This window comes from Megalopta genalis, unplaced genomic scaffold, assembly GCF_051020955.1.
Source record: "Megalopta genalis isolate 19385.01 unplaced genomic scaffold, iyMegGena1_principal scaffold0037, whole genome shotgun sequence".
In the NCBI taxonomy this organism is placed as follows: domain Eukaryota; kingdom Metazoa; phylum Arthropoda; class Insecta; order Hymenoptera; family Halictidae; genus Megalopta; species Megalopta genalis.
The window spans coordinates 1,812,047-1,954,534 of record NW_027476106.1 but is presented as its reverse complement, the minus strand read 5'-3'; the positions used below and the strand labels follow the sequence as shown (position 1 = coordinate 1,954,534).

At 42.7% G+C, this 142,488-nt stretch overlaps 9 protein-coding genes and 6 long non-coding RNA genes across 20 annotated transcripts; 7 read left to right on the top strand and 8 right to left on the bottom strand.

The window, feature by feature from the left end:
- Positions 1 to 4,060: 4,060 nt before the first annotated feature.
- On the top strand, positions 4,061 to 6,052 carry LOC117223128 (uncharacterized). The gene is made up of 3 exons (XR_004490854.2): positions 4,061 to 4,245; positions 4,918 to 4,982; positions 5,147 to 6,052. It is a non-coding gene; the product is annotated as an uncharacterized LOC117223128 (long non-coding RNA).
- A 58-nt stretch (positions 6,053 to 6,110) lies between these two features.
- LOC117223127 (uncharacterized) lies at positions 6,111 to 28,258 on the top strand. The gene is made up of 4 exons (XM_033475258.2): positions 6,111 to 6,522; positions 10,788 to 11,171; positions 24,997 to 25,230; positions 26,304 to 28,258. Exons 1-4 carry the CDS (start codon positions 6,372 to 6,374, stop codon positions 26,669 to 26,671), a joined length of 1,137 nt encoding a protein of 378 aa, XP_033331149.2. The 5' UTR covers positions 6,111 to 6,371; the 3' UTR covers positions 26,672 to 28,258.
- Positions 24,307 to 25,044, bottom strand: LOC143261115 (uncharacterized). Its single transcript, XR_013035327.1, has 2 exons — positions 24,792 to 25,044; positions 24,307 to 24,632 (listed from the first exon to the last, which is right to left on the bottom strand). It is a non-coding gene; the product is annotated as an uncharacterized LOC143261115 (long non-coding RNA).
- Positions 28,259 to 31,124: 2,866 nt separating the features above from the next.
- On the bottom strand, positions 31,125 to 39,233 carry LOC143261123 (uncharacterized). Its single transcript, XR_013035340.1, has 4 exons — positions 38,972 to 39,233; positions 38,625 to 38,809; positions 32,149 to 38,157; positions 31,125 to 32,040 (listed from the first exon to the last, which is right to left on the bottom strand). It is a non-coding gene; the product is annotated as an uncharacterized LOC143261123 (long non-coding RNA).
- Positions 39,234 to 42,013: 2,780 nt separating this feature from the next.
- On the bottom strand, positions 42,014 to 58,625 carry Tnpo (transportin 1). 2 transcript variants are annotated; one of them, XM_033475255.2, is made up of 15 exons: positions 58,456 to 58,625; positions 56,614 to 56,689; positions 56,357 to 56,536; positions 55,931 to 56,279; positions 55,641 to 55,842; positions 55,165 to 55,558; positions 54,787 to 55,098; positions 54,476 to 54,713; positions 54,101 to 54,390; positions 53,860 to 53,958; positions 53,682 to 53,777; positions 52,290 to 52,365; positions 50,458 to 50,632; positions 50,241 to 50,367; positions 42,014 to 49,920 (listed from the first exon to the last, which is right to left on the bottom strand). In XM_033475255.2, exons 1-14 carry the CDS (start codon positions 58,558 to 58,560, stop codon positions 50,260 to 50,262), a joined length of 2,700 nt encoding a protein of 899 aa, XP_033331146.1. In that variant the 5' UTR covers positions 58,561 to 58,625; the 3' UTR covers positions 42,014 to 49,920; positions 50,241 to 50,259. The 2 variants fall into 2 exon arrangements, with proteins under 2 accessions (XP_033331146.1, XP_033331147.1); XM_033475256.2 differs by having other exon boundaries at positions 42,014 to 49,917.
- An 835-nt stretch (positions 58,626 to 59,460) lies between these two features.
- LOC117223107 (F-box/WD repeat-containing protein 9) lies at positions 59,461 to 62,904 on the bottom strand. 2 transcript variants are annotated; one of them, XM_076527671.1, is made up of 8 exons: positions 62,765 to 62,904; positions 61,932 to 62,063; positions 61,550 to 61,704; positions 61,250 to 61,479; positions 60,707 to 60,956; positions 60,362 to 60,634; positions 60,141 to 60,302; positions 59,461 to 60,046 (listed from the first exon to the last, which is right to left on the bottom strand). In XM_076527671.1, the coding sequence occupies exons 2-7, from the start codon at positions 62,050 to 62,052 to the stop codon at positions 60,144 to 60,146; spliced, it is 1,188 nt and encodes a 395-aa protein (XP_076383786.1). In that variant the 5' UTR covers positions 62,053 to 62,063; positions 62,765 to 62,904; the 3' UTR covers positions 59,461 to 60,046; positions 60,141 to 60,143. The 2 variants fall into 2 exon arrangements, with proteins under 2 accessions (XP_076383786.1, XP_033331133.2); XM_033475242.2 differs by having other exon boundaries at positions 61,932 to 62,091; positions 62,765 to 62,903.
- LOC117223109 (uncharacterized) lies at positions 62,889 to 63,395 on the top strand. The gene is made up of 2 exons (XR_004490841.2): positions 62,889 to 63,020; positions 63,078 to 63,395. It is a non-coding gene; the product is annotated as an uncharacterized LOC117223109 (long non-coding RNA).
- LOC117223108 (solute carrier family 52, riboflavin transporter, member 3) lies at positions 63,028 to 69,706 on the bottom strand. 2 transcript variants are annotated; one of them, XM_076527672.1, is made up of 4 exons: positions 69,554 to 69,706; positions 67,464 to 68,561; positions 66,779 to 67,392; positions 63,028 to 63,161 (listed from the first exon to the last, which is right to left on the bottom strand). In XM_076527672.1, the coding sequence occupies exons 2-4, from the start codon at positions 67,673 to 67,675 to the stop codon at positions 63,055 to 63,057; spliced, it is 933 nt and encodes a 310-aa protein (XP_076383787.1). In that variant the 5' UTR covers positions 67,676 to 68,561; positions 69,554 to 69,706; the 3' UTR covers positions 63,028 to 63,054. The 2 variants fall into 2 exon arrangements, with proteins under 2 accessions (XP_076383787.1, XP_033331134.1); XM_033475243.2 differs by lacking the exon at positions 63,028 to 63,161 and having other exon boundaries at positions 65,900 to 67,392; positions 67,464 to 68,095; positions 68,443 to 68,561; positions 69,554 to 69,699.
- On the bottom strand, positions 63,239 to 65,763 carry LOC117223106 (riboflavin transporter 2). Its single transcript, XM_033475241.2, has 2 exons — positions 65,333 to 65,763; positions 63,239 to 65,236 (listed from the first exon to the last, which is right to left on the bottom strand). Exon 2 carries the CDS (start codon positions 65,191 to 65,193, stop codon positions 63,853 to 63,855), a length of 1,341 nt encoding a protein of 446 aa, XP_033331132.2. The 5' UTR covers positions 65,194 to 65,236; positions 65,333 to 65,763; the 3' UTR covers positions 63,239 to 63,852.
- Positions 69,707 to 69,792: 86 nt separating the features above from the next.
- LOC143261121 (uncharacterized) lies at positions 69,793 to 83,197 on the bottom strand. The gene is made up of 2 exons (XM_076527673.1): positions 82,914 to 83,197; positions 69,793 to 82,820 (listed from the first exon to the last, which is right to left on the bottom strand). Exons 1-2 carry the CDS (start codon positions 83,195 to 83,197, stop codon positions 82,781 to 82,783), a joined length of 324 nt encoding a protein of 107 aa, XP_076383788.1. The 3' UTR covers positions 69,793 to 82,780.
- Positions 73,522 to 87,347, top strand: LOC143261122 (uncharacterized). 3 transcript variants are annotated; one of them, XR_013035337.1, is made up of 3 exons: positions 73,522 to 73,662; positions 73,733 to 83,838; positions 84,409 to 87,347. It is a non-coding gene; the product is annotated as an uncharacterized LOC143261122 (long non-coding RNA). The 3 variants fall into 3 exon arrangements; XR_013035339.1 differs by lacking the exon at positions 73,522 to 73,662 and having other exon boundaries at positions 74,748 to 74,877; positions 75,000 to 83,838; XR_013035338.1 differs by lacking the exon at positions 73,522 to 73,662 and having other exon boundaries at positions 74,748 to 74,884; positions 75,000 to 83,838.
- On the bottom strand, positions 83,336 to 88,410 carry LOC117223111 (uncharacterized). The gene is made up of 3 exons (XM_033475244.2): positions 88,243 to 88,410; positions 84,461 to 85,275; positions 83,336 to 83,801 (listed from the first exon to the last, which is right to left on the bottom strand). The coding sequence occupies exons 1-3, from the start codon at positions 88,408 to 88,410 to the stop codon at positions 83,336 to 83,338; spliced, it is 1,449 nt and encodes a 482-aa protein (XP_033331135.1).
- A 2,928-nt stretch (positions 88,411 to 91,338) lies between these two features.
- LOC117223129 (outer dynein arm-docking complex subunit 4) lies at positions 91,339 to 101,904 on the top strand. Its single transcript, XM_033475259.2, has 6 exons — positions 91,339 to 91,971; positions 93,140 to 93,418; positions 97,784 to 98,210; positions 99,002 to 99,265; positions 99,773 to 101,122; positions 101,215 to 101,904. Exons 1-5 carry the CDS (start codon positions 91,737 to 91,739, stop codon positions 100,395 to 100,397), a joined length of 1,830 nt encoding a protein of 609 aa, XP_033331150.1. The 5' UTR covers positions 91,339 to 91,736; the 3' UTR covers positions 100,398 to 101,122; positions 101,215 to 101,904.
- Positions 101,905 to 107,633: 5,729 nt separating this feature from the next.
- On the top strand, positions 107,634 to 113,468 carry LOC117223118 (uncharacterized). Its single transcript, XM_033475251.2, has 4 exons — positions 107,634 to 107,974; positions 109,940 to 110,541; positions 110,847 to 111,028; positions 111,832 to 113,468. Exons 1-4 carry the CDS (start codon positions 107,796 to 107,798, stop codon positions 112,483 to 112,485), a joined length of 1,617 nt encoding a protein of 538 aa, XP_033331142.2. The 5' UTR covers positions 107,634 to 107,795; the 3' UTR covers positions 112,486 to 113,468.
- A 5,251-nt stretch (positions 113,469 to 118,719) lies between these two features.
- LOC117223125 (uncharacterized) lies at positions 118,720 to 122,007 on the top strand. Its single transcript, XR_004490851.2, has 3 exons — positions 118,720 to 119,358; positions 119,668 to 120,209; positions 120,749 to 122,007. It is a non-coding gene; the product is annotated as an uncharacterized LOC117223125 (long non-coding RNA).
- The last annotated feature ends 20,481 nt before the right edge of the window (positions 122,008 to 142,488 follow it).

Sequence of the window (142,488 nt, the reverse complement as noted above, 5' to 3'; positions counted from 1 at the left end):
ATATAGAAATCAAGGTACAAGTATTATTACAGTCGGTCCGCAGGCTGACCGTAGCCGACATCGTTGACTTGAATCACTGTACGCGTCCCCTGTTACCGGAATTCACACTGTCGTGCATTCACCTAGCACGATAATAATGATCCTTCTTATCCCCAAGACTGTAATCCAGTGCATTTTACACATATGAAATCGAATTTTATGCAACAGTTACGCTTTTTTAACAAATTATTAAATACAAACAAATTTGATAATGTTAAAATTACAGTAAATTCTCCCTAATTTTTCTTTAGCTTGGACAAACAAAAATGGACAATTTGAGAAGAGGAATTACGATTATCCGAGCTTCGCGGCTCATTTTTATAGTTGCCGATTGTCAACAATTATTTAAAAAAGAGGCGGAAGGCTTGAATAATCGCTCTTTTTAAATTGTTCATTCTTGTTTACAAGCTAACGGCAAATTAGGGAGAATTTACTGTATTCTGAAACGCGGGATAACGATTTTTAATGGCGCCTTAGAGTCGCCGTAGACGCCGCGTGTACACGTCATAAGGAAACGGCAATATTTATTACAATAAAAATTCTTCTCCCACGATTTATAGGTTAAAATGCTTGTCCATAAATTTCGCACATATTTAAAATCGTTCTAGAACATCTTGTCGAATGAAACTATGCACCCAGTGTGATAAAAAAATAAATAAAACGCATACAAGATTGATCTTAATAAAATAGAACGCAGCCAAGCGGTTATTAAATGGTCGAACGGTGAAACCGTTGAATGAAATTTGCCCGAGAATTTGCAAAGGACTCTGACAAGGTTATGTATTTGGACCCAGCCTCGGCCCATCCGAGTCGCTCTACCTGAACGAGACTGTAGACGTCTGCCGCGCGGCGACATCCCCTCCACCCCCGTCCGAGGCTAGGTATGTATCCCCTACCCCAGATTTTCCGGCGGCGAGTCGCGGTGAGGAAGGGTGTTTACTCAAGACACGACAATTCATTACGTAATTGAATTGAATGAGGCCTCACTCCTCCGGCTGTTTCCGTTTCCCCGGCGCGGCGAGTATCTCCGCGACAGTCTCTCCTTCTCCCTCTCTCTCTCTCTCTCTCTCGCTCTGAACCCCTCTCATGGCTAGGATAGCACGTGTAGGAACGGTGGTTGCGCGTGTGCGCGCCCATCTCTGGCCCCCGGATGGGGAAACCATCCTCCGTGGCCCACCACACCCAGCGCGACCGTCCACACAGAGAAAACGCTTTCTCTCTCACGCGCGCTTCCCTCTCTCTCCCTCGCGCACGCTTCTCGGTCTCTAGCGCGCTCTTCCCTCTCTCTCCCTCGCGCACGCTTCTCGGTCTCTAGCGCGCTCTTCCCTCTATCTTCCTCGCGTACGCTTCCCGGTCTCTAGCGCGCACTTCCCTCTCTCTTCCTCGCGTACGCTTCTCGGCTCTAGCACGCGCTTCCCTCTCTCTTCCTCGCATACGCTTCCCGATCTCTAGCGCGCTCTTCCCTCTCTCTTCCTCGCATACGCTTCCCGGTCTCAAGCGCGCGCTTCCCTCTCTCTTCCTCGCGCGCGCTTCCCTCTCCCTCGCGCGTGCTTCCCTGTCACTCGCGCACGCTTCCCTCTCTCTTCCTCGCGAACACTTCCCACTCTCTCGCGCGCTCCCCTCTCTCTCGCTCCCACTCCCTCTCCTGTCTCCGTCGCACGCGCAGGCCCGCGTCCGCCTCGGCGCGCTCTCTCGGTGGGGTACTACCGAATTAAACGATTAGTTAAACTGATTTCGAGTTAGGCGAATGAATAAGTAATCGGATTTCTCGTTAAGGTAATCGCATTGCGCCCTGATTGGCTCCGTCTGCCTGCGTTATAGACCGTTTCCCCTACCGTTTCGATGCTCGATGTGGTTCCCTTCGTTCCACCACCACCTCGCGAACCTAAACAGCTCCGTCTCCGTCCCGCCAATTAATTCCACGATAGCTCCGCGTGTGCTCCCCCTTCACCTTCTTTCCTCTCTCTCTCACTCTCTCTCCGTTCAACCACCCTGCCAGAACCGCTGCGGTCCCTTCTATCCTAGCGCACGCAGGACACCGGCAACTCGATCCTCGATCCGTCCGGTTACACCGTCCTTTCGATGCCGTTCCTGCGAATCGATGTCCCCGATCCTCCTCCTCCCCTCCTTCCACCCGTCCAATCGCTGTAGAACTTTCATGCTAATTTCTATTTTTGCGGGCTGCTTTCGAGAACTTCTCGCTTGATTGGGGACCTTTGCTTTATATTAGATTATTATATAGATATTTGTGTGATAATTCCAGGCTTTTTCGGTCATTTTGGAATCCTTTTCTCGATCGAGGCTCTAACATTTTCAATTGTTCGGTTGTTTCATAATTATGTTAATTTTCAGGAAAGGCTGCTTCCTCAGGTTATTTGAAGTACCTTTTTCCTTAGCGAAAATGCGATCCGTGGCTTTGTTTACGAGCTATTAACGGAAAACGCTGACCAATGAGAGGCGAGATCAGCTGGCGAGCGACGGCTAGTTCCGCTCATTGGCTCGGCTGTTTCCCGCGAGGTGATCTCGCCACTCATTGGTCAGTGTTTTTCGTCAAAATATTTCCAACTCGCTCGCGAGAAATACGTATTGAATCGAAATAAATTGTTTGTTTCAATAATTTTGTTACATTAAAAGCAGTGTAATTTCGTATTTCGGCCACACGTTTTTGACATGAATGCATAAATTCTGTAGTCTAATTCTAATCCATTCATCGTTAATTTGTACTATTAATTCAGTTACATCGTGATTCTTAATCTTAATTGAATTACGCCGTAATTCGTAATTAATTTTAATTGAATTATATCGTAAGTCTTAACTAATCTTAATTGAATTACATACATCGTAATTCGTAACTAACCTCAATTGAAACACATCGTCATTTGTACTAAATTTTAATTGAATTACGTCGTAATTCGTAATCAATCTGAATTGAATCACATCGTAATTCGTAATTAATCTCGTAAAGTCACATCTTCCTCGTTGCGATAAATAAGAAGTTTACTAACATACCATATTGTTTACTGACCAAATTTATTGTTAACACAATTTACAGTCAAGTTAACTTATGATAACCTCACAATTTATTTCACTCGTTGTTTCAACATTGTCGCACGTAAAGGTTACATTTTAAGATGCGAATGAAAATTTTCGAATTTCTTTTACTTACGCCACTGTTCGATTCTAATCCACCAATTTATCCACAACTATACTCGTGAGCCACGAACCGCGAACAGCAGCACCGATAGCATCGCTTCGTCGCGTCCGAGCGACACATCGGTATGCGATTCGTCAGTCAAGCGGTTTCTTTTCGGTCAGATCCGCCGATCTTGCCGCAACTATCGACGTCTTCTCCCATCCGGTTCGACCGTCCTCTCTCTCTCTCCCTCTCTCTCTCTCGTTTCCCCGCACGACCCCGTTCGTTTACGCGCGTCTGCCAGCCTGATTCCCTCTGTCCGTATCCGAGAGCGTGTTCTACGGGCCGGCGACGCGGAACCGTGTTTGCCCGAGCAATTACATTCCCGAACGCAATCCCATTTAAATATTGCCGAGTTTGGTAGCGGCAAACACGGGGACAGGACGCGCCGCGCCGCGCCGCGTTCCCCGGCCTCGCAATCGGCTCCGGGACAAGCCGAGGGGCCGTTACATGGCCATTTCGATGTAAAATATTCTCGGCGAGCCGTCTACGAGAGCCTCCTAACCCCTTTCCGTTAAAAAAATAATCCCGTGAAATCGTGTTGCCGCTCCCCTAAACCGCGCTGCGATTCTTCGCGAGCCGCGAACACTCTTGTTTTCAGCTTTCTCCTCGGGTTTCGCGCAACCCGAAGAACTCGTTCCAAATTCTAACCTCGTTTTCGAGCGCTTTCGATTTATTTTCTGGAGAGTATCGAGGTACGGTCGAACCACGACACCTCGTGTCTCGATGAAATAAATATTTAGTTGGCCAATGAGTCGTTGCGTTTTTTCCCCAACAGATGGCAATAGAGCTTTTGCAACTTGTTACTAACCTCGTTCCAAACCGCAAATTCGCTGTGTGTCCCGATCGATTATGGTTCGAGCTTGTTTTTAAAAGAATTTTGATGCAATTTTGTTCGAGACTGTTTATCTTTGGCATCGATCTCAATACGGATAACTCCAAGGAGCGCCTTCGTCATATTTTGATCTATTATTATTTCGAAAAGGAACAAATGCTGTGCGAGCACATAAAAGGTTATGTGACAGCGGAGATGTTTTAATGATGCGACATTGTCAAAATTGGTTTATTGTATTTATTATGTTCTTGTTATATTATATTTTTTGTTATATATATCTCAGGTTTTATTTATTTATATTTCCATCAGGAGATTTTGATATTCGGGATGCTCCACGCACCTAATTGATGAGATAATATTTGATAGTCTGAGTAACGTCAATCCTAAAAAATGTTGGGGAAACAGAGTTATATTGACAGCAATAAATATTACAATAAATTGAAGATTTAATAACTTTTTTGTTTATTGTTATTTCTGTAAAGATTGGGAATCAGTGAATGAGTGTAGCAATAATTGCAAAGATTGCTCTTATTGAGAGGACATAGTGAATCTATCATAATGAATAATATAATAATACATAATAATGATATATAATGAATATAATATAAAATATATAATAATGATATATAACGAATATAATATAATAGTAATATATAATGAATATAATATAACAATATATAATAACGAATAATATCTATTATGAAGTATAATATTAACAGAAGAATTAGATAATACAATACCTGTGAAAGCACCTAATATGAATAAAAAGACAAAACCTAAAGATCAAATGACGGACGAATTTAAATAAATTGTTTATCCGCAATAAGTCATCTAACAACTTTGATTCCAGATGGAGCTGCAAGAATCACTATTGCTGACGTAAAATAAGCTCGAGTATCAACATCCAGTCTCACCGTAAATATAATAGATATGACTCGCTAATATTAGTCGTAATCTCAGCCAAAATTAAAATCACATAGCATTTATTAATTTAAACCAGTTCCCGTTTTTACTGTAACATAAATCTATACATATAAGACAAGCACAACAAACAAGATACAGCATAGATCGCATTTCAGGTATCCACGCATCCCAAAAGCACCCCTAAAAAGGGCGATCACCAGAAAACGCAGCGACCCCTAAAAATCTCAGAAATTAACGAGCCGTCTCAGCGTCCAACCAGCACCGAATTGCAACTCCGCAACCTGAAACCTGGTCTCCGTCAGCTCCGACACACCGTCTAAATCTGCAACCTAGCACGGTCTCCCGGCTCGCAACCCCTCGGCACAGCACTCGCATGAAAATTTCTCGCCGAACCATCGCCCCGGCGCCGTGCCTCCGAGGAGCCGGAAAAATGGTTGACAAAATCACGTAGAGAAATCGCCCCCCCCCCCCTCCCCCGGTAATCCCGGGGCGGCAGCCCAAGGTCAGCCGGCCGAAAAACCCACCCCAGTCATCATGGAACGCCTCGAAAGAAAAAAAATCGTGTCCGCCGGTGTGCGGGTCTCGGCATCCAAGGCCATCCAGCCAGCCAGCCGTCGAGTTACCGATCCGCCGTCGTCAGCAACCAGCCGAATCATTTTAAATCGATTATCAACCCCGAGCAATAAGTACTCGCGATGTAAACAGCAGGCGGCGACGAGGTGGGGAGGTGTGGGGGGGACAGCAATCCGCCCCCTGTTCGCACCTAGTAGTCGCGAGGAGGGCGGCGAGCGGTTCGAAAACGGCTGACAAAGTGGCGACGACGGCCGATGCGCCCCACCAGCCGCCTGGCGCCGGGGTGGCAGAGGGGTCTGGAGGGGTGCGCGGCACCCTCGAACATCCACGGCCACCCTTGGCCGGCGCGGTAGGCTGGTCGGTGGCTGGTAGTTTGCGCTCGGCGCGGCGGAGCGGGCGCGAATGCTAATGAGCGTCGGTTTCGGGGGTGGTTGGCGCCGGGGGAGGGGACGCAGCCGTCGAGAGAGAGAGAGGCCGCTGCGGGAGAGTCGCCGGAGAGAGGCAGGCGGCCGGGGTCGCGGTGGGAGGGCCGGGAGGGTCGCGGGAGCCGAGGCAGCGCCGCGAGGGAGCGCGCGCGAGAGTGGTGGGGGCAGCCGGTGGGCGCGGCCGGCGCCGCCCAGCCGGCCGCCGATTCGCCGGCGACCGAATGGCGTCCTGGAGGGACGCGCGTGCCGTCTAGCGCGGCTCCCGAGCCGCCTACGTGCACCCCCTAGGAGCCGCGAGCGGTGTTCTCGGCCTCGAGAGTGCCTCGACACGACGAGGTCGGGACGCGCGAGCCGCGTCGTCGCGCGACTCTTCTCCGCGAGGATGGAGCAGCTCGCCCAGTTCGTCTCCAAGAGCTTCGACAACGCGAGCCTGCCCGGGCCCGAGCATTGCAGGACCACGGACAGGCCGCCGTCCGCGAGGATCACGCTGAGTGTCGCGCACCTACTCGGGGACCCCGCCGAGAACGAGACCAGTACGTTTGTTTAGGGCCGACGGCGACCCAGCCGACGACCACCACGTGGATACGCGTCTCCCCTGTGATTGTTGTGCGACTCTCCGACGGTTCGGCCGTGGTTCACGGTTAATCGCACCGTGTCGGTGCGAGCCGACGCTTTCGGACTGCATTCGAAGAGGCTTGAAACATCGCGGACCGCGGCTATACTTCTTCTCTCGGGGTGCTTTCTGGATGGGGGGGTTGTTTCGTCCGGCGGATTTAAGTCGCGCATGTGGTGGCTGCCGATGGACTCTTGGTTCTTTGGACTCGTTCTCTGAGTAGTCGCGGGCGTCGGATTTTTCACGGTCATTTCGGGAGGGTGGAGGGTTCGACGAGGATTGAGGGTGGACCACGGATCGGCTTTATTTATTCTGCTGTCAGTGGCTCGATTGGATGTTTTTCGAGCTGAATTAACACGGTTTAAGGAGAGCTCTGAGGTGATCGTGACAAATTATTTTTCGTCAGCCCTTTCTTTCCGGAATTATCAAGAGGTTTTACTGGAGAAAGTTACGATTGTTTTTCTATTAGATTCGGAAAAAGATTTTTTAATGTTACGATGCTTGAGGAATGCGTCCGAGTATCCCCTAAAAGAAGGGTGTAAGATAATTATAGGTCAAGGGTATAGAAAAACTGAAGGCGACCTTGATAACGCCGGAAATAAAGGGTTGAGAAAAGATTTGGTGCAATTATCTTAAAGATCATCTTAAACAATGTTATTTTAGCTTGAAAAATCTTCGATGGAGCCATTAATAGCTAGCAGAATGATTTAATAAATTAAATATTTGAAATTGTAGGAGAAAAATTCAAGCTTGTAAGAGAAAAATTCAAATTTCTAGGAGAAATATTCGAAATTATGGGAGAAGAATTTAAGCTTCTGGGAGAAAAATTCAAATTTCTAGGAGAAATATTCAATTCAAATTTCTAGGAGAAATATTTGAACTTGTAGGAGAAATATTCAAATTTCTAGCAAGAATATTCAAATTCCAAGGAGAAATATTCGAACTTGTAGGAGAAAAATTCGAGCTTCTAGTAGAAATATTCAAATTTCTAGCAAGAATATTCAAATTTCTAGGAGAAATATTCGAACTTGTAGGAGAAAAATTCGAGCTTCTAGTAGAAATATTCAAATTTCTAGCAAGAATATTCAAATTTCTAGGAGAAATATTCGAACTTGTAGGAGAAAAATTCGAGCTTCTAGGAGAAATATTCAAATTTCTAGGAGAAGTATTCAATTCAAATTTCTAGAAGAAATATTCAAATTTCTAGAAGTATTCAATTCAAATTTCTAGAAGAAATATATTCGAACTTGTAGAAGAAATATTCAAACTTCTAGGAGAAAAATTCAAATTTCTAAAAGACCCAAAGACGACCATACTTCTGTCATTCCGAAGTCGACTGAAAAGCAACAATGCAAAGAAGAAAGTGCTTTTGTGACTTCGAAGTTCGTCCGGCGACTTGCCATCGGTAAAATGAACAGTTCAAGATCAAAGCTTCGCTCTAACGCAATGAAAATCTGCCAACGAACATAGCGTTGATTTCTCAAGGAAGAGTAATTCCTACAATAAAAATGTTGTAGTTCCAATTGAGTTTCGAGTCTACGGTAATGCAATGGGTGATACGTTTCCGTGCATCTGAAATCAGTGTAACAATGGATTTCCATTGGTGAGACCAGCAGCTTCAAGTTTACTGTGCTTCAAGCACTCAAGGGAGTGGGAATAGGATGTGATAATAAACAATCTTCGCTCAATATACAGGGTGTCCAAGCATCGGCGGTACAACCAAAAAGGGGGGTGATTCTACACTAAAAAAAGAGGAAACAAATGAAAGATACGGATTCAAATGTTTTCATTCGAAGCTTCGTTGTCGAGAAAATCGACTTTGAATATTCAAACGTGAGTTTTTTACTTTTTACTTTACGTCGTTCCAAGCGATAGCAAAATTTATATAAAAAAACATTCTAGTTATGGTCTAGTAGACTCTCTCTCTCTATCGTATAAAAGAAATAGGAATCGTTTAATCCAATTCTAAAAATATTATTTCGCTTTAAAAATGTTACTTCGTTCGAATAATTTCGTTATCAACAATAACCATGGTTTAAAAAATATTACTTATACAATTAGTATCGTGATGAGTAATTTCTTCTTCCGATGAATTTGGAGCGGATTTAAATGAAAATGAGACATTCAATTCGGTTACAAATTTGCTTTGTTACTGCAAAAATCGTTGGAACAATGCTGTATATTCAAGCTCGATTTTCGCGACAACGGCGCCTTGACTGAACAAATTTTATTCTTTGTTTCCGATTTGCTTTTTTTTTCTTTAATGTAGAATCATCCCCTTCTCGGTTTTACCATCCGGGAGACATCCTGTACACGGCCTGCAAATATGTATACCTTTTTGATCGGATCCACGTTTACAGAGCACAGTAAATTCTCTCGAATTGTCCCTCAGCTCGTAAACAAGAATGGACAATTTGGGAAGAGGAGATACGATTATTTCAGTTATATTATACATATTATATTATTATTATATTATAATTTATTATATATATTATATTATTACTTTATTGTATTATATATTTTGTTATACATATTATATTATTATTGTTATATTATATTTTATTTTATTATATATTAGGGGGACCGGAAAGTTATGTCGTTTGTTTACATTAAATTCAAACAGATAAATATGCGCAGAAACGACATTACTTTCCGGTCCCCCTAATATTATATTATAATTTATTATATATATATTATATTATTACTTTATTATATTATATATTTTGTTATACATATTATATTATTATTGTTATATTATATTTTATTTTATTATATATTAGGGGGACCGGAAAGTTATGTCGTTTGTTTACATTAAATTCAAACAGATAAATATGCGCAGAAACGACATTACTTTCCGGTCCCCCTAATATTATATTATAATTTATTATATATATATTATATTATTACTTTATTATATTATATATTTTGTTATATATATTATATTATTATTGTATTATTACTTTATTATATTATATATTTTATTATATATATATTCTATCATTTTTATAGCGTTGACAATCGGCGACCAAAAAAAGCGAGCCGCGAGGCTCGAATAATCGTATCTCCTCTCCCCAAATTGTCCATTTCTGCGTGTAATCTCAACGCGAATTAATTACTGTAATTTTCAGGAACAATTTGAGAGCGTTTACCCTAATTAAATACGTAAAATCCCGTGAACCACGGTGTTCGCTAACCCCACGATAATCATCCCCGTTAGTTTAGGCACGAATAGACGTCGACGTTGCCACATAAATCGCGGATTCCTCAACGCAGTCCGATCTGCGACATCCAGAAAAAAAATATGGTTCCAGCAGACTATGATTTGGTAATCAATCGATTACCGAGCGCGAAGAACCCGCCATCCGGTGTTTGACTCTGCTCTTCCCACATTGAGAACGCGGGTTTACACGTCCGGCCTGGAAATCACAATTTAAACGCCGCGCCGACGTTCCCTCCCTCTCGTCGAATCGTCGATTTCCAGGCGAGATTTTATCTCGCGGAATCTCATGAATGCGGAGATTCGCCAAGTCGATTTCGCCGTGCCTAATTCCGTCTCGATTCTCCAAACCGTCCCGAGATTTCGTTTAGAGATTCTTCGGAGTCGCTCCGCTAAACATCCGAGAGCTATATTTGGCAGCGGTTAGAAACAGTCATTGTATCTACAGAGTGTCTCGAAAATGTATCTGGAAACGAGGGGTTCCTAAGGTCATTTCAAGCAACTTTTTCCTTTACAAAAATGTTCTCCGACGCATCGTTCACGAGTTATTAACGAAAAACGCCGACCAATCAGAGACGAGCTCGACTGGGCGGCCGAGCCAATCGGCGGTCGAGGCCCAGTTCCGCCGAATGGCCGCCGCGCGCCGGCCGAGCTCGCCTGTCACTGGCCGGAGTTCTTCGCTGCTAACTCGCGAACGAAGCCGCGGATTACATTTTCACTGAGAAAAGAGTTACTTTTGGGACACCCTGTATCTCGAGATGTTCAACATGTCGCAACCGCCGTCGTGTTATAACCGTCATCGGTCTCCCCTAACAACAATTAATCTTATTCAACTATCGAAACTCGAGTCTAGTTCAGTGCACGATTTAAATATCCCGGGTCAAAATGAACCCGGCCATCGTCTCGCGGGGGTTAAGATATATCGGTGGAGGAGATCGTGTAAGCTGATCGAGGCGTCCGTTCTCCAGATGCCGGCGCGTCGGTTCGCGAGTCCGTTCAGGATCCGTCGAGCCTCGAGGCGAGCAGCGCCGAGGAGCCACCGTCGCCGGAGGCCCGGCTGCAACCGGAAGACCTCTCGGTCACGACCAAGTCGAAGGAGACCGTTAAGGACGCCGCGAACACCGCCGAGAGCCTTCCGCCATTGAAGACGCCCGAGCTGAAGCTCTCTGTGAGGAAACTGCTGGGATGCAGCCCGTCGCCGCCGCCGATCTCGAGGGACCGAACCCCGAGCCCGGAGAACTGCGTCGAGCTCAAGAGTCAGACCGTCGGCGACGCGAAGACGCCGACGGACCTCAAGCTGCCGTCGCAGCTCGCCAGATCGTTGACGCAGGGCCAGGAGGAGAACGCGAAAGGTAAGAGAGTGTTCCATATTATTAGCTGGACCATTTGCACGACTAGGTTAAGCGCGGTTAAATACTGAACGCCATAAATACTGCGGTGAAAATACTGCGCTTTATGAAAGTAATAAAATCTAACATTTTTTATAGTGTGTAAACTTTTTAAAAAAATATTGCAATCTTCTTTGATATTGTAACAACAATCGCGGTTTTAATTGGTTTAGTAACTTTTGATATTCGGAAGCTTGTGAGAACGTTGAGTCTTGTGAATTACTCGTAACGGCATCTGTGAACGCTGATTCGAAATGCATTTTGAGAATTAAGCTGTTCATTTTAGCATTATTTTTAGATAATGTGATCATTGCTTTGATAAAAAGACGACGTGCATTGTCATATCTTCAAATATTATTTAATACTAACACGGTATTTGGCGTATAGCTTTTTTTTTGCTATGCGTGTATATTATTGAAGCGTTTTACTGAACTGCGGGCCCTAACCTATACGGCGCAGTTCTCGATGAGCCGTGCGACACGCTTGATCGCAGAGTGCCTATATCTAATTTGTAAATTGCTATAGTGAGAATATCTTGATCCTAGGGATCGTAGCTGTGTGTGTACATTTAAGAGAAAATGGATGATGTCAACTTTGACACGCAGTAATCGGTACGTTCGCAGTACATATTCGGCTCGCGGTAATAGATAATATAACCTGTAATACATAACCTAAGTAATAGATACATATGCACACGTGTGGTTTCTTTACGTTACGTTTTTTTTAAATGAAATTCGTGCTTTTGAGAGATGCAATATTTTGAAAAAAGTAAATATTAAAGAATAATAGCTATAGCTCCAGTTATGGTATTTCCGGGAAATGATGGGTTCCTGAGGTGATGCGAAGCATCTTTCTCCTTTACAAAAATGTTCTCCGAGGCATCGTTAACGAATTATCAACGAAAAACGCTGACCAATGAGGGGCGAGCTCGCTTGGCGCTAGAGGGCCAAACCAATAAGCGCAACTGTGCTTCGCGAGCTCGTTGGCCTAGCCGCCGCGCGCCTGTCGAGCTCGCCTCTCATTGGTCAACTGTTTCTCGTTGATAACTCGTTAACGATGCCTCGGAGAACATTGTTGTAAAGGAAAAAGTTGCTTCGAATAACTTCAGGAATCTCTAGTTTCCCGGAAGTACCATAATTTTGGGACACCTTGTATACAAACTTCGTCCGTCCTTCCGACATCCCAACGTCTAAGCCAAGGGCCCGCTAGAATAAATAGCCTAACTAGGCTCCGGTAACAGGTCCCGGACGAAACGCTCTCTCCCCCCCGCCCCACAGTTCCGCTTGTTTCAGCCGTCGCCAATAGTTGCAGACTGATACAGCTGATGCTAAATGAAAAAGTTGTTATTTTTAAATAATACGAAAGATAGATTCCGAAAAAATAGACGAGTTTTACTAAGACAGAGAACAATATTTCCAAAATTAATATTAATATTAATATTATTAATATTAATATTATTAATATTAATACTATATATCGAAAGATGGTTCGGTCTCGCGAGACTATGGCATTTAAAACAACACGCCGTTCCAAAATCCCGCGAGAAATAAATTCGAGATATTCCGGAAAAATTCGCGAACCTGAGCGAACGATGTTCGAAGAGTTCAGCGACGCAACAGCGCGCGAACGACGTACATTTTCCTCGACGAATGAGAACAGGGTCTGATGCGCGCCATCTGTTGCTTCCGAAGTTAAAACGGCATCCATATGTATGTCCGTGTACCGCCGCGGGGGACTCTGCAATAAGATATCGGAAAGGATTCGAACGGAATCGGTCGTTTCCCCGGTTCTTCGAGGATCGTGTGCGGGAAGGTCAGGAGCCCCCGTCACAGCTCCCCCCACCACCACTCTGGGACACGTAACGTCGGTGGGGTTCGATGTTCGTTTATAATTCAGGACGTCGTCCAATAAAGCTCAGAAGTGATTGGGAATAGCTGACCGTTCGCAACCTAACGACCACCGACCTCCGGCATCGGCCACACGCCAAGTCGACTTCAATAACGGCCGTTCAGCGTCCGCCACTTGCCCTTTCCTTCCGGCCCGTCATATTTTCCTTCTCCGAATCGAGTTACCAATCGGGTATCGATCTCTCTCTCTCTCTCTCTCTCTCTCTCTCTCTCTCTCGCTCTCTCTCGCTCGCTCGCTCGCTCGCTCTCAACGGGACGTGCCGCAAACATCGACGGAGCTCATTTCAATCTTTAAATCAATTGAGAGATCGCGTTGATTCGTTTAGAGTGACACACCGGAGCCCCGCGATTTATGGTTATGTATTCCGTGCCCTTCGAGAGGAACAATTCGGTGGCCTTTTTTTCGTTCCCCTCAGACGTTTAACGTCGCATCGACTTCTTCTTTCATGGTCGTAAGCGATATTTGTTGGTCGTTTCTCCGAGCGGTTTGCCGTCCTCCGAAGGATCTTGGATGTTCTCGTGATTGCGAGGTTATGGGGATCTTCTAGGTTAAGTGCGAGCATTACCGCAGAAGCTCTAAATAGTGTATTTTATAGAAATAGAATAAAATGTAACATTTTATGGTGTGTAATCTTCTAGAAATTATTCTCATAATATTTTGAATGTTTAATATTGATTATTTATAACGTACGAGTAATAGCAATCACAGTTTTAATTCGTTCATTGACTTTTGATATTTAAAAGCTTGTGGAAACGTCGAGTCTTGTGAGATGCTCGTAACGGCATCTGTGAACGATGATTCGAAAGGCGTTTATATTTTGGTAATTCATTAATTAATTTAAGCTATCCTATATTAATATAAGATAATAATATTATAATAGTAATATAATAGTAATAGTATATATAGTAATAATACTAGTATTATAATAATATTACTATAATACTAATAATATTATTCACTAGCACAGTATGTATTTGGCGCATAGATCTCTACTATACGATCTTTACTTGACTATTGCGGCGCTTTAATGAACTGCGTACCTTAACCTACAAGGCGCAGTTCTCGATGAGCCGTGCGACTCGCTTGATCGTAGAGCACCTACACCTAATTAGTAAAATATTGTAATGAGAATATCTTGATCCTAGGAATTGCAGCTGTGTGTATATATTTAAAAGAAAATAGATTATGTCAAGATTGACGCGCAATAATCGGAACGTCCGTAGTATATTCGGCTTGCAGTAATAAATGCATAACCTAAGTGATAATAGATATACATATGCACACGTATGATTTCTGTATATACAGGGTGTCCAAAAAATGTCTCGCAATCGGGTAGCTGAGGTCATTCTAAGTAACTTTTACCTTCGCGAAAATGCAATCTGCGGCTTCGTTTACGAGTTATTAACGAAATGTTACTCTTTTCAATGAAATTCGTGCTTTCAGCGATCCGATATTTTTTAAGAAAAGTAAATAGTTCAAGTTAAAGAACAATAGGAAACAAAAATGGACAATTCCGGAAGAGGAGGCACGATTATTCGAGCCTCGCGGCTCATTTGTTTATACTTGCCGATCGCCGACAATTATAAAATTATAAAATGTTAAATTACAAAAATCATAAAAAATTTCCAAGGATTCAAACTTCGAGAAAACGCGCCGAGAAAAATATTTCTTGCAGATTCGTCGGCCTCTCCGATGTTCCTAATACAACAGCAATTTATATTATTTAATTACTAAAAATCGAGCAACTCGGTGAAGTCGGGTCGAAATTGACCCGGCCGCCAAGTCGAGCAATGTTCTCGCTCCGGTGATTCGAATCGATTTTGCGATTTCCGTCGATGGAACGACGCGTCGCGAAAGATCCCGGGGCGGCGCGTTTATTGATCACGGGGGGAGGGGGGTAGCTCGTCAAAAGTGGAACCGGAAAGGACACGCCGGTGCGGCGTGTCGGGTATTTCCGCGACGCGACGAGATAAAAAATGCAATCGACAGCCGGAAGTTACATACGCCCGGTGAAATTGGATTCAAAGCGAACGGGGCCGGCCGGGGCCAAATGAAAATCGCGTTAAAAACTGACGCGTTCAAGTAACGCCACGCACGCTCCTGGCCGCGATAACTCGGCGTCTATTGCGGCCAGAGCTCGCATGAATTTATGGTTTAATATGCGGCCCGCCGCGTTAGTTGTGTACGCCCCCTAACACGCGGGGGCTACGTGCTTGTGGAGACCGACCACCCCCTCCCTCCCGCGCGTACTCTCTCTCTCTCTCTCCCTCTCTCTCTCGCGCGCACTCTCTCGCTCTCTCTCTCTCTCTCTCTCTCTCTCTCCTTCGCGCTCGAACACACGCGCGCACACACAGTTTCCTTCTCTCTCGCTCCCCCCTTCGACCGTATCTCTCGGGGGCCCATAACTTTTCCCGATTAAGCGCAAATCAAAAAGCAATCTGCCCGGTCGGCAGCCATCGGACGCGCGAAAGTAAAACCATAAATAACCGCGAAGTGAAGAAGCGGCGGGGCGAGCCAGGCTCGCTGTGAATTCTTTTCCTCGGGAAACGGTGTAACGAAGCGCAAAGAAATTTTGCTTCGCCCAGGCGAACCCTTTTCCCAGACTGGACGTCGGCCTGTTGACTGATTTTTTAGATCGAATATTCTTTGGTGTTTCGTTCGAACGATTTTTCAAAGTCGATTGGATCAAATTGCAAGCAAATCAAATTGCAAATTGCAAGCGGAGATATTTGAAGAATTTAATGGTACCGATTTATCGCGTTTTAAGTCATTTAAATCAATAACGATGGAATTATATGTCTATGCAGATAATACGTCTCGAATTCGATGCAGATAAGATTTATTTATTTACTTCAGAAACTTTTGGACGGGCTCGACTTTATTTTAATCGATTCACATTCGTCTCGATATAAGTTGTATAGAGGCTAGAAAGAGGGTAGAATATAGTTATATAGAGGAAAATGGGGGATTCCCGAGGACATTCGAAGCAACTTTTTCCTTTACAAAAATTGTCTCCGAGGCGTCGTTAACGAGATATCAACGAAAAACGCCAACCAATGAGAGGCGAGTTCGGCTGACGCGAGGCGGCCCAGCCAACGAGCGCGCGAAGCCCAGTGCCGCTGATTGGCTCGGCCGCCTGGCGCCAACCGAGCTCGCCTTTCATTGGTCAGTGTTTTTCATTAACAACTCGTAAACGAAGCCGCTGTCGTAAAATATTGACTCTTTTTTTAAATTGAAACTTGCAATCTCTACTATACGACACCATATTTCAATTTTTAATATCACGCATTCCCATAACTGTATTATCCTAAATCTAAGGGCATGTTCGTGATACCGAAAAAGTGTAAAGTTAAACGCCCTCTATGGTCATACTAACAATGTCAAGTGCAGTAATTTCGCGAGAAAAAATCGTGGCACCTTAATTCGGCCCTCAAATTAAAGAGGAAAGTTTGAACTTTACGATGATGTAAACAGAATGCTCGAAAAAAATTCGACCGAGTACTCGGACGTCCATGAAGGCGGCGTCAAACTTCGCACTTTTTCGGTATCGCGAACACGCCCTCATATTTACGATTTCACAGTCACGGAAATGCACGATATTAAAACTTAGAAAACGGCATCGTAAAGTAGAGACTTCAAGCTTTAATTTAAGAGAAAACTCATAATTTTACGATACCTTTTGACGGAGTTACGGCTGCTCGAAGATCGACGATTTCTTGGCCAAAAATCACCGACGACAAATTTTGCTGTCGAGTGTACTCTAGAAAAAGTGGCGCGGTAAGCGGCGAAACAGCGAGAACAGTAATCGTGGAAACATATTCGTTAAAGTTCGAGGTTATGTTAAGGAGGAGAAGCAGTCATTTGACTCGCGTGACTGGTTGTTCGGTGATAAAATCGTTCGGTCCGATTCTCGAAAAGTTCTCGAAACAACCGTTCCGTTTCGAGAACAACTTGTTCGTTGTCGCTGACCAACTGCGAAGAGGCGAGAACGCGATAGAAAGGAAGACAGTTCGCCGGGACTCGAGGGAAAGAACGACGGCCGAGGCAGCGTAACAAATATCGGCGGTGGAAGGGTGGGGGGAGAAAGAGGCCCGCACTAGATCACCGGGAGCTCCGCGAGAGCCACTTTGCCTAACTTGGCGTCGATCTCACCCGAAGCCGATCCATTTTCGCGCACGCGTCCCCTCGAGCTGACCCTTGGCCAGAGGCTCGCGTGTTTACTTTACTGCTTTTAGGGCGCAACTTTTTGAGCTATAGCGACGCCCCGGCGAAATTACCGCGCCGCCGGAATGTTCTCCGATATTTATGTGGCTCTCTAGCACGCTTTTGCTTCGTGTTTTCTGCGCCACGTTCTGCGCCACTCGCTGTCTCGTTTCGGCCGCTAAGAGTCGACCGTTAAGCGTGCTACGTGCCGAGCAACTCTTTTTCCTTTGCCCGCGCGCTCGAGAGACAGAATGGACGGAAACGATCACTATTCTTGCTCGCTTTATGCTTGTACCTGTCCGTGACGACGGACTTTCTATGCGGAAAGACGTTTCTACGTTGCTACGAGAACTTTTCGAGAATCGGACCGAACGATTTTATCACCGAACAACCTGTCGGACGAGTCAAATGACTGCTTCTCCTCCTTAACATAACCTCGAACTTTAACGAATATGTTTCCACGATTACTGTCCTCGCTGTTTCGCCGCTTACCGCGCCACTTTTTCTAGAGTACACTCGACAGCAAAATTTGTCGTCGGTGATTTTTGGCCAAGAAATCGTCGATCTTCGAGCAGCCGTAACTCCGTCAAAAGGTATCGTAAAATTATGAGTTTTCTCTTAAATTAAAGCTTGAAGTCTCTACTTTACGATGCCGTGTTCTAAGTTTTAATATCGTGCATTTCCGTGACTGTGAAATCGTAAATCTGAGGGCGTGTTCGCGATACCGAAAAAGTGCGAAGTTGACGCCGTCTTCGTAGACGTCCGAGTACTCGGACGAATTTCTTTTCGAGCATTCCGTTTACGGGTCGTTGATTCGTCTCGACACCAGCTACGATATTATCGAGTCGGAAATGTGTGTCAACATTTCGAAAGTCGAGGCGACTGAACCGATAAATACCGATAAATAGTATAAATAATATATAGCAACTTACTGACACGATAAAATAATACAAAATCATACATTGATACTGTATATATATAATAATTAATTTAAAAGAAATAGGTTCCCTTAAATTTCCATTACCTGCTCTTCTAAATGTTATATCTTATTAATACAAACTCATATATATATTATAACGCATATATTGTTACTCTGGTAATAATTAATTTAAAAAAAATTAGTACACAAAGTTACCAATCCCTGACAAACGGAAAATTGTACAAAAATCAGCCGCAGCCTCCGAAGGAATAAAAGTTTTATTAGCGTTGCTTCAAGGGGCCCAGAGGGGGGGGGGGAGGGGTGTAAACCTATACAAGCGATCGTACAAAATATGGAAGTTGAATTGAAAATTGACTCTTGCAGCTACGCGCCGGTTAGAATCGCGTTTCCAAGCTCGAAGAGAGCTCGTCGGGGATCAAGCGAGAAGGTGGCGGCGGCGGCGAAGAACCCCACAGGAGCCGAAGCAATCACACTCGGACACGAGGGGCCGCTAATTCGATTACTAAGAGCGCTGCCCTCTTGGCCTGATCCAGTCGAGAGCCACCCCAGGCCACCCTTCGCACCGTCCGTCCGGACGCGCGTCCTCGTGGCTCGATCGGCCACGGTCCCCGTATTTTCACCCCCTCGCGGGCACCCGGATCGCTGCCATTAGGCGTATAAAAGCGGCCGTGGGCGACCCCGTTTAACCCCCTCGCCGGTTTTGTCGCGTATGCCGTAACTGCGTACGGCGCACGCGGTCGCCACCGGCTTCATGAATAAGTTGCCGAGCCGATTAGATTCGCCGCCGAAGAATCTCGGCGCGAGGAACGCGCAGATTTTCCAGCGGAATTTCGCCCGGGTCCGAGAGCAGAGCGAACGTGACTTTTATTCATTCGCAGGCTGCGGCCGATTTTTCTACAATTCTCCGTTTATTTATCAAGGATTGGTAACTTTCTGTACGAATTTTTTTTAAATTAATTATTACCAGAGTATCAATATATGCGTTATAATATATATAATATATTATTATTATTATTATTATTATTATTACTACGATTATTACTATTATTATCATTATTATTATTACTGTGATTATTACTATTGTTATTATTATTATTATTATTATTATTATTATTATTATTATTATTATTATTATTATTATTATTATTATTATTATTATTATTATTATTATTATTATTATTATTATTATAACTACGATTATTACACTATTATTATTATTATTATTATTATCACTACGATTATTACTATTACTATTATTATTATTACTATGATTATTACTATTACCTTACCGTACCTTTATCCTCTTAAATTTCAAGGGACGATTGTCAATCGTCACAAAAGCGCACAAATGATTCGTTATCCCGTCTGGGTCAGAGAAGACCCGGGCGTCGCACGGCGACGGTAAAAACCAAAGATTCCTTTTCCTCCAACAACGCCCGTGCTTTCACGCTCCGAAACAATTGCACCCTAACAAAAATTGTGAAACCGTTCGTTCTCCGTGAACGATGAAACAAACTTTTAAAAGAAAAAGAAAAAAAAAAGAAAAACAACAAACTCCCGGAAACCGTGCGAGAATCGAAGCACCTAAAAATCAATCGAGAGAATCGACTGTCCCGTAGCTGTACGCGGCGCGATCAAATCGTTGAAACAGTCGGCCGATCAAATCACCGAATGAATCGCTATCGTCGATTTGCTCGGCGGAGTAAAGTACAGAAAGGGAGTGACACAGCGAGAATGGAAGGGTGGTGGTGGCCGGCCGGGGGGGGGGGGGGACGCAGACGGACGGGGCGACGGGGGTGGGCGAAGTTTGATGATAAAGGGGCGGACGAGCGGGACGAGAACGGGTCTGAAAACCGCGCGAGTTATTTCGCCAGGAGGGGGTTTTAAACCGCTGTACATATGGATGCGGGCTCTCCGCTCCGCCAGTGGCTCCGATTTGATTACGCAGGTATGCGCTAATTGATTAAAGCGCGCGATGCACGCTGTGCGTCGTCATCGTCGTGCCGCGCGCGCGGCTCGCCGCTGTCTCGCCGTCCTTGTAATTCCTCCACGTTTTAATCCGGGCCGTCCCACTTTTTTATCTGTTATATCATTTCGACCGATACACGCCGCCGCGCCCGCGCCACCTCCCCCCCCCCCCCACCTCCCTTCCGTAGCGCCCCTGCAGCCGACGATTCGCAATTTACGCGCGGCTTTTCTCTCGTCTGAGATAAAAGGAGAGAGGGAAAGAAATACGTCGGGGAGGGGGAAGAGGGGACACGGCAAACGTTAACCTATCTTCGGCTTGCGAATTAATTACGGGGCGGGATTAATATTCCGACTTCGCTCGCGACAATCGCCGGCGAGGTGCTAGCCTAAATCGAGACTACATCGAGACTAAATCGAGACTAAATCGAGACTAGATCGAGACTAAATCGAGACCAAATCGAGACTAAATCGAGACTAAATCGAGACTAAATCGTGACGAGATCGAGACCAAAATAGAATAAAATTGATTCGATCGGCTCGGTTCGGAAAGAGTTGGAAAGATGCGATGCGCTGGATACAGTGATAATTAGGCGACGATGGATTCGGATATTGGGTTCCCTAGGTCATTTGAAGCAACTTTTTCCTTTACTAAAATTTTCTCCGAGGCACCGTTCGCAAGTTATCAGCGGAAAACAGTGACCAATGAAAGGCGAGCACTCGGCCGGCGCGCGGCGGCCGAGTCAATGAGTGAAGCCGGGCTCCGCGCGCTCGTTGGCGGAGCCGCCTCGCACCGGTCGAGCACTCGTCTCGCTTTGGTCGCTGCTTTTTCGTCGATAACTCGTAAATGGTGCTTCGGAGAACATTTTCGTAAAGGACAAAGTTGTTTCAAATTACCTCGGCAAACCCCTGATTCCTCGCTTGTACAATAATTTTGAGCTTTTTTCAATTTTGACAATTTTTATCTCGCAAAAAGAAATTGTTATCTCGCAATTTATTTATATATAAAATACAGAAAAGGGAGCACACAAAAAAACACTAAAAATTAACACATTAACAAAATTAACATTAATTACCGTTTAAATGGAGAAATAAATGTATCAGCGTCCCCGAATCGTTGCACTTCGTCATAAAAAAAAATTGCAAGGGGGTGCGGTTATAGTGTTCGAGCGTGCACGGGGGGGTTGGAAACGGTTGTCCAAACGCGAGATAATCAGCCGCGAGCCTTCGGTCGCCAAACGGGGCTATTTTACTAGGGGGTTGAGACGTCAACGAACAGATGCAGAAAGCCGTCGTCGGTGATCGAGGCGCGGCAAAAGGGGGTTGGCGAGGGGGATGAAAGGGGAGGAGGCGAGACCGGGACGGAGAAAACGCGGGAAAGTGTGGCAGGGGGGGGGGTAACTAACGACCCCGTATAAGACTGCGTAGCTCACCACTTTGCTAAATTATATAAATCACATCCCCTTCGTCAAGGGCTCTTGCGCGAGACGCTTAATCCACCCTCCGCGCCCCGCCGCACCCCCGCCCCTGTGTCCTCCGGAAACGACGCGCGGCGCGGCATGCCGTCAGCAACACCTCCGAGAGTAGCAACGGTAGTTACTTTGCATTAAGCAGCCATTAATTAAATCGCATTCCCGTTAATTATCCGGCCGCCTCCTCGGACCTGCGGCTCGGCTTCCGCCACGGCGACGCGACTCTTGAGAGCCTTTTTAAGGTCGACCCGACCGACCGCGCCGCGAGCAAGCAATCAACGAGTGGACAGACGGCTGCTGATCATTCTTTAATTGGTGCTCCACCGTCCCGCACACCTCGCGGGATTTGTTTTGACAGCGACTCGAGCGATTCGCGAAAAAGAACTTCCCTTCCGGTGCGGAAATTTGTTGGCGTTTCCGGGGATGCTGGGAATGGCGGGTGGTTCGCGGTGGGATTAACAGAGAGCATAGAACCTTGGAAAATTAGGCGACGATGTGTTGTTTTGTTATTCCAGGCGCGAGAATATTTTTTAAATTTTTATGTTTGGTGAACTCGAGAAACTACCCCTTTCAGTTGCTAAGGGTTTGTTTTTGTAGGGATTGGCGAGGGTAAATTGTGAACTATTATTTCGAGGTTGATACTTTTTAGCAGAATGTTCAATTGTTAAAACTCTATTTATTTTTAGCAGAATATTCAGTAGTTAGATAGTAGAATATTCAGTAGTTAGAACAAATATTTTTAGTAAAGTACTTCCAGTAGCATCAACAAAGATAAACTGTGAATTATTATTTCGAGGTTGATACTTTTTAGCAGAATGTTCAATTGTCAAAACCCTATTTATTTTTAGCGGAATATTCAGCTGTTAGTTAGTAGAATATTCAGTAGTTAAAACAAATATTTTTAATAAAATATTTTCAGTAGAATCAACAAAGATAAATTGTGAACTATTATTTCTGATTTGATACTTCTTAGCAGAATACCAGAATACTTAAAATCCTTTTTATTTTTAGCAGAATATTCAGTAGTTGAAATATATATTTTCAGTAAAGTATTTTCAGCAGAATTCTTCAGTAGAATATTATTGTTAACACTAAATCTACCATCTCTTATTTTCAAATTGTTGAAATAGTATCCAAAACAGTAATCTAACAGTAATCAACAGTAATCTAGTATCTAAAACAGTATCTAAAACAGTATCTAACGTGTGTTTTTTTAAAACGACAAGAAAACTGTATTTATTTAGATGTTTTGCTATTTTTGTTACACTATAGACTTTGGCGAAAGGTTTAAATAAATACAGTCTTTTCATCGTTATAAAGCAACGCACGTCACTTTCTTTTAGTTATTTACCGTATATTTAATGTTACTAAAACGCTTATTAATTTCAATAACAACCACACTCGAATTCGCAACTGTTCTTTTGAAAAATGGTTTCGCCCAGTTAAGAGTTCTCCCAATAATAGTTCCGCTGGTTGAACGCAGATGTCGCCGCGGTCGCCGACATTTTGCAGCCGGAATATTAGAAGGGGGTGGGGGGGAATATTAGATCGCGGCCGAGAGCTTTCGACTTTATAGCGACGGTTACCGTAAAAGCAAGTTTCTAAACGACTTTTCCTGCGCCGGCCAAGAAACCTGGCAGAAAAAGACGAGTCGTCGCGTCTGTAATGCCAGCTAATCGAGAATTCGTCCCGGCAACGCGATTTGAATAAGATTCTCGTAAAGCAGCGGAATTTATGCTGATGTCGGGCCGAGACCGGACGAAATGAGCTGTGAACAAATCGGAAAGATTAATTCGTGAGCGCCGCCGCCGCCTCGCGATTCCATCCCGCGCGCCTTGTCGTCTCTCGTCCAACGGCGATCCCGTGCGAATTAATCGACGCGCGATTGCTCGCTGAGTCATCGGGGAAAATCAGTTCGCGTCTCGATGAAGATCGGAGATTGACCTACATACTTACACAGATGGCGTTGCGGCGGAAACGGCGACGAACGTTGCCGCACTCGCTTGGAAGAACCGAATCGCTCTTTAGCTGGACAATTTGTTCGACGTGAGAATGAGTAATTTAAATATTTTTTTGGTTAAAATGTTTTAGTTGTTTAATTTAACGAACCGATTATTTCTTGGACTGTGTAGCCCTCTGCCAAACGAACTGCCGTTTTCAATAGGTGATTTCTATTCGGGATTAGGTTAAGTGTAAGTATTACTGTGGTTTTTCTATGAAGGCGAACTTTGACGGAGAAAATAAGACCTTTTATAGGTCAATAAATTGATATAACTCTTGCTGTACCAATTATTCTTTAACTAGAATATTTATTTTTCAATAATATTGCATCTCTGAATGCACGGATTTCATTAAAAAGCGTAACGTAAAGAAGTGCAAGGTTACGTCAAGGTTATTATTAGATTAGGTTTAATGTAAGTATTGTTGCGGTTTTTCTATGAAAGCGAACTTTGACGGAGAAAATAAGACCTTTTATAGGTCAATAAATTGACAACTCTTTGCTTTACCAATTATTCTTTAACTAGAATATTTATTTTTCAAAAATATTGGATCTCTGAATGCACGGATTTCATTAAAAAGCGTAACGTAAAGAAGCGCATATGTATCTATGTATTACTTAGAGTATTTATTATAGGTTATGTATTATATTGTATTTCTTTTAAATACATACGCACAGCTACAATTCCCAGGATCAAGATATTCTCGCTGCATCACTTTACAAATTAGGTATAATATAATATCGGTACGATCAAGCGTGTTCGCACCGGCTCGTCGAGAACTACACCGTATAGGTTAAGGTACGTAGTTCAATAAAGCGCCGCAGTAATGTACACGCACAGTGAAAAACTATGCGCCAACTACTGTGTTAGTAAATAATATTTGAGGTTAGACGATAGCTACAGTATTCATCAATATTTTTATCAAAGCAACGATCATCTAAAAATAACGCTAAAATTAATTATTATAAAATGCTTATTATAATAATTATTAATTATTATAATAATTATATATATTATAATAATTATTATAATATTATTATTAATTATTATTATTATTATTATTATTATTATTATTATTACCAAAATATAAATTAACCTAAAAAGAGACTGATCACTGCAACTACGCAAAAAAATAGTAGCACAAAGAATTGCAATATCGTCGAAAAACGCGTGTTACAGCAATTTTGGAACTTCAGACATAACCTTGACGTAACGAATGACGTAACAACTGGACTGAACGATGAATTTTAATTCGCACGAGAAATAAGCGCGGATCTTTTTAACAGAGTCGATTACTTCAGGTTCGAACTGTCGGAACAACGGAAACGGAAACGGTAAGCAGCGAAGGTCCAGGACGAACTTCACCCTGGAACAGCTGGCGGAGCTGGAGAGGCTGTTCGACGAGACACACTATCCGGACGCGTTCATGCGGGAGGAGCTCAGCCAGAGATTAGGGCTGAGCGAGGCGAGGGTTCAAGTCTGGTTCCAGAACCGGCGGGCGAAGTGTCGCAAACACGAGAGTCAATTGCACAAAGGTACGTTGAATGTTGACGATTGCCGGTAATAAGCCGCAGATCGTATCGCAACATCAACGGCCGGCCCGCGTTCAACTCTCAGCGAAACTACCATCGAAACTCGAACAGCAGTTTAGCGGCACGGTGCTCGGAAAATCGGGGACGCCGTATACGAATCTTGTTGACGGTTATGGTCGCTCGAAATTGGCCGTCGATGATCGCTTCGTTAAAATCAGGATTTATCGGGGTCATATTTATCTAAATATGTCATAGTGTAAACAAATTAATTACAGTCCGGTATTTGGCGGAAGTGAGATACATTTTTATGCTTTTTTCTTTCGTATACTTATTGATTTTGTTGTTCTTTCTGCGTATTTTCTACTCTTGTCATTTAATATTATTTAATACTTTTTCAATTCGTGATTTTAATTCGATCACATTGTAATTAGTGATCTTAATTCGATTATGTCGTAATTCATGATATTAATTCAATTACATAATAATTCGTACCGAATGTAATTCAATTATATCCTAATTCACAATTAATGTAAATCAATTATATTGTAATTCGCAATTAATGTAATTCAGTTACATCGAGACTCGTACTTAATGTAATTTAATTACATCGTGATTCGTACTTAATGTAATTCAATTACATCATAATTCGCAGTTAATGTAATTCAATTATATCCTGACTTGTACTTAATGTAATTCAGTTACATCGAGACTCGTACTTAATGTAATTTAATTACATCGTAATTCGTACTTAAAATGTAATTCAATTACATCACAATTCTCAATTAATGTAATTCAATTACATCGTAATTCTCAATCAATGTAATTCAATTACATTACAATTCGCAATTAATGTAATCCAATTGTACACCGCTTGCAATTACGAACTACATTGCAATTTCATGCAAGAAAAGGTCCGAATTACGAATTACAATCTGATGGAATAGTAACATAATTTAATTACAATTACATACCTTGTAATCACAATACCGCCAGTGATTAAATCGCAATTCCTCATATTACGTGACAACTTCAGTCTCGAATCTGTTCGTAAACGAGTACTGTTCGAAAAGTTACAGGGGTAGCAGGTGGAATGGTGCTGGCACCACGCAGCCCCCCGACCAGCCTGGAGCCCTGCCGTGTGGCGCCGTACCTGCCGGCGCTCAGGTTGCATCCGCCGATGCAGGGTGCAGGTGGAAACGTGACGGCTGCGGCCGGTTCGGCGTTCGACCCGGCGGTCCTCCATTACGCGGCAGCCGGCGGATTATTTTGTTTGCCACCGCCGCCGCCGCCGCCGCCGACCTCCGGCCATCCGCACCCCCACCCCCTCAGCCTGGCAGCGTCTCTAGCGGCTGCCGCGGCTCGGTCCAAGAACAGCAGCATCGCGGACCTCAGACTGAAGGCTAGACGACACCAGGAGGCCCTGGGCCTGGACAGGCCCGCGTAAAACTCGACCCGGAGGACCCGGGCGGTGAGAGTTTAGGGCCTCTGGACGGTCGCGGTTAGGGTTGTTGCGCGGCGGTGAGTACTCTTCGGTGTCCTTTTCTTTCTTTCCTTTTTCTTTCTTACTTTCTTCCTTTCTTTTTCTCTTTCTTTCTTTCTCTTTCTCTTGTGTTTTCTTTCTTTCTTTCTCTTTCTCTTGTTTTCTTTCTTTCTTTTCCTCTTTCTTTCTTTCTCTTTCTCTTGTTTTCTTTCTTTCTTCCTCTCTTTGTCTCCCTCTCTGTTTTTTCTTTCTTTCTCCCTTTGTCTCTTAATCTCTTTCTTTCTCTCTTTATCTCCTAATCTCTTTCTTTCTCTCTTTGTCTCCCTCTTTCTTTCTTTCTTTCTTTGTCTCCTCTCTCTCTTTCTTTCTTTCTCTCTTTATCTCCTCCTCTCTCTTTCTTTCTTTCTCTCTTTGTCTCCCTCTCTCTTTCTTTCTTTCTTTCTTTATTTATTTATTCCTCGTTTTATCTCCCTCTCTCTTTCTTTCTTTCTTTATTTATGTATTTATTTATGTACGTACTTATTTATTTATTTATGTATTTATTTATGTATTTATTTATTTAGGTATTTATTTATGTGTGTACTTATTTATTTATTTATTTCTCGCTTCGCCGAACCACAAGAAGTGAAACCGTCGCGTCGCCACCTTGACGGGTATATCTGCCAGGCCGCCATAACTTTCCATCGGATTTACTACGGATCGTGACGTAGTAACTTTAAGGAAACTAGCGTTTGGTGTTAGGGATCAATGGCAAATGTTACGCACGAAAGTGCTGTAGTTTCGCTTCACCGTGAACCGAGCGTAGTAAACCAATGGCAGGCCAGCGATATACCTGGGGAAACAATAATTGGTTCGAACAAGCGTAACGCACCGTTCGGCGGCATCCCGCCGTGTCTCGAGCACGCGTTTCTGACAGTTACATGCATACGTACGTATGTATTCAGAAGCGGCGGCGGCGGCGACTGCGGCGACGGCGGCGGCGGCTCTCGTTCGAGACGCCGCCATCTTGTAAACTCGGCCTGCGAGATGGCCTCGTCCAAAACGCGCGTACGGACCGCTGTCCGTGAAGTACAAAAACCGGGGACTTCTCGATGTGTATAAAGTGAATTTTTTGCGCAGACGTGTGTATGATATATGGACGTATAATTATAATGTACATGTATAAATATATATTATAAATAGTCGAGGGTCAGTAGTGATGTTGGGCTTGAAACAAAAACAAAACAAACAAAAAAAAAGAAACACTTACGAAGACGAATCCCCCCCGTGATACTCGTTCCTCCCCGACGACGACGACGGAACGGCTGTTCGTTCGCGAAACGCGATGCACCGTGCTGCGATTGAATAAATATTACGATCGATATCGAGTCTTTTTCTTTCTTTTTTTTGTTTAATGATCGCTAATTATAGTCACACGTGACAGAAAGTTATACGAGACTTTTAGGTTCTCGACGTTTCGAGAACGAACACACTACTCCGGCTGTTCCCGGACGCAAAAGATTGTCATTCTGTATACTATTAGCTTTAAAATATATAAACTTGATCCTTCAACCGGCGTGGACTATTTATTGCTACCCCTCGGACAGGCATAGAAATTAAAAGCTGCGAGCCGATTCTGAGTTATTTCTCTTCGGGCTATATATATATTATACCCGATATTTTTTATATATAAATCTTTTATATATAATATATATAGATTATATATAAATACTGCAGTATTTTATAAAAGTAATAAAATCTGACATTTTATCGTGTGTAATCTTCTAAAAATGGATCTCAATTTTTTATACGTTTAATATCGACAATTTATGGCATACAAGTAAGAGCAATCGCAGTTTTAATACATTTATGGACTTTCGATATTCGAAAGCTTATGGGAATGTTGAGTTTTAGGCAGCTGTGAACACTGATTCGATTCACGTCTCTCAGACGTGATAATTACTAATGACCCGATTATTTGGCTACGTCTCAGAGACGTGATAATCACTTCTAGCCCGATTTTTGACCACGTTACTCAGACGTGATAATCACTTCTAGCCCGATTTTTTACCACGTCTCTCAGACGTGATAATCGTTTTTGTCTCGATTTCTTGACCACGTCTCTCTGACGTGATAATCATTTGTCTTAATTTCTTGATCATGTCTTTCAATCGTGATAATTATTTCTGGCCCGATCTTTCGACCACGTCTCTCAGACGTGATAATCATTTCCGGCCCGATTTTTCGACCACGTCTCTTAGACGTGATAATCATTTGTCTCAATTTCTTGACCACGTCTCTCAGACGTGATAATCATTTCTGGCCCGATTTTTCGACCAGGTCTCTCAGACGTTGTTGAAGGGTAAAGGGTTAAACAGCGCACAAACACCGTCGAAATTGGCGCAGATAAAAAAAGATCGAAATATTGCCAGATAATTATAATAACTATTATTGCCATTAATAATCACCATGGATCGCTGGTCCGTTTCTTGCTAACGCGACGGATGCCGGTTGAACGGCCAGGAAACGACGGCATTAAATCGCGGTTCCTCGGTTTCCGGCGCGAGTCGGGAGGACAAATCGCGCGTGCTGGCAGCACCGTCCAAGACATAATTCTTGGGGATGATTCACGGGTGGGTGGACAGGCCGGCCGGAGGAGTTTCTGGCTGTTACGGCGGCGTCCTCGCGGCGATCCCGATGCCGGGGTAGCCCCCGGGACGCTGGCCAGCGCGGCATCGTCGCCGCCGCGCCCGCGCCGGGGCGCTAATGCAATAACAAGTCGGTGCGCGAATAAATCAAGCCGACCGAATCGTTCCGCCAGTGCCGCGCCACCTAATCGCGTTACCCCGCTCGTCCCCCGGGCGCCGTTACTTTTTCGTTCGCGTTCGCGCCGGCCGCGAGGGTCGTCGCAGACCCCTTCGCGAGCTTTCTTGCGCCTTCGAAAACGGATTCCACGGCGTTCTTATGGAGACCAATCCGTGCCGCGGAGGTCGTGATCCATGCATAGAATCTGTGTTCGAATTTTCCCGAGGTTTAAGACCGTTTCTGCGAACGAGAGAATTTTTTGACGAACTTAAAAACGGGTTTTGATAGGCTTCCGAATTTATTTCTGGGCTTCGCCATGTTTTGGCAGAGTGTAGCATTTTTTTCTGGCTGTCAGAATATTTCTGGAGGTGCTAGATTTTTTCAGATGTCCTGGAATGTTTCAGGCAAGTCTGTGACTTTTTTTTGGGGGGGGGGGGGGGGGTTCCAGAATAGTTTTACTGGTGGCATAATTTTTTTCAAGGATCCTGAAACGTTTCGATCAAGTCTGCAATTTTTTTCTAGGTTCCAAAATTTTTATATAGGTGACATAATTTTTTTCAAGGGTCCTAAAATGTTTCAGGCAAGTCTGTGATTTTTTTCTGGGTTCTAGAATTTTTCTACAGGTGACATAATTTGTTTCAAGAGTCCTGAAACGTTTCAACCAAGTCTGCGATTTTTTTCTAGATTCCAAAATTTTTATATAGTTGACATAATTTGTTTCAATGGTCCTAAAACGTTTCAACCAAGTCTACGATACTTTGTCTGGATTCCAGAATGTTTCTACAGGCCCGAAGCACCTGGCTATTAGTTCAAACGAGTTCGCAATTTTTCGACAAGCCGCGGAAGCGCTTCTAAAGCGGCAGACAATTCGAAAAGAATCCGGCGCGCCGAGTAATGAAACAGGTAAATCGGACGGGCGAAATCACTTCGAAACGCTGCGTCGCCTAATCGTATTATCGCGGGCTCATTCTGGACGGGTCCCGGGGGCGTCGTTATTGTCCCGTCCCCGTTTGCGCGCGTACACCTAAATGGCAGCTTTATTCGATCGTTAAACTTCGTTTAAAAGATTAAAAAGTGAAGAAGAGAGAGGAAGACACGGGCACCGTTCGAGTGGCACCGCTGGATAGACGCACGTATCACGCGGAGAAAGCTCGGTGTCCATCTCGTGAGAACGGCGAGAACGAACCACCCCTCTAAATTCTCTAAATTACCAAGCCGGGAATAAAAAATCGACAAATATATTGCACGTTAAAACCGTGAAAAATCTTTGACGCGTGGCCCGCGCGACGCATAGTTACGGGCCTGTCGATGTCAAAAAATTATTGTTCCTCCGCGATTCCCGTGAAAATGGTCGAATTTCTCAGCGGACGCCGTTGAGCCGAGCAACTGGAACATATTACGGTAAATTCTCCCTGATTGACGCTCAGATTGTCCATTTTTTCTGTAAAAAATTATTTTTAAAAAAGTAAAATAATAATAATAATAATAATGATAATAATATAATAAATATAATAGTAATATAAAGATATATTATATATAATAAATATAATATTATATAAGTATATATTATATACAATAAATATAATATTATATAAGTATATATTATATATAATAAATATAATAGTAACATAAATAACCAAGAATGATATAAAATATATACTATATACAATAAATATAATATTATATAAGCATATATTATATATAATAAATATAATAGTAATATAAATAATCAAGAAAATGCAATAGAACGCAAGGGATGTGAATCCGAGCTGTCAAAGTTGGTTAAAACATTGCGGGGAATTGCTTCGAGCAAAGGGCCCGCCCAGCCAGAGATCCATAGACGCGGCTCTCACAGGTGGATCATCCTAATCGGCGAGCTTAAGGGGGATCGATTTAACCCCCCGCGGCCCCATCTCGGTAATCAATTTGACCGTCCCCAGCGAATTGTCACCTAGCGGGGATTCCCGCGAGGGCATCTTAGACGAGAGCAGAGCCACCCCCTCGGATTCTTCTTTCGAGCCCCGCCGCGAATAAAATAAAGCCCGTCCCCCTCCCCCCGTATCCGAGAATGAGTTCCAAGAGCGCCGCGCGCGCGGCGGGGAGAGAAAAGGCTGCACCGAGCAGTCGCTTATTTTAATCCGAGTTTAAAGAAGTTTCTATTTCCCGCCGGCTCGTAAATTGGCCGTCGTTTGTCTGCCGCTAAGGGCGCCCCCCTCGGTCTACACCCCCGCGCCGCTTCGGTCCCCCGGGGGGGAAGAGACACGGTTCGACCATTCACGCGTTACTTGCCCCCCCCCCCCCGCGCGAACGTCGCTTTTGGGGTGGCTTTACAAGATTTTCATCGCGGCGGTAACAGCAGGTCCCGTTGCTTTAATTAATTGCCGTGCTTCGGATCCTTTCTAAAGACGGTGCAGCAGCGTAACACGGCACTTATTTCATTAGCTGGTTATGCATCGTGTTGTTGTTGTTGTTATCGCGTACCAGTGAAATTACTGTTATATGTTGCTGGACCGCGAATTTGATGCATACGTGGCGAAAACGCAGTGCAGCTGAAATATACAATTTCGAAGACATGAAAACAATTTAAAAATACGGTTGTACTGTTTTCAATTTATTAAAGTGATTCATTTATTATTTATCTGATTTCTGCTACTCACGGTTGTCTTGACAAATTTTTATTCACCGTAACGATCAGCCGAGGGGTCAGCCACACACGTTTCGGATAATTTTTTTTTCTGCGTGAAATCGTACCTTTATTACTTTATTGTTGCAATATAGACTTAGTTTCGCACTTTGTTGAAAATTGCGAACGGAAAGATTATTATTAGGCTGTACATTTCCAAACGGTTTTCATCGATCCATAAAGTCCACAGATCTGTAAATAATAATCGAACTGCGAATTCTGTGCGTCAACGGTGAACATGAGAGGTTAGAATTAACCAACCAATAGAAGGCTAAACAAAATTTGAAAATGTCTGCATAAATAAAGAAAGAAATTTTTATATAATTCCTAGCAGTTGTTACTGGCGAACAACATTCTTATTTTGCAGAAAGATCCACACTAATAATAGTAATAATAATAATAATAAGAAGAAGAAGAAGAAGAAAGATATGGAAATAAATACAAGCAATTTCTATTCCCATCGGTCGGTAAAACGTATCCGTGCACAGAAATGAGCCGTTTACTTTGAAAGTGGCATAAGTCACTTTTTTTTTTTAAATAAAAAGATACCGTTCAATTGTAATTAGTGTTACCATTAACTCGATTTTTTTGAAAAAGTGACTTATGCTACTTTCAAAATAAACGGCTCAAATGTCGAAACCCACTCGCATGCAACAACGTTCATCGACATTCGTTCCGCGCCGCTTTCATAACCTAACTTAATATCTTGCAATCGCGACGTCGGATAATTGTCCTCGCAGGATATCGAGGATCGGGCGCGAACGCGGCGCGGATTCGAAGGTGTACTCGCCCTGGTTTCTTCGTCGAGGTGAATAATTTATCGGCGCGCGCGCGCGCCAACCTCTTAATGAAAAATACAGCGCTGGCCTGTAACTACGTGGCACAAATTAAAACTGGTTTTCCGTGCTTTACAGCTCTGTTGCAGCATAATTCGATTAAATCGGTAGATTACACCGGGGATAATCAATAGAGCCGGGCTTCAAGTACTTCGTTGCTGTTCAACAAATTGTGCAATCAATCTTGGCGCAGCCCCGGCTTAAAAGGTTCGCGCGTTACTTTTCACGGTGGAATAAATTATCGCGACCGTTTCCAGCAATCTAACCCGGTACTTTTAACGAATTCTTCGCGCGATTTGCCCTTCGATTATCGACAGTCCAGGCTGTCTCTAATTGAAAAACTTGCATTCGTCTCAGTCGAATTCAACGTCTCCGACGTTTATTATTTCAACGCGTAATTTCGCCGATGCTTTCGGACGTCTTAACGAAGGCGAATTTTGACAGAGAAAACATACAGACTGACATAACCTTTCTTTAAATTGAATGTGTACTTTTCACAAAATATCGCATCTCCGAAAGCACGAAATTCATTAATAAGCGTAATTCTCACTGTAGTACTTTACAAATTATATATATATATAGGTGCATGCTCTACGATCAAGCGTGGTCGCAGCGGCTCATCGAGAACTGCGTCGTATAGGTTAAGGTACGCGGTTCGGTAAAGCACCGCATAGTCAAAACTACGCCTCAAATACTGTATTAATAAATAATATTTCAGGATGACGGTGACAGTGTTCGTCGACTTTTTATCAAAGCAACGATCACTTTACCTAAAAATAACGCTAAAACGACTAGCTTATTATTAATTATTGAAACAATGCAATCCATGCTTACCGTAAGTCAAATCAAAGTCAACAAAATCAAATCAAAGTCGAAATACGATATTAATAAATAATATTTCCGGATGACAGTGACAGTGTACGTCGACTTTTTATCAAAGCAACGATCACTTTATCTGCAAATAACGCTAAAACGACTAGCTTATTATTAATTATCAAAACAATACAATCCACGCTTACCGTAAGTCAAATCAAAGTCGAAATACGGTATTAATAAATAATATTTCCGGATGACAGTGACAGTGTACGTCGACTTTTTATCAAAGCAACGATCACTTTATCTGAAAATAACGCTAAAACGACTAGCTTATTATTAATTATCAAAACAATACAATCCACGCTTACCGTAATCAAAGTCGAAATACGGTAAACTATTCGCGCTGGCGTACGACGCGCCGACGCTCTTGATTATGATTTATAATCGTTACCGAGTACATCAGAGGGCGTCCAGTCGATTTCACGCGCAAAACAATGGCGATGATGAAAACCCAGCTCCGCCTCGGTCTGCTCGAATCGTAACTGCGATATAATGTGCCGCGTAAACCAGCGAGAGAGCATCAGGGCATCATCAATTATCTACCCTACAAAGCGAAAAGTCGACGACTCGAGAGCGCAGAATAATCACGCAGGGAATGAAAATGGATCGGCGGCGGTTTTGCGGGACCCTTATGGCTGATCACGATTTATGTAATGCGATATCGTTACCCCCGGAGAGTTATCCGCGACGCCCTGTCCGATCTAATCGCGAAATAATTCGATTATCGTAATCACGAACTGAACGCAATCTCGAGAACGATCTTTACTCCGCGCGGCCGAGTTCCTTAATCTTTCACGTAAACACAGATCTTTTGTAGGTTAAGTGCTTTCGAAATACGTCGAACGGCTGATAATTCTTCGGGTTTCTTCCGACACTTTGTTGCAACCGTGGATGAAATGGCCAGTGTTCTGAACATGTTTTTTTAATATCATTTTTCTTTAAGTATCAAATTTCTCTAAATATCAATTTTCTGTAAGTATAAATTTTCTTTAAGTATAAATTGTCTTCAAATATCACTTTTATTCAAGTATAAATTTTCTTTACATATCAATTTTCTTCAAATATCAATTTCTTTCTCCTATAAACTTTCTTTCACCGCAAAGAACGACGAGATTGCGAAAGAAATCAAGACATTAACAAGAAATTAAATTAATCATTACTAATTATCGGACACGGCTGATAAAACCCGTCAGCATCAACGATTCCGATTCCAAAGTCGCCTAAAAAATTGCGTCACAGGATAGTTCGCGTTTTTTTTCCAGCAAATTCGGTGGCCATCTCCCGGCAGCCCTAAGCTTTGCCAATTAATTGCGAACACTCGGTGGGTGAAGGAGAGGGGGGAACTGCGTGTGAACGAGGCGCAAACAGTTGCCGTTGCCGCTGTTTTAAAGCAAACCTTTTTCGAGTCGACGGCGGAGTCCGCGGCCGGTTAATGAATTAACGAGGCAAATTAATCGTCAGACCAATAATTCGTGATTCGATATCGCAGCGACGTCGGGCGTCGCTGTACCCCGATTTCGCTTGTTGTCGACACTGGAAATAATTACCAGCCGTGGACACGGAACGAGCGGCTACGACCTACCCCCCCCCCTCTCCCCGCCCCGTCACGGTTAAATCGACTATTTACCCCGGATATCGGCGCACGCCGGACAGGATAATCAATCGGTTAACCGAGCAGCCCATGAACGCGTAATGAGCAACAATTCGGTTTGTCGGGCTCGAATAAATTATTCAAATTACACCGTCGATTAACTCGATCACGCGACTCCGTTTTCAACGACGCGGATAAAGATGGTAAAACAATTATCGCCGTCGCTCGTCGCTTCTCGTTCTCCTAACGAAAAAACCGTCCGTCCGTTTTCCGACGTTCGGACACGCAACCGAACGATTAAAAACACGCCGCACCGGTCAATTTCATTCGCAGAAAAATGTCCTAGTTGTTTGTAATCATTCGACTGCGGACCGCTGCGCGAAACAAGACTTGCCTTCGCCTTTCTTAAACAATTTCAATTTTTAAATAAATGAAGATTCATACATTCTTGAATTTATTTTTAAGTTTTCTAGCCTTTTCGCTATTTCAGTCTTTTCAGCAATTTATTTTTGCAAAGAAGCGCATAGTGTCCGCAGTCTAATAATTTTCTAACAATTCTTTGCACAATAATCTAATTAACTAGAGTACTACGAAAATGTCTAATTTTCATAACAAGTATATCATATGTAAACTAGTATACTGAATTCAATTCATTCATTCTGCTTCAAGTCATGAATTATTTACACATTTTTGCCGTCGACTGTACCAGGATCGTTAGATTCCGGATCTTGATACGCAATGAAAATTGCTTTTAAATCGATTACAAGATTTAACCCTTTTCATTTTTGCATTCTACGCATATTTGCAATTGAGCTCAGTTGCTGCTACAATAATCTTTTTATAGCCGCGTAAATTCAGCAATGTAAAAATGATTCCGAAAACTGACTTTCGAGTACAAAGGGTTTTAATCGAGTTTTATACATTGATCTTCTTAAATTCCTCCATTCAGATCATCGCTTTTCAACGCATCTACACTCATATCACTATTAATGATCACTGGACTGCGAATTTTATTCATTTATGGCAAATTTAAGTACTATTGAAAGCGATAGAAGAAAAATAATTTTAAAATATCAATATATCACTTTCAATTATATATATTCCTATAAATATATTCCTTTTAATTTAATATTCGCTTTTAATTTAATTCGCTTATTAATTTAAAATTCGCTTTAATCCTATCCTTTAAATTTAATAATTAAAAAATATTTAAAGAAAGAATGAACGTGCTACACAATTTCTATCTCTTACAATTAACGCGGACAATTTTTATATTGCAGTCCAGCGACCATGCTCTTGCGCTAATTCTCAGTATAAATAAGCGTCGAATAAAATCGTATCGATAGTATCGCAAGCCTCGATAGAAATCACAAATGAAAGAGTTCCAAGAAATGATTGCTCGCGTGTCGACGCAGCAAGTCGACGCAGCCTCTGAGAAACGCTTTTAATTTTCACGCGCTTTTAATCAGAATTCTTCGGAGCAACGTTATCCGTAAAAAGCCGTTGCCTAAGGGAGAGGCATTGCCGGCGCTATCGGCTCGCTGAGTAAAAAGAAAAAGAAAAGAAAAAACAACAAGAAAAACGCCGGCAGATAAAATGTTACGGTTATCAGTCGGCGAGGATTGATAAATAGCGAGGCCTCGCGATATTGCGATTTACCGGAAGGCGAACCGGTGCCCGACCGTGATACATGAAATAATAATACCAGTGATTGCGAGAAACTCGCCGGTAGACCGTGCAATAGGTACGTAGAGCGGCGGCGGAGGGTAGCGGAGGGTGGTTCGCGCGGGAGAGCGAATGGACCGACGGGGGGGTGCGAGAGGAAAGACGGTGCCTCCACACCCCCACCAGATATATCATCGCCTGGCAGTTATGTGTGTCATGAATTTTAGATTATCCTTGGATTAGATTAAGGGGCGGGGGCGGTGGGTGCAGCAGAGGCAACCAACCAGCCCCTTGGCCCGCCAGTCAGTGCCGTAGCTGGATAGCGACGTTCCCGCGTGAATTATTTTCCAGTCCTCTAACATCCCTTCCGCTTGCTCTTCCGCGCCCGGCTATGGACGATTGATTTCTTGCTTCTTGGCTGACCGTTCTCTATCCCTGTAACCCCCTCCTCGTGTTTACGGACGCCGGGATAAGAGGGACCGAATGTCCTCCGTGCGGTTCCACGTCGGTTTAAACGCTTCCGTATTGTTTTCCATTTTCCTGGATCGGTTCTATGATCTTGGTATACATGGACTCCCGAAAATGTCTCGCAATCCGGAAGTAGAGGATTCTTGAGGTCTTTTGAAGCAACTTTTTCCTTTGCGAAAATGCGATCCGCGGCTTCGTTTACGAGTTATTAACGAAAAACAGTGCGCCAATCAGAGGCGAGATCATTCGGCGCGAGACGGCCGAGCCAATGAGCGGATCCGGGCTCCGTGCGCTCGTTGGCTCGGCCGCCGCGCGCCAGCCGCGGCTCGCCTCTTATTGGTCAGTGTTTTTCGTTAATAACTCGTGAACGAAGCCACGGAGAATATTTTTGTAAAGGAAAAAGTTGCTTCGAATGACCTCGGGAACCTTCCATTTCCGGATTGCGAGACACCTTCGAGACATTTTGTATAGGTGGCGATATCAGCCCTAGGACGCTTATGGTACTGGAAGGTCTAAGGTCTGCTCGAGAAAGAGTCATTTCGTGTCCCTGTAAGAATAAGTGCTGTAAGTAGGTGCCATTTTTTACTGTTATATATTTATTTACGCAATATTGTTGGACAATACGTACCAGATACCTCCGGGAATAAAGTATTGAAAGTATAAAAATATATGTTTAAAATTCTGTGCACATTTTTTTACCTTTTTATTTTAAGCATGTAGGGTTATGGTGATGTTTTCAGTGAAACAGATCTGCTTAACCCTTTCATAGACAATGAGAATTATGCTTCATACCCACTTTTAGTGCGCATGTGGACCACTAGGCTCAATTATTCTCACCGTTGAAAATTCTAATTGAACTGAAATTGTATTTTTGAAAATTCATATTGGCCTATGAAAGGGTTAAAATGTGTGTAATGGGTGTCATGTTTGGGGAATGCGACTATAAGATGTCTTTCTAAAGACTTGTTAGTGAAAAAGGTTAGTCAAAATTATGTAATGTGAAAAAGTTGATACCTTTACAGACGTGACACTGACACACAGGTTATGTCGGGAAGACTTTTATGCGTAGGAAGACTTGAATATGCCTGAGAAGACTTTTTAGGTACTGGAATGTAAGTGAAACGAATTTATTTAGTCTACCAGGATCGAGTCAGATTAACCCTTTGAAGACGAACGTTGACATAGTGGCGACGTCAGGACTGCAAACATAGTTTGATTATATAATAAATTATTTATTATATAATATAATATATATAAATAATTAATTATAATATAATATATATTATATATCATATAATATAATTATTTATTATAATTTTATTATATAATAAAAATTCACTATACGCCTATGTATTACCTACCGTTTGTTTCTCCGCTTGCAGTTTAACAGATGCGACCGTTTCTAGCTCCTTAATATCTTGCTGTCCACAAGCTCAATAATTAATATTGAGTATACCAAAAAATAATTACAGGAGCATTTTTCGTTCGATCAGTATCACTGCACCATTTAATAAAAGATATGTATAAATATATCGGCATAGCAAAACTTGAACTGAAACTTTATCCTTGGAAAATGATAAAATTAAATTTGTATACTAAAAGATATTAAAAAAATATAGATATATATATATATATATATATATATATATATATATATATATATATATATTATACTAACAGATATTAACCCAGTGTCGGAGCCATTTTATAGCACTCGAAATCCAAAATAGTTTCTCTAACCTATAGTGCTTTTATATTATATATGAAATAGAATTTTGCGACACGTGCAACAATTATGCTATTCAAGAGTTTCATAGATATAAACAAAATTAGGATAACGTCAACATTTTATTTTCAAACGTAACCTAACCATTTTTAGCGACGCCTAAGAAGTCGCCGCTCGACTGCAAACGGTTAAATCCCTAGAAATTCATCCGATAGTGCTAACTATCAATGAATCAGGAAGAAAAAGCATTTCAATGAATCACAACCGAAAGTACGCCCAAGTTCTATTTTTAGATGCTTTCGACTCGACAACAGTCTAGAAAAATAAATTCAATTTCCTTCTGTACGCGACTTCGTTCCATTCAGTAGAAATTTCAAGGACGACTGTTTCGCCTCTGTCAACAAACATTGGAGCGTGAACCGGAGAAATGTTTGTTCTCGGCGCGATACACATTTAATCAACAAATATATCACACTTTCGAGAGTACAATGCGACGTTGAGTTCGCACGTGTACGAGACTTCTTCGTGGAGAATGATTGAATAAATTATATTATTGAAACAAGTCTCATAATCAAAACTTCACAAAATCCAAGTGAATTCTATCTTTTCACTCTTATGAGTCAATGCACGCTAATCATAATAATAATAATATTGTGCTATTATTATATTATATTATATTATATATATATAAAAACAAAATTAGGTGTATCATCAGTAGATTACAAAAAAAGATATCATCGATAAATCACAAACGAACCGTATCAGCAAATAACGAAGAAACTGTTTCACGAGAATAACGAAGAAAAATAATAACAAATAAATAAGGTACCTGCGTTCACGGTGAACGTGTCAGAACGTGTCGTACGCGTTCCAACGTCGGCAGAGAAATTTGCGGGGGGCGGAAGGATTGTCCCAAAGCGGGACAGCGAAGCGGACAGCATCGCATAAACGAGGAGCAAACTGGGAGGAATAGAGAGGCAGGGCAGTTCGGAGTCGAAGAAACGAGGAGCTAAACGGTGTTTCCGCCCCCGGGCAGATCCGATGCCGAATCAATTCGCGTAATAGTCTCGAGGGCCGGTCTCGAGGGTGGTGGGAAGAGGGCAGGGGTTAAATCGACTGCAACTGCCTCTCCGCAGCCCCTTCGAGGAGCCGGGACACGGGAGGCTCGCCTCGGATACGGGCCATTACCGCACCTGTCCCTCAAGTTTTGCCCTCCCCTTCCCCGCTTGGAAAAGGATCAGTTCGAACGGAACGAGCCCGGCCTCTAATGAAGAGAAGCAATCACTTAAGCCGGCCGTTAGACCGATCGGACGTGGAGAGCCGTTTTACCGGAGCTTTTATGCGATACTGCGAGAAACGTTTATGAGGCGTCCTGAGGCTGTACGCAGAGACCGGTGGTGGTGGGGAGGAGAAGGAGGGGGGTCCTGTGCTCGGTGACACGCGTGCCCTCCGACGCAGCAGCCGCTCTACGACCAGCCTGCGAACGAGCCTTTATCGTCGCGTAATTTATTTTTCTCCTGGTCAACGAGGACCGTGATCCTTCCTTCGCCTCCTCGACGCTTGCCGTTTCCCTTTCGTGTAACTGGTACGACGTAGTGTAAATATCAGGGACGTACGTTCTTCCGTGGTTTCATTCTTCGAACGGACGTAACCAAATCGGCGCGTAAAATCGACGCGCAGTGTCCAATTACGAGTTTACAGCGCGTGTCGTAATTCTCTGACGTCACACGTTCGACACGTCGGTTTTGGACGGCTGTTTCCACGGAAAATTCGTGTGAACCGTTCGAAAGAACGCGCGAAAGAATAATGCAACGGGACATTTGGCGTCGCGCGGACAGGCTAGAACAAAATTTTTCTAAGATGAATCAAGAGTCTCGCGTGGATGCTTCAACAGCGGTTTATTTGGAAAAGAACAGTTTCGAAAAAGATACTTACGTAGGTAGTACACTTCTTCGCGGTAATCGAGCACCGATAAACGTGATTTATACTCTAAAATCAGTCAAGACGTATAAAACGGAATCGATAGAAAAATATACGTGTCCACGATTGAACGATGCTCGCGCGGTATTTCTCGGTTTCAAGGTAAATACAGCGGTCCGTCGAGGCTTTAAAATTAGGTAGAGCGACGCGGAAACGCGAAACGGTCGCGATTCGTCCGCGAGTGTTGTTAAACGCGGGTGTCCATCCGAGAGTAAAACTCTCGACAGTTGCTCTATACAGGGTGTCCCGAAAATTTTCTCCGACGCACCGTTCACGAGTTATCAGCGGAAAACGGTGACTAATGAGAAGCGAGCTCGGCTGGCGCAAAGCAGCCCAGCCAACGGGCGCGCGGAAGCTCGGCTCCGCTCATTGGCTCGGCCGCCGCGCGCCGGTCAAGTGCTCACCTCTCATTGGTCACCGTTTTCCGCTGATAACTCGTGAACGGTGCGTCGAAGAAAATTTTCGCTAAGGAAAAAGTTACTTCAAATCACCTCAGCAATCCATCATTTCCAGATTACGAGACATTTTTGGGACACCCTGTAGAGCAACTGTCGAGAGTTTTACTCTTCAAATAGACTCCTGCCGCGTCCGTTACGATCCAGTAGATGGCTCTGAACGCGAGAGGAATCGAAAGATCGCTGGATAGAAGCTGGAAAGAAGGACAGATGCTCGCAAACGGTTGCTGTGGTACACGCTGTTATTCCTCAAGATTTATTTCGTTTCTTTCTTTCTTCGAATCTCGGATTGCTCTTCGAGTCTCACGGATCGCTCTCGCTTGGCACACAGAGAGCCGCCAGGCGAAAGGTAAAACGATGTTTAACGGATCGGTTTGATTGTGCGCGTGCGTATGTACAGCGTGTGCACCGGTGCGCAGGTCTTGCTGGACCGGAAGTAGTCGGTGGTGGAGAGTCCTCGCGACGGACTTACGATGTACACACGATGGAGCTTAAATACTATCTGAATGAAGAGAGAGAAAAAAGGGGACGTCCCTATTTTCTCTTTTGGTGCCCCCTCCCCCCCGGGTTTGATCTTAGTCCTCGGAACTCTCTGACCGCCCGGAACAGTGTTTCTTCGAATGAGAACGGTTAGCAGACGATTTTTTTTTTTTATCGATCTCGAGAGATCGGAACGGAGAATTGTGAATCGTCGATCTCGAGCGATCAAAAAGTCCCGGAGAATTTCGGCGACCAGAAGTCATCCCCAATCGGTCTCTGTGTGCTTCGAAGGTAATTTTGTTTTGTTTTTTCTTTTTTTTCATTTGTTGCTCTGTTTTACAATAAAAAGCTGACTCTGTTTATCACGGGCCTCGAGGATCGCAATTTCCTATCGATGATAATGTGAGCAGGAGAGTCTCGACTCCATCTATCAATTACAACAACAACAACAATAATTATAATAATAATAATAATAGTAATAATAATAATAATAAATTGTCAACCGACAGCATAAAATAAATTTAGTGATCACAATTAGACGATTGCCAGAAGCTTATACCGATATACAATACTGAGTAGCGGCGTTGTCCTCTGTTTCAGCCCCCCCCCCACCCTTCTTCGTCCCGTTCGAGTATCACGTTGCTCGTTCGCCGCTTCAGCGTTGTTGTTGTTCGTTTCACAACCGATGAACGATGCCGCCTTCGTCGTTCGACAGAGTAAAATATGTGTCGTAAGCGCCGCGACGGATATATTTGAGCCGTTTATTTTGAAAGTGGTATCGAAAGTTAGCATCCATATTTTTAAACGTGTTAAAACGCAAACCCTTAAATATTTTTGACTTAAAAACAAAGTGACTTATGCCGCTTCCAAAATAAACGGCTCATTTGTTTTGTTTCTCCGACGACGCTTTTGTGCCGAGTTGTTTTTGTATACACGGTTCACGCAGTGATCGGTCTTTCACCGAGATCGACTTCGCCGAAAAACGGTATTCGAAACTTCTTCTTCCCCTTCTCCTCCTCCTCCTTCTTCTTCTTCGCTTGTCTCTACCAAAAGCTTCCATTAAAACTAGAGGAACGACGACCTCGTTCAACTGGCATAAATGCATTAAATTCAGTCTAACGACGAGTTCGTGTGTGTGGAACAGTGCTGTCCATGCGGATGCAAGGCGAGCTTTTTATATCGTTCAACAGAACCGATTCTTGCAAACAAAAGAGAGCGACGACGATCCTTCTACATATGGTATTCCCTTTATTTTTTAATCCGTTACTTGGTTTCTCCTTTTTGCTTGTTCCTGGCTAATCATATACAGGCTGTCCCAAAAATGTCTCGCAATCCGAAAGTGGCGGGTTCCTCGGGTCGTTCGAAGCAACTTTTTCCTTTACAACAATTTTCTCCGAGGTACCGTCAACGAGTTATCAACGAAAAACAGTGCGCCAATGAGAGGCGAGCTCGGCCGGCGCGAGGCGACCGAGCCAATGAGTGGAACCGGGCTTCGCGCGCCGGTTGGCTGGGCCGCCTCGCGTCAGTCGTACTCGATTCTTATTGGCGCACTGTTTTTCGTTGATAACTCGTTAACGGTGTCTCGAAGAACATTTTTGCAAAGAAGTTGCTTCAAATGATCCGAGGAACCCGTAATTTCAGGATTAGACATTTTTCAGACACCCTGTATTGCTTCGCGAAACTGTTTTATCGAAGTAAAATAGAAAAATAAACCGCAGATTTCTGTAAAGAAATTACAACTTTTTCTTTGTTTCTCTTTTCTTTTTTCAACAATTCAGCGTCGAGATAAAAATGAATTTCGATGAGTCGGATGTCAAATGATTTTTTTTGCTTGGCGTCGCCGTCTCACAAAAATTTGCAGAAGGAATACGGTTATAGTTTTTTTTTTCACCGACGGACAGCACCAAGAAAGAAACAGCAGAGGGTCCGTAAGTACCATTCCCGTGCTACCATGCGAAAGCGAACTTACTTGCGGTTCCGCGGCGACGATAGCGTTCGTTCAGGCGTCGGGACTTTTACCGTGCGGTTCGTCGCGCGTGCGCTTAAGTACTAGGTTATGTGTCAAGGTATGCGACAATAAAAAAGAACTCCGTGTTGTTTTTTACGTTTTTCTCTATACCGAGTGTGAGACACTGGACAGAGGGATTCGCTGGCGCTTGCGAGACGCGAGAGAACAGAGAGCCTCGAGCTTTTTTTTTTGTTTTTTCCTTCTTTTTTTAAGAATAACGAGAGGATCGCGTGCCGATAATTGCCGATCATGCGTTCGTTCGTGCCGCAAGGATAGGATAATCAGGTACTAGGAACAGCCCCACGAGGTTCCCATCCTCCGATCGAATGTCGAGGATGCTGTTTGTTTTTCGTCGCGCGATCCAATCGAGAAGAACCTTCGCAGTTTCCTTTTCTTTTTTACCATCGATTAGTTCTTTTTAAAGTCCCGGGTGGAAGTCCCGTATGGAAAATTGAACAGCATCGAAATTATCCAATCAATAAAATTGTTCGAATTTGATTTGACGAATTTTCACGCGAATGTGTAAATTAATTAATTAATTCATTTAAAATAAGAATGATCCAGTTTAAAATCAGCCTCGAAAATAAAATTGTCCTAGCAGCAAGATTTCTAAGTTCGGATCGCCACTCCTCGAGTGCTTCTCGATTGGAATTTGAAGAACATGTATATATATATATATTATGTATACATACGCAGAGACATACACACGCACAACTGTATATAATACAATTCGAGGAGAAATGTAAAACTCTCTAGTAAAAAGCAGCAATTGATTTTTGCGTCCGTTCAGATCGTTTAGTGATCTTCCTATATCCGATATCCCGTGTGCTTCGTGTCGTTCCTACGGCCCTGATTTACGCCGGAGGGTTGCGGCGGCGCAAGCGTTCGGATAACAGGGATGTCTGTATTTTTTTTCTTTTTTGCCCCCCCGTTCTCTATCATCGAGGGGACGGGAACTCGCTCCTAACGCTGCCTGCACGAAACATTACGATTAAATATAATACACACCGTATAATAATTACAATAATATAGTATTAATTAAGAAATATTATGTTAATAGTTATTATTTAACCATGTGTATGGCTCAGTCTATTACGCTAGTCTCATGCAACAACAACAATAAAGATACAACAATATATTTACTCGTGTGTGTGTGTTTGTCATTTATAATTCACTTGTCTCTTATTTTGTCCTCTTTTTTTTCGTTTCTCGTCCCTTTCTTCTCTATACGCTCTCGTTTTCTTTGTTTTGCTTGCAATTGTTCCGTGTATTATTATTATACCACACGCACGCATACGATCTTTCATACTTTTTTTTTAATCACACATTCAACGCGCGCGCACACGCACGCACGCTCTCTTTCTCGCGCATACACATGCACACACATACACACTATATTACTATCTCTCTTTCTCTCTCTCTCTCTCACTCTCTCACTTTCGATAGAAAAAACTTGGAAATTTGTCAAATATCAATCAACTTCGTTTCACCGTCGTTATATATATAATATTTTAGTATAATATTATATATTGTATAAATAGATGATTCTTTACGTTTACGTTCATTTATAAATTTATTCATTTCTTCATTCTTATCTTGACTGAGAGCTCCGAGCATAATAAATAATTCGCGAGCCACGTGAAATCCCGACACGCTACGCCTATGATATATCAACACGCCCGGCATAATTCTACCTTGTGTGTCTCTCTGTGTGTGTGTGTGTGTGTAGTACGTGCGTTTCATCTTATCTACGACGTTCAATTGGAAAATTAATATTTACAATGATAAGGGGGGAGGGGAGAGGACGCGTTAGACGGGACACGTTCGTTGTTGCGCGATCACGGTGTGTCGTACGAAAAATTACTAGAAACCGTCGAAAAACATTCTTGGCTTAGGAACTATTTAAAATGTGCGCGCGAGCCGCGGCCCGGTGTCCGGTCGACGTGAAACCGATACGGCAACATTCGTTCTCTCTCCGTTCAATGGAACGGACACAAAAGAAATGTCCAAACAAACGTGCCCCAAGGACGTTCGCTGTTGTCGGAGTAAATCGATCTCTCGAGAACGAGAGCGCGTCGCTGAGGATTCTGCCGGCGCGACGCACGCACACGCACGCACACCGATTTGCCGAAAAGCGAAACGTCCAAGTTTCGTCGTCGACCGCGGGGCGACAACCGCGCGCGCCGTGTACAAATCGAATGCCTTTAAACACTAGTCAATACTGCGACAAAGTAAGACAAAAAATGACGTTACGCAGTAATTAATTATTTGCATGCGCGAGATGTTTGTGGAGAAAAAGAAGACGCGCGCACGAAAGGAAAGTGGCGAGAAAGTAAACAATCGAATTTGTGTGTCACCCGATCCGGGAAGGCTCGCGAGAGGATCGCACGTGGCTCGAACATTTTTCTATTTTTCATCCAAGCCCTTAAGTAATTATAAAAAATAGTAATATCACAAAAATGGCGCAGGCAGGGCAAGGAAAGGACCAAAAACATCGGGAGGATATTTTTTTAAATGTAATGGCAACGGATCGTTGCCAATTGACGAGCATGGATATCATCGAGTCAAGGAGCGGCCACGAACCGATTTTGTTCTCCCGTTTTCTGTTCTCCGATTATTATTTACGCATTTTTTCCCCCGTTCTCTTCGTCGTCGAGTTTCGCAACACGATTTTCACGAAATGAAAACAACAGGCTGTTCGGACACGTTCGTTTCTCTTTTCTCTCTCTCTCTCTCTCTCTCTCTCTCCTTCCTGCCCGAGATAGAAGAACAAGTGTAAAATAATCATGTTTTGCTTGTTTATAGTCTACGGTAACGATAACAAAATATCCAAGGTCGATCGGGAACACCGATGGGAATCCACGATCGACAGAGGACGCGTGACATTTTCCTCTGTCATCTTCGTATTTCGTTTCTCTATCTCGCCCGCGCCTAGTTCATCCAGCCAGCTCTTCCGTTTATTAATAAACTTCAAAGTTTGATTGACAACAGTGACTTAAACAGACGTTTATCTCAGCATGAATCGTCCGCGCTGGTCAAAAACGGTACAACGTTCTCTCGCCCACCTCGCGGCAAGTTTTTTCTTTTCTTTCGGACACTTTCGCGAAACAAACGTGAGCAGAATGTAACTTAATTAAGAGAAGAAAAAAAAAGAAAAAAAAAATAAGACGAGATACAACTCGATACACGTCGTAGGAGTTTCTAGAAATCATATCTCTCGCCGACTTTTACAATGCTTTTTTTTCACGGTCGCAAATACAATAATTACACATTTTTCTCCCATGATTTCGAGGTGTTAGTGATTTTTCATTTCTCTCTCTCTCTCTCTCTGTCTTTCTTTCTGGTTTTCTTTTTTTTTGTTTTCTGTTTCACTCTTTCGCGTAGTACTCCGTTCGTTCTCATTGTCTTGGAAAATACCCGGAAGCGCAATCTTCGTTATAATTAGTTTAGCCCTCGCCTTTCGGACTTTGCCCAGAGTAAATGAAAAGACGGACTGGAATGACGCACAGTCTGCGCTCTCTGGATTTTCGAACACAAAAGAGCCCGAGACGAAACGGTTCGTTTCGCAAGGGAGAGGATGATGATATACATGTACATATACATATATACATATATATATCTCTCGTTTATAATCTGCAGAAAGAAATTCGTGCTTTTATCCGGTCTTCTCCCTCTCTTTTTCTCCCCGCCTGTTTTCTCTCTTTTTTTCCACCTGTCGCAATAGATTTCACGTCATAGATTCGAAAACTCTGTGAATCGGTTGGTTTTTCTTGTTCTCTTTTTCTGTCTGTTTTCTGTCCCCTGGAAAATAAATAGTCGCGGAGGATGGATATCCCCGACGACACGGTTTCCCTCGGCTCGCTAAACAACAATTAAACCCCGAAAGAGACGGTACCAAAAGCGAATTTGACACGTTTTTTACCCTAATACAGCTCTCGGTGTAGATAACAAAATCGTCCGCTCTAAAAAGAAAGAAAAAAAAAAGTCGTTCATTATCTATTTACACTAATAATGCTAACATGATCCTAATTTAATATCTTTAACAAAAAAATGAGAGGGGGAGGGGTGGCGATAGTGATCACAAGAAAGAATGGTCTGTCAGTTAAAAAACACCGTTATCCTCTGATATACATTAATATTAATAACAGCAATTAATATATATATACATATATGCTCGATATGTACGTATATATTAAACAAAGTAGTATTTGAAATATTCATGTTCCGCGTACACGAAAGAAAGAAAAAAAAAAATAGAAGAAAAACGGCAAACCGGACCTTGCCGTGTAACCTAATATCACAATTGTCAGTGCGCGCGCATGGTAGAGAAGAAGAAGAAGAATAATTAAAATGTCCACGAAAGCAAGCAGAAGAAGAAAATTACAAAAAGAAAATTACAAAAAAAAAAGAACAAAAGAAATGGTAATTTTGGTTCGTTAATCCGAACGGAATGGCACTTTTCTGCGTTTTCATTGTACTCGACTCGTGTGTGTATGTGTCTCTCTCTCTCTTGTTTCTCTGCGTCTGTATATGCGTGTGTTCCTCAACGTATAAAAATACAATATTCTCAAGAACCTTCTGTACACTATGAAATTTCTAATAACATACTCTCTAGTCTTGTAGGTAGCACTATATCAAATAAGTAGCCTATTCTTTGTCCTTCCTAATAGCTCTCTACGCAAACTCATTTTATTGGTAGAGTGTCTCTTGCACACTTCTTTCTTTCTCTCTCTCTCTCACTCTCTTTCTCTCGAACAAATTATCGATACACTATATATTTATCAATAGAAATTTGTCTTTCATCACAGCAGTTTTAGCAACCTCTATAACGTGAGATCTATATGCTCGTTTGATTTCATTTTCGTTCGTTTCTATCTATCCTCCTCTCGTCCCTTCGTCATTATCGATATTGGCTATATTATTTGTTTCATCCCTTTTTCGGTTTATCCCGGTTTTTTGTTTGTATCGCGCGCGCGATTCTCACCCGTTCGACATCGGAACGGGGAATCGGTTGGTGTGTGCCGCGATCATTTAACGAGCTGGCTTTTACACTTCGCACGCCAGCCGTTTGCTTCTTCGTTTTCTCTTGTCACGTTTCGATACGCGAGAATTAAACACTTAAACAGTGTTACACAGCGCTAACGGAAACGGAGTGTACAGCGTGTAGGTTTTACTACTTTAAGGTATCATTTGTTTTACCATTTAATTGCGGTTCAGCGTTGCAGTACGATACCTTCACTTTAAAGTGGTCGGTGACCCCAACACAATTCCTCCCTCCCTTCCCTCCCGCCCGCCCCCCTACCCGCCCACCCACGCGTTACGTTTCGGCCCATCACGTTACTTTGTCGTTCTCATATGTAGATATTTTCGTTTTGTTTGATGTTGTTTTCTTTTTTTTGTTGCTGGTTCCTCGCACCATCCTCGCTTCGATATTTATTATTCGCTTTTTATTCCTTTTTTTTTGTGTTCCCGCTTATATAGCTTGCCGGCTGCACAGCTAATGACGCGCGTATTAGTTCCCCCGAGAGCCTAACGATGACCATAACACGGTAACGACAACGATGTTGATGAGAAGAGGCCGTGGTTTCACCCACCCACCCTGTCCACCCATAGTTCTGTTTCCCGCCCAACCCCGTTCGGCCTGCCCCGTTAAGCGGCCTTCTGAAAGAGACACAGTACTTGGTGTTATCTTCGTCGTCGTTCAACTGGCGAGGACATCCCCTAAACTCAGAAATCGAGAAAACTCTGAAACCTTGGCGATACGTGCTACCCCCGACAAACAGGGTCAACAATGTTCTCGATCAATTAAGATAAAATGCTCTCGTGCTTTGATCGAATGCAAACCGCTCAAAGTGAATTAGTTTGAAAATATTGTTCATTATATATTTATGCACGTTACACGAATCTCCAAAATTTCATATATTTCTGAATTTCCAATCCGATTCTAGCGTCCTTTCAGCAGACATTTTAGGTGAACTTACCGCATTTAGGGAGGGCTGCTCAGACACCATACATACTATGGAGTCGTTCACTGAGCTGTGGTGGGAATTGATCTAAGAATCGTTTCCAATTCTCCGCACCAACCTGATTTTTGAATCCATGTAGTATCTGTTTCCAAGGAAACATAGCATAATTAATTATTATGTGGCAGCGTGACACAGGAAGAAGCTGATTTATAAAGGACACAATTTATAGTACCTTTTCGAACATGTCCTTAAGATCGTCTCTTGGCGTGACCCAAGACGCGACAGCATCGCAGAAAAAGACAAAATCGGGCACAACTCCTGCTGGATTCACCGTGATCATCTGACACATACCTCGGAATGCCGAGTCCTTTTCTTCATTGTCTCTTATGCTCCGCAGGGAAGTACACCTGACAAGAATATTTGTACACATTACATGGTTCCGATGTTTACACGCCTGAGGCAGAAGGTACACTCATTGTTAAGTAAATGAAACGGTGAACATTGTATATGATATGAAGGCGCAAGTCTCTTTCGCGGTCTCTTCGGATGGAACAATGTAGCACAATGTAGAACAATGAGCGGGTTCCATGAATGTACCTTCTTCCTGTTCAGTATAATCCGTTACATTCGAGAGAATGTGATTACGGTAAAAATGACAGCTAGTCACTTCGTATAATATCCATTCCCACAAGTTATACAGAAAGAGATTCTTATAAGTAACATTTAGCGAGGCAAAACTTGGCTTTATTGAGGCCAGTCCCGTAATTTGCTTCCTACGTTCTTGTTTCTTTTAAAAAGAGTGAACCGAAATTGAAGAAAATTAAATGAACATTAGAGACACTTTCTGAACAGTACTAATATTAAATGTCTTTCAATAAAGCCTCACTCTATTGCTCCACAATATTGCATTGGAACGGCACATTACTGGCAACATTACAAAATCGTACGATCTCCATAAGGTTTGGTTTACATTTGACATCTCTTTTTTTCACGTTTTTCGATCACTTATCGTTTGTAATTTGTAGCAAAAATAAAAACAGTAGGTATTATAGCGATAGTTATGATCATAGCAAGAATCGCAGCTAAGAGAGTGTATTCGATTAATATTAATACTGTGTTATTCTTAACATGCAAAAGGACGCTTCTGACTGAAACTACCTATACACAGTGAAAGTATGTGGAGAGAAAAAAAAAAGAGAAAAATACGTTTCTAGTTTTCGATGCAAGGCAATAATACATAGGCGAAAAATAGTACACAGACCTAAAAGTGACAAATGTAAACCTACCCTGGTCTCTCATTACTGCATAATTAAGAGCCCATAACATACTAGCACGGTGGTAAATGAAGGTAATTTACAGGTTGTATACCCTAACATTGACCACCATTTCTCCAGTGCTTGCAGTGATCGAGTAAAAAAAGAAATGTTTGAAACAAAAGTTAAAGCAGCCATCGGTCTGCCGCACATGCTGGCTTTCAAAAGTTTATAAACAATTATTATTTTGATAAAACGTCAAGGCGACGACCTCTTTTTATGCTACCATATATACTGCATACGTCAAGGTGACCATGACGTTTTATTAACAAAAAAAACAGTTTCTTGGAAATTTTTAAAACCTAGAGTTGCGACAAGCCGAGGGCTGCCAGCTGGAATTTTTGTTGAAAACATTTCTTCGTTGATCATCGGAAATTCTTGAAAAATAACGGTCAATCCTAGGGGATGCACTCTGCGTACAATATAAACAATCGAATGTAAAATCTCGTCGAAGTACTGCAAAAACCATTGGGCAAGTTTAGTCGTGCCCGCGTTATCGTCGTTGAGAGTCTATTCTCTTGATGTCCGTTCGAGAGAGAGAGAAAAAAAAAAGGAAAAGAATGGAAAAACTCATTATGGACTCGATTGCAATAGTGACCATTGCTACAATCATGTTCTTGCGCAAAAGTTCTTAGCAGCCCCTGATGCAATGTACTGAATAATCGGGATAAATATATAATAATAAAGTGCTAATAAAAATAGAAGGTAATATAATAATTAATAGAATATAATAATAAAGAAATTTACACACCACTGTCGAACAAACTCCTGTAACATGGGGGCGACGTCGTGGGGACACACATAACCTAGGCGACCGATCGTTATGGCTACGGTTTCATTTTCATTTCGGTAAGTAGACAAGTGAAGTGTAGTGAAGTGACCGGAAACACAAACAATAAGACAAACTGATAGCGAACCAACGATATCAACTCAGGCGAACATGTTGTCGTTTAGAAACTTTCAATTAACTTGTAATCAATCATTTAATCAATAATAATCAATTTAATATTAACAATCAATAGAGACAGTGGGAACAGAGGTGAGAAACATATGAGATACCGACAATGAACATAGGCAATACCGTGCTATTATAGCTGCTGAAACAATAATAAAAATTAGATAGCAGCGTGCGAGCCCATGATTCGATAAAAACCGACATGAGTATGATATCTCTACTGTTTTAAGTATATACAGGATGACTCCGTGTTGTCGGTGCAACCTGTAAAGTAGTGAATCGGCATGAAAAGCTAAGTTTTTTTCACATTATCGCCACTTATTTTTTCATGTGAATTCACACTTTTTCAGATTGCACCCCCATCCCGGAATCACCCTGTATACGTATAGATATATATATATAGTATATCAATACAAACAAGAACAACCAAGAAACACAAAACTAAAATTTTTGGTCGTGAGTTTAAAGGCCAATTTAAATATAACACTGGTCGAAACAATATCTGGGGCTTATAGATGCAAGCAAATAGTATAATACTGAATCGCAGTACGTTTTCATGGCAGTAACAGCCATATAAAGCCTGCAGGCAATCGCACACCACTAAATTAGGTCCAATGTACAGATACTAATTATTTAACCCGCTGATAAAACGTGCAAGCGTGGCCATGTGAAGAACCACCCGAAGTCGTCAATCTGTGTGGTCATTACCTTCAATAATAATCATTTACAAGAAAATGCACCTAAACTTAAAAAATGCCACCGAATGCTGAATCTAAACGTGAGGACTTTTCTTTTGTTCAGAGAGATATATTTTGGGAGACTTCTCATTGAAAAAAAAAGGAAAAAAAAGACAAGTTATCGTTGCCTAGAGGTTCCGTGACTATCATCAACTGGTGCACGTTTCACACTTTTTTTTTCTCCGTGATAGATCGTAAACAATTAGCGTAAAAATCACGATGCCACAAATGAAAAGTTTCCCCTCATGTGCAGAGCATACTTCTAAGAAAAAGGTATGTTACTTCTACGGTATATGGGTGAACAGTAATTAACGTAGTCGATGTTATTGCATTACTCAAAAAATGAAAGTTCGCTACTCATTACCCCCTACCATTTAAAAGTATGCTCCATATGCTATATGCTGTGTAAAAAGAGACTATACGTTTTGGAAATATAGTACAAAATACTCACCCGTATTTTCTAACAGTGTTTTTGGCGTATTTGGTCTATTAATTATTTCGATTAGTTGAGACAATATTAATGAGATATATACACTTGTGTCAGATCCTACGGACAAAAGAAAGAGAAAAAGAGATGCGTCAATATTATGGGCATGAAGTATTTCAGAAATATTTCAAGGGACATTTACCGAGTTTAATGGCTATTTCGCCGATCGCCCACGTCGCATTGTTACACACTGATATAAATTCTGGATTCAAGTTCTGTCCAAGTATAGGCATAAATTCCGCTGCAACAAGACGAAGCTTAAGTTAGTCTCTACGTTCCGACTTGGAATCTGAGAGCGAATACAGAGTCGGATCTTAATGAAGCATCCGCGTACTCGAACCTAAAATACAAATAGGCGCACAAATGATTGCCACAGTACTCACGTATACATGGGAGAACGTGTTGGAAGCAGGCTTTTGTAAGATCTCCTAGCAAGGCGAAGCTACTCTGTCTAACCTCAGGCATAACATCTTGCATACATTGATACAACAGTTGCATTACATTGCTGTTCATTACTAAGCGTTCCATGTGACCATCCAAACCTTCTGCCAAGCCGCTAAGAAGGTCTAATGCGACAATCATAAAATCTTTGTCAGGCGCCTCAAACTGTTCTGGGCTCTGAGTACTTGCTATGTGTTGATTTAGCGTCTGCTCTACGAGGGATACACATCGCCTATCAAACAAACAAATGCATGTAAGCGTTTGAAATACTCAAAAAGATACGAAATTCCATAGATCGACGGGGGAACAACACTCACTTATAAACTGGTTCGCAATAAGGAAGAAAACCTGATCGCAACGCGGTCGCGACCGAAGAAAGACATTCTAACAGCGGGAAAAGGTCTTTGTCTTCGTCTTTCAATACGTTCCACTTATTAATTAGCGGTGGCATGAGGAGGTTAATGTAATCCGGCTTATTAAGATGGTGTCCCACTGAATCAGCAAGCGTACCAATCGCGTCGTATAATATTAAAAGATTTTTGTGTTGGTATTTGCCTGAAAATCAAAATCGGAATTAGCCAAGGACGTCGAATTTCTGAAGATACGTTTGCAACGGGTATGCGCTTACCGAAAGCAAAGACGAGTGTTTCAAGGATAAATCCAAGATACGGGACTAATTCTGTACACGCTTCCTCCTCTAACGTGGCGAACGCCGAACACGCCGCTTCTTGAACACGTTTATTGCCATCGAGTACTCTTTTGAGTAATTCGGTCATTAAAGGCTTCAAATGAGTGTCGTGTGGCTGCGCGCAAACCCAATGCGAGTAACGACTCAATGTCCAGCATGTGATGGCGCGCACCAGTGCCTTTTTGTCGCTCAAGCAATTAATTAGATAAGGAATTAATTCGGATAAGTGTGGAATCATGCCGCCCATGCAACCTGTAACAGACAATTGTACATTGAATTAGAAATTCAGAAACATGAGAAGCTATTTTGTAAACTCACCTTCGGCAATCGCTCCCAGTGCTAATATTCCAGACTCTTTGATTTCCCAATCCTGATGGAAAAGCGTGTCCTTTAAGATTGGTATTAGAACCGGTAACAGCTCGTCCCTGAATACATTAGCTAGCATATCCAATGCGGCGGCCGAACATTTCCGTAAATTCCAATCACTAAGAGTTGATTCATCGTCACATCCATCTTCGGGGTCTATGTCTTCCTCGTCGCAACCACCGTTCTCATCGCCGTGTTTAACCAAACCGACATGGTGTGAATGATGTGTTTTCGATTTGTGGAATCTCGGTCTGATATCTTCTTCCCTGTCCGGGATCATTTCATCCTCTTCCACGTCTCCTTTCAGGAGTATTACGTCTATTTCAGAGTATTTCATACCTCTCACCTGCGAGAATAGATTCATGAATTCAGGCAATCGAATTACCACATGGTTCGCAGCAAATTTTCTCGCACAATCGATCACTTACTAATATAGGTACTAAATTAGTTAGATGTGGTCCAAGTGCGCCTTTACAAATCCGTTGCTCCGCTAAGGAAAGCCAGAATTCGCAAGCTTCTAAAGCAACACCTTCATCCGGATCCTGAGTCCTCATTAGCATATATTCTATTATATTGTGCATGTGTGGTATTAATCTATCCATTCGAACTTCAAGCAGCATAACCAAAGCTCTGCAATAAATAACGTGTGTCATCAGAATTACAACGAACGATTACTTTGTAACAATCTTAGCTAGATAAGGAAATTGATAACACGCACCTGCAAACATTTTTTCTGACTTCTGGATCATCGTCATTAGCTAAATGGAAGAGATTCTCCAGGAAGCTATCTATATGAATCATAAGAGCCTGTGTACGATTAACAATGAATTGATTAACGCAGGCAATAGCGTGTGATCTAATTTTTGGGCTTGAATGTCTGAAAAATTGCAGGAACTTCGGGATCAGAACATTTAAAGGTCGATTAAGTGCATCCGAATCTAAGATTTCCGCCGAATCTTCACAAATCTTTTGAAGAGCGCCAAATGCACCTTCGCAAACGTTTAAATCTTCTGAATCCAACATCTGACAAAGTACTGGCAAAAGCTCTGGCCATGTGGTCAAGTCACCTGTTCATAAATGAAAGACGAATTAGTACACCGAATAATCATTGATCTATCATTATATCATTCTTCGAAGTACATACCTCTGGATGCAACGGTAGTTATTAAAATACCAACGGTCGCCCGGATCAATGGAGACGGGTCTCCGACAGCTGACAGACATTCTTGCTTTATAAAATTTGTAACTTCAGGTAAAAACTTATCGAAATGAGCTTTAACGTTATTTTTCAATATCAGTCCACTAAGAGACCTCGTGGGTTCATCTTGAAAATAGAAGAAGCGATTAGAAGATTGCGCGTACAAGGCAATATCGGTAGAAGTTTGCGTTTAATATACATACCCTCTGAAGTAAGTTTTGTTAAAACAAAAATAAGGTAATTGTTGAAATCTGGAAATTTATTTAATTCCTCCAATTTCTGAGAGAGAGAGCTGTTAAGGAAAACATAGCCGATCGAACACTCGCAAAGTTTAATAACGGTTTGCACGTATTACAAAAAACATAAAAATTATTCATTTACATAACACCTACAGATAATTATCTGTAACAACTTTTGCTGTTATGTAATGAACATAGAAAATGTATTAATCGACAATGTAAATAAAAAAGGAAATTGAAATATAGTACGCGGAAGCCTTGCGACGTTAAATATTCATGACTTAATGCCACCGTCAACTTGCATTCGAAAGTCTACATTCTGATTACATTGGGACAGCCTAATTATGATAATGATAACAAAACCGATGTCCAAAAACTACGAACAACAATATCTATAAACTAGAAACATGTAACACACAATAGTTTTGCTATAGAACCGTCGATATAAACACGACGGGATTCCTCGCGCGTGAGATCGTATGTACAAATACAGTACAAATATAAAAGGAGAGAGTGAGAAAGAACGAGACAGAAAAAAAAAGCTATGCAAAAAATTCAAGTTGTCCTAACTGTACATTTTCGTAGCAGCTGTAGTTCACGACAATCACACTTCAATCCGAGGCATGTTTGCGCACAACATTTCTCGGAGCCAGTTTAATTAACATTATGGCCGCGACTATACGCAAAATTTATCGATTACAAGCGTGAAGAAAAACAAACTCGACGGCAACGTTTAACGGCATTTCGGACGCGGCCCGCGCCCGCGACAGCAATCGCGGTTATCATTCGTCGCATACACTGCCGTTCAAAAGTAACCGAACCACCACTCACATGTCCATGATCACCTGGAAATCTCTAACAGATGCAATTTCTTCGAACAGCGCTTCTTCGATCGCGATTACGATCTAGGCGAATACACGATATATAACAAGTGTGAAACGGAGAAAAATTACTTCTAGCGAGCTATCAAACGAAAACTTCAAATCGATAAACATCAGGCTGCTAGTGCGGTTCGAAATTGCGGAACGAGTAACTAGGACCCCAAGTGAACGAGCTCCGAAGAAAACCAGCTGTGCAGAGACGATCGAGATCGAATTGAAACGAAATTTCAGACGAAACTGTCGGTGAAGAACCTGTCGCCTCGGCGCCCTGCGCCGATCATGCGATCGGCATCAATTTCATGAGAAAGCATTTATACGTGTTGTCACACCGTTATAATACTGTTCATTCGAATGCGCTAGGTGTCCGGATGGTACTTATGGACGGTAGTGTATTTCTTGGCGCTTGAGCACGGCTCACGTGTTATTCGAGAAAAAGCTACGGACTTCTGTCGGTCTTTTCTCATCGTTCCCTGTATTAGGCCGAGAGAGATAAGGGGCTCGCGAAAATCAACGAAAGCGTTTGCGAGCCCGATCAGGTGAGGAAACGAGGAAAATTCGTGTCTGTCGTGGTAGACGACGGTGTCCTAACAGCTTTTCAATCGAACCGTGGACGAGAAAAAAGAGGGTCCGTGACAGGCTGCGCAAAAGCGCGCCGAACGTTTCCGTGCCCTGGGCTTTGCGGAACAGCCTCGGGTAGCCTTGAAGCAGAGCTCGGGACACGGATCCGTCGGTTTCCCGTTGGAAATTCAACGGACGCGATCGAAATAGCAAGCTTCCACGGGGGAAAAGCACGCCCCACGATCGACCTAATCTACCCGCTTCTTCACTTGTGTTACCGCGTCGCGGATGTACTCACCGGGAACGAGATCCGCGGACGTATTTTTCACAGCACGGAACCGTTTTCGGCTCGAACGAAAAAGGATACTTCTTGCACAGCTCGCTGAGTAGCCGTGTCCGGGCTGTGGGACTCCTTGAGGAGTGTCAAGATTTGTCGAAGTCCGTCCTCTTGCGGTTGCCACGCCATTTTCATTGTGTTTTTCAACAGCACCACTGAACGCAGCCAGCCTTCTCTGACCTCGCAGATAAACGGAAACTCCCCACGGTTACCCCCACCACCGCGCCACGAAAGCATTGGAATACCGGCCGATGACGCCAGGATACCTCGGCTAAATTCCCCCCGGCCGCATCGTACAGCATCGGTTTAATATTTCGCCGGAATTCCGCGAATAATCAGCATTATTTCGGGACCACGGACCGATTTCGTATAATTCATACGGACAGACAATTGAATGTTTTCGAGGCTTAGCAGACGAACACTTCCGGCGACGGCAGAGACATCGATCGACTTATGGCCACGAACGTAGGCTCGAATGAAATTTCAAATGTATTGGACATACTGCGTACGCTTTTGCACAATTGGCCAATGTTTATAATGCGATTAATGATTCACGATTATTACCGAGGAGTCTCATTATCAATAGTAATTTGTGATTGCGATTGTATCGCAGGCCGTAGTCGAATAGAGTAAACGAAAAACTTCGATCGGTTGATGCCTCGACAATGCTGATTCGACTGGTAAACGTTGAGATAATAAATTATTAGGATTTCGAATGTAACGAGCACGTTTAACACTTCATTTAACGCAAAGAGAAAGGTTTCGAGATTTCTTTGGGATGGAGAAAGCAATGGCGATTTCATTCGTAAACGAACAAGTTGTTTCGACGAATGTAATCTGATAACTTTTTCAAATTATTAATTATTCGGAAGAAAATTTTTAAGTTCATTCTAGAAATATCTTTGTTGAAAGTTTCATTTAGTAGTGGGAAACTAGAAAATTTGTAGCAGGGCTTAGAAAATATGTAATTAACGATTGTAAATATATATAATTAGCTGAACATTTATAATATATTATAATAATAATGTACCGTAATTAATTTTTCAATCATTTTTATTAGAAAGCAGTGGAATACGCGTACACATCATTGATCTAATACAAATTCTGACTAATTTAACGCGGACTCGCTAAAATATCTCAGAAGTAAATGAAAGTATTAAAAAAGATGTTTTTACAAAAGTCGTTCGGTACAAAGGTGGACATGAGATGATATAAATATTTCTTTCAGCGAATGAGGTAGCAGGGGAGATTTTAAGTTAGCTTGTTTCAAATGGAAAGTACAGTTTTCTTTTATTCATTATATTGTAGCGCTTTTCGAAACAATATTCAATTAGATGCTACATGATGATACCTCATTGTATATTTTACATGCACACTCGTCTTCATATTTTTCAATGTGTTATTTTTGTCTTGTTAGATATCCCTTCCAGAACATCGATACCACAATCTCATCATCACGAATTCTGCATTACGAAATCGTTGCAACACGTGCATCGTTGCCATGCCAAAAATGTTCTACAAGTGGCTGGAGTACTTCAGTTTCTTTTTTTTAGGTTTAGGTATTACGACCTTATTATTATTTTTTCAATTTCCTTCCACTTTTCGTCAAAAAGAACGACGCCTGTAACAAGAATGCCGAATATCAAATTGTTTGCATTCAACAATTTATTACGTATTCGTCGAGCAAAATTTGCTGCGATACAGCAGGTCCTTACAATTCAGACTGGATCGTATTTGTTGCAATTGGAGCCTACGAAACCTCGGTCGAGATCGCACTCATTTTCTCTTTGATATGACGTATGAGAACGTGATCTGGGTCTCCAAATTTCAATTCCTCCTGTACCAGATACGGCTAGGACGTCATTTAAGTAATCGCTCTACGGAGTAAAATAAATAATGTATAAAGATATTTCACAACTTTTTCCGGGTCTCTTACACTAGCTATTCCGCCGTAATTCGATTCCAGAGTGGCGAGGTGTTGCGGAGGATCTGTAGGAGTGGTTATTCTGACAGTTTTATCCGTGGAACTGGTTATTAAACATCCTGGCGCAACATGTATACCAGTGATGGCTTTTTTATGTTCGGTAGGATAAGTCTTGACTGCATTAAAATTTTCGTTCGGATCTAATACGTACAACTTCGCGGTACTGTCGCCTACATAAATGATGTCTCTCTGCATACATATGCACATAGGGAATGATTCGGTGATCTGTAATGCATTCGTTTGTATTATCAAGCTCCTACTACTATCCAAGGTGATTTCTTTCTGCGCTTTCCTTACAGTAAAATCGTTGATAAACTTTCTCGTTCTATGATCCCATATGTATACTGTTTTGTCTTCGCTTGCCGACACGATGAACTGGGAATTCATGATCAGTCTAATAACAGGTCCTCGATGCGGTTTGTACATTACAATTGGAGTTGCTCCTGATCTAGTGTCATACACCGAAACGGTTTTGCAAAATGAACCTGTAGCGAACAAAGCCAGCTCCGGACAGGATGCCACGGACAGCACAGCACAGTCGATGGACCTAAAAAAATATTTATCGCTTATGTAAAAACGCCACGAGCCCCGGAAATGATACAGCACTTTGCACAGTGATTTCTGACGGAGCGAACGAAAGCATGCAAACAAATGCTAAGCTGTTTTGAATCTCTTCTCTACGAGAAACCTTATAACGAAAATAGTACCTTCAGTTTAGCATTACTAACTCTCTAATGGTTTCTTATTATTAAATTTGTTAAAGACAAAAGTTCCATGCCTTCCTCGCTCAGCCCTCCCATAACGAAAGCAGCGAAAGTGACCATGTTAGTTCTCATGTACATGTCATAAGTTTTGAAGTGGACAAGACCAGTGTCGGTAAGCGTCCATGCTTTAACAGTTTTGTCCCAACTGCAGCTATAGACTGTGTTGTCTATCGATGTTATGTCCCAAATCCATCCATCGTGGGCAAAGTTTATATGCGTAACATTCTCTTTCTCATTCTCTTCGTTGGGAAGCTTCCAACATACTAAGGATCGGTTCCTTGCTCCAGAAATACAAATATTTCCATTCTGTGTATAAAAAATTTATTAGCAAATTTATTAAATGCTGATAAAAATTGTATGAATACCAGATGCTCACATGCATTAAGTGTAATCCATCGATAGTACTGAAATGTATATTGTTAAGTGATAATCTCTCCATAGAACCTTCCATGGACTCTTCTTTTCTCCATAACGATATTTGTTTCTCTAGTGCAACGCACGATAACTTCCAAAACAGCTTATCATCTTCAGCTGAAAAGAAACAATACATTTCAATCGAAATTAGAAGTATAATTCGTATTTAGCAAGTATTATTATTATATACATATATTCTAAGCGGACGCATCTCTAACCCAGAAATTTAGAAAAAATTATGAAACCTTGACCCCGGTTAAAGTAAAATATAATAAGATGGTGGTTTAATTATTTACAGAATGATCGTTCATGCAAGGCTCAAGGTGGTATCAATTTGGGCTAACCAGGAGGCAAAATTGGGTAATCCGTATGCAGACACATGTGGTTAATTCTCTCTTTCCACATAGAGTCGTCTCTTAAAACCTCGTTGAATTGTTTACACACTAAGCTTAAAGCATGTACCATGGTGGATGCATCTAGAAAAGAGCAGATGTAAAGAAATACCTGAAACAATAAAGTTATTCATAATTCCTAAATAGAAACGCAATGTATTTTAAGATATGCGTTCTTGATATTATATAACAGTTTATTAACAATACGTCAATCAAAGCCAGAGTTGTGTAAAAAAAAAGTTATTTTAAAACATTTTGATACAGCCGCTTTGTTATCGTACGTTCAAATAAGCTACGCATGTATATGTGTGAGAGTAGGCATTTAAAAACGGCGACCGTGCTCCACTGACGTTACCGTGAAACTCTCGAGACGTTCTACTTATTCTCTAATAGTACACGTTACAGTCCAGTGCTAACAGAGTTTATTCAACTTCATACATTGACTCGGAAAATATCTTTTCGTTTATCGTTCACGATGACGTTTAATAATTCGAGCACGTTTAAAAGACGCACTACAGATGACGTTTATTCCACTGTCTGTAAACACAGAATCGTCGTACTTTTTTTTTTATTTACCGATATTCACGTTTCAGCGATCAAATGGTATAGTTGTTAAAATTTACTGAAAATTTACATCTGTGAAAGTTGATTTATCGAACTCGAATATCGAAGATGTTCGAAAGATCTTGGGAGCGCGATGCGTCAACGTTTTGCAGATTATTTCAATGATAGAACCGCGTACACTTGTAAGAAAATATATTTTTAAAAAATTGATTAATACAGACCTCGACTGGAAGGTCCAATAAAGATAGTCGGGAATTCGTTGGATCATCTTCAACTTGTTCGCAGCTTTGTTCTTCGTCGCTCATTTTATTGAAAATGGCCAGCACCGTGTGTTATCTTTCTAAACAATATCATTCGATCGACAGCTAACCGCCGATCCGTTAATTCACCGTGTAGCAAGAACAACGAGAAATGACTGTTGCTTTTCACCGACGTTATTATTGACCGTTTTGGTTCTGGGTGCACAATGCAGCCTTGGTGAGCCTTGCATGAGCGTATGACTGCGCATGACTCACTTACTGATCTCCGTTTTAGGACCAACGACCAACTCCCAAGAACAGATACAGGGCTGACAACCATAACCGTAGAAATTTCGAAATGAATCGGCTACAGCTACAGCTAAAAATTCGAAATTAATATTTTGATGAAGATCTTTTTCTTTCGATTACAATACTGACGGACCAATAAAGTTATAGTTTTTTTTTAAACAATAAATTGATTTATTAATTTACAGATCGATTTTGCTACATTTTCTCGTAAACGGCGTAACACAACGCGCATTGTTAGATTTAAAATCAATTAACAATCGTAATGTAAAAATAATATTTAAGCGATCATAATCGCATTATGACACGCCGTTTTTTTTTTAAATATAACAACCTTTACATTTGTTTGTATACTCTTCAATATATTGTATAGAAAGACAATACTTAAGGAAAGGTAAGTAATCATACTAAATATGTAGTCATTGTCTTGGAATATTTCTCTCCGCGATATTGTTTCACAACATGCATTCAACATTTGCACAAATTGTCTTTATATTATTGTAAATTTATCTATATCCATGATAAGTTCGTTGATAAATGCAAACACTTGTGTACAAATACAAAAATATGTTCATGCATAAAATATATCTGTGTGTCTCATTTCTTTTTTTCGATTCAATGTGATATTCTGATAATTCGTCATTGTTATGAATTGTTGGTTTAATTGCTGTATTAAGTAAAAGATGTCCCGTCAACAATGTTGCATCAATCACCAGTTCTCGCACCAAAAGTGCACAGCAATATCATATAATTGCGCTATTATCTCACGAGCTACAAGGATCGTTCATCTTGAAATAATTCGTCAAGTTGATTGCCAAAAATGAAATTATAGCCCCGCTCGCGGATCCTATTTGCATGAAAGCACCCGCTTTCACGAGTATCTCCGGCAGCCTTGAATTTTTAAGTACAGACACTATGGCTAATTTCAAATAGGAAATCAAGCCTATTAAAATTGTCCACGCCGACACAACTAGAAAAACACCGATCGTAGTATGCTGCAGCGGTGGAGCAGACGACATTATCGCTAAATATATAACATAGCTTCCAGTACATGAACATATTATAGTTAAGTAAGTAATATGTTTCATGTCAAACATGGCATACCAATACGCTAACATACACACCAAAGGATTCGCAAATTGAGCTAATGTGATCGACAGTTTGTATGCTACATTTCCATATGGCAAACAAGAGTAAGATTGAATGCCAGGAAAAATACCATTGCTGAAGAAGCAGCAAACGGTCAATAGTACATATAAAAGATGTCGTATTTGTGGCTCGAGATCCTTATTGTGGATCAAGTCCAGCTTGTGTTCTGTTAACGGGCAAGGTTTTCTATCCTGCCTATGATCCGACGTATTAGGAATGCTTGCATGTGTTTCATTAGATATCGTATCGTCAGACTTATCAAGATCTCTTGTTCTTTGTACTAAGGACGAATACTCTAACACGATAAACGAAGTTAAAGATAAGAATAGGACGATAAATATGAAAAAAAAGTAATCGCTCGAGGAAAACATTAAGTTCGATTTCATGGCATCCATGGTATCGTTCTTAGAGACTGTACATTCTGAGTTGTCTGCAACTCCTTGAATCAGGGCAACTACGCTTGGCAGCACGCCGCTCAAGCCTTCCCCTATGAAGAACGATATTAAATAATTTTTGTTAAAATTGCGAAGATATGGCATAAATAGCACAGAACTGAAGCAGCCCACCAAAGCGTTAAAGAACGCTAGAATAAATAATACGAGACTATACTCGTTTCCGTTTATAACGATTGTTTTCGAATAGAAAAACGACAACAGTCCCATCGCGCAATTGCCTAGAAATAATAAACTTAATATCCACCAAAGCTCGTTCGTCTTCCACCGAAAATGTTGCAGAATCATGTAAAGCAAAGGTCCAACATTTGCAGCCTGTATTACTAGCACTAGATAAGACGGCAGAGTCCAGCCTTCAGGCGATGTGTTGATAAGTACTGGTACTTGCACATAGATTCCATTAATACCAATCCACGTAGATATACCGAATACAGCAACAAGAACATGAGTAACGATGCGACCTTTTCTTTGGCATTTCTCCGAATCTCGAGAAGCATCTGTCATTTTGTCATTTGCTTATACCAAAAAACAGATCCCGAACTTGTTCCTGAATAATGATCAAGAAGAAGTTTTAATACACGATCAAATAAATTTGCATTTTAGAAATTATACATGTATCTTGCAACCTAATTAATGTTCTCACCTAAACGTGTTTACGAGTCTTTTTTTTTTTTAAATTATTTTGTTTTACAAGATACCGTATTTCACCAACGATAGTACTTTATAATTAGGTTTACTTATGCAAAAATTTTAGAGCTACTGCATAGATGGTTGGTCGGGATTCTAGTGTACAGCATGCTCTTGCCGGAGAAACTGATGTGGTGAAATGATATGGCCTCTGCCTTCACAGCTATTCCTTAATCTGGACAATAAAATTTATCAGATAATATACAAAGTTTGTATGCTTAAATTGACAAAATGACAGTTAGATTTATGATAAAATATGGTTACATACATTGTCGTCTAACGTGGATCAGCGTAATTTGAATTTTGATAATGCTATCACAGAACTGATGATTGTACATACTTTGTTGAATATAGCTGTAGACACACACACACACGCACATACATTGCAATGAATGACGTGGTGGAATTGCACATTTTGTATCGAGATGTGTTTCAAGTTTAATTTACAATTATGTATAAAATATTTATGTTCTAGAAGTATAAAGCCCTTTGAAGTACGTACACTCGTCTAAATAAAACCCAATTTCTTTCAAATATATATTGAAAATTTAAGTACAAATGCATGTATGTATATATATATATATTACTTGAATTTCATAAAATATTTGTTGCTGTACATTTTTCATAAGTGACCTTTTACCCCAACATCATGTGATGCAAGCATTTTTAATACTAGTAATGTATATGCATACATATAGCGTGCATAAAAAATCGTAACTTTACTATCACAAATCGTTGGTTTCTATCACAATCTTGTATGCACCCTATATATATATATACATATATATATATTCAACTATTTCTCCTACATTATAATCCCTAAGAGCCAGGCACTAAGAATATTAAAATTTTATCCTCTCTATCATTTTAGAACATTTTGCACAATTATATAATTTTTTATTCATATCATTACTTGTCTATTAGAAAAAGTATCATTGTTCGACGAGTGTCGAACATGGCGAGTAAGAATGAAACACTTTTGCATGATTAACCAGAACAAATGTGACTATTGCTCCGATCAATGAGCCCATTTGTGTAGCTACACCAGTGTAATATAGACCTCTGCCTGGGTCGGGCCTGAATAATGTAGTAATGCCCAATTTGATGAATCCTATTAAACCACTAATTAAAACCCACGATAAAACAACTAAAAATTCACCTAACCATGTACCTTGCAAAGGTGGTGTAGGTGATGTGGCAGCTAAGAAGCAGATAAAGCCAGACAGTATTATAAGAACCGTTGTTGAGGCAGTGAGAACACTTACTTTTGGTGTTTTTATAAAGAAACCTAAGCACATTGCCAATGGTCCAGACATTGCAGACAATGTAACAGTTAAATGATATGCAATATTTCCATACGGTAAACAGGAATATGATTGAATACTAGGCAATGTACCGTTACCTAAGAAACAAACGAGAGCTATCATAACCAGTAAGTACGAATACAGTTGTTTGGACATTGTCCATCCAGAGTCTGTCTTATAACTTGGCGGTGCTCTTGTATCTGTTGGTAAAGTCTCCATACTTCCTGGAGGCTTAACACGCTCGCCGATAGCCATAGACATATTATTCAGTCCTAGGAAAGACAAATAACATAGGAACAATATAGTGCCAGTGAAAATGAAAAAGGCCTGACACGAAAACCTGGGCTCCGGATAATGCGGCATAAATTCTACATGAGGCGACTCTAACGTTGTCGTATTCAAGCATGTTGGATTTCCACCAACACCTTGGGTCAATGCTACCACGCTGGGAATAAATCCGCTGAGTCCTTCTCCTATAAGATAGGTCACCAAATAAATTTCTCTGTAGTTCCTCATGTAAGGCATAAAGAGAACCGAGCTCGTACATCCAACGATGGCTGTTACAAACATCAGCGACAACAGAGCTGTGGAATGCTCACTGCCAAATACTATCGATGTTTCTTGGTACACGAAAGCCAATATAAATGTTGCTAACGCCGCTGCAGCCAGGAGCAAGTAGATAATGAGTTTGTCGCATACCCACGAACTATACCTAAAACACGATAATTACTTAATGGACTCATGGATTACGTACGACACTATATCTGTACGTAGAATACCTACTTTATATATAATGTGTAGAGTATTGGTCCCAAGTTGGCTATTTGAACTAATACTACCATATGTGCTGGAAGACTCCATCCTTCCGGAGAGGTATTAACTAGAAGAGGTAGTTGCACATATATACCGTTGATACCAACCCACGCACCAAGGCCGAACATCAGGGCGAGAAGGTCGACCGGCAACCTTCTGTTACTTAATTTCTGATTTAGCATCGTTGGTTGTTTTTCGTGCCTCAACAACGGGTCCACATAGGTCGGTTGACCTCGATGGCACGATTTATCCTGTTCTCTCGCCGTGTTTCACGATCGTATTAACACAAAAATCCACGAACTTCGCGCCTTACTTAAGCAATTCTCGATGTTCGATTTCTTTATTACCGTCTTATTCGCAGACAGTTTGTTTAAAAATACGTATATGTATCAAAAGAAAAAACGTTCTCTCGATGTACGAGCTATCTAGGAAGATTATTCAATACTGCTACGGTGTTGCAATCACAGTGATCGTTGATTTCTTTCCTTTTTTGTTACGCGGATGCTTCCCGGGACCGTTCTCCAGATTTAACGCAGGCTTCGCACTCGAGTTTATGCTTCTCTCAAGACATTTTTCTTCCGTTTTCCCGTGCCAGACATAACCTACGAAATGTCACGGGTCACAAGACGATCCTCGACGGGTCCAACTTTCGAATCGCGCATGCACGTTTGAAATTCGCGGCTGCGTGTTCTAGTTTTTTAATGAGAAAGCGTTAGAAACGACACTTTGCGAAACCAGTTTGGCAAAAACTATGTATGCATGTATGTTATAGGCACGGACGATTGATATGCAAATCGAATGACTGTCGCGGCACAACTGCTGTTTCCGATGATTAACGGCAACTCGAAACTGCTCCGTAAGTTATTGGTAGTTGACGTTTCTCTCCTTCGCCACGAGGTTATCAATATATTGGCCGATACGCCATGTCGCGTGTAATTATACGACAAACCTGATATGTCCCTTCCAATCGGATAGATAAAAGTGATACTGTCCTATTTTACAGGCGACCGTCATGCGACCGTGTGTCCTTTCCTCCGTTAATTGCACCACAGCTCAGACCGCGTTCCCCTATGATCACAAATTGCGGTTTCTGCTGTATACTATATATGTATATCTACATTTTTAGCGACATACGACAGCAATTTTAATTTCTTTACCTATGAAATTATCTGTCGACATCTCCGTTAAATGCGCAACGACTCGCTCGCGCAGGTGTTTCGGATTATTCGCTAGGCGATAGATGTCGAATTTACGGAACCGAATAAGGGGCAACGCGCATCAAAAATCATGATGGATAAAATAACAAAAAAATGTTTACATCTTGAGAAATGCTCTTCTATTGTAAAATGCGCATATGCGTACATATATCTTGAATTACATGGTGTCGCGTATACATATAACCTGGAATTTCTCGAGGAAAATGTCGTGAAATTAGTCATGCAGACGCGGTTTCGCGTAGGTGTAGGTTATTCCGCGAAAAGAACGTCAGCGGTTACTAACTTCTATATTTTTCATCCGGAAAATATGAAAGAAATGTTCTTCTGCAGCATCTATCCGAAAGAAATTTTTTCGTCGTAGTCGTTTTTACAAATATTTATTCTTCGGAAAATTGTAGATATTTCAGTTATACGAATTTTCATAGAGATATAAATTAATTTTTGTAGAGATATAAATTTATTAATTTGATATAAATTTTTCGATAGCTACTACAGAACTGTACAACGAAGCTCCGTGTCAAATTTCAATTAATTTATTAGTTTTTTTTTTAGGTATAACGGTCACCGTATGGAAAACTACAATATCGAAAACGCGTTTCAAGTTTTCAAGCTCGGCGTCTCGCGCTAAATGGCCTGAACCTCGTCGTATTCGCGAATTTCGAAAGGAAAAATTTTTTTGGTTATGTTTGGTTCAAATGCTGCGGAAACGATTGAAAATATTAAGAGGAGAAAACCGATCTTTTCTTTTTGTCGGCACACCAAGATGCACGTTGCCCCATAAAACAATCACCGGAGAAAGTAAACGTGTATACAGTTGACTTTAAAAAACATTTATTGACTTACTGTTTCAATATACGTGCTCGGTCGTCCGTTACAGAACATCGCATCGGTGCCGTTGAAATGGGAACGGAGAACAACGTTTTTCTCACGTGAAGCGTAACGCGAATCCGATTGTTTTAAGCACGAAGAAACGCGACACACTCTATTCTACCGTACAATTGACATGTCACAATACAGAGAGAAGGTTGTCGCCGAGTTGCGCGTGGACGAAGGATAGAGGAGGAAGTAAGAACCACCATCAGTTTTTGAATATAGCAAGAACTTTATAAAAGACGAGGCAGACTCACAGATGGTTTAAGTACATTAGTATGTATAATATATAATATATCCTCAAAACTCTTTTGGGAAACATGTGACGGTTGCGATCGCATTGTTTATATTTTTATTATTTTATCTTTTTTCTTTTCTCTGAATAGATCACACGGATGAAAAAAGGGCATCTTTTTTTCTTTTTTCTCTTGCGTTTAAGTAGGTGCGTTTACATCGTGCGTAAAAACGTTTACGAAACATACATCAATCGAAAAAGAGTCGTCACCGAAGGTAATGTAGAAGCTTTGAAAAAGGAAACGCCTCCTCCGACTTCCTCCGGCCGTCGGGTGCCGTTAATTATCGTCGTGGAAGGAACGTTAGCGTTCTCTCGTAATTACCGTGAGCCGGTTTATCGCAGCCACGAATACTGATGACCGTGGATAGTGAGTTTCTTTTTTTTTTTCCTCGCAACGTCCGGACTGTTTGTCGTCGAGGCTCATATTTTCATTTTTTTTTCGCTTTTCTTTATTTCTTTCTTTTCTTTTTTTTATGTTTCCAAGCGACGACAAAGTAGACGGCGGCGGAGGACGCGGGAGGGGCCGGAAGTGGCGACGCTGATCCACGAAAGAGGAAGTCGTGTGTCGATAAGAAAGAACGTGACGCCTAAATTCGACGGAAAAGACACGGAAAAAACATACTTACGGTAAAATTACTGCGAGAGAGAAATGAGCTTCGCGGCGGATCTAGGGTTACCAGATGGTACCACATCGGAAAGAGTACATACACTTCGTACTTCTACGGTTTTTTTTCACGTTATTATTCTTACAAATAAGTACAAAGACATCTCGTGTTTACTCAGCGTGTTCACCGCGAATCATCTAAGGAACGAACGCTTTTCGACAGCTTTTCAAATAGCTTTCTCTGTAAATCTGTGTCATATCCGGCTCAGATCGGAAGGTCTACGCAAACATAGAGAAACACCGTGTTCTATAAAGTATTTAATCCACTGTTAAACAGCTAAGAAGAAGTTCGCGAGATCGATGCTAAACTGTCTACAGGAAACAAAAATGTTCGCGCAACCGAATAGAAGACCGAAAGAGACGCCAAACGGAAACGGTTCTGGCGTAGCCCGGCAAGAATAGATGTACTCTAAGAAGAGAGGATCTGGTAATCCTAGGTGTAATCGTGTCCCGGACGATCGTTTCTCGGTGAACTAACGTGGCCCGGACGTCGTCGCGAAAATGATCCTAGGGTTAGCTTGGTTATTGTTTCATGGTGTGTCGCCGTCTGCCAGCGCGCACGACGAACCGTTGCGTTACATATATGTATATATATATATATATATTTTTTCGGATGTTCAGCTGTCTTATGGTACAAACGTTGTACGATGGGATAAATGATGGGATCTGTTTCGGTGATTCGATCGGAATGCCATCCGACGGGTTATCATCGTTCGCCAAGTCTCGGATCACGGAACTCGCAGATAACCGAAGCCGTCGATACCGTAAAAGAATAAATCTGCAACGGAAGACCGTCGCGGCGTCCACAGACGCGTTCGCAGTCTACGACGATATTCGCATTTCACCGACGTCAGCTGCGAACGCGTTTCTCCGTCGGGCTCGAGAAATCCAGGAGTTACGTAAACTGCAGATGGAGGAAGGAATTGCGCCGCGAGACCGTTTGTTTCGCGACCGAATATTCTATTCACTTTACGATATGAATTCCGGGGAATCGCGGGAGAGCTGCCTAGCAGCTCTCTCTCTCTCTTCCCCGGCGAACGCTCGCCGATAGTAATGCCCTCGATATTTCAGGTCTCGATTTTAAGGAAAACCGATAACGCGGAGCCCCGGCCGCAGCGATATTAACATCCGCCTCCCCTTGAAAAGAGTTACAGACGCGGAATATCGATGGACAGGAATTAATTATGCGACGTCCGGGAGCGGGCTAGCAATATCTGGCCCGTAGAACGGGGTCTGGGTTAGAGGCCGTTGTCCGATATTTACATAGCCGGACAAAGGCTCCGTCCGAGCGGCTCGCGAGGCGTTCCGCAACTTCGTCGGAGGACGCGCGACGACGTCTGCTAGCATTGGTCCGGCAGGCCTCGTTCCGTCGTCGACTCCTTGCCGCAATCCTATTAATCAACGGCCCCCGAAAGGTCCCGGAGAGGTTAATTGCACCGATAGGCTGACGCAAATGGCCGCGACAGATTTCCCCGCGAACGCGAGAATCGGCGGTGGACGCGGCGCGGCGAGAATATTCGGCCGATAAGTCGCGAAACGCGAAACCGCGGCGATAACAGAGGCGACGAGAAAGACAGGGGAACAGGACTCCATCGACCCGACCGGCGTGGCGATCCGACCGATAAATCCCGAACGTGTGACAATTCCGAATCGTGTTGCGCGCCTCCTAGCCGACGTTGCCCACGCTCGGCCCTCGTGAGAGTGAATTTTAATTGACTGAAGTGCCGAGCCGAATCGCGGGCACGAGGATCGGCGAACAAGCGACCTCGTTAACTCGCCGTTTAAACTCCTCGCAACGCGTGCGAGGACGCGGACTGGTTTGTCCCGGAGGTCTCTGCTTCACGATCCTCAAATTGAATCTTCGTTGCACGGCATGATCCACTCGCCCGTGGCAACGAACCGAAGAGTTCGCCGGGTTCGCTGGTTCAGATCTCTTTGGCCTAGAATTTTAGGTTCGTTGTGGCCAGTGGATCGTATCGGGCTACAGTAATGTCTCTCTAATTGATGCCAAAGATTTACCACAAAAATGGGTAATTTGGGAAGGAAAGATACGATTATTCGAGCCTCGCGGTTTATTTTTATAGTTATAAATTGTCCAGAATTATAAAAACGAGCCGCACGGCTCGAATAATCGTATCTCCTCTTTCCAAGTTATCCATTTCAGTGGACAATCTGAGCGTCAGTAAGGGAGACATTGCTGTATATCCATTTTTTGATATACCGTTCACGGGTGTATTGGACAAATATTCCATGACCCTCGGCCGCTACGAAAAATAATTGCTGAAAAGACGCTCTTGCTCGTAATCTGACACTTTCGAAACAAACGTATCATGTTGCAGAACTGTCGCATCGAGGTTATGCCTCTGTGATCTTTCACAATATTGAATATTAATTATAGCCGGCGCAACCCGTTGACAAACGAATTCAATTAAGTTCAATCTGCGGATAAGAGATATATCATTTATTTTGCTACTTTATCGTTTGTACCGGCTTCGCGAGTTTTGCTGGCAATATTTGCTGATAATGTTGAAAATAATACGACAATGCGTACGTATACAGTGGCGCGAGAAACACAAACTTATCCGAGACGTGTTTGTCTCTTTTAATATAGTTAGTATAATAATTTAAACGATTTATCATAATTCGAAATGTCAGCATGTCACGAAATGTTCGTAAACGGCTCTCTTGGTCGAAATTGTGTTAAGCGTAATTCGTTCATCCACTATCCCGGGATCTTTTCTGCAACTATTTCCTCGAGGCTCGCGCGAGAGCGACAGAATATTCGGCCGAATACAAACGCACATTCATCGGTGTCCCGTGCGTGGCCATATATTTTCATACACGTTCTATCGCGACCCCTTAAAATAAATAACCTTTTCGTTTCGCATCTCGCGTCTCGTTCTTCTTCGTCGCTTATCCTTTAGGCCTCTCGTCGCAGTGGCCAATCATAATACTCGAAAGCCTCGATCGGTAAAGGTCGTCTCTCGCCCAATAATGCAACGTCTGCACGCGACATCAGAGCAGCATCAACGTGACGTCGGTGAAGAAAAAAAGAGGTTAAACATGGGAGTCGATGCTGTGCTGCTGTAGCCATATGCCGCGGCGTTTCTATTTAAAATGCATGTAAATAACGCGAGTGTACCGAGGAGGGGGTAACTGTTCTGATGACGATTGAAACGTTGTACTTTTTCAGACAAGCGACGATCCTAAAATATCGAGGCCTATCCGGGAACCATTTTCCAGCCTCTGGCATCGTGGACTGGGCCTCCAGAGTCGCGGCTCGTCGCGCTGACAGACATCAGGATATCTCCTTCACGGTCGGATTTCGGGTGCGATTGTCAGAGCTGTTGTCACGCCTGTCGCAAGCGTGTTCGATAGAAAATCTCTGGATACGAAAGAACCGTGAAACATCGGTTCGTCGGACTTGATTTCCGGGGATATGGTTTTGCGGGGTGGTCGGCAAGGTATACAAGATATTCATCGGGATTGTACAGGATGTCCCAAAAATGTCTCGCAATAAGGCAAATAAGGGGTTCCTGAGGTCACTTGAAGTGACTTTTACCTTGGCGAAAATTTTCTCCGAGGCATCGCTAACGAGTTATTAACGAAAAACACTGACCAATGAGCGGCGAGCTCGACGAGCGGCTCGAAGCGGCCGAGCCAATGAGCGGAACTGAGCTCCGCGCGCTCGTTGGCTGGGCCGTCTCGCGCCGGCGCCGAGCTCGCCTCTCATTGGTCGGCGTTTTTCGCTAATAACTCGTAAACAAAGCCGCGGATTGCATTTTCGCTGAGGAGAAAGTTACTTCGAACGACCTCAGGAGCCCTCCGTTTCCGGATTACGAGACATTTTTGGGACATTCTGTACGGCTCCGCCGGCTCGGAGAATGAACGGCGGCGGATCGAAAGAAAAACCGAGCTGCAACGCTGCTCGCGCGAGTGTCGCTTCGTTCGCGAGCGAGCACGATCGATAAAATCTGACAGATTGCACAACGATACAATTACGGTGGATACAATCGGGCGTTGTTGCCGACGATTCCCCGGGCTCGGCGAACGCTGTACAGTCTGCGTAGACACTGGGAGACGTTCGGTGCCGAGCGCCGGGCTCGTCGACGCTTCGCATCGGGGACAAGCATTCGGAGATGCTTCCGCATCTCTCTTTTGCAGGGACGAGAAGATGGCCGGGCGCGGTGATTGGCTGACAAGGTCTTGAAATTTGAAAATTTAGCGAGCAGGACATAGCCTTTGGACAACGAAGACGCTGAAGCCCCGCCGCAATACTTCCACAGAATTCCACAGGCGTCGTCCTTCATAAAAGAAAATATTCTTTGCTCCCTCAAGGTACCCGGTAACGTGTCCCCAAAAGCTTCAAGGACACGCCGCGCACGGTTGTTCGCCTAAATATCATAAATGTTTAAATTTGCCTAAATAATACAAAATGCTTAAATATCGCTTATTCGCAGAGTATCAAGCATTTGTCGCCGGACGTACAGAAACGGAACCAGAGTCATCAATCCGTGAAACCGTTCCAGCCATCGTTCCATCCCCGCGCACACAATAAGATGGGACAGTTTGAGTCGAGTACAATGCAGGAAGCAGCGCCACTTCATTCTACGCCTTCTCCGCAATTACGGGAACATACAGTTAAACGTCAGCGGGTCCTCGGCCGTCATAGGCGTAGGATCAACCGTCGAGGATCTTGGGATCGATCTTCCCTCGTCGTCCGCAGCTTTTCACCGTCACAAACACGGAAGATTCAATTTATCCGCGGTCTGGCCGCCGCGGCCCCCTTTTTGTCGCCACCCGAGGAAAACGTAATCTTAAGAGCGATACGAATTTAGCCGGCCGCCGCGATAAAATGGAAATAAGAAGGGCGATTTTCTCGGCCGGCGCCGCGGCGCAATTGAATAAATTCCCGCTGACTCGAAAACCGAGTTTCCGCGACGCGGCGACGGGAACATCATTCTCGGGGGATAATTACGGGCGGGACGCTGTTTGTTAGCTTTATCTTGTCCGAACGGCTCCCGGAGGCCGGCCCGCAAACTATGATTAGGATGTCGTTAGCGGCGACGCGGGGAACTACTATTCTTTCGCGATTAGAACCGCTGGTTCCCGCCGAGCGGCTTAAGGTTCAAATTAACCGGCGAAGTTGCGGCGCAAGTTCTCAGGCCAGCGAGGCCATTCGACTCGGCGATGAGGCCAGAAATCTTCGGAGATATCTTGCTTAGCCGCACAGAAACTCCTCGGGGTTGCGAAATGCAAATGCCCGGGCCGGTCCGCGGCGCGGCGGGACAAAATGGCGGCGTCGCGGCGACCGTTGATCTCCGCTCGATCCCAACGATTCTCGTGAAATCCTTCTCCGGTTCGCACGCGTATAGGCACAACTCTCGTAATCTTCTTTCTCGTAAATCTTCAACGGTTTTAGTACAGTTATATACAAATGTATACAGAGACTCCGCTACGCCAGAGGAGGGATAAAACTTTTATGCGACGTATCCGTGTCCGCGGTGCGCCGCCGGATTAAAGTCACCGATGGGTAAGCACGATTTATCGCTGAACTAGCGCCGCCGCCTGATTCGGCACCGGTCTCCTTGCCCGCGCTGGAAACGGTATCGCGATCCATCGAGTCGGGACGCGCGAGTGCCGCCGATGATTCGAGCGAAACGAACTTCGATAAAACCGCAAGATTGATGCGCGACATCGTCGACCGGACGTCGAGATCATAATTTGTAGCGTGATACATTAGTCGACCGGATTACGGAAAGATACATTGCAAATCAATACATCACTGGCACACGCGTTGCGAGCGATAAGAACGTATCAGTTAGGAATTCTTGTTATTCTCGAGGAGTCTCCTTAGTTCGACTGGCGCGATAGCGTTCTTTGCGTTTTGGAATTTAGTATCTGATAGTTCTGAGCTGACGTTCTTCTCGATACTTTGCCACGTTCATCGGTAACGAATGCTTCTCCGAAATGCTTCTATTATCAGGAGCATTATTATTATTATTAGCACCGTTATGTTCACTTCGTTTCCGTCTCCCGCAATCATTTTGTAAAATTCGCGCCCAGATTGCACACGAAAAATGGACAATTTGAGAAGTGGAGATAGGATTTTTATAGTTTTCATAGTCACCGATTGTCGACAACTATAAAAACGAGCCGCGAGGCTCGAGCAATCGTATCTCCTCTTCCCAAATTGTCCATTCTTGTGCGCAATCTCCGCGCGAATTAGAAAGAAATTACTGTACCATCGTCGAGATCGGAGTTGGAATATTGAACAGCTTGTTTATTCCAATTAAATCCGGAAGGATCGCCCGGTCGAACTAGGCGGATCGTTCGAAGGGTCGGCAAATCATTGACGCTGAACGTGTTGCAGGTTCAGCGAACGGCGAGGACGCGAAGGAACAATTCCGCTCAAGGAGGCCGCGGTGAACGGAATGGCTTAACAGCGGAGCAATTAATTAATCGAGCAGCACGATCCAGCGGCGATGGACTTCTAGCTTCCGGCACCGGGGCATTCAGGCAATCTACCGGCGCGGTACTCGACGAGTTTCGCGTGATACAGGTGCGCCCGAATCACCTGCGGGCACACGTGCGCCGTGCTTGACGGCGACGGCGACGGCGACGACATCGACGACGACTCATGGTGGTCTATTAAACGCGTACGCGGTCGTGGACTGTGACGGTGCCGTATCGATCGTTAGCTACCGATGTGTCGGACCGGCACACCGACGTGCACGTATCGCGCATGCACACGTGTCCCCCAGTGTGCAGCGTCGCCTGCGAGCGCGATTAGAGAGAAACGGCGGCGCTGGGACGACCGCACTACCGGAACGGGAACGGAGCCCTTAATGGGACGCCCTGTCGAAATCCTCTGAAACGCGTGGGAGGATCCTTGCGAGGACGCTCCCGAGTGCTTGGACCCTTTCAGTTGAGTTTGCGGCCTGCCAACGACAAGGAGCGTCGTCCTGCCGTCATCCTGCACGATGAACCGTGAAAAATCTGCCGAGCGCATTCTTCGAGATAGTATCATTATGTATAGGCATAGCCGCGACGTCGGCGAAGTCACGCTCGCGTGCATCAATGCGGAATAGATGCTCGATCGACGAATAATTGTACGCGGCGCGAATTGATCTCGGCGATGAATTTTAACCGACGCGAGAGAAGCTTGTCAGAGATTGTTGTTCGCTCTGTCACGAATTAGCGTTTCTTCTTGAAAACTGAAGGAGGGTATACCGCGAGAACGGGAGCCAAGTACCAGGGCCAAGTACAGTAATGTCTCTCTAATTTACGCTCAGATCGTGCACAAAAAATAGACAATTTAGGAAGTGGAGATTCGATCATTCGATCCTTGCGGTTCATTTTTATAGTCACGAATTGTCAACAACTATAAAAACGAGCTGTAAGGCTCGAATAATCGTATCTCCTTTCCCCAAATTGTTCATTTTTGTGCGCAATCAGAGCGCAAATTAGGGAGAGGTTACTGTATCATCGTCGAGATCGGAGTTAGAATATTCAACAGCTTGTTTCTTCCAAAAAAATCCCGAAGGATCGCCTGGTCGAACTAGGCAGATCGTTCGAAGATCGATGCGCGATGTCGTCGACCGGACGTCGAGATAATAATTTGTAGCGTGATACATTAGTCGACCGGATTACGGAAAGATACATTGCAAATCGATACATTACTGGCACACGCGTTGCGAGCGATAAGAACGTATCAGTTAGAAATTCTTGTTATTCTCGAGGAGTCTCCTTAGTTCGACTGGCGCGATAGCGTTCTTTGCGTTTTGCAATTTAGTATGTGATAGTTCTGAGCTGATGTTCTTCTCGATACTTTGCCACTTTCACCGGTAACGAATGCTTCTCCGAAATGCTTCTATTATCAGAAGCATTATTATTGTTAGCACCGTTATGTTTACTTCGTTTCCGTCTCTCGCAATCATTTTGGAAAATTCGCGCTCAGATTGCACACGAAAAATGGACAATTTGAGAAGTGGAGATAAGATTTTTATAGTTTTCATAGTCACCGATTGTCGACAACTATAAAAACGAGCCGCGAGGCTCGAGCAATCGTATCTCCTCTTCCCAAATTGTTCATTTTTGTGGACAAACTGAGCGTCAATTAGAGAGACATTGCTGTACTTAGGATCAATGGGAGGGGATGGTCCTCGCGCGTAGGAACCTCCTTGGTTTCGAGCACTGTTCCATCGAACGACGTGACTGATTATCTTGTTGTTTTCAGGTAAACGCGCGCGCGCACAGCTAAAGAGACGAAGAAGACAAAGGGCCAGCGGTTCCTGAACGTGTCCCTTTGTGGCGGCCGCGGGTGGCCGGGTAGACCGGGCAAGCCTCGTGGCTAAATAAAACATTCACGTGGGAAGAGTGTTTCTCGAAGATCAAGAAGATCCGTTCGCGCGATGGCTTCCGGCAGATCAAAGGTGGAGAGGGGCTGTCTTCTGTGCTTTCGAGAACAAGAAAACCGGGGACCAGAGGAAACCGAAAGGAGATTGAAAAGTCGTGGAGCGAAGAGGAGATTCTCAAGCAGGTCCAAAGGGCCTTTGAGGCTCGAGAAGAGTCCAGGAGCCGCTGGGATTCGCGTGCCGTCGTCCCGATTCCGCTTCGACGAATCGAAGTGTTAGCGTTAATTGGCGCGCTTCCGTCGGGCGAACGAGTCCGGGGGAAAAAAGGAGAATCCCGAGCCAGGGCCGGCGAGGAGGCTATAGTTAAACATCGAAACGTCGATCCCGGAGTGCTCGTCGACGGGACGGGACGAGCAGGAAATTAGGTGACCAAGCGTGCGAGATCCAAAAGGTCGGTTCGATGCGCGGCGACGTGCTCCCGGGGCGGAGAACGCGGCCGGGGTCACCGGGAAAACAAGTGTGCACCTTCGACGTGCTATAAATTCGCCGCTGCTTCGATCTAGGTCTTACATGTGACGCGACACGTTCGTGTTGCTACGCTCTGCACGGGGATATTTATTAACTCGAGCCCGGACTCCGTCTTTCTTGCCCCCGTGGTCACTTCCACCACGTGCAAAGAATAATGGCAGGAACGCGCTCCGCAACGTGTAGCGGCCGCGACTGTTGCTTTACGACGTCGAATTTTTAATCGATGGCTGCATATGCGAGCAGCTTAAACAAGAAACAGACCTGTGTTTGCTTTCCATTTATAGAAACGACTCTGAAGGAAAGCTAGCTTGTTCGGAGACTTTTAAGTTCATCTAGCCAGTCGAAGAATTTTAATTTACCTCGGCCAGTCGAAGAATTTTAACAAAACTCAGCTGCTTGGCAAATTTTAATCGAATTCAAATAATTAAAGAATTCTAACTGAACTTTACTGCTCAGGGAATGTTAATCTAACGCGTTGAAGCGTTCCAACACCAACTTCTGGCTATTCAAAAAATTTTTACTCAATTCGACTGGTAGAAGAAATCTGACCGAACTCGACCGCTCAAAGAATCTGAACTTAACTCAACCGGTTGAAGAATTCTAACTCGACCAGTCGAAGCGTTCCAACAGCAACTTGGCTGCTCAAAGAATTTTTACTCAATTCGACTGGTAAAAGAAATCTGACCGAACTCGACCGCTCAAAGAATCTGAATTTAATTAAACCAGCTGAAGAATTCTAACTTGACTCGACCACCCGACGTATTCGAACTCAACCGAACCACTGTTTCATTTTAGTAATTTCATTTCAGATAGAACTGCCACGAAAGACAACCGGTCCGGAAACTCGCGAGGAGCGCATTCGCTGGGACACAGTGCCACCTATGCGCGAACGGATAACACGATAATTACCATTGAACACGTAACTACGATTACACTACTTGCGAAGAAGTTGCATCGATGGAATCGCGAACATCAGGTTCGGTGAAAACGTAGACCAGAGTCGAAAGTGTCGCCGAGTGAAGTCTCATGAAGTATCGTCCCCTTCCAGCGTTCGAGGGATGCGGAATCTGCGGTCCAAGAAGAGACACCGATCGCGAAGACAATAATGTCTCTCTAATTGACGCGCAGATTGACCGGAAAAATGGACAATTTGGGAAGAGGAGCGATACGATTATTCGAGCCTTGCGGTTTATTTTTATAGTTATAAATTGTCCACAATTATAAAAGCGAGCCGCGAGGCTCGAACAATCGTATTTCTTCTAACCAAATTGTCCATTTTAGTGGACGATCTGAGCGTCAGTAAGGGAGACATTGCTGTACCTGGCGCGCCCCGTGCAGACGACGAGTCGCTCGTGCGAAGAGAACATTTATTTGTACCCTGATCTTGCGGCGTGCGTTGGTCGAAGCGAGCGGAGGTCGGCCCTCGAGCCGAACACTGCGCCGCCTGTCTCAATGTACAGTAAAGTCTCTCTAATTGACGCTCGGATTGTCCACAAAAAATAGACAATTTAGGAAGTTGAGATACGATTGTTCGATCCTTGCGGTTCATTTTTATAGTCACGAATCGTCAACAACTGTAAAAACGAGCTGCGAGGCTCGAACAATCGTATCTCCACTTCCCAATAAATTGTCCACTTTTGTGGACAATCCGAGCGTCAGTTAGGGGAGACATTTCCGTACACCGCGCGAATTGCACCGCGACGAGATCGCACAACGTCCCTCCGGTTCGCCTACTTTCTTTTTTTTTTCTCTTTTTTGTTACGGTAACATCGACTGTACTCTATGTTTTTTTTTGTTCATTTATCGTATCATTTTTTTTTTGTTCTTTAACTCGTTTTAGGACGTGTACCTACTACGGATAAATTACGCTGCTTTTACGAGCATCGGCGGCGACTACGCCGCCACGGATCCCTTATTTATCAAAGAAGTCGCAGACGATAGGTGAAAAAAGTCTTTAGAGGAAAATAGGTACATATTCTTGTTTTGTTTTGTTTTGTTTGCGCCTTTTGTTTTTTCCTTGTTTTCTTCTGCTTCTTATATCTTTTTTTTTTTTAGGTAAATTGACAAGTAGATAGATTAATCGTATCCGTGTTCAGTTGAAATTGTGTAGAATCGAAAACGAGGGTGGACGAGGGGCGTCCGATTCCTTGTCGTTCTCCTATTCTCTCCCTTTTGTCCGTCATCGTCGAGACCCTCTCTCCTGGTTCTCCTAACCGGTGTTTACAATGTATTCTCCTAATGCGTGTTCATGCGTGTCTCTGTGTGTCGGTCGTCCGAAAACGATCGCTCGTCACCGCGGTCGGAGAGCCGTCTTGGTTCCCTCTTCCGTGGTTCGCGAGGTCGGACAGCTCTCGGCTCAAGGTCTCTTTGCTTTCCGTTTCAGGCGGGATCGTCGTCGGGAAGCTGTCGCCGTCGATCCACGTTCCGTCGGTTCACCTCCTCGGACTCCATCGGCAAATAAAATGGACGAAAATGATCAATCGGCTGTCGCCCCGGACAATACACGATGCATCATCATCATCATCATCATCATCATCGTCGACATCATCGTCATCAATCATCAATCATCATCATCATCATCATTGCGTCGTCGTCGTCGTCGTTGTCCTTTCTCCGCCAGCAGCCGCATCGTCTCGCTGTTCTCTCCGTTGCCACCGTTCCGCCGTATTGTCGAGATCATCGGTATTAATCTGGCCCCGCGGGCCTGTATATAGTGCCCGGCGAGCCCGCGAGAAGAAAGAAACGCCTTTTGTGTATAATCCACTTAGTTGTTTTTTTTTGTTTGTTTGTTTGTTTGTGTAGGGAGAGCTTCTCTCTCGGTAGCCTCTACGCGCAAACATATACAACATCGTCTCGCCGCGCTTCTCGGCTGGCCACCGTACACGTATATATATATACACACACACACACATAACCATATATATATCTATATATATATGTATATGCATAGACCCCGCGACGGCTCGCGGCACTCCTACCTTCGTCGCCGAGCCGGGGACGTCGACGGGACGAGGTCGGTGGGAGGGGGCCATCATCGTCGTCGTCGTCGTCGTCAAGAAACTCGATGACGGGGGACGACGATTGTTTAACAGTGTCGCAGAGAGTGTGTAAGATAGATTAGATAGAGACAGAGAGAGAGACGTGTGTGTGGGGGCGGTGCGCGGGCGCGCGTGGAACGCGCTCTCCGTCGCCGGCCGGCGTGTTCGGGTGTTGAAACGTAGTATCTGTACAGGCGATTGATTCTCTTCGCTCTTCACTCCGTCACACGATCACAATTGGTCACTGTGTGTTCCGTGAGCCTCGGCTCGAGGAATCTCGGGCTCGCGCCAGTCCACTGGTCCGCGGTATGCGATTCTTCAGAGTGGCTCTCCCCGTCTGGTGGCCATCTTGGCAGCCCTGGAAGCCAAAGCGCCCAATGAGCACACGAGACCCGTCAGGGTCTCCCAGAAAGTGGTCCTACGTCTTTTGTGCGCTGCCTGACCGACGTACCCCAAATAATAGCCGGCGTAACGGTCTGTCCCACGGTCCGACGCGCTGTCCGACCTGCCCACACTGGACCTCGCCGACTTCGGCTGCTGCACGATGCTCCGTCGTTGCTCCTGATGATGCTGATGCTCGACGACGACGCTCTGCCTAGGCGAGCCGTCCCCGTACCTTTGCTGGCACTGCTGGCCCCGGCCACCTCCGCCGCCACCACCGCCACCGCCACCGCCCTCCTCCGCTTCGTAGAGGTGTTGCTGGAGCTGAACGTTGCTCAGCCGGCGGTCCATCATCCGGACCAGGTTCTGGTGCACCCTCCTGTCGTTCTCCTGCACGACCGGCAACTGGCGCCTGCAACCGGCGCCGGCGCCGGTGCTTGCCACGCCGGCAACCGCCGGCTGCTGCTGCTCGTTCCTCTGCTGTTCCACTTGTCAGGCATATTCGGTGTCCGTCGACGCTGATCTCTCGAGAAGGGCTGGGTGGCCGGCGTGGTGCGCCGGGTTCTGGTTCTGCTGTTGCTCTTGCTGCTGCTGCGCTTGGGCGTACGCCAGGCTCTTCTGATAGCTGAAGAGCTGCCTCTCCAGGCTGTAGTTGTCGGCCTGCAGCGAGGCGATCTCGCGGCGCATTTGCAGATTGTGGATGCGGCACACGTCGTCGTACTTGTGATAGGTCGCCTGGAACAGCAGGTGGCTCTCGTTCCACTCGAGCCGGATCCGTAGCTGGCCCTTCTCCGTCAGGAAACGGGACTGGTTGTCCTTCACCTCGTTCGTGTCCAGGTTCGTCTCCATGATGATACCCTCGTCCGCCTGCTCCTGGGCGTAGTAACGGCTGAACGGGGCACCCGGCAGGCTGATCGGCTCGTCGTCTTGCAGCAGGTACGCCGACCAGCTCACGTACCTGAGGATCAGCGATGTTGTCTTTGATTAGCGAGAAGGTATATATACCTAGATATGTAGGTTTGTTCACGCAGGGGAGAGTTTCTGGACCGGTGGCTAGATTAGAGCCAAGGCGAGAGTCCTAATTTCATCGTGATACCTGCCGCATCATCTTAGGCGCCGGTCCATGCTCCTCCCCCTATGCTTAACCCTCTGTCGTATTTTTATTATATATATTCATATATATTCATTATATATTTTCATTAATATAATATATATAATATGTAATAATTTATTAACATAATATATAATATATATAATTTTATTCATATAATATATTATACATATTACATATTATATATTATATATTATATACATAATTTCATTCATATGATATATTATACATATTACACATTATATATTATGTATTATATGTATTATATATATTATATTATATATTATATATTATATGTGTTATGTATATATTATATATTATGTATTATGTACATATTATATGTTTATTCAGCAAGATAGCTTCAGCGCCGAGCGAAGATCATACGACAAGGGGTTAAAAGAATCTCTATAGTCCACTTAAAACCAAGAGACGCTACAACTGTTGCTTCTTCTAGGTGCCGCGAGTCGGTAAAATCGGTCGAACGGGACGGAAAAAGCTGAACGAACCTCAAGTGATTCCGTGGGACGTGATGTATGTCCTTGTAGACCAAGTGTAGCCTGACGGTGTCGGAGTGGAGGTCCGCTCGTAGGGTCCAAGCCTGCTTGTCCCGATCATAGCACGGCGTGGGCGGCAATGTCGGAGGGCCGCAAGCCAGAACGGCGACCTCGCAGATGGTTCTAGCCTCGACCATCTCCAGCGACACACGGACGACGCCTTTGTGCGCGATCTCGGACCACCTGAAGCGCGGGTGCCATCCGAAGCTGCAGCCCTCCGCGTCGGACAGGTCCTCGATCTGACCGGACTCGATCCTGCGGTCGCCCTCGCCCAAGGCCACCGTGTACCGCACCCGGCAACGATGATCGAACCCGGTCAGCCTCATCAGATAGACGCTGATGTGGCTCTGGTAGCCCTCCTCCCTCGCCCCCGGCTCCTTGTTCCCGTGAGGGTAGACCACCAAGTTCCAGTCGAAGCCGCCGAACGCGAAATAGTCGGTCTCCAGCTTGCAGGACTTCGGCTTGCCGGCCGAGAACGTGCTGCTCGGCATCTTAAGCTCGGTCATGTAGACGGTCCTCACGTTCGAGATCGCCAGCTCCAGCTGGAACTCGCCGTTCGTGTCGACGAAGTTCCGGTTGTAGAGGTCCGACACCGAGATGTAGTTCCGGTTGCCCTGGGCGGGCGCCTCGTACGTGAACTTGACCCGCTTGCCGGAGAAGCCCTCGTTCATCGAGAAGTGCTGCCGGTTCAGCAGGGTGAACGTGAAGTCCACGTAGACCCGCAAGTTCCTCGACGGGCCACGCCATACCAAGTACGCGCCCAACACCTTCGCAGAACAGAAACAACCGGGGTCTTTGGTCGCTGTCCTTCTTCGGGGCTCAGGGGATCAGGGTGGCTAAGTAATTAGCTGCAACGCGGTCGCGTAGTTTGCTAGAGTGATCGTCGGACTACGAATCTTCCGCAGTTATGGCAGCAGCGATGGTTAGAGTAGTTGTCTTTGCGATAACCAACTTGCTACTCACAGATATATTCCTTGCTTCATCACCTTCCTTTCATAAATGTGTAAAATTCGTAGTCCAATCGCGTGGCAAGAGAAGATATTCTGCTTCTTATAATTGACTTGGAACATTATTATTAGACTGCAGATTTTTATGCGAATTAAGAATTGTCTAAATTAATTGTGAGAAAGCAACTGTGAGGCAAGAGAAGAATTTCTGCTTCTTATAATTGACTTGGAACATTATTATTAGACTGCAGATTATTATGCGAATTAAGAATTGTCTAAATTAATTGTGAGAAGCCAATTGTGAGGCAAGAGAAGAATTTCTGCTTCCTATAATTGACTTGGAACATTATTATTAGACTGTAGATTTTTATGCGAATTAAGCATTGCCTAAATTAATTATAAGAAATTAATCGCGCGGCGAGAGCAGAATTTCTGCTTCCTATAATTGACTTGGAACTTTATTATTAGACTGCGAATTTTCATGTAAATTGAACATTGTCTAAATTAATTGTAAGAGACGTAAGTCAGACAAAAAAGTCATTCCTCTCTTAATAATTTCAAGAAGTTATATACAGTGTAAAAATATCCTGAAATTCCTCTACTGTGTCTTCGCAGTTTTGTGTCTCATCTAGTCATTTTTTCAAAAAAGAACGCATAAAATCCACAGTCCTCTCCATCGACTATTTCAACGAATGATGCGAATAGAAAACGATTAAATTGCGTGTAACTACGACATTGCGGTGATTATTCTATCGCTATTGTAAAGAAAATTTGTGCGATCAAGAGAATTGAGAATGTAGATTCTGTTAAAGCCACCGAATCGAAGGTATCGCGATTTTATTTCTGGCGACCTTGTCGCGCGCACCGGCGCTATTCTCGATGGCAGATTATCATTGGCAGGTTCATTAATTCCTCGATATGACCGTTGTTCAATTACCGAGTTAATCGCTGCATATTTCGCTGCACGAACCGTCCCGTATCACCTCTCTACATCTGTATTTACAAAAGCAGTCGATGGTCGTTAATTGAATTTCAACGGTGTCACGGTCGACTGACTCTCCCCGATGCTTTCCATATTTATTACAGTCTAATGGAGACCTTCCTCCATCGAAATTAGAACAATCCAGAATATGAAAGTCCGCGGAACCGGTCGACTAGAACTATATTTTATTGCGCGTTGCATTTCTATGTTTCTCAACTTTGCTCGTTGGGAGTTTATTAATGAGTGTACAGGGTGTCCCGAAAATGTCTCGCAATTCGAGAATGGGAGATTCCTGGAGGTAATTCGAAGTAAGTTTGTCCTTGGCGAAAATGCAATTCACGACTTTGTTTACGAGTTATCAACGAAAAAGAGTAACCAATGAGAGGCGAGATATGCTGGCGCAAGGCGGCCGAGCCAATGAGCGGAACTGGGGGCTTCGCGCACTCATTGGCTCGGCCGCCAAGTGCTAGGCGAGCTCGCCTCTCATTGGTCTGTGTTTTTTCGTTAATAATTCGTAAACGAAGCCACGGGTTGCATTTTCGCTAAGGAAAAAGTTACTTCAAATGATCCCAGGAACTTCTCATTCCCGGTTTGCGAGACAGTTTTGGGACACCCTGCATAATGATTGCGATCAATCTAAAAGAAGCTCAAGTTTCAACGTTTTTAAAAACATTTTCGTGTAACAAAATTAGCAATATAGTAACAAAGAGAATATATTTTCGTTTCAGGCTTACTAGATTATGTCAAGGTTATGTCACACTCGTCAAATTCTTCAAGTCGACACACCATTGTTTACGGTAACATATAATATTTTTAACATGCCGTTTTGTAACGTGTAGCATATATTTTGAAACACGTTGATTGGTACAGGTTAATAAAAAGCGTGTTAATGCCTTTTCGAATGTAACAATTTTTAACATTTTTTAATTGTTTTTCATCATTTCAGCCAACTGGAATCTAACCAAATTTTGATACACTCATCCTCCAGAAAACTAGTCGGTGTAACATCTCGGAAAAATTCAAGTCATTTGCAGCGATTTAAAAACAACTATTCCCTTTCGAAAAGGTGACGACATAGTTTCCCGACGTAGCTGTAAATCTTCATCTACTCCTCGCAAAGCAATCTCATCTCCTAACACAGTTTTCTAAACCGTATTTTGTAAGTGCTTGCAAAGGCTAAGACAATCAAGACTATTTCGAGGCTATGAAGGCTATCAGTCAAGACGGATTCAAAGGTGGAAACATGCTACAGCAGGACCTCGATTATCCGAACCGTTGATATTTTTTATCTATAAACACATTGTACATGTAATCAGATCGATCCAAGGCAATCTATGCGCAAGAATATTTAATCTGTGGCACGTTGATAATATAACTGTTCTATATTATTCAAATAGAAGCTTATCGAGGTTCTACTATAATGTCACGTCAGGCGAGATCACGCGAAAACATAGGAAAAATAATACGTGGAATCCATTCACGCGTGACGACATACGAACAGCGTGACATGACATTGATCCGTTACTAACAGATTTGAGATCATCAGAAATGAGCAGGCTTGTGCTTTCTGAATGTCACGTGACCTCGCGTGACGCAACAATAATACGTTTCTACCTTATTGAGGTAAAATTAAAAATTAAAACAGTCGATCAAATGGTTATTTATAATAATTAATAAGTCGATTATGAATTATTATAAGTTAATAGTCGATTATGGTTTCAGCGAACCAAACGAGAACCGCACACGGTGTTCGCGATTTAGCGATAGCTATCGGTCGAGCGATCTCCGAGGAGCCCTCCAATTACCTTGTTGCCCCGCGAGAACGCGACGGACCATCGTTGGAAGCCGCAGACGAGCTCCTTGCTGGTGACGTCTCTTGCGGGGTCGCGTATCACGCTCCTGGTGACGATGAACGAGAAGACCCGCGTGCCACTGTTGTCAGGCAGCTGCGCGAATCTGTTTAGCAGAGCCATCACCGCATCTCGAGGGCACAGCTAGATCAATGGTCCACGATCGCTCGGCTACCCTCTGCGAAAGCCCCTATGCCCGGACCAGCTCTCTGAAACAGAAACGGAATTCCGCCGTGAATCCGTGTCATCCTATCCCGGCCGTTCTCTGAGATCCAAAGTCCCTCGCGAGCTGTCGACTCCCCTTTCTCCTTTACAATAATTTTCTCCGAGGCACCGTTAACGAGTTATTAACGAAAAACGCTGACCAATAAGAATCGAGTACGGCTGGCGCGAGGAGGCGGCCCAGCCAACCAGCGCGCGAAGCCCAGTTCCGCTCATTGGCTCGGTCACCTCGCGCCAGCCGTGCTCGCCTCTCATTGGTCACTGTTTTTCGCTAATAACTAGTAAACGGTGCCTCGAAGAAAGTTTTTGTAAAGGAAGAAGTTGCTTCAAATGATTCGAGGAACCCGCCATTTCCGGATTGCGAGACATTTTTGGGACACCCTGTATATCCATCGACATCAGAATATTTTCACGCTATCTAAAGGATTTTACACTGTGTGAAGGGTAGAATCTCGCTAGTCCCCTTGTTCCTAGAATTTCCTTTCGAGAGAGACGAACCGGAAGTGCTAAATATTCGACTGTTGGCAGGCATCGACGAGGAGCAGGCCAGGTTCAAAGTGAACGATCCCGTGCAACAAGCGGAGCTGCGGATCAGGAAGCTACAGGCGTACATCGTGAAGCTCTACTTGGCACGGATGGCTTGCGACAAGGACTTCCTGCAACGTTTGTCGGAGCAGTCGGAGATTCTAGACCATCCTAACAAGGAATCGGTCGAACTGCTGCGTTATCGCGCGACGAGGAATTACAAGAGGGCGTTTTTGGGACACTCTGTATATCGTTTGCGTCCGCGGCGCCGTTCCCAGAAAACAAGCAACGAATGGAGAGCAGGGGAAACCGCGGGAACGGAATTGCAACGGGTCGCTGGTTCCACGGTGCTCAGAATTTTCGACGTTTCTAATTATTTGTTCGCATGTTGCCGTTTACACTGAGCACGTTTCAGTAGCTTTTGAAAAGCGTTCGCTTCGATTGCTTTCGGAAATTGATTATTGAACTCGTTGCGTTACGAATTCAAGCTTCGAAGTCTTTCGAATTTCGCGAACTGCGATACGGTTTCATTTTGTTACTGATTCGCAGAAACTCGATACAATAAATTATCCTTAACTGACGCTCAATTTATATACAAAAATGAACAATTGTCCATTTTTCTGCAAAATCTGAGCGTCAATTAGGAAGAATTTACTGTACATATTAAGTTATAAGTGTTCGACACTTGTGCAATTATTTTATTATAACTATTATTATTATTATAATTATATATATAATAATATTATATATAATATTATTATAATTATATAATAATAAATATTATATTATAATTATTTTCTTTATTTGAAATCGAATCCAGGGTTTATTTTCTTAACACGTGGAACATACAGAAGCAAATGTAATTTTCGTTTCTAAAATTGACGGTATTTTTATTAATGAAATATATTCATGTATTTGTTACAATTTAATATAAATAGTCTTGAAGAAACACGAGACATTTTTGGGACCGCCTGTAGAATGAATATATTTCAAGTATCATCATCGAGAACATTATTGCGTTTTGATAATGATCGAAACCCACGGAACGGAGCCTGGTTGTTGAAATTGACTCGATTTGGTGAGCATACTATTACCGAACTTTGATCCCGTCCCTAGCCCGAGATAGCTGCTAATGCTGTCCCGGTTCAAACGGCAGAGGCAACTCGCGTCACGGCAGCCTGGATGCGGCCGTACCTGTGCCGTAGTTAATTAGCGTTTCGCAAGTTGCCGAGCGCAATATTGGCGAAGTATTTTGGGGGAAGAAGGGCGGTGCTTCCGGCGGTTTCGTTCTTTGAGCCGCGCCGCCGGGAACCAGGCGGAACGAGGCGTAATCCGCTTTCGGCTCTGGAATACTGTCGCGCGCTGCCAAAGCTCCTTGTGGCATTAATTGTCACGCACCGGCGCGACGGGGGGATTACGTCGGGACGGCCGGCAGCGAATTTTGTGGCCGCGAAGTCCTATCTTCCGTCGCTGCGTCGCCGAGGCGCGGCGAGCATGCGAAATTTTTTGCCGGCGCCGCCGCGCCGCGGCGGAGCGGAATTATCTGGCGCGGGATCTTGCGACTTTCTGGATCCGTTAGCCGCGACAAAGGATTAATCCTCTAACGCGCCGAGAAACACGAAAGATTCCGCCAAAAGTATTAGGACAAATAAAAAGTTTAGTATAAATTGTAATGTTCCATTCAGTTCGAATAATTGTCGATAGTACAGTATATTCTTCCTAATTGACGCTCGAATAATAATATAATAACAATATAAAAATAATAATAATAATAATAATAATAATATATAATATAGTATAATATATATTTTATATACTATACTATAATATTATTTATATTATCATATATATATAATAATATAATATATAATATAATAAATAAATAAATACATATGTAATAATTGTCGATTATCAATAATTATAAAAAAGGGGTGCAAGGCTCAAATAATCGTGTCTCCTCTTCCCAAATTATATGTATATATGTATAAATAATACAATATGCATATTATGCATATGTATTATGTCAAGGTTATATCAATAATGTTTTCTCTATTGTAAATAATGTGTCCTCATCCGTTGATTTTTTCCATCATCTGCTATATTCTTTCAAACAGAATAATTGAAGGCGTATTACTTAATATAATTTCGCTACGTCATTATAGTCCGCAGAGATTTATCATACTAACTTAAGAAATTTTAGTCACCTTATTTTACTTTTTTATTCCAACTCTGTATCAAATTATTTTAAACCCCTTTTCATGTCTTCATTTCGTGACTTTATAACCAACGGGCCAACTTCTTGCCGTGCATATTGAATAAATAGACACATAAAAACATCAAATCTGAGGGAGCAACTTCAGATCGGTGAATGCGGGTCTCCGAGGCGTCGTTCACGATCGAGAAGTCAGCCGAGGATCGCCGGAGCGCGGACACTTCGCTACGGTCTCGGTGTCGATCAAAGGCGCAGAGGGGGGTGTCAGTTTCGATGAAGATGTGACTATAAAGGGACCCGGATTCCGGCGGTCACCGTGCAAAATTCATGAGTGTAGGGGAGCCACTGAACTCCTCGGGGGGTGTCTGTTGGCCTCCTGAATTATAGATCGGCTCGCGTACCAGGTTAACCGTACCCACGATCGGGCATCCGGCATCGCCACAAAATTTTCCGAATAAGTTGGCCTGTCGTGCGTCGGCCGGGCAACGCGATGGCGACCACGGACGAGCAGCCCCTGTTCTTCAGGGACGGCATCGTCTTCCGTGAATGGGGCTACTTTCTGTCTAGACGGAACAAGTATCACCTATCCGAGCGATACTTCGAGAAGGCGATCCAGCATGGCGAGCAATCGGACCTCAGGACACACCTCGGCCTCTGCATGACCCAGCTCAATTACGCTAGGTACATCAGGGCCACGAGCACCACCGATGTGTGCGTTAAAATTGGTGAGTCGTGTTTCTTCGGATTACAGCTTCCCCGAATTTTCTGCGATCTTATTTTAATTTGCTATTTGTGCGACTTAATGTCACACTGACACAGGAACTTGTTTCCGTCGATGAAACAAATATTATTATTACTTGTTTATTATTATTATTATTATTATTATTTTATTATTATATTATATAATTATATATAATATTACATTACATTTATATTACATTGCATTACATTACACATTACATTACATTACACATTACATTCACATTATATATACATTTTAATATTATTGTTATTATAGCAATAACAATGACCAAAAATTAATATTGTTATTGTTGTTATTATTATTTTTATTATTATTATAATTGCTTATGGATTAACAGGCGCGGGCCAGTCAGATGCTAAATCGATCGACTCCGTAAAACGAAAAGGTGGAGGACAAGGCGACGAAGTCACGATCTTCTAAAATTCTCCGAGAGTTTTACGGGGAAATTAGATTCGCGCAGCGTAGTTAATCGATTTGGCAATCGAGAATGGTGTTACGAACCCGTGAAGAGTACCGAGGATCTGTATTTGCATAAGCATTCGCAATCTAGTAGCGTACAAAAGGGTCTAAGCACTTCCCAGGTTCGATTTCGTTAGATCAATCGACGCGGTGTCCGGAGAAATTGAAATTAAAAATATTAAAAAAGTAGTCGTTCAAATTAAAACTATTTGAAAGGTGGTAATATTTTTTTTATAATAAATTATTTTATAATAATTACTTTCGGCGATACCCAACGTTAAGGCGAAAAAAAACAATCTTCGTGTTGTACAATACATAAAAATATATTTTGAAGAAGTTGTTATAAAATTTATGATCTCATTGTATATACATATTGTTATATTGTTTATATATTATTATTATATATACTATATTATTATATTTATATTATTATTATATTATATATTATTATTATATTATATTTTATATATTGTTTATATATTGTATATATATATTATATTGTATATACATATGCATGCAGAACGAGAAGCAAACTCGTGTCGACACTTTTTAAACCTGCGCTAAACGACCTGTTTTGTTTTTTCGACGACAGGGGGACCAGTCGTCTACTTAGAGACAACGACCAAAAATACTTTCCCTTCTATTAATCTCGCGTCGCCGTTAATTTCCAGACCCGACCTACTCCTACGTGAAGCAGGTGCAGCTGATGACCCTGTTCCAGGTCGGCGAGTTCGAGCACAGCATGGTGCACGCTTATCAGGGCTACCAGAAGCGTCAAACGACCGCGTTCAAGCGTGGCGTTCTGCAGGGGAACGAGACCGTGCACGATTGCGTCGGCAAGAACACCCATCGGCAGGCGCTGATGCTTCTTTCGCCGTGGATACGGAATCTCGTGGAGCACCGGAAGCTGATGATCGAGAAGCTCAAGGAGGAAGTCGACGAGCTGGCCGGTAAAAAACCGCCGCTAACTCGCCGAATTAGATCCCTAACCCTTTCGGTAGGAGCGCGCTGTCAGCGCCGAAAATGCGCGCGTAGCACAATGGGTCGGTCCACTTTTGTACGAAAATTTTTTAAAAAGTAATAACTGTGCTTAATCCGTTTCCTAAATCTTTCGTTTCCTGTAAACATTCTGTGAACGGCCTGCAATATGTTAAAATCTATGAACAAGTTTCGAACAAAAATGTAACCTCAAATTTTGTATGATCGATTCAGATCGAACGGCGATTATGCCTGTAGCTGTTTTTTTTACGGAATTCTTGTAAAAAAAGACTTTATATATATATATATAATGTATAATATATTATATATATTATATATTATTCGGCGTTTGTCCATACTGGTCATCGGATGGATGCCGGTACACAGGGTGTCCCAAAATTATGGTATTTCCGGGAAACGAGGGGTTCCTGGGGTCATTTGTAGCAACTTTTTCCTTGGCGAAAATGTTCCACGATGCTTCGTTCGCGAGTTATTAACGAGAAACACCGACCAATCAAAGACGAGCTCGGTTCGCGCAAGGCGGCCGAGCCAATCAGCGGTACTGGGCCTTCGCGCGCTCGTTGGCTCAGCCGCCTCGCGCCAATCGAGCTCGCCTCTGATTGGTCCCTGTTTTCCGTCGATAACTCGCGAACGAAGCCTCGTAGAATATTTTCGCTAAGGGAAAAGTTGCTTCGAATGATCTCAGCGAACTCCTCGTTTTCCGGAAATACCATATTTTACCATAATTTGACATAACCATACCATACCATTACCATAATTTAAAATAATATTTTACCATATTATGATAATGATTATAATATAATATATGATAACTTAATATTTTTTATTATATAATCATATAATATATGATTATATTATTTTACCATAATTTGAACGCCCTGTATATCCGGCGCTCGGCCACGCATGTGACCAGATCGGTGCCGGATGTATCCGGCGCTCGTACCGAAAGGGTTAAACATCAGCGTCGTTGATACCGGGAAGAGCTGTGTTCGAGGAAGGAGTGAAACTGGCGAGAGTGGTAGCTAACGGCGCGGCAGATAGCTAATCCGTAGTGGCAGCGGACCGTAGAAACACATTAGCCATCGATTCCCGAACTTGGTTTCTCGGATTACTCGATCTCGCGGTCGAAGTTGCGCCGTCTCGACAACTTCCAGCGCCGACGGCGGCCGTAATAGCAAACCGAGAGAGTTTATATTGTATACTCGACGGGGTTGAGGTTATGTATAGAGCACGTATAGGAGACGACAGTGCGGGAGGATAAATGCATGAGCGGCGAACTTCTTCGAAGTGAACAGCGAACGAAAGGCACTCGTTAGATATCGATTCTCCGGCTCCAACTTTGGTCACGCGAACGACGATACCTGCATTAGTTTCTGTTTCATATTCAACCGGTTTGCTGTTTCGCGCGGAGCACGTTCGCCGTAACTAGACCGCGGATTTTATGCATTCGTTTTTTTGGAAAAGTTAGGCGGATCGAATGCGAACTTGTGGAACCATCTAAGAGACTTTCGAACATCGCACTGTGCTCGGTTTCCGTGCGATGACTAAAATTATATATTTAAGCTTCGCTTTTTAGTTTTATATTACTAGTACATATATATTGTTCAGATAGAATAATGAAAACAAAATGCAGTGTTTCGACTGTTTATAAAGAAGCTGTTTAAAAATATAATTTTTGCTTGCAATACAACTCAATTAAATTGAACATCCTCTTAATTTTTATATTGAGAACATTGAGAGATGAAACATGTTTATACAGTGGTGTGCATAATTGTAAATTCAAAGTAATTTTTACATTGTTATATCTAAAGGAAAACTTAACAGAAATCGTTACTATTTTCTATTATTTTTAATATGGAAATATACAAATATAATATATCGTTGAGATTGTTTTTAAAATTTACAGATATTTAGACAAATTTAGATATACAGATATTCAAACAGATTTAAATTATACAGATATTTAAACAAATTTAAATTACAGATATTTAAACAAATTTGAGTTACAGATATTTAAACAAATTTCAGTTACAGATATTTAAGCAAAAACCAAGAAAAAACTATATTTGTACACCACTATATTAAAAATAATAGAAAATAGAAATGTACAAATACGATATCTCGTCAAGTTTTTGTACAAATATAATGTAAAATATAATAATATGTTTAATTATGTATATAATGTAAAAGTTACTTCGACTCTATAATTATTCATACCAGCGTGTGCAACTGCTGTTCCTTGTTATCACTGCAGACAATTTTTATTTTGTATAAAAATCTGTAGGTAGGTCATAACACAAAAAGGTCAAAGAAGAGCTAACCGCTTACGAAGGATACATACTTTAATATCGTTTATCGATTACATATTTTATAAAAGCGTTGTATTTAAACAAAATATTAGAAAATCAAGCGTATACGGTATAATTACAGCGACGTGCTCACTTCTCAAAGAGATTGCAACTAGCTAACTGGTCAATTTGTTTCAAATGAACAAGTTCCCTTACATGTCATAGCAATTGCAATCTTTCTAACGATGCTATTAAGAAGAGCAGACGGTGTTTTTTATACTCCGAGACTCGTTGTCTCGTTGCCCGCGGAACAGGATCGTCCGAGATGCGTCACGCGAGTTCCCCGGATCGCGTACATTTTTCACGTGGCACCGCGGGCCGTGGGGTAAACTAATTTCTAAGTCGCCGCTTAATTTTCTGACTTACCGATTTTCATTTTCCGTGCGAAACCGGCCCCCGGGGCCGGCGAAGTTAGTTCCGTCACCGTTTCGAACTTCCTGTTCCCGCGGACTAATTGGACTGTAACTCGGCGTCCCGGTTACGAGGGAGAACGACTTCCTACGAAAAAGCTCGTTACAACTTAATGTTGTTCGTTACATGCTCTCGGGGTCCTCCGCAATCCGGCCGCAATCTGGTTTAGCCGGCGTTATTAACAAATATTGCTCGCTCGGATTTGCATCGCCGCGGTTAATGAGCCTTGGAGGACACGCCAAAGGGAAATTAACTCGGCTTGTTGTTTTAGCACTTCGCTGCAATGAATTCCGTTGCTCGATGAGTCGTCGATATCGTTATCCCGTTGCTCCGCGGTAATTTATTATTTTTTTTCGAGCACGTTATCTTTCATTCCGTCGTCCATGTGAATAGAACAAGATAACAATTCCAAGTAAATAGACACTGCGGATTTATGTATTTATTGCTTTATGCATTTATTGCTTTATGTATTTATTGCTTTATTATTATTTTATTAGTTTATATATTTATTTTATTACGAGTTATTTATTTATGATTTATTTGTCTACGTATTTATTACTTAGTACGATTATTATATATATATATAGTATTTATTGCTTACTATGATATTACGTAGACGATTTTTATCTTGCACAGAGATCCGCTGTCTACTCATAAACGTTATCTTAATCTTGATTATTAATAGTTAACGCTTCATCCACTGGCAGTCTTTCAACAGTTTCTTAAAAGTCAAAGATTTTATAGTATTTATTATTTATTATTATTATATAGTATTTATTACTTACTACGATATTACGTAGACGATTTTTATCTCGCACAGAGATCCGCTGTCTACTCATAAACGTTATCTTAATCTTGATTATTAATAGTTAACGCTTCATCTACTGGCAGTCTCGCAATAGTTTCTTAAAAGTCAAAGACAAACGCTCGAGAACTAATCTAATCCGTAGTCCACCGAATTATTTAGATTAATATAATGTAAGAAGTTGTCTTGAAATTAATATTTAAAAGAAAATTATCAAGCATCTCCTGAATGCTTAATAATATTTTATGTACAAATATACAGGTTGTCCCGAAAGTGGCGGGTTCCTCGGGTCATTTGAAGCAACTTTTTCCTTTACAATAATTTTCTTCGAGGCACCGTTAACGAGTTATTAACGAAAAACGCTGACCAATAAGAATCGAGTACGGCTGGCGCGAGGAGGCGGCCCAGCCAACCAGCGCGCGAAGCCCGGTTCCGCTCAATGACTCGGTCGCCTCGCGTCAGCCGAGCTCGCCTCTCATTAGTCACTGTTCTTCGCTAATAACTCGTAAACGGTGCATCGGAGAAAATTTTTATAAAGGAAGAAGTTGCTTCAAATGGTCCGAGGAACCCGCCATTTCCGGATTGCGAGACATTTTTGGGACACCCTGTATATCCATCGACATCAGAATATTTTCACGCTGTCTAAAGGATTTTACACTGTGTGAAGGGCGGAATCTCGTTAGTCCTCTTGTTCCTAGAATTTCCTTTCGAGAGAGACGAACCGGAAGTGCTAAATATTCGACTGTTGGCAGGCATCGACGAGGAGCAGGCCAGGTTCAAAGTGAACGATCCCGTGCAACAAGCGGAGCTGCGGATCAGGAAGCTACAGGCGTACATCGTAAAGCTCTACTTGGGACGGATGGCTTGCGACAAGGACTTCCTGCAACGTTTGTCGGAGCAGCAGGAGATTCTGGATCATCCTAACAAGGAATCGGTCGAACTGCTGCGTTATCACGTGACGAGGAATTACAAGAGGGCGTTGGCAAGGCTGAAGATCCTACGAATGCGCAAGCCGTTGTACACGTACCTCTTTAGAAGAAGAGGAACTCCGAAGGGCCACAAACAGATGATCGAGGCGGAGAAGAATCAGAGGAGGAACCTCATTATCATCGAAGCGGACTTTCTGCTGCGACGTCTTCACGAGACCAGGATGAAGAAAGACTATATCACGTTTTTCCGGTTAGTCGGCGGAGAACTTTGCCTCTTTACAGGGCGATTCCTGAGGTCATTTGAAGCAACTTCTTCCTCAGCGAAAATGCAATCCGCGGACTCGTTTACGAGTTATTAACGAAAAACACTGGCCAATGAGAGGCGAGCTCGGCGGGCGCTAGGCGGCTCAGCCAACCAGCGCACGAAGCCCAGTGCCGCTGATTGGCTATTAGTACGTCTGAGAATAATTCGGGAACAAAATCTAACTGCAGCGTGAAAGTTAAGAAATCATGGCAATTGTCAGCATGTTTCTAAATTTGAGAGTACGATAGAAACAAAACGGTTTCATAGAAATTGATGTAATTAATTTCATTGCAAATGATGCAATTAATTTTATAGAAATTGACGTAATTAATTTCATTGGAAATGATGCAATTAATTTTATAGAAATTGACGTAATTAATTTCATAGAAATTGATCTAATTAATCTCACAGAAATTGACGTAATCAATTTTATAGAAATTGATGTAATCAATTTTATAGAAATTGACGTAATCAATTTTATAGAAATTGATCTAATTAATTTCATAGAAATTGATGCAATTAAACTCATAGAAATTGATGTAATTAATTTTCTACAAATTCGTGTAATTAAATTTCCAGAAATTCGTGTAATTAATTTTCTAGAAATTCGTGTAATTAATTTTCTAGAAATTCGTGTAATTAATACAACGAGTCCAGTTAAGTCCAATGTGCGATCGGCGAAGCGAAGATCCTGCCATCGACGCGTCCGATAAAAATTCACGTTTCCGTTTCCGCAGCATGGTCGACCGCGTGAAGGACAAGTTCGACGGCTACTCCCTGAAGATGTTCCCCCTGAAGCAGAAGTGTTTGGACGCTGTTTACAACATGGTCGCGTGGGCGTACATAGACACCCGTGATCTGAGGAAGCTTCGGTCCAAGGAGCAGATTAAAATTCATCTGAAGCATCACCTGGGAATTCGCGTGGCTGAACTGCCGCGCGACTGCGATATCGCCTGGGTTCACAATCTCAGCGTCAAAGACACGCTTCGAGTGTTCCGCAAGTGAGATACTGGACGCCTGTTGTCCAACTGTCTTTCTTTTGTTGACGATTTTAATAGTTAGAAAAAAAGATCCGCGGTTTAATTATTATACAAATTCTATCTAGAGTAAATTCTCCCTAATTGACGTTCAGATTGTACACAAAAAATGGACAATTTGGGAAGAGGAGATACGATTATTCGAAACTCGCGGCTCGTTTTTATAGTTGTTTACAATTGGTAACTATAAATAATAAGAATAATATAATATAATATAATATAATATAATATAATATAATATAATATAATATAATATAATATAATATAATATAATATAATATAATATAATATAATATAATGTAAATATAATATAATACAATATAATACAATATAATATAATATTATATAATAATAAGAATAATCGTACCTCCTCTTCCCAAATTGTCCATTTTGAGCGCCAATATAAGAAGAACAGACAGAATTTACTCTATTTCAATATTCCTCAGATAATTATATTCGTTTTCCCCGCAGGAGACTAGCGACGGCGTCGCAGCCGCTTGAGCTCGCCTGGCTCTTCCACGAGCTCTGTAAGTTCTTCATCGACATCCGCCGCTACGATCTGGCCAGATTCTACGGGAAGAAGGCTCGGGACATGGGCGAGGCGGCGGAGAACGAGCAATGGGTCCTGAACGTGCACCATCTGATCCTGCGCATCGAGGTCTGCCAGAACTACCGGAACGAGGCGAAAGAAGCCGCCGTGTTGGCCCTCGCCGGCGCCAAGAAGCTGGGCCTGGAGTTCTTGATGGACTTCTACATGTGGATACTGGACATGATCGACGAGACGGACGTGGACAAGTTGACGGACCAGGACCCGATCGGCGCCAGACAACAGCTGATCCTCGACCTGATGCCCGCCGACATGAAGCCGGACGTGGATTACCTTTGGAGGCGAATGGACGCTGTGCCAGCAAAACGGCGGCTGTCGGTCATGCCCGGCTGCAAGCCTGTCGACAAAATGTTCAAGTTCCCTTGCAAACGGATGAGCATCCTGCCGGCTCCGCCGAAGGACCCAGTAAGGGACGCCAGGCGCGCGTTCCTGGCTAAGCACGAGCTCGTCAAGGAGAGGCCTGGCTACGTCGACTTCAACGAGGTCTAGCTTGTAGACTCTTATGCCGTCTAATTTGTCTGTGATCGTTCGACGAAACGATTGTTCGAAGCACAATGGATACGCTGAAGACGTAGACGTTGTTGAAGTCCACGTTAAAAGTCAACGTTGACAAAGAACGTTGATTGCGGCGTGATAATAGAGTCGCTGTGTTGTCTACGAGAGTTCGGTGAAGCTAATCGTGATCCAGAGCTCCAGAAGGAAGCTAAAAAGACTGGGCCACGCTGAGAACGGAGCCTGCGCTGTCAAGAGACCATGTTGCGTTGATAATAATAAATATCAGGATATTTCTCGGACTTCGAGCCTGTCGATGACAGTCCAACAAAGGAAGGAAATGGCACGCGGTCCTCGAAGGACGAGTAGAAGCGGACCGAAGAGGCTGGTTCGCCAAGAGAAGGAACCGACGAGGTCTTCGAAGGACGCCAGAATAAAAGCCGGAATAAAAGCCAGAATAAAAGCGGGTTCCTCGAGTGGGCCATCAGCGACGAGTCGAACTGTCCGAGCTACCGAGAGCAGAGCTTCGAGACGGGGAGTCCAATATCCACGGAAGTACCGGAGGAAGACGTCCGGAGGATCCAACTGGACCAATGATACAGCTAATCGGAAGAGAGACAACGTGGCGTTAACTCGAACGCGAGGGAAGCCCGTGTCTTTATCTTGTCCGGACGCAGCCTCCGGGTGCTTCGGCAGCGATGGCTATTGACGGGGATGGAAAGGTGGGCACGGAGCGAGCTATCTTCGTTAAAGCAAACTGCCGAAGTTAGCCGGGGCGAACGAAGTTTTACACGTCGTGCAATTAAACTTTTAGGGCCGTCGAGTCGCCGGCTGGGAGCTTGTTGACCCGGTAACTCCGGACGGCATCGACGAAGCCGCCGTTTCTTCGGGGGAAACGGCTCCGTCGAGCAGGCGAGCGGCGAGGCAGCAGCAGCAGCGGCACCATCCCTGGCCCCGTCAAGCTGGATCACCCGCGGCGGAACGGGACAAGTTGTTCGATCTCATTCAGTTTTTGACGCCGCGGAGCGGACATTTTATCGCTCGAAGATCTCTTCTAATGGGATAACTTGGCCGTCGTCGTCGGCCCCGGCGCCGTTCAATCGGAAGACCGAAGACTGCGACTGCCGCGCCTCCACCGAATTCGCCTAAGAAGTTCGCCGGATGAAAATTAGATTCGTTGGAAAAGCTTAGGCGTCTCGCCCGGCCCGTCCGGATGCTTTATGATCGCCGAAGTAAGCGCCGAAGCTCGCTTGGTAAATGTCTGTACGCGAACGGCGGATGCACGTGGCACCCGGTTTCAGTCGTTCAAACCATAATTCTTCTGTCTTGGAACGGTCGGTTTCCTTCGAGGAACGAAATAAATGCGTCAAGGAATTGATCGCGTAGTTTGATGATCCGAGGCGATTAAGAATGTGTCGAATAATCGGCGTGGTTTAACTATTTGCACTCGCATTCACTGTACAGTAACTTCAAACTGTATTTAATAAAACTGCTGAAAATAGAAGCATGTCATCGGTAAGTGTGCAATTTCATGCGCAAAAGGAGAATAAAAATCGAGAAATAATAGAAATAATAGAAATCTTAGAAATAATAGAAATAATAGAAATAATAGATATCTTAGAAATAATAGAAATCTTAGAAATAATGGAAATAATAGATATCTTAGAAATAATAGAAATAATAGAAATAATAGAAATAATAGAAATCTTAGAAATAATAGAAATAATAGAAATAACCTCGAAAGAAGCCAAACGTCTACGTTTCTCTTGTCTGCAAAACGCGAAATAGACACACCCTAGTCGAGCGATAACGTTCCAATAATGTGATACGCGATCACGGCGTTTCTAAAAATATATTATTATTGATAGCCGCGCACAGCCGCCGCCATCTTTGTTCTTTAACCTCCAGTACGCTGGAAGCGCTTTTGTAACCGATTCAATAGAGAACGAGGGCTGGCTTTGAACTTTCTAATGGGCTTTCATTTAAAGAACACAGTCGTTAGAACATATATAACGAGTATAGACTTTGTAGCCGCTTTGCAAGCTCCATTCATCGGACTTTGATCGCCGACCCGCGCGCGCCACACTATTTCAGTACATCCGTCGTTTTAATCCTGCGACGGTGCCCCTCGGTTTCGTCAAAAATATAAAGCAACTCCGAAAATTTTAGCAATTTTTATAATATAAAATATTAATATAGTTATAGTATATTATAGTATATATATAGTAGTATAGTATATTATAGTGTATAGTTATAGTACTTTATGCCAACCATAAAGCTAGATCGTGCGTAATATATATATATATATATATATATATATAGTAAGTATAATATAGGGACAAATAAAGCTGAACCTTCGTTATTTTATCGCAGTCATAGTCTAGGATCTAGAATTCATCGTTTAAACTGTATAGGAAAGGATCAAAATGGTTTCAAGTCTCGTAATCCGATTAACCAGCAGATCCTTCACGAGCTTGATCGACTAAAGCTGGTCTCCACGGGAAATCCTCCGCATCAAATTCCCAAACAACATGATCTCGCGCTGCAATATGGTTTCGCAATCATTTTTAAAAGTGTCCGTCTATGTCGCTGGATTCAACAAAACAGATCCGCCGCAGTAAAACCTCCGATCCATCTGTACGAGCTTCTTTTTTGTGTGGTGACCAATTGCTGTGTCTTTGATTCGTTTCCGGGCGTAATTAGGTTTATATTCATCGAAAAAGACATTAAATTCGTCGATTCAAAAATACACAAAATAAAAGAATAAATTACTTACTTATAATTTTCATCTATTTTCAAGCATAATTAACTTTATATTTATCGAACTAAACATATTAAATTCTCTTATTCTTTTCTCTGTTTATTTTTGAATAAGAAGAAATTTAATACACCTTATTCGATCAATAAAAAATAAATTATACCCGAAACTGAAGGCATTTGGACACCCCACAGTAACCGGCGCCCCCAATGAGCCAAGGTCCCGATGTAAATTATAAAGGTTCCAATCCTAATAAATTTTTCTTGGTTATGTCACAGGTGTCGATACATCGGCCATGACCATCATGGGGGTTCTACAGGATCGAAAAGCGACCGGTTCGATATTCGACGGTAACTATAGACGAGGTTCAGATACGTGACGAATTGTTGGACGGCGAAGTTCAGGCAGGACACAGGCGCGACGTCGGTGCGTGTTCAAGCCTTGAAAATCGATGGCTGTCCTCGCGAGCGGAGGCCGCAAGGACGAGCTGCGCGGCTCGAACGAGGTGAGGATGGCCGTGGAACATGCCGAGAACCGAGCCCGGTCCGACCACAAGAGGAGCCACGCGAGAACCGGACGAGAGTTCGCGAATGCGCTGCACCGCGAGGCCGATCAGCTCTATCACAGGTGAGGGGCTGAGGGCGATTCGCCGTTCCTCGGCGGACACGATCTCTTCGGCCGCGAAGGGAATCGCGAGTTTCCCCGAGCTTACGCGAGCTTCCCCGACCTCGCGCGAGCGAACTCGCGGCGAACGAGAGACACCGTAACCTCGTCGAGGGACGTGCGGTCCCTGGACAATTTCCGTGTCCCATATCGGCGCCGGACTCGATCGACACTGACGCCGCGCGCCGCCGGCCCGTCTTTTCGGTACTAAATCGATCGTTCGATGCATTCGATGCATAAAAATAAAGATACGAAGCTTCGAAAAAACTTCGCGACGATATCGAAATAATTTGATTAATGAACCTAATAACGTTCTTTGTTAAAGCACGTACAGAAAAGTGAATACGTATCTATTACATAGGTTATGTATTTACGTATTACTGCAAGCAGAATATTGCGGACGTTTCGATTGCTGCGTGTTAAGGTTAAGATATATATAACCTATTTTCTTGTAAAATGTACACACACAAAGCTACAGTTCCTTGGCTCGTCGAGAATGCACTGTATAGGTTAAGGTACGCAGTCGATAAGTAATAAATAATTGATCGATATTAAACGTATGAAAAATTGTGAGACTCGTTTTGAGAAGACTATACGAAATTACTTATTATTATACTTTTATTATAAATATACTATATAATACTATATAATACTTTTATAATAAAAGTATAATATTACTATATAATACTTTTATAATAAAGGTATAATAATAAGTAATTTTTTATATAACTTTATTGCACTTTTTTAATAACACCACAGTATTTGGGGCTTTTGCAGTAGTGTCCACATTTAACTAAAAATTCTATTCGAATTATTTCCAAAGAACGCAGGATGATTAAGAAAGTAGCCGCGGCAGAGTTTCGCGTTAGAGTAACGAAGGAAATCAGAGGACTGTTGCATCGGTAATCGCACGGTTTCGATTGGGAAATAATATTATCGCTGGCAGTTTGAACCGCGGGGTCCCAGCGTACGGCCGAGTCTCGGCCCGGCATCGTTCGAGCGCGGTTTTAACGATTTAATCAGCGGAATTAATTTATTCCTTTGGTGCCGCCGGTTCAATTATTCGACCGACCGTGCAGTATCGTTTAATCACTTTTGCATAGTTAATCACGAGGCGTCCGCCGATCGTTCGCGCGATACGCGAATCCGAATAACTTCCTGCAACGTTGTTTCAATGTCGCTGCGTTACAATTTCGTTTCGCGGATCCGATTAATCCGGCCCGATCAAACAGCGCGCGAGCGTTCGCCCCGGCGAACTGCCCGCGCACTTAATGTTATTTACGAAATATCGTTTCCGGCGTTGCGCGCCAACTCGACCGCTAACGCCGCGCGAGCCCTCGCGTCGTACGGCAGAGGAGCCAATTACTGTGCCCCGTTAACCGGCCGTCAGGGGAGCTTACGCCGCTGAGCGCAACCGGTGGTTATTTATTATCGTTGATTTATTATTATTGCTTTCTATTATCTCTCTCTCTCTCTCTCTCTCTCTCTCTCTCTCTCTCTCTCTCTCTCTCGGTTAAATAAAATACATTAATTTGCTCGGACATTTTAGGCTCGCCGGTATAGTAATAGACCGCGGATTTTGCAAAATAGATATTATAATATATATATACAAAGTGTTCCGGAAATGACGGATTCCTCGGATCATTTGAAGCAACTTTTTCCTCTACAAAAATGTTCTCCGAGGCACCGTTAACGAGTTCTTAACGAAAGAACAGTGCGCCAATAAGAATCGAGTACGGCTGACGCGAGGCGGCTCGGCCAACCAGCGCGCGAAGCCCAGTTCCGCTCATTGGCTCGGTCGTCTCGCGCCAGCCGAGCTCGCCTCTCATTGGCGCACTGCTTTTCGTTGATAACTCGTTAACGGTGCCTCGGAGAGAATGTTTGTAAAGGAAAAAGTTGCTTCGAACGACCCGAGGAACCCGTCACTTTCGGATTGCGTGACATTTTTGAGACACCCTGTATATATATAGACCTCGCCTCTCGTTGTTCACTGTTTTTCACCAAGGAAAAAGTTAAATTATATAACCTCAAGAATTCCTCATTTCTCGCTTGTATAATAATTTTGCGACACTCTGTATATGTAGAAGCAAGCTTGGAACAACGTTGTACAGAAATTGTTGTACGTACAAAGTTGAGAGAGATTTTCAAACAGTTCTTCAGTTTTTGCTCGCGAAAATCATAAAGAGCAGTTTTAAAAAGCTGAAACGTGAAAAATATGAGAGATTACAGCGAAGGAAATTGTGCAACAAGCGAGGAGAAGTGAAAAAATGTTAACGGACAGCTGCTTTATATTCAAAGCCCGGAGATTATCTCTACATTAAGGTAAAAGCTTTTCGAACGGACGCGAAGTGGCCTTTTTAGTCAGAGAATCGTAGTGCATTGTTTCTGGGAACTATTCTGTTTATGATTTTCAGGAGAATGTGAGACTGTGCGATGCTAAACTGTTTACTAATACGTCTGTTGATTCGTATTAGCGGAACAATAACAACCGTGTTTGGCAACGTTTTGAAACGTAAACAGTTGGGAGCTACTCGACCACTGTCCTAATATAATACATACATGGACGTTTAATTTATGGTAAATAGTGAGCCGTGTCATGGCGATCATGGTCATCGAGGAATTAATATCAGGACACGTGTCAGCCACCGATTGTATTCACGTATAATTCCGTAGAGTAGAGTAGAGTATAGAAAAATTCTCTCTGTTTCGAAGTTCGGCGGCGAATCCTTAAAACACCTCCAATTGAAGCTACAACCCCTAAAATCATTTTGTTCTTTCGTTTCAGTGTTATAATTTAGTTTCAAATATCAAAAACAGCTTTTCTTGAAGGTATAGAAATTTTGCGCGCCCTAATTTACAACCCCTAAAATCATGAGATTATATTTCAACCCTGCTCGATGCTCAAAACATGAAAATTCAGTTCCAAATATCAGAAACAGCTTTTCTTGAAGGCATAGAAATTTTGCGCGCCCTAATTTACAACCCCTAAAATTATGCGATTATATTTCAACCCTGCTCGATGCTCAAAAAATAAAAATTCAGTCTCAAATTTCAAAAACGCCTCCACTCGAAGGTACAGAAATTTTGCGCGCCCTAATTTACAACCCCTAAAATAATGCAACACTGTTTAATGCTCAAAAAATATAAATTCATTCTGAAATTTCCAGAACACCTGCACTCGAAGCTACAGAAATATTTCACGACTGCCTCTGCAACCCCTACAATCATGCGACTATATTTCAACCCTGCTTGCGATCCAAGAAATGTGTTCCAGCTCCATATCATCCCCATTTTTACACGCGGACAAATTTCGTCCGAGCCATTTCGCAGGGCCATTTGCACCGTGGAAAATCACGCAGCTGCGTTTCGTCCGCGCCGCATTCTGTTCGAATACCGCGCGAATATTTTGTTCTTTCGTTGTCGGCAATAGAGGTCGCGAAGATATTTCTCTTTCTCGCACAGTTCCTTCCTTTCGCTCTGCGAGCCGCGCCATGTTTGTCGACAGATAAAGCACGAGACGTAAATCAGCGCGACGGTATCAGCTGGAACGCGGGAAATCTTCCGCCGCGGGTGCCGCCGCACGCTCTCAGGATTATTAACAAAATTCCTGGCGTCCTCGGTTATTTATTACGATCGTTTGATTCGCCGGCGACGCGCGAGATTTCGCAGTCGCGTTTCCCTTCGCCGACATGTCGCTACGATCGTTCGTTCCGCTAATTGCTTCCCGCTTCACGGAGTGGGGGGCGGGGCAGGACGTAGTTCCCCGAAAAGGGGGGCGGCCGGCAACGATTAATCGCGGGTTGATCCCGCGCGACGTGGTGGAGTGGGGAGGGGGAAGACGGCCGCGCCACTTAGCCGAGCGAATTCCATAGAGTCGAATCGCAATTTGCAGCGGTGATTACGAGTCGGCGTTGGTGCTCTACCATCGGGCCGCGAATCTGTTTCCACGCGACAACAGTCACAAAGTGGCGGCGATGAGAACAATGGCGACCATAAGTTCCGGCAACAATCCTGCGAGGCCGGCCGCCAAAAGAGCGGCCGCCAAGTCCGAGGAACGGCTAATGGCCAACCTGTGCCCCGAAACCGCCGCCATCTTGGCCAACGAGAAGCTCAAGAGGCAGCCGGAAGCTGCTTCCGTCGCGGAAGTCTTGAGGTATGCTGCTTGCGATTATATATCATAACCTCTAAATCATATATATAATGTAATAATATTATTAATGTAATAAATATATTATTATATAATATTATTATTATTATTGTATTATATGTATAGTATACATATTATATAATATATAATATATATAATAATTATGTATATATATCATATAATATTATTATTATTATATTCTTCCTCTCCTTATTATTATTACTATAATTATATGTTGATATTATATTATATATATAATAATCATATATATTATTTATTATTATATTATTATATTCTTCTTATCCGTATTATTATTATAATTATATATTGATATTATATTATATTATATATATAATAATTTTATATATTATGTATTACTATATTATTATATTCTTCTGCTCCTTATTATAATTATACATTTTTATTATATTATATTTTATATATGTATAATGTCTACAATAATAATATTACGGTAGTAGTCTACGGAAGTAGACTCGGTGCAAAGATACCGAATTCTTCTGACGGACGCGCGGGTCACGTCCACGAACTAGTCGCGTGCCAATATGGCGGCGCGCATGCGCGCCGAGGACGCTGAAAGTTCGTGTCAACTTCCGACACGTGTAACTTTCGAACCGACGCGTTCCGTGCATTGAAACTTGCGTTTTCGGCGTTTACTCGTCGACATCTACAGTAATACACAGTGAACAATCGACGAAATTTGGTCCCCTAAAGAAAACTGTAGTCCCCGGGCCTCCGCGTTCAACGTGCTCAAAAAAATGTATCGATCGAAAATGAACGTTCAATGAATTAGCTCCCTACGCGGTCGCTGTAATCGACCATCGCGATCCCCGTCTGGCCTGCAAAGACACCGATACGTTCGGAGACGGCGTCGACGCGTCTTGGGGGTTAGGATTAAACGAGCCGGAGCAACAGAGCCGCGGGCTTACGGTCTCAACTGGTATCAGCAAGAATGTAACGTAAGCTCCCGGGATCGAATATATTAATCTCAATGGTACAGTCGATTCAATTGGATCGCGTGCACGGTAACTGGACCGGGCAGGGACAAATCTGTAAACCTAACCTGTTCCAGGCTGTTTCAGGCTTGTTCGACCCTTCTGCCGATCCCGGGGACTAATCCCGCACACAGAGCGTCCGCGGATTAAACGCTGAACAGTCTCTTTAACCCTTCGCATTTGACTGACGCGCCGTTATCGTGCCGTACGTGTGTCACACCGTGTACACTAAATTCTCCATAATTGACGCACGGATTGGACAATTTGGCAAGTGGAGACGCGATCATTCGAGCCTTGCCACTCGCGTTTTTATAGTTGTTGGCAATCGGTAACTATAATGTATCAATGTAAATAAGTAATAAATATAAATAAATGATATATATCCTCTTACATAATATAGTATATAATATATCTTATATAATATATAATATATTATATTATAATATATTCTTATATTATTATTATATTATATTATATTATATGTAATTATATTATTATTATATATTATATATATTATCTATCTTATATAATATATATGATATATATTCTCTTCTCAAATTGTCCATTTTTGTGCATAACCCAAGCGTCAATTAGGCAGAATTTACTGTAGTCGTTTCCTTATAATAAATGCACAATAGATGGCAGCACTTGTATTAACCACGAAATAACTGAATAAAACGGAAAAAAGAATCTCAAGTAAAGGAAATTAAATAAAATAATTAAGTACCAAATGTTCGAAACGATTTTGCAGATTTATAATTTAGTTCGATTGCAAATGATATAGTTATCACTGTGTTTATATATATCCGAGAGATTGTTAACTGTGGGTCTTCGATTTGAAAAGAACCGTTAAAAAAATAGTCGAGGTATCTCCGAAAGCGATAGGTTAGTCCCGCCCGCACGAGTTCCCAAGATCCTTCTAACCTCCACAAAATGGTCCGGAAACTCTCGTTTCCAGCTACTTCGACGACCACAAGAGTTTCTGGAAGACCGTGCCGAGTCCACGATTTTCGCAGGCCCAGTTGGCAAGATCGAAGCAGAAGCTGCGACATCTGAACAATCTGGCGGATAGATATCTCGCGGCGTTAAAGACAGCTTTCGACTCCGGCAAGATGGCCGACACGATGAAGGCGGCGCAGGAGCTGCTGATGGTATCGGACGCGCTCGAGGATCCGAGCCGCTATCAGATCGCCTCCTATCATTATCTGTCCTTGGTCCACGTGGCCGCGAACAGACATGACCTGGCCGTGTGCAGCGTGTCCCGTTTGATTCGCCTGGCGAAGAGCACCGGCGACGTCGTGCAGTTCTGCAGGGCGCTGGTCACTCTGGGAAAGGTGCACCTTAGCTTCGGCCACCTGAATGCTGCGGCGAGAGCGTGGGAGCATCTGGCTGCCGATCTCGACGAGCCGATACCCCTCGCTTGGATCAGACACGAGATTGGCCGGTGTTATCTGGAGACAGGCAAGTACAGGCTGGCGTTGGGGATGGCGCTGAAGTGCCTCGAGGTGGCCGAAGAGGTTAACTCCGCCAAGTGGCTGTTGCATGGAAAGCTTCTCCTAGGTGAGCAAGAAATTGGGCACTCGATTGTTTCATTTAGGGCTAGCGTCCGCGGTATTCGGCCCGCAGTAATAGATACATAACCTAAGTATATAGATACATATGCACACGTATGGTTTCTTTGCATTACGATTTTTAATGTAATTCGTGTTTTCAGAGATTCGATACTTTGAGAAAATATTGAAAAGTATAAATCATTGCTTGCAGCTATTTTTTCCATAGATCCTCCGGCAACACCGTTCAGTCCGAAATGAATAACAATAAAAACCAACATTGAAACAGTATTAATTTTGTCGATGTCTTCCAAGGGCAAGCCCTGGCGAAGTTAGGAAGCTTCGCGGAAGCCTCTCGAGCCCTGCACCTAGCAGCCAAGATCACAGAAGACGAGGGTGATACTTTGTTGCAGTCCTACATCAGAGATCTGATCAAGCAGATGACGCTTGCAGTGCGAAGGGCGACACCGGAGGACAGTTCCAGCGAAGAGTGCAAGGTTGCATCTTTGAAGAACGAGACGGTGGAGAAACGGTTTAGAGCAGAGCAGTTCGACAGGCTTCGCGGTGGACGAGGACTTAGCGGAGTGGGGTCCAGTGCAGTCACGAGGAGAGTCACTAAGCAAGGAGTGGGGGCAGGCGACGCATGTGCGGTAGAGTCCCGCACGACGGCGCGCAGCGATCCGGATCGAGAAATTCAGCGACGTTCTGTTGTAACTTTCGAACCATTAGAGATATCGCAATGAAATTTTGAAAAAGAAATTGCTTAAATAGAATTAAACAATCTATTTTTTACTTTCTAAATATGTAGTTAATATTTATGTTTCGTACATGTACAACGTTTTATGGAATACGTAAATTATAAAATCGAGGAACTTTTTTGTAATCAACGCGTAAAAAAGTCACCCGGCTGACAGCCTGCGCCGCTGTGCGGGACGCCTTGCGCATGCGTCGCCTTGCGTAGCGACTTTCCATGACTACACTGACAGTGATTACGTCACTAGGACTTACGACGACCGTCCGATGCTCATTCTATTTCACTGAATCTCGACGCAACCTTCAGTCAACCTTTATCACCTTTATCTTCAGCCGATAACGTGTCGTCCCAGGCGGGATCATGTCAAGGTCATGTCAAGGTCGTATTGAGGAGCTAGGGAAGAGGCCTAGAGCCCATTGACCGGTGTTCGTCTGGCCCTAAAATCGCTGCTCGTCCGGGCAAACCGTTGAACAGCTCTGATCCAAAGAATCGAACCGTTTTGGCAGTCTAGCGCAGACGATCCTAATCAGCATGTTCTCTTCAAAGGTGATTGCCAAGTACGAGGAGGAGGAGGAATCTAGCAGCGAGTCGGAAGACGAGGAGACAACGTCGCGCTCGGAGCAGTCCGATGGTTGCAGCTCGGCTAGATCGGATCCAGCCGGCGAAAACGTAGCTACCCGCGGAGACACTACATTCAGAGTCGACGAAGCGGCACAAAAATCGGGGAACAGGGGATCGTCGTACAGCAGCGAGTCCTCCTCGTCCTCCGAAGAGCTCGCGACCGAGGAAACCGGAAGCCCCGCGGAGTACAGCCGGGCGAAGCGCGCGAAGGGGAGAAATTTCGACGGGGGGACAGCGATGCTGAAGTGTGCGGCCAGCGGGACGTCGACGAACACCGACGTCACGAACGCAACCTACGTGATAGACTCGCGAGACGAGGACAGTTCGCCAACAGCAATGAAACCGGGCGACGGATGCGGCAGAACGGCAGTCGAGCCGGAGAGTGGGGGTATAATCAGCGATCGGATGATCGAGGAGCTGGGCAAGCAGGATCTCGAGCTGCTCCAGATGGCCACGGACTTGCTGCTGATGAGTAAAGCCGGTGATCGATCGCCGGATTCCGGAGACGCCGCGCGGGGCGCCAGGATTTCGAGACCCGCCGACAGCGACTACGTTCGACGAGATTATGCGACGCGGTAGCGTGCCGACGACGATGACGATTGCTGCGGATTGCTGTATACCTTCAGCCCCGCATCCGTTCTTTAGGCGTCTTCTCAATAGATTCGTTGCGATGCGCTTTGCGCGAACTTTCTTCGAGGTTCGCCGCGGTCGGCGATTGGCGAGCGCGAGTTACGGATGTTCCTCTCACGCTGTGCTTCAGATTGGGAAAATTCGCAGCTTGGGTCGAGGAGATACGATTATTCGAGCCTCGTGGCCCGTTTTTTTTATTGTTGTTGACAATTGGGAATTAATTTGTTTAATAAGTCGCGGACCTCTGGCATCTAGGAAAAGACAAGGAAAATTATACGAAGTCGAAGCGGTAGTTCGAATGAAGTTTGAGATACGTTCATGAAGAGTTATTTCCATGTAACTTAGCTTAAACGAAAGCTGGAAGTGTCTACTTTAAGACAGGGTATATTAGATTGCAATAGAATGACGAGATCATTTTGAAAAATTAAAAGGAATCGACACCTTTGACATCATGGGATTTACAAGATTTAAAAAAAGTTCGGATGGATTTTAAGATACGTTCCTGAAGAGCCATTTCCACGAAACTTAGCTTAAATGAAAGCTGAAAGTGTATACTTTAAGAAAGAATAGATTAGGTTGAAATTGTATAACGAGTCTGTTAGCATCGACGACTGAAGTGTACTATATTTTTTTACGAGAAAACGCGAGGGGACTTATTACAAAAACTAATATAAAAACGAGCCGCGAAGCTCGAATAATCATGTCTCCTCTTCCCAAGTCGTCTACTTTCGTTCTCAAGCTGAGGGACAAGGGGAGGGAAATGACTGCAAACGATTGCTGACTCGACAGAGTTTTCAAGAATCTCCTCGTCCGTCCAGGTCTACGAAAGTACCGAAGGATATTCGTTGTTTTAAGGCTGCTGACATGCTAAGAGACGCGTGTAGTTTCGCGATAGTGTAAATCGACGAACAAATATATTTTTACAATAATTATATGAATTATTTGAATCATTTGAATCATTTGAATTATTCGTTGAGCACGTTGGACACCGTGTTCGCGTATCTCTAGTCTTGCAATCGGAGATGAAACATCAAAATAACATTTCAGCAGTTATCTAAATTTTAGAAGCTTCTATTAACCCTCTGCACTCGAATGGCGACTCTGAGGCGACGCTAAAAATTCACACGCTATTTTCAAAAAAATCTCCACATTATTCGGTTCGCCTGTACTCGATAAATTGTCAAACAATCGTGCCGAATGGAACGATTGAACAGGTTTGAAACAAATGTCCTCGTTTTGGAACTAGAATAGTCACGAGTGCAAAGGGTTAATAATGCGGCAGTCACAAGAAGCGTGAAATATTTGTATAGAAAACGGAACGGGGGAACGACTGCGATGAATATTTTAACACTGAATATTACAGTGACGGCGACGATTTTAAATTTCCCGAAAATTACGTGGTCTGAAAAAGAATGCGCGTTTTTCGGGGCCGTCGAAAAGATTATAGGGTGCGCAAAAATCGCGCGTTCCGTTTTCTGCTACGTCGAAAAAAGGGAACAGCGGAGGATCAACGCGAATTTTAGAACTCCAAAATGAGATTGAACAGAGCGAACGAGAATTTTAGGGTCGTAGAAAAGCATTGTCGAGCGAATGAAAATTTCATTGTGCTCACCTGCGAGGTGAACGGAAATTTTGGGGCCGCGAGAAAGACCGTTAAGATACTTAAAAAGATCGTATATTTTATAATGATTATAAAATACGTCTCGGTTAAGCTCGCGGCGAAGAGAAAAATGTAGAGCCAGTCAAACGCAAGGGTGGTCGACGAGTGGAACGGTAGAATTTACTGGCGCACGCGAAAGTGCCCGGTAAATTTCCAGTCCAGGGTGTCGAAGCTGCTCGATGCGGTCCTGACGGTGGTGCTCATGTTAATTGCGTCTCACGGAAGAGATTCATGCGAGCGTTCTGTTTCTGCAAATCGTAGACCGCGTCGCCGTCCGGGCGGAAGCCATTGGAAATCGGGCCAGTTAGGCATCCATATTTCATCGGCCGGGCAGAACGAGTGGGTGGTCTTTGCGGGTGGTGCAATCGAGTAAACCGCGATCCTCCCGGAATCCTCTTTCAGCGCCGTGAATCCCGGCTATTTCGAGCGCGATGGATTATCAGTTATCAGGCGGGCTCCGACGGCCGATTGAATATTCATCCGCGTTGCCGACGCCCGACCCGGCCGAATAACCGATTGCGACGGGCGTGTCCGGGCATCCGTGAAACGTCAAGGAGGAGGCCGGCCGACAAAGAGGGCTCATTTTTCTACGGACAGGTCGAGAGCGTCGCGCTCGGATTGCGCGGTTAGTGCGGGATCGATCGTCAACGCGACCGCCGATTGAATGCTTATTTCGTTTCGTTTCCATCGATCCTTCAGGCCTGGGGTTCGAAGCGTTTGCGACTTGAAAGCTTCCTCTCTGCGAGGGAAATGTGCACACAGGGTGCCCTAAAAGTCGCTCGAAATCGGGAAATAAGGGGTTCCCGAGGACATTTGAAGCAACTTTTTCCTTTGCAAAAACTTTCTCCGACGCGTCGTTGACGAGTTATTAGCGAAAAACGGTGACCAATCAGAGGCGAGCTCGGCTGGCGCGAGGCGGCCTAGCGTCAGCCGCGCTCTCATTGGTCAGTGTTTATCGTCAATAACTCGTAAACGAAGCCGTGGATTGCATTTCTGCTGAGGAAAAAGTTGCTTCAAACGACCTGAGGAATCATCCTGTGTTTGTTTTATCGTTTTCGATGTACGGTAGATTCTCCCTAATTGTCACTCAGCTTGGAAACACAAATTGACAATCCCAGAAGAGCAGGTATGATTAATACTATTAATTTTGTAATTATAATTGTTGAGAATCGGTAGAAGAATAATATAATATAATAGTAAGAATAATATAATATAATAATAAGAATAATATAATATAATAATAAGAGAATAATATAATATAATAGTAAGAATAATATAATATAATAATAAGAATAGTATAATATAATAGTAAGAATAATCGTTTCTCCTCTTCCCAAATTGTCCATTTTTGTCTCCAAGCTGAGCGTCAATTAGGGAGAATTTGCTGTAAAGGCGACAATAATGTTCTGAGGAACTTAACAGTTTGGTGCACTGCGATGGAGATACTTTCGTCTGCAGTCGGCCTTTGAACTTCAGCTGTGAACGCGACGCCACCCTGGCGCCACCGGCGCGCGACATTTCGATAGGGTCTAACATGTTGCACTTGGTCAGTTGGTGTGATAGGTCATAGTTGATCTCGAAACTGCTTGCTGGTACGAGCAGGTACAGCAAACAAATTAAACATACTTTACATTATTAGCCAGCGATTAGTCAGTAGTTACGTACAAAATGAAGACGCTTGAACATTAGCATTCCGCAGTAGTAGCGCAATGGCGTGCCGGTCCAACCTAACCTAGAGGCCTAATCGAGTCTACAGGCGATCTCATGATCTCGCGACACGTAATGTATTATATAATAAATATATATTATTATTATATATATAATATGTAAGAATATAATATATATATATATATAATAAATTATATTCCATCAGATTCTCAGGTCTCTCCAGTGAAATAAGAATTATTAATCGACGGGAAGAGCGAGATTGAACAGCCACAAATATTAATGAAAATGTCCAATGAGTGCCATTAACGAAGCTCGTTATCGATCAAAGAGCGTTAATGATTGCGAACCGGCGGGAAATGCCCTAAAAAATTCACGAAGTAGCCGGCTTCTGCGATTCGCGTAACGCTTTCAGCGCTGTCGTAAATTTATTTCCACCTCGTCCGTGAAATGATCGCCGATGAAACGGGGCTGATGTGGAATTACACCCCCGCAGAGTCATTTTATTAATATCGGCCGACGAGTGTTCGCGAGAATTCCTGTTTGGCGAGTTAATTGGCGCGAAGATTGAAAATTTACACAGAAGTAATTGCGCGCCGCGGAATAAAATTTTCCGAAACGATTTCGAAAACGTTGCCGACGCGTTCGGAAATATTTCGACGGATAAATGATCGTTTAAACCGGCGTACATTTTCGTTGGAACCGTTTACTTACCACGATTAAATACGATCGAGAAAATTCTCTTGTTGATTCAATAATAATATTTCACCATGAAATAATACTTTTGTTGATTTAGTAGTATATTTCTTCGAGAAATAATATACTTTTGTAAGTTTATTAGTATATTTCTTTAACAAATAATACTTTTGCTGATTTAGTAGCATATTTCTCTTTATAATATCTATTATTTCTTTATAAAGAAATAATACTTTTGTTCATTTAATAGTATAACTATCATAACCTACGTTCGCTGTTCGGACGAAGCACCGCACGGTTTTCCCTGAAAACACGCGGCAGAGTTTAAGAAGGAACGACTCTCGCTAACAACGTACTACTTCCACGTCTTTTAAGAGTAGAATCCAGCGATTTCCCGGAAAAGTTTAGAACGTTTCCCCGCCGCTTACCGGCGGAATAATTCTTGTTGCGCCAGTTCCGCGCGCGTAATTCTTCGCGGAAAGTTTTCCAGCGTGGGAATTACCGGAACCTGCTTCGCGTCGGAGAAACGTCAATTCCAGGGGCGGCGGAATGTGCGTGCGTAGGCACGAGGGAGGGGGAAGGAGGCTCGTCGAGCATAAAAGCAGCGGCGGCCGGGAAGGGGAGGGGGGATCGGTGAAAGGCACTTTCCGAGCTACCTGTTGAGCTACCTATGTGTTCTAGGCAGGCCTCTTTTGTACGGTCATCAAGGCGGTGGAAATAGCACTCCTCGCGGCCGGATTTTCAAGTCGCCGCCGACGACGTACTGCATCCTGGGACACGTCTCGACCGAGGACCGCCTCAATTACCGTTGTCTCCACTCCTCCGCACGCGTGCATTCGACGCACCACACAGACACTCTGCTCGGCATTCTCGGGGATCTCTCGCGGACGCCATTTGCCACCACAGTTTTCACGGAACAGCTGCGCCTCTTCAGGAAATAATTTAGCACTTCGAAGGCATCTTTCTTTCAATGAGTAATATTTTTGAGAATGTTTTAGCATATTTCTGAGGGAAATTATGTCTTCTATGTATTGCTGATGTCTCTTTTTTTCAAGAAATAATATTCTTCGATAGCTTCATTTGAGAAATAACATTTTTAACCATTTTGCAGGCTTTTGTATTCAGGAGACAATATTTTTTGAAGTTTGTTAAGGCGATTCTTTGAGGAATAATGCTTTTGTTGGTTTGGTAGAATATTTTTCCAAGAAATAATATTGTTGTTGGATTAGTAGTTAATATATTACATCAAGGAGTAATATACTTTTGCTGATTCAATAATGTATTTCTCTCCAAGAAGTAGTACTTTTGTTGATTTAATAGCGCACTGTATTCTTCCAAGAAATTTGTTGCTATCTAGTAGTATATTTCTTCATGAAATAATACGCTTTTCTTGTTTTAGCAGTATATTGCATCGAGAAATAATATACTTTTGCTGATTTGGTAGCATATTCCTCCAAGAAAAAATACTTTTGTCAAATCAATAATATATTTCTTCAAGAAATAATACACTTTTGTAGCTTTTCTAGCATATTTATCCCCCAAAAACAAATACTTCTGTATATTTACCAGTATATTCCCTCGACGAATAACATCAAATTAAATGCATCAACAGCCCCCTATAAGAAATAACATGATTCAACGAGACCTGCTAAAATGTTCTTGAATGATGGACAACCATGAATGTAAATAAACTACCACCACAATGTTCTCCCTGTCGATTCGAATTACAGCATTATTTCGAACGGTCAGAAATCGGCGAGTTCCGCCCCCCCCCAAAAAAAGAAAAAAAGAAATACCGTTATATCTTCCGAAAGTTGGGCAGCTTGTTAATTTTCCGTTCGTGGAACGAGTCGCAGCAAACGTGTCCGTCCGGCTGCGTCTGAAGTTCGGTTGGCGGGACACAAAACCTTTCGGCGCGACGACGAGTGCTCCGCGGGAACAACTCTGTAACGCGTTTAAATACGGCCAACTTTCCGCGAAACAATGGGTCTCCGAAGTCACGGGAGAGCAACACCGGAGCTCTGGCGGTGAAATTGTAACAGGGCCAATTCCCGTAACAAAATCCAGGAGCTCTCATTTCCGTTTATAAACTATACATCCGTTATGATAAGATATATATAATACTAATATATACTATATATATATATATATATATATATATATATAATACTAATACATAATACTATATATATAATACTATACACCCGTTATGATAAGATAATATACACATATATAAACCATTGTATTTCGCCCAGGGAACACAGTGTTGATTCTAACCTCAGAACCCGCCGGATCTTTCACCAGTGTCATTGTAATTTGTGTATCGCAATTTGTGTAAAACGAAATAAAAGGAGTAGTAAGTTGAGCTACGGCTCAACTACCTTTCTTTTTTATTATCTCTAATCACAGTTTTACGTGACAAAATCGTCGAGGAGAGTCGCGCGAGCCGCGGAACGTTTTCTTCTGTTCCGTAAATTGCCTGTTTGGAGAGACACTCGCGTGGGCGCGCTGCGATCGATTCCAAACCCGGTGGAAACTTGCGAGTGACGGTTTTTAATAAACAGAAGAAGGTTCTCGCGCGATTCTGGAGGAGGTGTTGCCCGGATTTTCGTCCGACGATTTAATGAAAAACCGCGCATCGTTCGTGGACAAAAACCGTTCATTTCGTGGCTTTCTGTTCGACCTAAGGAGCCTTCGTATTTTCCATCTTCGTGTCGCTCGACTTCTCGGTGAAGAAGTACTTTTTTTGTGACAAATATCTTAACCTTTCGGCGCAATATTTTCATTGGAAATTGTGCTCGGTATGGCAGAAGATTTTTATTTCTCGTTACCGTATTAAGTATATAATTATTTAATAATATGCTCAGTATAATTAAGTAACATGATATATATATTATGTATATAATATTATACATATTATGTATACATTATACTTAATTCATAAGAATAATTATAATTACCATATAATTTACATTACATTAAACAATGTAAGTTGGAATTTCGATTTCTCCGTTGGAATTCGAATCAGCGTAAAAAAGAAATGCTATAAAAATATGCATTCTCAAAATTTCATCTGACAAATTATATATATAATTATAATTGATTTTCAGTTAAATGGCCAGGCTCGGAGCAGTTAGCCAGCGATTTCGGTGGAAAAGTGGAGCAGCTTAAAAACTGAAAAGGGATGAAGACGCGGAGATGAAGCCTCGAGCCGTAAGCAAGGAGGCAGTAATAACAGTGGGTAACGGGAGCCGTGCTTCTTGTCCCGTGAAAGACGCTCCTCCTCCTCGACGTGGAGCATAACGAGACGCTTTTTCCCGTCGACGCGCTGCGCGACGGCACGAGGAGGGGAGGGGAGCGGAGGGGAGGGCCCCTACGTCGACGCTTCTTCGACGATCTCGGGCTGCTATTACCGTCGCGGGAGGATCTCGATGCGAAGACAAAGGACTCTCGGTGCCACTGGTTGCCAAGCGAAGGATCCTCGGCGTTAGTCAGACATCGAGTCCTGTCCCTCGGTATAAAATGATACGGAACGGTCCGGAAACGGTGTCACGTTACAAGTGGCCTGCTCTCGTATTCCCGGATCATCGGACCTCCTTCTCGATATTTTCTTAATAATTCGACTGCGGATTTTATGCATCTTATACACAAGGTAGCCTCGCTATAAACATGGTTTGTTGGTTTGTTAGTGTGTTTCCTGAAGAAATAATACTTTTGTTGATTTAATTAGTGTAATGTAGTCTTCCAAAAAATTTGTTGCTATTTAGTAGTGTATTTCTTCGTGAAATAATATGCTTTTGTTGTTTATTGCATCGAGGTTATGTCGAGGTACTTACTTTTCCTGATTTAAGTAATACTTCTCCTGATTTAGTAGCATATTTTTCCAAGAAAAAATACTTTCGTTGATTTAGTACTAAATTGCATCGAGAAATGATATACCTTTCTTGGTTTAATAGCATATTTCTTTAAGAAATAATACTTTTATTGATTTAGTAGCATGTTTCTCCAAGAAATAATGCTTTTGTTAATTTAGTAATATATTTCTTCAAGAAATAATGCTTTTGTTAATTTAATAGCATATTTCTCCAAGAAATAGTACTTTTGTTAATATAATAGTATATTTCCTCAAGACATTTTTTACTGACTCTGGGTCTCGTATAACACGGTTTCACACAATGCGGCATTTTCTAGGCAAAAAAATGAGCAGCCGAGGCACAAAACACTGGCGCTGTGTTAGAAGATTTCAAGAAGAAGAACTCAATTACTTGCGACAAGGATAAATGTCTACACATTTCCTGCTTATAATAATATATTAATATTATAATAATAATTATATTAATATAAAATACAATATATAAAATAAAATATAATATATAAAATATAAAATATAGAAATAAAATGTAAAATATAAAAATAGAATATAAAATATAAAAATAAAATACAAAATAATAAAAATAAAATATAAAATATAGAAATAAAATATAAAATATAAAAATAAAATATAAAAAAGATATCGCCGGGAAAGGTCCCCTGCACTATAACACTATGAAAATACGTCGCACAAGTAGCATACTAAAAAGAAGTGAAGAAAAGAGACAAAAGATAATGCAATAAAAAAGAAGAAGGAAAAAATAGAAGATAGAAGATAATACAAGTGATTAAGATGTATATAAACAATGAGAAACGCAGAAGATAGAAGAAAATAATACAATATTGCGAATCAGCCTGTAGCAAAGAAAATGATAATTATCTCCGACCACCGGGAGGTAACGGTGTTTTAATATCGAAACGTCGACGGGTTCAACGAGTGCTGTTTCCACGCGGCCGCTGCGTTTCGTGTTCGATTAACGCTCGTCACCGGGCGCGTCAACTTTTATCGAATCAAAGCGCGAAAATAATTAACCGATGACAGCCGACGTGACGACACCCGGCCACCGGCCGACGGTCCCCCCGCACGAATTTTAATGGACCCCTGACAGGTAGCAAACGGTGGTAGCAAACGCCGCTTTGATATCAAAATAGCCGCGCGCGCGAAACTCGCGTGTATTTTCATCGTCGCGGAAACGGGTATCAATTAATTACAAAGGAATTAGCTCGGTTGCATTAATTTCTAGCCATTACCGTTGAACGTGTCGCGTGCCGCTGTGCGACAATTAGCCCGTGGGCCCGTCGCAGACCGTCGGATTTCTGTACGAAATGATTGCGGAGTGGATTGACGCGCGTCGAACAATTGTGACAGTTGCAAAAATTGCTGCGATATTATAATCGTTTGATCGAGGAAATCTGATATAGCGCAAATAGAACGAGTTATTATACTGTAAATATGCTATAGTTATTTTACTATAATTAATTCATTACAGTCAATTAACATTAAATAACGACAATCAACGTCAGAGTAAACTGTCGACAAATATTAAAAATAGAAGAATTTAATTAATGGAACCGAAACTGGACAGTTAAAATTTACAAATTTTATAATTAAATTTATATATATATAATTAAATATAGTAATACAAAATTTATAATAGTATTAAATTTATAATAATATAAATTTATAATAATATCAAAGTTATAATATAAAATTCATAATATAAAGCTTACAATAATATAAATTTATAATAATATAAAATTCATAATATAAAGCTTACAATAATATAAATTTATAATAATATAAATTTTATAATATAAAATTTATAATAATAAAGATTTAAAAGAATATAAAATTTATAATAAATTTAATTATAATAATTATATATAATTATAATAAAATTAATATAAATTTTATACCACAAAATTTATAATACTATAAAAGTTACGAATATAAAATTTACAATAATATCAAATTTATAAATATTAATTCAACCCTTTCGTGCTCCGAAAATCCTACCAACATTCAATTTGTTCAACACAATTGTACGGTAAAAATGCCGTTCAAAAGCTAGCGAAAAATCAGCGCGTCAGCTGAAATGAATATTCTAATTTCATTTCTGCTAAAAGGAATTTTCCAATTCTCGAGAGAATTGTTTCTTAATACCCGCGATCGAAGAAGCTCGAGGCCCGTCGGCGACTGGAATTTCCTCGATGATTAAGAGCCCGGCGAATCGATGATTAGGTACGAAAATTACCACGCACGTAATCGGGGAGGAAAAAACGGGTCGACCGAAATGTCAGCAGGATAATTGAAATCCGCGGATATCTGTGTGTGTGTATCATCATTCGTATTTTCTTATTCGAAGTTGCTTACAGTTTCTAGCAATTAATAGAACTTCGTAGTAGCAAATATTAAATATATTGTTTATATTTATGTATCTTTAATATTAAATATATTGTTTATATTTATATATTTTTAATATTAATTACTATTATTATATTAATAACTTTTAATAATAATATTATATTTATATATTTTTAATATTAATATTATATTTATATATTTTTAATATATTGTTTGTATTTAATATTTAAGAAGCTATTTTAGCTCGAAACTATTTTAATTCTAAGTCGAAAATAATTTCCTCTGAGCTATACAGTATTTCTATTTCAATTTATTACATTAATATTATTATTATTTATTGCATTTTGTGCATATGAAATTGAAGCCTTGTGACTCATGCAACAATTACCCTTTTAACAAATTTTTAAAAACATAAACAAGTCTGACAACGTAAATATTATCTTGATACACAATATAACAATTTTTGTTGTTTATTCGGGGTCGCTACTGGAGCAAATGAAATTAGGAGGAAGCTGAAGAAAGCAGAAGAAATGAAGAGAAAGAAACTAGAAGCAAAAAGAAGGAAACCGGAAGAAAAAGCAAAAAGACAAAGCAAAAAGAAATATGTTAGAATAAGAAAAATCGGGCTCCGCTTCCCAAATTGCCCATTTTTGTTTCCAAGCTGAGGGTCAATTAGGGAGAAATTACTGTACGTTATAAATAGCCTTTTGTTCATAAGGCAATGTAAACAATTTACTCCTCCTAATATTCAGTTGCAAATGTATTTTCTGCTGAATATTTGAAATATTATTTAGAATATTGGATTATATTATAATATATTATATTATTATATTATTATATTAATATATTATATTATAATATATTATAGTATATTATAATATTAGATTATTTAGAAATTTTTCTTTTAGTAATTTTAGATTACTAATTTATTTCAGAAGTTTCAACGCATCGTACAGTAATAGTTTCGAACGAACGCGAAGCAGTGCCATTTTAGCATTTTATCCATTGACGGCCGCCACTGTGCGGCGACCCGTTGTTTTTACAGCGGATCGAACGCAGCCCAGCTTCCACGCGTCTATCGGCGTTCGGGGAATTTTCATCGATTGTTTTCAATTCCCGTGGCGAATCTTCTCTATCGCCCCGTAAAGCCTGCGAAAGATTCCGGATTATTCGGGAACCTCGGAATAGAATGGGGTGTACGCGTAGTCAGGGGATTCTCGTTGAGAACGGACTTGGCTCCTCCTCGGAACAGCTCGTTTCGCCGCGATCGTTCCGATCGGAACTCTTGCGAAATTTTCGAGTCTATATTTTTCATCCACACGACTGTGTCGACTATTCCGTTTCGCTCTCTCTCTCTCTCTCTCACTCTCTCTCTCTCGAGAATTCTCTCTTTCGATAATTCTCTCTCTCTTTCTCTCTGTCTTCCAATTTCTCTCTCTCTCTCCCTCCCTATCTCGATAATTCTCTCTCTCTCCCTCTCTCTCTCTCTCTCTCTCGATAATTCTCTCTCCCAATTTCTCTCTCTCTCTCTCTCCCTCTCTCTCTCGATAATTCTCTCTCCCAATTTCTCTCTCTCTCTCTCTCCCTCCCTCTCTCTCTCTCGATAATTCTCTCTCCCAATTTCTCTCTCTCTTTCTCTCTCTCGATAATTCTCTTCCTCTCTGTCTTCCAATTTCTCTCTCTCTCTCTCTCCCTCTTTCTCTCTCTCTCTCGATAATTCTCTCACCCAATTTCTCTCTCTCTCTTTCTCTCGATAATTCTCTCCCAATTTCTCTCTCTCTCTCGATAATTCTCTCTCCCAATTTCTCTCTCTCTCTCTCTCTCTCTCGATAATTCTCTTTCTCTCTGTCTTCCAATTTCTCTCTCTCTCTCCCTCCCTCCCTCTCTCGATAATTCTCTCCCTTTCCCTCTCTCTCTCTCGATAATTCTCTCTCCCAATTTCTTTCTCTCTCTCTCTCTCTCTCTCTCTCGATAATTCTCTCTTTCTCTCTCTCTCTCTCTCTCTCGATTTCTCTCTCTCTCTCTCGATGTCTCTCTCTCTCTTTCGATAATTCTCTTTTTCTCTTTCTCTCTCTCTCTCTCCCTCTTTCCTTCTCTTTCAGTTTAACAGAGGTTTCATTCCACCGATAAATAAAGTTATTATTATTTCTTGAATTTCAACAAACAGATCGAACACAAAAATCGATCTAGCAAATAGTTTTTTATTTACCATCTAATATGATTTAATCGCGAAGGCATATGATTTCGTATTTTGTCTTTTCTAATCGCTATTGTTGAATCGTGTCACTTAACGCAGACATCTCATAAAGAGAGAACATATATATTTTATACCCTCCCCAATTACACAAAAGTTCCAATTGAAAGCTCAAATAGCGAAAAGTATTTAAAGTTATTTCCGAAACTATAAATATATAATTCTATATTATTATTTTCATTTCTATCTACAATTTGTATTATTATTTTCTATTCGGCCGAGATTTCCGTCGAGTTTCGCCCGCGTAGCAGCGAAATTCAAAATAACAAATTCTTCGAAAATCCTTCGATCAGCATTTTCCCGCCGATTGGAATTCTTCGCGGTAACAGGAGACGCGTCGGAAAAACACTTTCGAAACAGCCCTCTCCGTCCGTTTATTCGGCGCGTCAGACCGATTCACGCGCTGAATTACCCGCGAACTTCTCCGTAGAGCTAGTTACCGGAATCACGGCGGCTCGTAAATAAGCCAGCGATGCCCGGCGAATGCCGGACCAAAATCCCGTGATTACGTTGCGCGTCCGAGAGAGGCGCACCGTGGTCCCGTGTGGCGCCATAAAGATTTCAAAAACTCTCCGCAACAATAGCAGATGGGCAACGAGACCGCGGCGCGGCGCGGCGCGGCGCTGGACCGCCGGGAGCTGGAAGTAGAAGCTGCCAACAATGGTCGGACACCGGTCGGAATATTACCTTTCCCGGGAACCCCTTAAAAAGTTGCTGGGAAGTTTTCTTAATTTACGGCTGATCCCTCGTGAAAGATAAAGGAGCACAGTGGAAGCGGCCGGCAAAGGTCGGACATGGCATAAGCCGCGCGATGCGGATCCCCGTGAATGATGCCCCCCCCCCCCCGCAAAATATTCGCCCGTGGATCGTCGTCCGCAATTTTAACGGGGCGTAATTCTCGCTCGAATATTTTAATGGGTTCGCGTAAGCCCTCGAGTTCATAACGAGCGTCGAGTGGAAACGGTCGACATTGGTCAGACGTGTTTCAAGCACGGGGACATGGGAATTTTGTCGCGAGGCTCGTTCAGAAAGTTTGTGGGCCGGTCATCGGCCACTTCGGCGCAGTGCGGGGGCGAGTGTGCCAATTACTGTGGCCTGACGATAATTTCATAAGTGTTTGAAAATAACGCGATTAATTAGGCTAGTTTGTCGTGGCATGAAGTATTGTCGCTTCTGTATGACGAGTATACTCGTCGTGACACGAAATACTGTGATTTTTACATGACGAGTATACTCGTCGTGACACGAAATACTGTGATTTTTACATGACGAGTATACTCGTCGTGACATAAAATATTGCGGATGACGAATTCGTGACGAGTATACTCGTCGTGACACGAAATACTGTCAGTTTTACTTGACGAGTATACTCGTCGTGACATAAAATATTTCCACTTCTTCGTGACGAGTATGCTCGTCGTAATACAAAATATTGCCATTTATACATGACGAGTATATTCATCATAACACAAAATATTGCCATTTACTCATGACGAGTATACTCGTCGTGACACGAAATACTGTGATTTTTACATGACGAGTATACTCATCGTGACATAAAAAATTGCGGATGACGAATTCGTGACGAGTATACTCGTCGTGACACGAAATACTGTCAGTTTTACTTGACGAGTATACTCGTCGTGACATAAAATATTTCCACTTCTTCATGACGAGTATACTCGTCGTAATACAAAATATTGCCATTTATACATGACGAGTATATTCGTCATAACACAAAATATTGCCATTTACTCATGACGAGTATACTCGTCGTGACACATAAAATACTGCAGCTTCTCCACAACGAGTATACTCGTCGTGACACAAAATACTGTCACTTTTCAATGACGAATATACTCGTCGTCGCATAAAATACTGCAGCTTCTCCATGACGAGTAAACTCGTCGTGACACACAAAATACTAAAGCTTCTCCACGACGAGTATACTCGTCATAACACAAAATACTGCCACTTCTCTATGATGAATATATTCGTCGTGGCATAAAATACTGCTACTTCTCCATGACGAGTATACTCGTCATAACCCATAAAATACTGCAGCTTCTCCACGACGAGTATACTCGTCATAACACAAAATACTGCCACTTGTCAATGACGAGTATACTCGTCGTGACGCAAAATACTGCCATTTCTCCATGACGAGTATACTCGTCGTGCCACAAAATACAGCCAAAAAATAGTCGATCTTCGAACAGCTGTAACTTCGTCGAAAATTATCACAAAATTCCGCCTTTCCTCTCAAATTGAAGCTTGAAATCTCTACCTCGCGACACCGTATTTCAATTTTCAACGTCGCGCATCCCTGCGACCGTAGCATCGAAAATCTGCGGGCACGTTCGCGACGCGCGTTCATCGTTCGAAGCGCCGTAACTTCGCGAGAAAAAATCGCAGCGACTCGATTCCGCCCACGAATCAAAGGGGAAAGTCCGAACTTTGCGACCGTGTAAACGGCACGCTCGAGAAAAATTGTTCCAGGTCCGTGGAGGGCGTTCGACTTCGCGCTTTTTCGGTATCGCGAGCACGCCCCGCGGATTTAGGACGCCACGGTCGCGGGGACGCGCGACGTCGAAAATTAGAATACGACGTCGTAAAGTAGAATTTTCAAGCTTCGATTCGAGAGAAAAGTCATATTTTTGCGACGGCGTTTAACGAAGTTACAGCTGTTCGAATATCGACCTTTTATCGGCCAAATATTAACGACGCTTTCGATTTAACCGTCGAGCGTGTATCTTCATTGTTGCACACTGTATCCAGGCGATTCTTTTTTTTTCTTTTTTTCCTGAAAATCGAAAACGAGATCCACATTCCAGCTTGTTCCGCTGATTTATTTATCGTACCGATGACGCACGGCACGCCGGAATGCCGACACGGACATTTAATTTCGCAAATATATTTGCAAAATACCGACGGCGAAAAACGCTGCGTTCCCCGCGCAACGAACGCTCTCCGCCAGCTCTCTCAACATATTTTTTTTTACACCCGTTAAAACGTCGACAAAACATCTCGCAAAAATCGCGTTCGATTTTATTCGAGAGAGAGTCCGGCGGAATATTTCTCCCGAAAAAATCAATGCTTTCCACGGTTTTCGGCGATCAACGCCGCGACGAAAAAAGGTCGCGAGAGGCCATTATACCTCGTTTATGGTCGTTCGCCTCGATATTTCATGTTACAAGGAACAATCTAGAATCTGAAATATCAGTCGATGAAACGAGCGAAACGAAAACAAAAACGGGGCGACGTAATCGATCGGGCGACGATCGTTCGCGCGAACGGATTCGAATCTCGCGCGCGCGAAAAAAGAGAAATTACGTCGACGGCGACAAGGAGGAGAGGATAGGGAAGGGTGCGGCGCCGGTTGTAATTGTTTGCGCTACGACAATTCTTTTTTTTTTGCCGCAAACCTTTTTTCCGCGCTGCGGGACTCCCGTAAAAATTTATCGTCGACGTTTGCCAGCCGCGAAAAAACCATTTCGCCCGGAGTTAATAGCAGTTTCATTTCGCTGCCGTAATCGTTCGCTTAACAACGCTCGTTCGGCGGTAAACCATCCGCCATGGGAATCAATCTGCCCGGCCCGGCCCGGCCCGATCCGCCCCCGTCACACCAATTTCACCGTCGCTTTTCACTTCTTTCTCGGTTAACGACCGCCGGACAAACTATCAACATCAAAACGTTGCGCCCGTAATTTTCCGATGCAGTGGTCTCTCCAAACAGGCAGTTCGTTAGGGTCGGGCCCGTTCCCTTGGAAATTCTGCCGACGGACGCGAGAATGTTGCGCCCCGACGCGACGCATTTTCAGCGTGTTTTTTTTGGTTTCTTTTTTCTTGATTTATTTCGAGAAACATTTCCTTCGACGACTATTTCTAACTATTTTTAAAATATTCTATTTTGAACGACGCCTGCGCAACGGTCGATATTCGAACAGCTGTAACTGAAACAGCGACCGTCGGCTATTTAAATTGTAATTTTAGCGAGAACCAAAAGCACGCTCTCAAATTTCAAGATATTTAGAATATTTCGAGGCCGATGCTGCGCGAAGGTGTTCGCATGGTTATAAAAATAAGGTTAGAAGAGAATCGCGATGTCGCGGCTGTTAATTTCGCCTGGAAACGGTGCGCGACAACGAAGAAATACGCTCGACGGTTGAATCGAAAGCGTCGCTAATTTTTGGTCGACGAACGGTCGATATTCGAACAGCTGTAACTTCGTTAAACGCTGTCGCAGAAATATGACTTTTCTCTCGAATCGAAGCTCGAAAATTCTACTTTACGACGTCGTATTCTAACTTTCGACGTCGCGCGTCCCCGCGACCGTGGCGTCCTAAATCCGCGGGGCGTGCTCGCGATACCGAAAAAGCGCGAAGTCGAACGCCCTCCACGGACCTGGAACAATTTTTCTCGAGCGTGCCGTTTACACGGTCGCAAAGTTCGGACTTTCCCCTTTGATTCGAGGGCGGAATCGAGTCGCTGCGATTTTTTCTCGCGAAGTTACGGCGCTTCGAACGATGAACGCGCGTCGCGAACGTGCCCGCAGATTTTCGATGCTACGGTCGCAGGGATGCGCGACGTTGAAAATTGAAATACGGTGTCGCGAGGTAGAGATTTCAAGCTTCAATTTGAGAGGAAAGGCGGAATTTTGTGATAATTTTCGACGAAGTTACAGCTGTTCGAAGATCGACCATTTTTCGGCCGAAAATCAGCGACGCTTTAATTTCGCTGTCGCGCGTATTTGCGAAATTAATTTATTCGGGACGAAATTATGGCATCTCCTCTTACAAAAAATCGTCTATTTTTCTTCGCAAACTCAAGACTAAATTACGGAGAATTTACCGTACTTTTAAATATTTTCCTCGAAACGAGATGTCCCGTCGTTCCGGCGAAATTATATTTGGACCCTAATTAAGATGGGATTTCGTAAGGAGAGCGCGTCGTCATCCTGCATTCCGCGATGGTAATTACGACAATGGCCGTGGGTTTTCTGTCGGAAAAATGGTGAACCCGTTGTCTGAATTTTCTGACTGCCGGCCGTGGTGGTGGCTCTCCTTCTCGTCGTTCCTCCTCCAATTCCATCTCTTTTGAAAGGAAAGCGTCTTATTTGCCGAGCCTCGGGACATTAGAAGCTTTAGCGGAATTGCGATTCAAATAAGGAATAGGCAAATACTTCCTTTGTTCGGCTCCGCGGAGGGCGTTCGCTTCCTCCCCACGGCTCGATATTCGATAGAGAGAGAGAGAGAGAGAGAGAGAGAGAGAGAAATCAAGAGAGAGAGAAATCAAGAGAGAGAGAGAAATTGTGAGGGAGAGCGAGAGAAGGAGAGAGAGAGAAATCGAGAGAGAGAGAGGGAGAGAGAATTATCGAGAGAGAGAGAGAGAGAGAGAGAGGGAAAGAGAGAATTATCGAGAGAGAGAGAGAGAGAGAGAGATTTATCGAGAGAGAGAGAGGATTATCGAGAGAGAAAGGGAGAATTATCGAGAGAGAGAGAGAAAAATCGAGAGAGAGGGAGAGAGAGAAAAATCGAGAGAGAGAGAAATTGTGAGAGAGGGAGGGAGAGAGAGAGAGAGAGAGGAACGAGCGAGCCGTCGAAACTAATGGATGCTTCGAATGTCTCCCCGAGAAACGTTCAACGCTCCACTTTGTAAAATTGTTTATTTTGGAGCGCCGTGTCGTCCCTTTGAGAACTGGGCAACGGAACGCATCGATCGAGAAAACAGTCGGCAAGCGTTTCCGGCCTTCGTCGCTGGACTTTTTAACGAGGCGTTTAAAAATCCATGTTCGTGCAATACCTTTTTCTTTTTCTTCTTATTTTTACTTGTAGAATGTGCTGGCAAAGTTTTGCGGCTATAATTTGGACACCCGGTATATCGTTAAATATTGTTCTTGTTGTTCTTATTATTTTCATTATTCTTATTCTTATTATTTTTATTATTCTTGTTATTATTATTTGTATTATTCTTGTTCTTATTATTTTTATTATTCCTACTCTTATTAGTTTTATTCTTATTATTTTTATTATCCTTATTATTATTATTTGTATTATTCTTGTTCTTGTTATTTTTATTATTCATATTCTTATTTTTATTATTTTTATTATTCCTATTCTTATTATTTTTATTATTCTTATTCTTATTATTTTTATTATTCCTATTCTTATTATTTTTATTATTCTTATTCTTATCATTTTTATTACTCCTATTCTTATTATTTTTATTACTCCTATTCTTATTATTTTTATTATTCCTATTCTTATTATTTTTATTACCCCTATTCTTATTATTTTTATTATTATTATTATTCTCGTTATTCTTGTTATTCCTGTCAGTTCTATTATTCTTGTTATTTTTACTACTCTCGTTATTCTTGTTATTCCTGTTATTTCTATTATTCTTGTTATTATTATACTTATTATTCTTGTTATCCTCGTTATTCTTATTATTTTTGTTATATCTACTATTCTTGTTATTCTTATTATTTGTATTACTCTTGTTATTCTTGTCATATTTCTTGTTATTATTTTTATTCTTGTTATTCTTATTATTCTTATTCTTATTATTCCCATTATTCTTATTGTATAGGTGACATATATAGGAGACAGTCGACAAGGACTCGCGAACCAAGGACTCGTCGCACTGCATATTTTTCATCGACAATGTTGCGTTGCAGTGCATCTTCCTGTTGCGTATCCGCATCTCGACTGCAGAGCCCGTCCATCGATTTCCCTTAGCATTATCCTGGACGCGTGCGAACCGGAGGGCACCGACAGAAAACTGAAGCAGCTCTCGCGTAAGGCCAGTCCGCGGATAAATACTGTCGTGTACGGATTCCACGCGCGATTTCCCAATGAATCGCGGCGAAACGTTCTCTGCCCGCGTGCTTTATCCCCTTATTCTTTCTTTCTGGGAGCGTGCGACGCACCGCGACCAAGAATATTCGTTCTATTCCAAGCCGGAAATGTGTTCCGTACGTTTCCCCGTACTTCGACTCTCATTCAATACTCTATTCTTTCGCGGAAGCTCCCGAGATCAAAATGAAATCTACCGGCGATGGTTGGACACGTTACTTACTCGGTTACGAGGCAAACATAATTCCGCTTGTTCGAACTATACTCTCTCTCTCTCTCTCTTTCTCTCTCTATCTCGCTCTTTGTGTTCATTTTCTCTCCCTCTTTCTCTATCAATTTCTCTTTTTCTCAATTTCTCTCTCTCTCTCTCTCTCGATTTCACTCTCTCCCAATTTCTCTCTCTCTCTCTCTCTCTCTCTCTCTCTCTCTAGATTTCATTCTCTCTCAATTTCTCTCTCTCTCTCTCCCACTCACTCTTTCGATTTCTCTCTCTCTCCCTCTCTCTCGATTTCTCACTCTCTCCCTCTCTCCCGAATTCTCTCTCTCTCTCTCTCTCTCACTCGATTTCACTCTCTCCCAATTTCTCTCTCTCTCTCTCTCTCTCTCTAGATTTCATTCTCTCTCAATTTCTCTCTCTCTCTCTCTCTCTCTCTCGATTTCACTCTCTCCCAATTTCTCTCTCTCTCTCTCTCTCTCTCTCTAGATTTCATTCTCTCTCAATTTCTCTCTCTCTCTCTCTCTCTCGATTTCACTCTCTCCCAATTTCTCTCTCTCTCTCTCTCTCTCTCTAGATTTCATTCTCTCTCAATTTCTCTCTCTCTCTCTCTCTCTCTAGATTTCATTCTCTCTCAATTTCTCTCTCTCTCTCTCCCACTCACTCTTTCGATTTCTCTCTCTCTCCCTCTCTCTCGATTTCTCACTCTCTCCCTCTCTCCCGAATTCTCTCTCTCTCTCTCTCTCACTCGATTTCACTCTCTCCCAATTTCTCTCTCTCTCTCTCTCTCTCTCTCGATTTCACTCTCTCCCAATTTCTCTCTCTCTCTCTCTCTCTCTCTCTCTAGATTTCATTCTCTCTCAATTTCTCTCTCTCTCTCTCTCTCTCTCTAGATTTCATTCTCTCTCAATTTCTCTCTCTCTCTCTCTCTCTCTCGATTTCACTCTCTCCCAATTTCTCTCTCTCTCTCTCTCTCTCTCTAGATTTCATTCTCTCTCAATTTCTCTCTCTCTCTCTCCCACTCACTCTTTCGATTTCTCTCTCTCTCCCTCTCTCTCGATTTCTCACTCTCTCCCTCTCTCCCGAATTCTCTCTCTCTCTCTCTCTCTCTCTCACTCGATTTCACTGTCTCAATTTCTCTCTCTCTCTCTCGATCGATTTCACTCTCTCTCAATTTTTCTCTCTCTCTCTCTCGATTTCACTCTCTCTCAATTTCTCTCTTTCTCTCTCTCTCAATTTCACTCTCCCTCAATTTCTCTCTTTCTCTCCCTCTCTCTCAATTTCTCTCTTTCCCTCTCTCTCGATTTCACTCTCTCTCAATTTTTTTCTTTCTCTCTCGATTTCACTCTCTCTCAATTTTTTTCTTTCTCTCTCGATTTCACTCTCTCTCAATTTCTCTCTCTCTCTCTCTCTCTCTCTCTCTCCGTATGTCTCTCTGTCTCTCTCTGCGCCAGGGAAACATCAATTCCGAGACAATTTTCTGATACCTCCGTCGAAACGGAATTCTGCTCTCGTAGGCAATCAATTATATTTTTATCGGAAAAGAAATTGTACAATTTGTATTTGTATCGGAAAAGAAATTATACGGTCTAGTCGATATCTGGCGGTACAATCGAAATATGGCAGAGGGTAGAAATTCTACACGCAAAAATAGAAGTCGAAAAAAGACAGCAACAATTTTTTACTCGAAGCTTCTTTTTCAAGATAAATATGTCGAAAGTCCCGCCGTGTTCACATTGCAACAACCCTAAGTAGAATTGTCATCGCATGGTCGGACGAGTAAATTCATTTCTGCTCGATAGCATTATTTTTCAAACTATAATTTTCCTGGAAAACCGAGCCTCGAATGAAAAGCTATTGTTCAATATTTTTTCCCCCTTTTTTTGTTTACGTTGAATCGCTCTTATCGCGTTTGTGCCGCCAGTGACTGGCCACCCTGTGCAATTTACATTTTTATCGGAAAAGAAATTACGCGATGTATATGTTTCGCCAGCGTGCCTATAGCGTACAGGGTATAATAAAATTCTGACGTAATTTAATATGTATGCTCTTCGTGCCGGGACCGGGGCAAGATTTATTATGGTCGAACAGATACTTTAAGTAGATCGGTCTGCTAATGGTCAGACGGCGAGCAACGTTGCGATAAGGCGTGCGGAGAATTTTTCTTCGGGAGAGAACTGTGCCTAGGATGCGAGTCATTTCGGCGCCGTTAATGCTAGATTATTCGTTATCTAAGACGCGCAGGTTTAAGGGGATTACGCTGGCAATGATCAGACACTTTGCAAAGTGGGTTTTACGATTTTCTTTCGATATCGTGAACATTTCTTGTGCGAGACGAATTAATAAAAATAAATGAGCACACAATAATTCACCATAATTGAATTACATTTATTTTTATTATTATTGTTATTATTATTATTATTTATTATTATTTATTTATTATTTAGTATATTATATATTATATTATATATATATGTATATATATATTATATATTATTTATTATTTATTATTTATTATTTATTATTATTATTATTATTATTATTATTATTATTATTATTATTATTATTATTATTATTAGTATGAACAATAAATAATAATTTATGAGATTGTATATTTTTCTGACAAATTTTTGCATCAACTCACGTTTTGGATTTTAACGATTTTCCATTTCATTTATATTTTTAGAACGCATGAAAATCGCACTTTTTATTATCGCAAGCTATGTGACGCAATAAACGAATAAATTGTGCAACGAGAATAAATATTTTCTAACGCAGATTTCTGCGAGCTCTAGAATTGTGCAGGCCGTCTGATCGCGGCAGGCGGCGTCCACTTGAAGGTATACACGCGTAGCGCCGGCCGAGGAATAAATGCACGGTAAGTGGGATGAAAGCAGTAATATTTGTTTCACGAGGATCGTCGGAGAGAGACCATTGTAAAACCCGGCGCGCCGAGAGCACCGGGCATATAAGAAGTCTTAGAAAAGTCAAAGAGGATTTGTATTACGCCCTGTAGCTACTGTCTGGCCATTTCCAATCTTTTCTACTTACTGCTTCGTATTTCCCAACAGGTACAACAAATCCTCCGGTGATCGCGGACGCGGAAATCTTGTTTGTATCGAGGGGGACGTTTCTCGAGAGAGCAACGTTCCCGATGAAACGTGAGTTACGAAAATTCTTTTCACCGTTTCCGGGAGGAATAGGAAATTTCGAAGTTCTCGGCACCGTTCGCCCGCCGTTCTCGCTGCTTAAAGTCTTCGCGTCTCTCTCTCTCTCTCTCTCGATTTCTCTCTCTCTCTCTCTCTCTCTCTCTCGATTTCTCTCTCTCTCTCTCTCGATTTCTCTCTCTCTCTCTCTCTCTCTCGATTTCTCTCTCTCTCTCTCTTTCTCGATTACTCTCTCTCTCTCTCTCTCTCTCTCTCTCTCTCGATTACTCTCTCCCTCACAATTTCTCTCTCTCTCTCTCAATTTTTCTCTCCCGATTTCTCTCTCTCAATTTTTCTCTCTCGATTTCTCGCTCTCTCTCTCTCGCTCTCTCAATTTCTCTCTCTCTCTCTCTCAATTTTTCTCTCCCGATTTCTCTCTCTCAATTTTTCTCTCTCGATTTCTCGCTCTCTCTCTCGCTCTCTCAATTTCTCTCTCTCTCTCTCAATTTTTCTCTCCCGATTTCTCTCTCTCTCTCAATTTTTCTCTCTCGATTTCTCTCTCTCTCTCTCTCAATTTCTCTCTCTCTCTCTCTCTCTCAATTTTTCTTTCTCTCTTTCCCTCTCAATTTCTCTCTCTCTCTCTCTCTCTCTCTCCCAATTTCTCTCTCTCGTGCACTCTCTTGATTTCTCTCTCTCTCTCTCGCGCGCGCACGCGATTTCCCGCTCTTTCTCTCTCTCTCTCTCGCGCGCGCGCGATTTCCCTCTCTCTCTCTCTCGCTCGATTTTTCTTTCTCTCTCGATTTCCCTCTCTCTCTCGCTCGATTTTTCTCTCTCCCTCTCGATTTCTCTCTCTCTCTCTCTCTCGTTCGCCGATAAATTCCGCCGCGCTCTCCTCGCGCGTATTCTTCCTTCCAGTTGCAGACTTTGGAATGTACTTTCGCCGTGGTGACTAATTGCGAGCAGAATCTATTAGACGTGACACGCGCGACGGGTGTACCGAACGAATCGTGTACACACACCTCGAACTTTCTTTCGGACAGGTGCGCGCGCGCGCGCGCGCTCGCTCCTCGTAAATCATGCAAGTGGAACAGAACTCGCTTCCGACAAACATGGGGACCGTGAAACGAGAAACGCAAGCTATTATTCAAACCGTAGCAGTGGCTCTCATCTTCGGCCAAACATCGACGTGACCTTAGATGCTTCGCTGAACCGTCGAGCGAGGCTGACAGATTCGTTCCGTCGCGGTGTCTCAAATTTCACTCTTGGAAGGTGTGAGTTACATTCGGACCAGTGGTTCTCAAACTGTTTCTATCGTGCAGCGTTTTTCTTCTTTTGAGAAAAGTTGTAGTTCGTTCTTGGAAAGCGTTGATCGATTTATGACGTTTTGTTTTTATTTTGAAATTGAAAGTCCGAATCAGTGGTTCTCAATTTGTTTCAAGTCGCTGAATTCTTCGTCACGTGTTCGAAGAATTCGAATGCGATATCAACGGACTCGTGAATCTTTAGCTTTATTTGGAAGTAACTTCGAATCGGACCAGTGGTTCTCAACTTATTTAAATCACTGAATTCTCACATCGCTAAAAAAAATTTGTATCTCCTCCTGTACAATACCGATAAACTTCCGAATCGCCGCTTTTATTTTGGTAGCAAGTTCGAACCAGACCAGTGGTTCTCAACTTATTCAAATCACAAAATTCTCACATTAAACAAAATTATATCTTCTTCTGTACAGTGTCGTCAGACTTTCGAATCGCCGCTTTTGTTCCGCAATAACTGCGAATCGGACCAGTGGTTCTCAACTTATCGAAATCACCGAATCCTCGCGTCATTAAAAAATTCTTATCTCTTCTTATACACTATGAACAGACTTCCGAATCGCCGTTCTCATTTCGCGGCAACCTCTAATCGGACCAGCGGTTCTTAACTCATCGAAACCGCCGAATCTCTCGGCGCATTTAAAAACTTGTTCGCCGCCATCGTTCTAGATCAACGCGGAGATCTAAATCAGAGGTTCTCAACGAAGAAATAAAACGCACGAAAATCTTCATAATTTTATAACTAACCATCGAACGAAACGAATATTCAGCCCCAGTTTCGTTCTTATCTGCGCGTTTCTCCCGCAGTTTCGCCGCACTGTCCCGCCGCTCTCAAGCCGCATTGCGGCCTCTCGAACGAGAAATGAACAAAAAAAAGCAGAACGAGACACGGACGCTATATTTCCGGATCCCGTCGGCTAGCCGGTATTGTTTCGAACGGCGGCGACCGCACAGCCGAGACGCGGAAAAAGGGAGAATATAAACATTCGGCACGGCTTGCCGGAGTCACGGGTGCCTTGATAAACCCGTCACGTTTCCGGTGCCGCGCGCGCGGCTGTCAATCGCCGTGGCCCCGGCGTTCCAGCTGCCGTTCGAGCGGAAAAATTGGCCGCGCGTCGATCGTCATAAGCCGCCACTTTCGCGTGCACTCCCCCGTTGATTTACAACAACAACGAGCGCCCCGCGGCCGTTCTCTCCGATCGTCGGATTTCTCTCCTTTTTCATTATTTTTCATTATTATTTATTTTATTATTTTTTATTATTTATTTAATATTATTTATTATTATTATATTATTTATTTTATTATTTTTTTATTATTGTATTATTATATTATTTAATTTATTATGTTTTTGTTGTTAGATTATTATATCATTTATTTTATCATTTTTTATTATTATATTATTATATCATTTATTTTATCATTTTTTATTATTACGTTATTATATTATTTATTTTATTATTTTTTATTATTGTATCATTATTTATTTATTTTATTATTTTTTACTATTGTATTATTATATTATTTAATTTATTATGTTTTTGTTATTAGGTGATTATAGTATTTATTTTTTTATGTTTTTATTATTAAATTATTATATTATTCATTTTATTATTATTTAGCGCCGTTTCGCTCCGCCGATCGATTCTCGATCCCACGATCCGCCGGATCGGCGACATAATAACGCGTCGAGGGGCGGGGAGGGGGGACATAATAACGCGTCGCAGACATAATTACGTCATATTAATGCGTTGTGTTTTGAGATTCAGTAATTCGTGGCTCGGATCGTGGTCGGATATTTTTGTTAACAGTGAATTAGGTTACGTTCGTCTCTTTGATACATTTCTTTGAGAGAAACTACTTGCGAATTACTTCGCGAATTCTATCAAAAGTTGCGCGCGCTCGATTCCGTCCGTCGTCCCCGATCGTCCGTATCTAGGTTCGCCTCCGTGTGTCTGTCCGGCCGCGTGTTTGCGCGCGCTTTTTTTCCTCTAGTTTTCCCTCGCCGGTCCCCCCCTCTCCCTTTCCCCGCCATTCATTTCTACGGCAAAACGATCGTTGAAATCGCTGATATCGGAGCCGCTATTCACTTCCGATCACTGTTTATTCTACAAAGCCTTTCATGCACTCCGCTGGCCAATTAAACAGAGTGGATCCCCTTCGGCTTGCCTTCGGTCGGGTCCGGCCCACCATTGTTCGGTGCTTAACTTCCCGCCGAGCTAAAAAAACGTCGGCGTACCGACGTTATGTCCACGCGTGCACCGGATAGATCTACGGCCGATCACGTGATCGGACAAATCGCTGCAATCCGCAGAGTTCTCGTTTCTTTCACGAGCCGCGGCAACTGCCGCGAATCGGTCCATCGTGGATTACATTACATTATATTTACATTTACATTACATTACATTACATTACATTACATTTACATTACATTACATTACATTACATTACATTTACGTTACATTACATTACATTACATATACATTACATTACATTTACATTGCATATACATATACATTACATTACATTTACATTGCATATACATATACATTACATTACATTTACATTGCATATACATATACATTACATTACATTTACATTGCATATACATATACATTACATTACATTTACATTGCATATACATATACATTACATTACATTTACATTGCATATACATATACATTACATTACATTTACATTGCATATACATATACATTACATTACATTTACATTGCATATACATATACATTACATTACATTTACATTGCATATACATATACATTACATTACATTTACATTGCATATACATATACATTACATTACATTATATTATACTAGATTTTTTTAAAGGTAAATTTAACTAAAATAATATAAAAAATAATATTTTGCAGGCTGTAATTGGAGTTACACAATTTCCATAATTAATCGATTGTAAAGATCATTTGATTTCAATGATGAAAAATTAAATATCACTTAAAATATATTTTTTTCTATGAATCCAATTTTGTTTATAAATAATAGCAAGAAATAAAATAGGAATATTATCTCCTATTTTGAATGTTAATTATATTTATATATTCTTAACCTTAACATACGATATTGCTATTATTTATTTATGCTCTTTATGTGGCAGTGTTTTGAAATCTTCTCGATGTTTCCGGTTCCGCGCGCCGAACATTGCTGATAAATTCAGAAATCAAAAATTCCTAATTTAGTGATAAAATAATGTTCCGAAGTGCCTCGCCGTTTCAGAAATATGACAAATTTATGGTTATACCGTGTCACGTACGCGTTAAAATGTGACCCAAATTTCGACGGCAAATGCGTCGAATCGTTGATCGCACGGTTCGCATGAAACTAACAGGGGCTTAAGCAATCGTTTCGCTGGACACGTTCGCCGACCGAACGAAACCTGCTCCTCGCTCGAAAATCAGCGATTTTCGGGGCGATGCTCCGCCTCCGAATTTTTTTATCCCGAAAACCGTCAGTCCGACCCGTTCGATCGCGTTTCGAACGCATCCGAGAACCAATAATCTTCCATAAAGACGTTCTATCCCGAAGAAAAATTGAAAACACGACGTGGAAATCTGTCGCGATAATGTCGACGTTCCTCGAACTCCGCTGCGTCCTCGAATTTTTATCCCGAAAACTATCGTTCCGATTCGTTCGAGCGCGTTCGAATTTTATCCGAGAAACCGGAAGGAACATTCGTCGAAATATTCTAACCTAGAAAGAAAAATTATTAACGAGCGCGAGAGCAGAGCGCGTGATCGAAAGCAACCTAACACTGTTTGAGGTTATGTATATGAAATGCCCTGGGAGAACGACGGACCAGCGTTAGCCGCGGAGGCCGAACAAAGGGAGCATCGGAACCTGCGATGTTAATTAGTTATCGGGCCGTGGAGTGCGAGTAACGACCTTAACGATGCTTATCGAGGCGAGGCGAGGCGAGGCAGGACGCGGCGGGGCGAAGCGTGAGGGGGGAGGTCGTCCGTCGCTTGGCCGGTGAAAGCGCACGCCGTAATGCATTTCTATAGTTGCTGTCGAGCACTCAGCACGGCCGATAACGACTCCTTTCGCGCGACCAATAGCGAGCTTCCTTCCGTTTCCATCGTCGCATCCACTCCCTGGGAACCGGACGGCTTCCTTTTACACAGATAAACTTCGTTCTGTAACTTTTCGTTCCGAGTTTCGACGCTTCTCGCGTCGACTACCTCGGCCCGCCTCGGCGCGCGTCGGTTCGGCTCGAGCCGCCTCGGCGCGCCTCGGTCGACGTCGGCCCGCCTCGGGCCGCCTCGGCCTGCCGCGCGGTCCGCGTGCACCGAGTGTCAGAAAAACAATCGAGCCTCTCCTTTGTTTCTCTTCAATTTATTCTATTTGTTCCTTTCATTCTATTATTTCCGTTGTCGCTCGCGTTCCGTGCTTGTCGCGTAACACAGTAATTTCTACCAGAAGTGTTCGGAGGTCGAAATTGACACCGGTAGATCTAAAAGGACTAAGTCGCGATTCTTCGAGCCTCGTGGCTTGTTTTTATCGAAACTAACAGTTGGAGAGCATGAAGCAAAAAAGACAGCGACCAGCATGTACGTGACTCCGTCGACCCTTAGCACCAACGTAGCATTAAATTACATGGGCGTAGGACTACGACAGAGAAATTCACGGCAACCCGAATTTTGGCATTTTGCGGGAGAAATTGCTGTACTGTTCGGCCATTTATCGGACCGAAGGTAAACTTTATGTCTGTTTTTGTGGTGTCTGCGTCGAGAAGTTCCATAAACCATAGCTCATGGAGAAAAGAATCGCACAGGGCCTCGTACCTGTATTTTTGTCAACGGTGAGTCCATTCGAATAAAAACTTAACCCAAAGATTAAGACTATTTGATCTAAAGATTGAAAACTATCCATTCAACGTAGAGTTCGTCGCGGTCGAAATATTTCCCGGGAAATTGTTTATATTGTTTATCCAAAAGATACGCGAAAATCGGTAGATTTTTACGAAACAGAGAAAATCTTTTCTTAGCGAACACCAACGATTTTTTCGCGAGTTTTCGCCCAGGTATTTTCGAGTGGCGAGTCGAAGGTCGACCTCGGCTATCTGGGGATTTGATCGAAAATTATTTAGATTCGAATGAAATCGCGAGACGCCAAGGAATAATTGACGGCGGTATTAATATCGGCCGATATTATTATTATATTATTATTATTATTATATATTATTATATATTATTATTATATTATTATATTAATAATATTATATTATTAATATCGATCTTCCACGTTGATGCGTCGAGGTCGCTCGCGTCGCCGCTGGTGAAAAAAAGAAAAAGGAGAACCGGAAGCACAGAGTGTGCCGAGAGCGCGGAGAGAAAAGTGAGAGAGGGGGGGGGGGGGGGAGCTCGCTTGGGGGGCCGAGCGCGGAGAGAAAAGTGAAAGGGGGGGAGAGCGCGCTCGGGGGCTTCGAGCGAAATAGGGACGCGAATTATTTATCAAGGGTTAGTCGCGGATCTGCGGAACGGTCGCGGCAATAATTTTGTCCAGCGGTAACTTTTTTTTTTAACAAGATGGAGTTTATTCTGGCCCGGTTACAACGACGCGACGCGACGGTTTAATCCGCTGTAATCGATGGCTTTTGCGGCCCTGTCAATTTTCAGCGAATTAAACTACATTCGCCGGGTTATCGGATTTCGCCGGGCAGCGAACGTTTTCTGATTTTATATTCATAGGACGCGGCGTCCGGCGATTTTTGTAAAATAAATATCATCCCTCGTTTATAGAAAAGCTTTCGCGCGCGCGCGCGCGCGTGCGTGTGTGTGTGTGTGTGTGTGTGTGTCGGAGGGACGAGCGCGGATCCGGTTAGTTAATCAGAAATATTGCTGAATCGCCGCCACTGTGTATGTGTGTGCGTGTGTGT

Coding starts and splice junctions, on each gene's coding strand:
- LOC117223127 (XM_033475258.2), top strand. CDS start 6,372: ATGGAGCAGCTCGCCCAGTTCGTCTCCAAGAGCTTCGACAACGCGAGC. Junction 6,523..10,787: donor CCCCGCCGAGAACGAGACCA/GTACGTTTGTTT, acceptor TCCGTTCTCCAG/ATGCCGGCGCGTCGGTTCGC. Junction 25,231..26,303: donor CGAGAGTCAATTGCACAAAG/GTACGTTGAATG, acceptor GAAAAGTTACAG/GGGTAGCAGGTGGAATGGTG.
- Tnpo (XM_033475255.2), bottom strand. CDS start 58,560: ATGAAAATGGCGTGGCAACCGCAAGAGGACGGACTTCGACAAATCTTG. Junction 56,280..56,356: donor AACTACCGTTGCATCCAGAG/GTATGTACTTCG, acceptor ATTTATGAACAG/GTGACTTGACCACATGGCCA. Junction 55,099..55,164: donor ACTGGGAGCGATTGCCGAAG/GTGAGTTTACAA, acceptor TGTCTGTTACAG/GTTGCATGGGCGGCATGATT.
- LOC117223107 (XM_033475242.2), bottom strand. CDS start 62,848: ATGAGCGACGAAGAACAAAGCTGCGAACAAGTTGAAGATGATCCAACG. Junction 62,092..62,764: donor TATTGGACCTTCCAGTCGAG/GTCTGTATTAAT, acceptor TTATTGTTTCAG/GTATTTCTTTACATCTGCTC. Junction 60,303..60,361: donor ATTACGGCGGAATAGCTAGT/GTAAGAGACCCG, acceptor TTTACTCCGTAG/AGCGATTACTTAAATGACGT.
- LOC117223106 (XM_033475241.2), bottom strand. CDS start 65,193: ATGACAGATGCTTCTCGAGATTCGGAGAAATGCCAAAGAAAAGGTCGC.
- LOC117223108 (XM_033475243.2), bottom strand. CDS start 67,675: ATGCTAAATCAGAAATTAAGTAACAGAAGGTTGCCGGTCGACCTTCTC. Junction 67,393..67,463: donor CTCTACACATTATATATAAA/GTAGGTATTCTA, acceptor ATCGTGTTTTAG/GTATAGTTCGTGGGTATGCG.
- LOC143261121 (XM_076527673.1), bottom strand. CDS start 83,197: ATGATGGACCGCCGGCTGAGCAACGTTCAGCTCCAGCAACACCTCTAC. Junction 82,821..82,913: donor TACGCCGGCTATTATTTGGG/GTACGTCGGTCA, acceptor TTTGGCTTCCAG/GGCTGCCAAGATGGCCACCA.
- LOC117223111 (XM_033475244.2), bottom strand. CDS start 88,410: ATGGCTCTGCTAAACAGATTCGCGCAGCTGCCTGACAACAGTGGCACG. Junction 85,276..88,242: donor CGTTCTCGCGGGGCAACAAG/GTAATTGGAGGG, acceptor TGTTCTGCGAAG/GTGTTGGGCGCGTACTTGGT. Junction 83,802..84,460: donor GTCCCACGGAATCACTTGAG/GTTCGTTCAGCT, acceptor GCTGATCCTCAG/GTACGTGAGCTGGTCGGCGT.
- LOC117223129 (XM_033475259.2), top strand. CDS start 91,737: ATGGCGACCACGGACGAGCAGCCCCTGTTCTTCAGGGACGGCATCGTC. Junction 93,419..97,783: donor GGAAGTCGACGAGCTGGCCG/GTAAAAAACCGC, acceptor GACTGTTGGCAG/GCATCGACGAGGAGCAGGCC. Junction 99,266..99,772: donor ACGCTTCGAGTGTTCCGCAA/GTGAGATACTGG, acceptor TTTTCCCCGCAG/GAGACTAGCGACGGCGTCGC.
- LOC117223118 (XM_033475251.2), top strand. CDS start 107,796: ATGAGAACAATGGCGACCATAAGTTCCGGCAACAATCCTGCGAGGCCG. Junction 107,975..109,939: donor TCCGTCGCGGAAGTCTTGAG/GTATGCTGCTTG, acceptor TCTCGTTTCCAG/CTACTTCGACGACCACAAGA. Junction 110,542..110,846: donor GCATGGAAAGCTTCTCCTAG/GTGAGCAAGAAA, acceptor ATGTCTTCCAAG/GGCAAGCCCTGGCGAAGTTA.